Source organism: Phocoena phocoena, chromosome 17, assembly GCF_963924675.1.
Source record: "Phocoena phocoena chromosome 17, mPhoPho1.1, whole genome shotgun sequence".
In the NCBI taxonomy this organism is placed as follows: Eukaryota; Metazoa; Chordata; class Mammalia; order Artiodactyla; family Phocoenidae; genus Phocoena; species Phocoena phocoena.
The window spans coordinates 7,949,091-8,093,269 of record NC_089235.1 but is presented as its reverse complement, the minus strand read 5'-3'; the positions used below and the strand labels follow the sequence as shown (position 1 = coordinate 8,093,269).

At 42.5% G+C, this 144,179-nt stretch overlaps 1 protein-coding gene and 1 non-coding gene across 3 annotated transcripts; one reads left to right on the top strand and one right to left on the bottom strand.

The window, feature by feature from the left end:
* Nucleotides 1–10,975: 10,975 nt before the first annotated feature.
* On the top strand, nucleotides 10,976–11,062 carry LOC136137400 (small nucleolar RNA SNORD35). Its single transcript, XR_010656734.1, has one exon. It is a non-coding gene; the product is annotated as a small nucleolar RNA SNORD35 (small nucleolar RNA).
* A 53,895-nt stretch (nucleotides 11,063–64,957) lies between these two features.
* On the bottom strand, nucleotides 64,958–139,538 carry RAB2A (RAB2A, member RAS oncogene family). 2 transcript variants are annotated; one of them, XM_065895105.1, is made up of 8 exons: nucleotides 139,488–139,533; nucleotides 111,509–111,580; nucleotides 104,738–104,805; nucleotides 95,769–95,851; nucleotides 95,241–95,333; nucleotides 90,817–90,928; nucleotides 68,267–68,335; nucleotides 66,048–66,169 (listed from the first exon to the last, which is right to left on the bottom strand). In XM_065895105.1, exons 1-8 carry the CDS (start codon nucleotides 139,531–139,533, stop codon nucleotides 66,074–66,076), a joined length of 639 nt encoding a protein of 212 aa, XP_065751177.1. In that variant the 3' UTR covers nucleotides 66,048–66,073. The 2 variants fall into 2 exon arrangements, with proteins under 2 accessions (XP_065751178.1, XP_065751177.1); XM_065895106.1 differs by lacking the exon at nucleotides 68,267–68,335 and having other exon boundaries at nucleotides 64,958–66,169; nucleotides 139,488–139,538.
* Between the last annotated feature and the right edge of the window lie 4,641 nt (nucleotides 139,539–144,179).

Below are 144,179 nucleotides of genomic sequence, written 5' to 3'. Positions count from 1 at the left end.
TAGGTGAGATGTACTAGCACTGAAATCTGAGTGCTAAATGTTCAGTAAATACTAACCAAATTCAGATCTCATCTATACAAGTTTTTAAAAAGACGATTCTTGTTTTCTTTGATTTCAGAAAACTTAAGATAAAAAAAGAAGGCAGGGGTCTCCTAAATTCAACTTACTGCAGAACAAAATTTCTGTGAGATAGAAAAAATAAGCCAAATACTGCTCAGTGATCTAGAAAAAGGGAAAACCCTAAAAGGCAAACATTGGGGTATTCATTTCAGAAATGTAGCTAGTTGAGATTATAAAGATTTCCCTGCTGGGCTTCCCTGGTGGCGCAGTGGTTGAGAGTCCGCCTGCCGATGCAGGGGACACAGGTTCGTGCCCGGGTCCGGGAAGATCCCACATGCCGCGGAGAGGCTGGGCCCGTGAGCCATAGCCGCTGAGCCTGCGCGTCCGGAGCCTGTGCTCCGCGACGGGAGAGGCCACAACAGTGAGAGGCCCGCGTACCGGAAAAAAAAAAAAAAAAAAAAAAAAAAAGATTTCTCTGTCTATACCACAAAACACTGAAAACCTGTCAGGAGTTCTTTTTTCCATATCTGGTATAAGATAGCTTCTTGGGGTGGTGATGGTTGTTTTTCTTGAGTATAAAAGTATCTTTCAGTATAAAATTTAGAAAATACTTAAGGATATAAAGATTAAAATAAAAATAACCCACAATCCAAATAACTAACATTTATGGAGGGCTAACGATGCAGCAAGCACCGTGTGAGGTATTTCAGAAGCATCGCTGCATTAATCCCAACAGGCCTAGGAGCTAAGCACTGTTACCATCCCCCCGCCACACAGCTGAAGAAACTGAGTTTCAGATAAGTTTAAAAATTTGCCTGTGGGAGTTCCCTGGTGGCGCATTGGCTGTGAGTCCGCCTGCCAATGCAGGGGACACAGGTTCAATCCCTGGTCCAGGAAGATCCCACATGCCGCAGGGCAGCTAAGCCCCGTGCGCCACAACTGCTGAGCCTGCGCTCTGTAGCCCGCAAGCCACAGCTACTGAGCCCACGTGCCACAACGACTGAAGCCCACGCACCTAGAGCCCGTGCTCCGCAACAAGAGAAGAGACCGCAATGAGAAGCCCGCTCGCCGCAACTAGAGAAAGCCCATGCGCAGCAACGAAGATCCAACGCAGCCAAAAATAAATTAAAAAAAAAAAAAAAAAACTTGCCTGTGGTCATAGAGCTACTAAGTCAGTTGTCCAAAGTCACACAGCCAGTAAGTAGTTGGGCAGGGATTCAAACCAGACCTGTGTAACTCCGGAATCAGAGCTTTTAACTAAGTGAAACTGTCAATCCCCGAAACTACTCATTTTTAAAATTGATGTATTTTCCCTAGTCTTTTCCTAGGCTTGTGATTTAATTTGTATAAAATTGGGACCACAGTTAATATATTCTTTTGTGCTCTACTCGTTGAGGCTTTATGTTGTTCAAAAGCGTGATGTGTAACGCCTGCATCATACTCTTAACATACGAGCACAGCACACGTTCAACCATTCTCAGTTTCTCACTGTCAGAAAAAAATGCTGTGACCTCTTATTCATAACAGCTGATTGGATTTCAGATTCTTCCTTAGGATGGATGACTGATATGACTGGAATGGCCATTCATAAAGGTCTGGACTGGACACATATAATCTCCAATCACTTTCCAAAATGTTTGTACTTGCTGAACCTTAGTCTGAACCTCAGACGGCAGTGATCGTGCAAGTCTCACCATGTTCCGTCAGCATCAAAACTGTTTTCTAAATCTTTCCTAATGTGATTAGGAGGAAAAGTATCTCGCTTTAATTTGCATTTTGTTATTACTCCATAATTTGGAAATTTTCATGTTTTTTGGCAATTAAATTTTCTTCCTATGCATGACCTGCTTATATCCTCTACTGCTCTTCTACTGGGCTGCAGCTGTTTCTCTACTGTATTTGTTGATGTGTCTTTTTAATAGATCCACACGCACACATTAGAGCAGGTGAAGCATAAAAGGCGAGACGGTTCATCCTAACGTCAGAACACATGCTCAGAAGGAAGCTCAACTACGGTGAACGGAATAACTTCCGTGTGTAATAACTGCGTAGCCTCTTAACAAACTCCCAAACTACCATCGTGCTGTTTTGATTCTGAAAGAGCAATAGGAACAATCCTGCAGAATTCGTTCGTGTTATTCTATGCCCATGTGGTAAGGACATTTAAAAAAATAAAGTCAAACTACATGTGAAAACAGTTCCAAAATCATTTTTATAAGACACTGACTTTACTTAAAAAAAAAAAAAGATTTACTATTTCGCTATTTTTTGGCTTGCAGGTCGCACAGCTTCGTGAGTGATGTAGCTTTATTCTGGAAGCTTTCTAAAGTGACCTTTTATCTTTTCACACATCTCACCCTCCTCAAACGTTTCCTATTTGGGGATCTAATCTAAGTTCAAATCATCAAACCTTGGTTCTCCTGAAAAGAGGCTGTGAAGCCATTCTCAGCTCCGAGCCGGCCCCTGGAAGGACCGGGACTCACCCCGCTCCCCCCCGTCCCCCCCTGGATCTCCCCCTCTTCCCAGGTCTCCCCTGCTCCTCAATTCCCCTGGCCCTGGTGCAGCCCCACGGCGGCTGCCTACGCTATTTCAACAGCCTCTGACTTTTTGCCTCTAGTCCCTCTTCAAGCGCAATCCCCCACGTGTTGCCAGGCTAACCTTTCAACTCCATTTCCATCACTTAACGCCAAGTCAGGATCTCACCGGGTCTGAACTTCCAACTTCGCCACGGCCTATCCCCAACCTTGTCTGTCCAGCCCCTGCCCCTCTGCCCCCAGCCACCTCTGACCCTCCTGGGCCCAGGAACAGGGCTCCCTGCAGTCCCGGGAGGCCGGGAGGAGGGCAGGTGTATGGCAGGGCGCCCCTCTCCCTGGGGCCACGGGCCCCGCCCCTGCGGCTTGGTCTGGGGACCCTGGCCTCACAGTATCTCTGTGTTTTCTGCTCATGTCATTTCTCAGTCCCTCCAACCTATCAAAGGGCACAGGTCACACCTGCTGATTCCCTCCTCCACTACCAAGTCCCTGCCCGTAGCGCCACCCCTCTTCGGCACCTGACTACATGCTGCGCTGTCCGGTTCCACCTCGTCACAAGTGTGCTACCCTGCAGTTCCCGGCCACGGTGAGCATGTTTAGTATCTCCCACAGAACTCAAGCACCCCTTCACAGACGTTAAAGTCACAAGAATATTCTTAAGATCTGCACACTCATAATTCTTACCTATCTCCGAAAAGAGTCAATACGAGAACAGCTTTCACCAGACACATCCATATTTCCAAAACCCAAAAAGACTTCACGGTAAACCTCACCCAGAAATCACCATTTACCCTTTAGAGGCGGAAATCTGAAAACACTGTTGAATTTTCCCTGCTCGTTACTGGCCCCGCCTTTGCATTCATGAAGTCCTTCCTACGGCCGACTTGGGTGCGGCCCTTATGTAAGAGCTCACTCCGACGTGACCTTGGAGGCCGTTTCTGAGGCCCCCTCCTGAGCAGCCACTGCGGAAGGCAGCCATCTGCCCTGATGCCACTGCCACCACATGGTTCCCTGGTGCAAAGGGCACCTGCTCCGGCACGGTCCCTCAGGCCACGCTCGCCGCAGCAAGCGACTTCCCCCAAGAGGACTTCAGCTGCTAGTTGAACAGCTTTCCCTCCGACACCAGATTATTACACGGACATTACTGTGCTAGCCTGCATACCCCTGGACCGACGACCCACAGGGCATCTTAAGCACCTAATCAGGACACCTCGACCAGGAATAAAGAAAGGCCTTCCGACCGGACGTCGGGGACACGACACGGCTGAGGCCTGAGGAGGGACTCTCACCTCCTCTCCCCACACACATTCTGAACCAGCTGGGGGACAGCCAGGCAGGGCTGGAGCCTGTCACTGGGGAGGCCAGGCAGGGGCCAGGCCGCAGGCACAGGGCAACCCCGCCCCGACTGAGACGGAGCCTCCGCTTTAAACCTGTCAGCCCGGCTACACCCGGAGGCGTGGAGCAGGACGCCTCTGCGGGAGCCTGGGTGCTTCCAGACCCGCAGTCGGGGCGGCAGGGCGCCCAAGGAGGACGCCGGGAGCGGCGAGGGAGGGCGGGGGTCTCCTCCAACCAGCGCAGGCAGGCGATGGTGACGACAGCCAGGGCTCAGCAGGCCAGGGACCGTGTTCTAACGGGTGGGCGGGGGTCTCAAGGGTGCAGTGCAGTGGAAGGTGCCCCCCTGAACTCAGAGGAGCCTGCAGTGGGCCGGCAAAGGCCAGGACGCGGGGCGGCACGGAGCTCGTCCTTCGGACTCAGATGCTCAGATGCGGGGCTGGGCTTCAGGCAGGAAAAGGGGGGCCGGGGGGTGTTGAAAAGACTTCCGTTTCAGACAGGTGGGGAACATTAAGAACAGACGTCTGGGGGCGATACTGGAAATAAAAATACAGTCTTAGGAGTTAACCACCTGGAAACAGGAGCTGGAGCTGTGAGTCTGAACTGGGCCCTAAAGAAGCAGAGACGGGCACTCTGGGTGCAGGACGCAGGCTGTATTCAGGGGGCAGCAGAGGAATGAGGACCCCGGGGAGCAGGCCCAGGACGCAGACGGCACCTCCCAGCCACGGTCCAGGCCGGGGAGACGACGGGGCAAGAGGCCGGCACAGTCAGTGAGGAACGAATCGGAAAGGAAGGGAGACGGAGACCTGAGGAAAGAGCCCGGATGCCGCTTCCCATCACCTTCCGCAGAACACCCGGCTCTCAGGGAGAAGGACGCCGCCGAGTCCACCCACCAAACTCCCTGCCACTCTCGCTTTACGTGTCTGACCTGCCCTTGGAGACAACGCCGCTTGGAACGGGTGCCCCTAAACAGTTACTGCTGCCTATTAAATCCACTAACACTTCTTTTTAATTATTTTTTTTAATTTAATTTTTTTTTGGCTGCATCATGCAGCATCCGGGAGTCTTAGTTCCCCGGCCAGGAATCGAACCCGCATGCCCTGCACTGAAAGCCCGGAGTCTTAACCACGGGATCGCCAGGGAAGTCCCCTAAATCCACTCACTTTTCATACCATGTAGACTAGAACCACACATAAGACAAGTATTTCATTATTCTGTGGCAGAAATGAAAATAAAATTTAACAAATAAATACAACCCATGCTGCTCTCTGACCTGTTTACCCCCACCTTTAAAGTGGACTATACTTCCAAGCTCAACCATGTGTCCGTCCATCTTTACCTTTTATATAACTGGTATCTCAAATAGCAACTACATTTCACTCATTTACGTGTAAGAGAATAACATTACTTGCGAAATTCCAAAACATATTGTAAAATTATGTTACCGTTTTTCTGAACTGTTTTGCATTTTCATGGTACGTTCACTGTGTAACTAACATACTGGTCTAAACGTACGGCCTTTTAGAATGTATCAGAAGCACCTAGATAAAAATTCAGACTCTAGATGGCCCACAGAGATTTTTTTCTTTTGAATTTTATTCTATTTATTTTTTTATACAGCAGGTTCTTATCAAAGAGATTTTAATTCAGGAAAAAAACTGGCATAGGGAATCTGCATTTGTTTGGCCGTGCTGCGAGGCTTGTGGGATCTCGGTTCCCCGACCGGGGATTGAAGCTGTGGCCTTGGCAGTGAGAGCACCAAGTTCTAATCACTGGACCCCCAGGGAAATCCCAGAATATGCATTTTTAACAAGCACCTCAGGTGACTGTGTTCATTCTAAGGCCCCAATAAATATCTGATTTATTAGTTATTCTAATTTTAAGAGATGGACTTTTTAAATAATTATATAAGATCCTCAAAGTCACGTAAACAGACCCGTTTTACGGGTCCCTTGGAGAAAACAGATGAAGAAGCTACATCATCCAGCTCACCATTCTACTCTTCCTTAAAGACCAATCGATGCATTATTTCTGCAAAACCACCTTGTACCTCTGAATCCTGGTTGGGTGGAAGGGCGGGGAGCGGAGACAATTGCTGAAAAGCTACAGGACAGAGGCAGAGGCCAGGCTCGCAGCAGCTGCTCCCTCTTCCCCCAGAAACCACTACATACTGTTAGCTTTTCTGCCCAGGAATGAAGGACCAGCATTTTCTACGCAACTATCTCAAAACAGCGCGAAAAGGGAAAGCTGGGGTTCCTTTCACAAAACAGAATATTGGAAGTAAGAGATAAACACAAGAAAATTTCATAAGGATATAAATTAATGCTGTAATGCTTTGAATAAAAAGACCCATTTTCTTACCTCTAGCCTGGAGCTGGCAGGTAAAGCAAATCAGATCACTTACTAGATTCAACAGCTGGCTCAAGCAGTCTTTTTTAGAAGAGGTACAGGTAGTCGAGTCATTTTCATGTTTGCCAAGTGAAGATATTACTATTCCGAATGTTGTTATTATGGTGGTGGTGATCCATAAAGGATCATGCTGATGATGTGGGCATTTCTTTTTTCTTTTTTTTAAAAATTTATTTATTTTTGGCTGCATTGGGTCTTCGTTGCTGTGTGCGGGCTTTCTCTAGTTGCGGCAAGCAGGGGCTACTATTCTTTGCGATGCACGGGCTTCTCATTGCAGTGGCTTCTCTTGTTGCAGAGCACGGCTCTAGGCACGTGGGCTTCAGTAGTTGTGGCACATGGGCTCAGTAGTTGTGGCTCACGGGCTCTAGAGCGCAGACTCGGTAGTTGTAGTGCACAGGCTTAGTTGCTCCGCGGCATGTGGGATCTTCCAGGACCAGGGCTTGAACCTGTGTCCCCCGCACTGACAGGTGGATTCTGCGCCACCAGGGAAGTCCCTATGTGGGCATTTCTTCAAGTTCTGAAGAGCCTGAGCTACAACAAGCGACTGACAGTCGGTCCCCTATGTCACCAATCCACCAGCAAAAGCTGGGCTTCCGTGCAGGTCCTTGGGCAGTACATCACCTTTCGTTCACACCAAGACAAACACCACGTTTCCCAGGTACTCCACGGTGACACCGCCTGCCTGCCCGCAATTCAGGTACAGCCGGGTCACCACCCATGGGCTGAACCATGTGGGAAATTACCTGATTGCGTCATTTTATTGCATCCCTACCAAGTATGTGAGAGCACATGAGACAGGGTTCTCCTTATCTTGCTCGACCCCAGCAGCTGAACGAAACGGCTCTCAACAGCCCACAGCAGCCACAAAGTTCCCTATAAACTTGAACTCTGCTTCAAACACCAGCCTGGATTTTTATTTTTTGTTTTTTAATGAGAGGGGAAAATGGAAAACTTAAAATGCCAATTCTGGTGATAAACCTAGCTCTCTGAAACTTAACACAATCAGAAAAAAGTTAAAATTTCAAGTGCACCAAAAATAGCAAAACTTCAAGTTTTAACAAGAGATTTACTGTACTTAAGCTGGACAACTATTTGTTCAGTTGTGAAGGAACAAAACCCATAAACATATACAGAATCTAGATATGTCACCACAGAATAGTTCTAAGATGCAAAGGAGTATTAGGATTTGGGATACTATCGTTTTTTTGTTTTTAAATCCCCTGAAAAAGGAACACACATCCACCCCATAACATATGAGCCTACCTACTGCTTTATACATCTGAATCTGAGACCTACTGACACCAGGCAGCGTGCAGCTGCAGGGGACGGCCCGTCGTCCTGCATGTGAGCAGAAGCGGTGTGCAAGTACTTCCTTGAGGCTGGCTGTTGACTAGGTTAAGTATTTACCAAGAGCGAGTGCTACAGCTGGGAGCTTAGGGAACATCCTGTCTTCTTTCCTGAGCAACTCGAGTCCTCTGCAGTGAGAAGAAGATGCTCCATGAATTAATACATCTTGGATAAACACTGGGAAGAAACTTTGAGGACAGCCAATTCTGTAGCAAGCTGAATACCCTGATGTTGGCCACGTCTTGGACTGATAAACAAAAACAGGGTAGAACACTAGTAAGTCTTATAATAAGTGAGTGTCTTTTAGGTAGAAAGTGTTTGCAATCGATAAGGTATGACTTGTGAGGAAAAGAAGCCTCCCTGACGCTAATGCATTCATGGGCAGCTCTGGGCCATTCAATGTCACTCCCAGAGGTGGGCCTTGAAAGCACAGGTGTGTAAGTCTTGACAGATGCTTCTAAGGCCAAGGTCATTCTGATGGGAGCCTCCAAGGCAATTTCTGCAGAGAGGTTAATGCTACATGGTCTTAAATAAGCCTGTCCTGATTTGAGTCCCAACTCCACCATTAATAGCCGTATTCTTGGGCAAATTTATTAAACAATCTCTAAAACTCCATTTCCTCACCTACAAAATGGCAATTGTTGCTCCTACCTCAGCGATTTGATTAATCCTACTTTGGTAGTCAGTGACCAACAGTTCACGTAAGTAAACAGGTTAGCAAAATGCAAACTCAAATAAAGCCTACGCTCCGCACATGGCAGCTACTGAGATCAAGCCCTTAGAGTCACTGTTATTCAAGAAATGGGTTCGAGGGCTTCCCTGGCGGCGCAGTGGTTGCGAGTCCGCCTGCCGATGCAGGGGACGCGGGTTCGTGCCCCGGTCCGGGAAGATCCCACATGCCGCGGAGAGGCTGGGCCCGTGAGCCATGGCCGCTGAGCCTGCGCGTCCGGAGCCTGTGCTCCGCAACGGGAGAGGCACAACAGTGAGAGGTCCGCGTACCGCAAAAAAAAAAAAGAAAAAAAAAAAAGAAATGGGTTCGAGCCCTGTTCCGGGAAGATCCCACATGCCGCGGACCCACAAGCCACAACTACTGAGCCCGCGTGCTACAACTACAGAAGCCCACGCACCACAATAATGAGTAGCCCCCGCTCGCCGCAACTAGAGAAAGCCCACGCAGCAACGAAGACCCAACGCGGCCAAAAGTAAAATTAAATAAATAAATTTATTTAAAAAAAAAAAAAAAGGCAGCAGCAGCTTCTCCAATTTTTCAACCTTGCAGTAAGGACGGAAAAATACGGGGAACTTCCACAGGCTCAGGTCTGTCAACGGTTTCTACTCTGCCCCATTTCATTTTCCCTTTAGAGTCTCTTTTCAGTGAAAATAAAATAGGATAAAACAAAACAAAAGCTGTCTACGTTCCATCTCTCCCACTGTCATGCCAATCTGGAGAGCAGCGGGATTCCAAGGAAGCTGCCCCACAGCCTCACCTTTGCAGAGGCAGGGAACCTTTTCGCTTTCTCCTTGCTACTCCTATCCCAGACCCCACCCCAAATCTACCCATTTTAGATAGCTTCTTGTCTGTTCCTTAAGCAAGGCACAGAATTTGGGGGAAAAGGACCGGCCCCAACGTTCAGAGACTTGAGGACCTAGAGTTACAGATTTTGAGAACACCGTGTACCTCTCCAGTCTATACTGGAAGGTTCTAACGCTCCAGAACGGATGGAATATGCCCACCACTGTTTACCCAGGCTAACATCTCCCACCGACTTCGGAGAACTGCAGGTTTGGGGAAAACAGGACTGACGGGTTCCCTGGTAAGACAGCCACAGCTCAGCCAGCAGACGAGTAGCTCTGTAGCCAGAAAGCAACTGCTCCTTCAGATGTGCCATTTCTAGTGTCTGGAGTATCTGAGCCACCTCTGCGTAGCCAATGAGAGGACTAGGTGAATAACATCTAGTTCTGTGCCTGGATACAGGCACACACCCATGTTAATTCTGATGTCGACTTCTGAGGAAAGGTGAAAACGGTGCAGCCAGGATCCACTGCAGGCCTCTTGTGCTTGGCCAGTCATGATTTAGGATCCGGAGACTTTTTAAATTAAAACCAAGACACATGGTTTGATAAGTTCAATGACTACCAGTTAGCTAGTAAGTACTCAATAAATACGCCATACGCTATACCAAGTGCTTTAGGTGGAATACCTCATGCAATCTTCTGCGGTTAGTAACCCTGGCTGGTTGAGAATATTATTGTTCCTATTTTTCTGATTCACTAGCTGATCCTTCTGACGCCACAACTCAAGCTCTCGGCCACCACGGAATAAAACCTCCACAAGAACAACTGCTCTCCTCATCTCCGTGGGAGAGGAAGGGCATTAGGGGTGAAAGGCATGGAACCCAATTGTCTTAGGGGTCAAGATATCCCAAGATGTATGCCCCCCCATGAGTACAGTAGGCACAAAAAGAGAAAGTGTGGACAGAAAAGCCCAGCTTTTCTACTATGTCACCACATGGGAACAGTACTACCCTTAAATTTTAGATGTATCCAAATAATCCCTCAAAACCACTAGAAGTGAGAGTAAAACTTTCAGATGTAGCATGCCCCCACAGCTAACGTAAGCTCCGGAAAAATCTGCAAAGCCACACAATCGTGCCCACCCTGAGGAAGTCAGGGAGGGCCCTGGTGGACTTGATCAAGTCACAATGACACCAAAAAGGCCTATGAGGACCAATGTCAAACAGAGCACCTTTGAAATAGAGCCCCAACCAAAGACAGAGAGTCCCAGGAAGGTTCTCCCTGCACACGAAGATCAATGTCTGACCTATAACAATAATAAACGGGTAGGGCTTCCCCGGTGGCGCAGTGATTAAGAACCTGCCTGCCAATGCAGGGGACACGGGTTCAAGCCCTGGTCCGAGAAGATCCCACAGGCTGTGGAGCAACTAAGCCCACGCGCCACAACTACTGAGCCCGTGCTCTAGAGCCCCCGAGCCACGACTACTGAGCCCGCGAACCACAACTACTGAAGCCCGCACGCCTAGAGCCCGTGCTCCGCAACAAGAGAAGCCATCACAACGAGAAGCCCGCGCACCACAATGAAGAGTAGCCCCCACTCGCCGCAGCTAGAGAAAGCCCGCGTGCAGCAACGAAGACCCAACGCAGCCAAAAATAAATAAAATTTTTTTTTAAATTTAAAAAGAAATAAACAGGTAACACCGTTACTATACAAACTGGCAGAAACAAAGATACAAAAAACAAAATAGACAAACAAAAAAACTGTTTCAAGATAAATGTTCAGCAAATGATGGCTTTTTCTCACGATGGTCTGCAGATGCCACTGTGGGCAGTGCCGATAAACCCAATTGCTCAGCTGATGCCAGGAGGAGCAGAGACCCCTGCCAGGGGTGGCTGCATCTCTCGAGTGCAGGCTTGCTGAAAAGTTGTATGGCTGGACTGGGATCCTCTAGGACGGGATGTCAATGCCCCTCCCCTAGTCACCCTGGCCTCGTTTTCTTACAGCTTCGTTTCTCCCTCTACCCCCACCCCCCCAGTCTGCCTACGTAGGGCGCCTGGCTCATGAGGTTAGCGGAAGTACCAGGCAGTAACGGCTACACTGGAGGAGAAGAGAAAGGAGAAGGCCAAGATCCACTACCGGAAAAAGCAGCAGCTCACGAGGCTACGGAAGCAGGCCGAAAAGAACATAGAGAAGAAATCTGACAAATTCACAGAGGTCCTCAAGACCCGTGGGTTCTTAGTCTGAGCCCAATAAAACTGACCGTTTATTCTTAAAAAAACAACAAAAAACAAACAGGAAAAGATAAATGTTCAGGGTTTCCATACTTTTTCTCATATAATATTGAAGTCAGCTACTTGGAAGCTTTTCTGGATTTATCAATTAGCATCTCTCACTTGCGACCAGTCACGCTCTATCGTCCACTTTTTATAATAATTGAACAAAGTGACTGTTAAGATATATTAAGCTAGTTTATACATACTTCCCCCTCCCAGAACAGGTAAGTGTTCTGACCGAGGACAGTATTTCCCTCCACAATTACCTAAGTAATGTATTCATTTCTACCACACCCATGTTTGGCCACAACCGGCTCCTAAAATGCGACCAGTTTCCTCCATGGGGAGCACAGTGGGACCCACCAGCTATCTTCCAGGAGTCCAAGGACCTTGTCCCAATACATAACTAGCAACAGAAAGCGGCCTCCAGGACGTGGAGGGACACAAGAACAAAATGTGGCAAAGTCTGCTCACCGGAGGGTCCTCTTCCTTGTATGAGCAAGCAAACTCCTCTTAAGCAAGTAAGCAAGTGCCACATATCAAGGTAGACAACAAAGCTTCCCTCTTCTTCCCTTCCACTGACACCACCAGCAATCCTTGGTGGGCTTGCCATACACCGACATCTTTGGGGGGAAGCTGGCAGACTATTTTGGGAAGTTTTAGAATGCCGCTAGCAATGGAAAGAAGGCTGAAGCAACAGTTTCACGGTCCGCTATCGGCTACCTCAGTCACATGCTTCAAGAGCTCATGAACTTCCTCCTCAGACCAAGTCCTGATCAGGTGCTCCCTACCTCGGAGAGCAGCATCCCCAGCCAGCCGGCCATGCAGCGAATACACTAGAAACCTACGCTCCCTGACACCTTCCTCTCCCTGAGAACAAATCTGTCTTCAAGTACAATTCATTGAGCCTCCTAAATATTTCTCCAACCTGTCCACTTCTCCATCTCCACGACCACCAGTCTAGCCCAAACCACTGGTCCTTCCCCACCCCGGGGACCACAGCAATAGCGGGCAGGACGAGGATCCCAGCCTATTCTCTCTCCTCTGCCCCACCCACCAATTCAGTCTTCAAAACACAAGCCTGCTCATGTCAAGCCCGGCTTAACACTCACCGGTGGCTCTGCTGCTTTTTTTTTAAATCCCAAATTCCATATCCTGTAAGCCCCGCCCAAGCTGGCCTGTGCCCGCCTCTTGCGTGTCATCTAGCTGCTCTCCGTGGGCTTCAGACACGCTGCCTCCCTCCAGGTGGGCTAGCACTGCCCCTTTCTCCTACCATCGCTTGGACGACAGCGTTGAAGCCACTCCTAACAGGTGACCGCCCTTCCTCCCAGTCCGCCGCCCAGCACCTATGACGTTGCGGTGGCTCTATTTTTCGCGTGGGTCTTTTATGTCTTCTCCTGGCACCACTGTACTCCTAACTCAGGCATAGCGCAGCGCCTCTGAGGTAGCAGGTACCCAACAGACACTAGAGCCAATGAACAAGAAAACAGGTGAAACAGGAAAACTGATCACAGCCCAGTCACTAGCCACTAGAGCCAAGCCTGGCACCTACAGCAGTGGTGTAAGGTCAAACGGACCACTGAAGAAAGTGTCTTTGATGCCACAGGGCCACAAACAAGCAAGCTCAGGGACCAATCGGCCTCTTACTGCCAAGTAATGCTTTTCATTACTATTCTACCTTATTTTTATTTTTTTTAAAGAGATAGTTTTTACTTTTCAAAATAAAAACAAAACAAAAACCTCCAAAAATATTGCCCTGAGAAAACAATTATGTTTGCAGTCACCTAACATTAGTTAAAGGTACTGGAACCTAGTTACGATAATGAATACGTGCTTCTATAATGAAAACAATAATCAAGTCTCAGAATAATTTTCTCTTCATTTCTCTAGATGGATAATCATACCTCCCCGCTCCCCGCCTCCCCAAAAAAACCTCCAAACCACCACACAGAGGCAAATACAATGCCGTTGGCTTAAGAACACCCTTAGGAGCTATGTGAGCATAGGCTATAGGATGCTTAAGCCAAAAGGTACTTTTGAGTCAGAACATAAGAGGAAGAGCTAGTCTCTTCCCGAAGCAGCTCAGTCATCCAACAAAGACCAACCCGGCACTCCCCTGCATGAGCACCCAGCTAGGCACCAGGAAGACAACCATGACCAAGGCAGCTCTGCCAGCAGTAACTGGGTGGCCAGCCAGAGACGGCTCCTTTAATTAATCCTCTGGGCTTTAGCTCCTCAATCTGTAAAATGAGAAAGTTCAACTAGCTCTCCAAGGTCCTCATGCTCTAAATATCCAAAGATTTACTAATGACTGTAAGATGAATTCCTACTTGACAATATCCTTATGATTTCCTGTTTCTATTTATTATTTTTATCATACAGGTGTGGTTTCATTTAAGAATTTTAATATCTTGATAAAAGTAAAATATAAAAGAACGGTACTAATGTTTTTAATTACCACCCCAGCTCTTAACTACCACCATAATCAGCTATGGGCTTTTGCCATAAGTGCAACTGAGTAATACCCAAATTAAAATAAATCATTACATCTTCATATTTTTTGTAGAAAAACAGAAAAGTGATAGAAATAGAAAAGTGATCATTTACTCCCAATTTCTTTCATATTTTTACATCATCCATCATCTTTGAATGTCAAAGTTTTCTTTAAAAAAAACTAGGACAGAATAATAAAGATCTCCAGAGAAAAAGGAAAATTTTATCTCCCAAACTGATAAAGCTATAATGGCTTTAGTAACTTGGTAAGATATAACAATACAAAATTCTGAATTTCTAAAAGGGCATAAAAAGAATACTCTTAAAGATATACAAAAGTGTCCGTGTGAATGAACAAGACAATTAAAGAGTCACAGAGCGCCATCACGTTCCCGACATCATCTCACCATCATCACCCCAGATGTTCCTTCCCCATCTACCTTAGCGAATTTAGCTATGTGACCTACATCTATCTAAGTGCTGGTTTGTTTACATCTAGAAAGCATCTGAATACTGGAAGCAAATCACTGGATTACAAAGCTGAAATTTTAAGGGTCATTTTTTTGCAGCCACACATTTTGCTCAGCCCTGACTAAGCATTTTTATTCTTGCAATGCCTTATTTATAGCAGATGTCTATAGGACGGCCATGGCGACTACTATCAAACCTGAAAGGCCATGTACGGATAATAAAAGATGGACAATAACAACACGTCCAAAGCCGATCTTAAAAGTTAAAATATGAGTACTTGGTTACCTATAGAACGCGCTCTCCTAGTAGATGGTAAACTCTGTGAGGGAAAGCACCGCCTCTTATTTGTCGTTTTACACACCGAAAGCTTGCCAGTGATTGCTGAATCAAAAGTAACCAAATGGATGGTGACACTTTCTTAAGCACAGGGAATAAAATGCTCTTCGGCTAGGTCTGAAATAACTACTCTAAACTTGGCACTGAAATTGCTCTTACGGGTTACACGGCATGTACGTAGAAGCACTCTGACTGTATTTTCTCATAGACGAAAATATTCTTTTACTTTTGACCTTTCTGCCTAAAAACTATACAATAGGCAATACATTACTGACTGCATCTGTATGAAGAAAAAATTGTCACATTTCTTTGATACAGTTTTATAAAGGTACTCCCCATGGTATTCATTTTAACTCAATAAAAGTAAGACGCTCATGAAAAAAAGTTTTGGAAATAGTCCTATAAGTCGAACTGATTAACAACTAAACCAAGTACAGGAGAATCTATGAAAGTACTGCTTCAAAATTAAGTTACTAGACCTGCTATTTTAAACTCAACTTAGGTATTCTCAACTTGGGGAAAAAAAACAAAAGTGCTATTTTTTTTCCTCAAAAGAGGAAAATAATGTTTGAGTTTTTAACCATCACCGTCACCTATAAATGACCTACATTTCTCTATCCTGACTTTCAAATTAAGACATAGAAAAGGAAGCAATTTTTTTAATTGACGTAAAAATAATTTCATTGATTAAACCAATATAATTAGAGTTTGGAATTCACATACCACTCCCTTTATTATAATTATTCATTTCTTATCAAGAAACTCATTTGAATCCTGAAAAACCTAAAACAGAACTCGTCAAGCTTCAATTTACTGGCTTGCACAGAGGGAGGAAAAAAATAGAAAATATCAACAGACTATAAACAATAAAATCCATAGTGCTAGAAAACAATTCCTGAGTGTTATGGTGATGAAATTCACCTGTTACAAGCCTCACAAAAATCCATCATGTCCCTTTAGCTGGTTACCAAAAGGGCGGGGCGGGGGGGGGGGGGGGGGGGGATGTCATAATTTCACTATTTGGCAAAACAAGAAAACTTAGTTTCTAAAATTTGCTGCAAGTCAGCTTTCCACTTCCAAATTCTGTTTACCTTGTAACTTTTTTCCACAGAACAGATTTTTCAGGGAAAACAAACTTTTTGTGAGCAAATCTGGAAGACATAAAATGTCTCCCACTTACTATCACCTAGAAAGGCAAACCCAGTCCTGCTCCGTGCCCCAAGCATCTAGCTTTCAGCCTCTTTATTATCATTGTCAATGAATGGGCCCCAGTCAAATGAAAGCTGCCATTTTAGGGTAAAGACTGGAGGGCTTCTGTTGTGCAACAGCAAGACAAAAACACTCCGCGACAGATGTACTCTGGGGGCTGGGAGGCGGATTCAACTTCGCAGAATCACTGCTCAAGTTATTTCTGAAATAAGAAATTACCTACTACTTACACATTGCTACAATCTAAACGGAATTATAACTGGGATAAATCAGGTTCCCATGCTGCTAAGATCATAGTCACTACGATTTTTTTTTTTGGCCATCGTTAGACTAGATCTGTGAGGAAATAAGGATAAGTTTTGTGTGGTTTGTTGTTGTTGTTTTCTATTTGATTATTACCTTTAGTGAGTACTCCCCCCTCCCCTTATCGGGAGAGAAATGGGGGGAAAACACACTCAACCTCTTTGAAAGGTACTGCCCACTGCAAAGACGGCTTTAATGAGAATTTTCAGAAAATAAAAATCAGGGCCTTCACATAATCCTTTAGAAATAAGTTAAAATATTTAATGCAGCCCAAAAATCAAGCCCAGAGGATGGACATATTTCAAGATAAGTTCTTTAAATCGATGGCTAGATAATATACAATGGGAAACTAAAAAGTATACTTAGCAAGTGGAGAGCTGGATAGTGTATCTAATTCTAGCAATTCAAAAGGAAACTCTCCATGTGGGTTGCTACTTTTCTTTTGTCCATTGTCTGTTTGGAAGAGGGGGAAAAAAACTAGTTTAAAAACGAGGCGTGAACAGTCCCTAAAAGTGACCTCCAGGAAAACCGGCCGCCGGGTAGCAGAAGCACTCCCCGCGCGTCCGCTCGACGGGGGCGCTCACAAAAGCCGGCGGGCGGGCGGGCGGCCGCGAGTTCGGGGTGCGCTCCCACGGCGCGGGGCTCCTCGAGGAACAGCCATCCGGAGAAAGGCGGCTCGGTAATGATGGCTGCTCGGGGCCGGCGGCTCCTTCCCCGGAGCCTCCCGACCCCCCGCCCCCCCGCGCCCGGGATCCGCCGCCCTCCCCCCGCCCCCCGGCCGCGCTCACCCCGCGCCGACGCGACCGCCCCGCACCGCAGCCCTCCGGGTGCCCGCGCCCCCGCACCCCCGGTGCCAACCAAACAAACAACGCGTCCCCCACCGCCCTCCTTCCTCTGCCCGCTGACCGCCTGGCCTCCAGCCACCTCGGCCGTTCACGCCCCGAACGGCGGATCTCGGCGGGGGCAGAGCGCACCCGGGCCACCTTGGGGGCCACCTGGTGACACCCCCCCAAGGCGTTGACCCCCAGAGGACTCGGGAATGGGGGAGCTGAGCTGCCTCCGGGGGCTTAAAGTCGCTATTATGCAGCCGCCGCCGCCGTTGGCCCGGCCAGCTCGGCAAGGTGGGGTCCCCTCCGCGCCGCGCCTCCCCGCGCTCGCCCCGACCCCGCTCCCTTTCTTCTCCTCCTCGCGCACTTGGGAGCCGCCGGGGAGCCCCGGGAGCCCCCGGCTCCGGGCTCGCAACTCCGCGCCCGCGGCCAGCACGGGCCGGGCTCGGGACGCCCCCCGCGCCGCGTGTTCGCGCCGCCCCCGCCCCACGCGGCGCCCCGCGCACTTTCCTCGCCGCCGACCCACCTCGCCCGGTGGCCGTCCCCGCGCGGGCCGGCGCCGCCGCGCCAGGAGGGACGCACTTTGTTCGCGCCGGTGCGGCCGCCGCTCCCGGCGAGCGCGGCGTGGTCGGTCCGGGGCGGGGGGCGGGGGCTGGAGGCGGGGGTCGCCGCCGTCCCCGAGCCGCCGCCTCCGCTGCTCAACCGCCCCGCGCCCGCGCGCCCATCGCCCACTCGCACTGGAGTTGCAGCCCAACTTTTCCTCCTTCCTTTTTCTTTCGAACGGAGCCGGCAACTCGTGCTCGGCGCCGGCGGGAGGAAACGCGCTCGCGCTCCCCCGCGCGCAGACACGCTCCCTCCTGTCCCCCGTCCCCCCCCACGCCGGCAGCACAACAAAAAGCCATTTACATGCGAGGAAGTGACCCTCGGCCGGACCGCGCGCCGCCGCCGCCGCCGGCCCAGCGGACGCAGGCAAAAGTTGGGTCGCCGGGCGGCGCTCCGGACGCGGGTTCGGGCCCCGCGGGCGGCGACGCCGGCGACACGGCCCGGGCGGCGCTGCGCTCCAGCGCCGGCCCCGGCCCCCGCCCGCCCTAGCCCCTCGCCCCGCACACGCCCAACTCCTCGCTCCCAACTCCTCGCGCGGCCCCGGCCCCGGCCCGGAGCGATTTCCTGCCGCCGCCGCCCCTCCTGGGGGCGCCCGGCGAACTCTCGCGCTTACCGGGTCGGGCGGGCGGGAGGGCTCCTCCGCTGCCCTGTGCCGAGGGGGAAACAAAACGCAGAGCGGGCTCCGGAGTTGGCTCGGCGGCCGCGGCCAGGGGGTTGAGTCCTCGGGCGCGGAGTTGGCCGGGGTCGAACGCGGCTCTGGCGAGTTTCAGGGTCTCCGGGTCCCCGGGTCGCCTCCTCAGCGGCGCTCCTTTGTGTAATTGCACTCGATTCAAGTTTAATCCGATAGTTCCCGAGCACGAGCGCGTCCGCACTACCACGGCTCAACCCCCGCGCCGCCGCCGCCGCCGTCGCCGCCGCCGCCGCCGCCGCCGCCGCCGCCGCCGTCGCCGCCGCCGCCGCCGCCGCCGCCGCGGCCCCAGCACGCCAGCGCTTGCGCGCGCCCGGCACGCCTGCGCGCGCCCGAGGCCGCGGGGCCGCGCGCGCCCGCCGCCGGCTCCCTCCTCGCCGCGCCCGCGCCCGCGCGCCGCCACCTGACGTCAGGCGCGCCTGGCATAATTTATGCAAGAATTCGGCCCGGGTGTGGAGGCCGAGGGAGAGGCCGAGAGAAAGGGGGCGGCGCGGGGCTGCGGGGCCGCGGGCCGCGAGGGCGGGCGGGGCGCCACTTCCCGTCCCCGGGCGGGCGCCGGCGCTGCGGGCGGCTCTCCCTGCGGGCCGGTGCGCGGCCGCCGCGCCGCCTTCCCGACCCGGCTCGCTGGAGCGCCCGGGACGCGGGCTGGAGACGGTGCCACGTTTCCCCAAGCGGCACCTTCCCGAGGTCCGGGTGCGCCGCCCGCGGGCAGGAAGCGGCGGCCCGGCCGGCGGCGGTCCTCCCGGCCGCGGCGAGGGGCTTCCGAGGCTGCGCGGACGGACGGCCCCGGCTCGAGGGGTTGGGACGTCCTTTCTGCAATTATCCGTCAACTTGGAACGATTTTCCCACCTGAAATTATTTAGAATGGGCACGTTCCATTTCAGATAGATTTCTCCTGCCTCTCCACATTGCTTGTCTTAACCTCCTCGTTGACAGGACCGCCGGACCCACCACTAAATCAAAAAGTTTAACTAGATGGCGTTGATTTTGTTGAATTTGTTGCCATGCCAAAAAAGGGAGAGGGAGCGCGATGGTTCTGAAACAAAGAAATAGGTTGTGTGACCATTTTAAAACATGTCACGACTAGAGTGTTTTAATCATTCTTTGGCCAAATGGCACTTTTGTATGATCTCCTAGCCTCAATTACCCAAGCCTCTTATTCTATTTCCCTTCCCGGTACAAAATTAATATGAAACCTGGAGAAATTTCTCTTTTACCAATTTTCCTTTTAGGAACTGGATCTAACAAACATTTATCAAGCACCTTTTATGTGAAGATACCAAGCAGTTATAATTCTTTTAAACCGTCAACTGTTGTACACTTTAAGGTGATTTTATTAGGTAAAAGATTACGTTTATTTTTAAATCAAGGAAGGAACGTCGATCAACCAAACATAGACCTATAATAGATACAGAGGAAAGCGAATTGCTCTTATTGGACTCCAAAATAAACTCAGAAAATTGCAAAACTATGCAAAATATAATTTCTCCTCATTCAGCGCCTGTAGTGCTAAGACTATCACGATACTTCTACTTGAACCAAAGATTAATCAAAACTATTTTGTTATATTACTACTACAACTCTTCAATACCTAAGTTTGATTATCCTAGACTTAATCACTAAAACATTTATTTCCTAACGTGAGCAATGATTTTCTAAATATTTGTTACATTTTACTGTCATTGATTGAAATGCCGTGGTTTGGGCTTTCTTTCATCATACATTTGAATGGTCTTTTGAGAGAGGTAAATGTTTCATTCAAGGGATTTACAAATAAACAGCAGAAAGAAGGTTGACACTACAGAAAATTCTGACGTTAAGAAAACAGGAAACACTAAAATCAACTTCTACCTTTTTTATAGTCCATTTCATAAACCAAGAATCAGAATTCCGAGGTTAGGTTTACATTTCCATTAAGTTTATGTCTCTCAGTGAAAGCATGTTGGGGATGCTTTGGGGTGTGCTGGGTGCATAGGGGTTAAAGACAGGACACATGTCTGCAAAGAAATCACTAGCAACAGATCATATTAGAGCCCATAAAAGTGGCATAAAAGGGATTATCTCTATCCTTTACAATATACCCTGCTCATTGTAAGATGTGCATATATTTCAAGTCAATTTACGAGCTTAAAAAAAAAATGACATCTACATAAATTGAAAATATATTAGTTAACCTTTAATTAACAAATAGTATTGAGTCTGAGGAGGTCCCCTTTGCCCTTGTCTGTTTAACTAGAAAGTGAGGACACCTCCCTTTGAAACATATGAGAAATGGTAAAATAGTACAGCCAAAGCTCAAGGTGGAAACCAACAGCCCTGCAGCCCCTCCCTGGTTTAATCTCCCTCCTCGTCCCATCACGGGTCCGACAGGATGGAGGAGTCTCTAAGCTTTCAGAAGTGGTAACGGTGCTGAGCTAGAGGGGCCTTGGAAAGCGGAAGGCCTCAGGGGCAAACTCCTAGGCGGCTCTGGCCTGCTGGAGTCATAACTCCCCTCCCCCTGCCCCTCCCCCCTCCCTACCCTTTAGCCTCCAATGTTTTCTCTCCATTTGCTTCACTATTGAAGTTTTCCCATTGAGTATAATTTGAATTCACAAGCTTTCCCTTTGAGTATGCAAATTCCTTAGGGAGAGATAAGGGACTCCTGGTCATTCACAGATGAGTGTAAATTAGTTCAATGGGTTGCTTTCCTCCCAACACATAGCTGGGACTAACAAATTTAGAGAGTTATTCATTCATTCAACATTGAGTGTCTAAGAAGTTCCAGGCCTTGTTCTAGGTACTGGAGATACAGTAATGAACAAAACAGAACAATGTTTCTGCCCTCTTGGAGTGCACAGCCTAATCGGTTGGTAGTTTTGATTTAGTGCTGAGAGAAAATGGTAACTTTGGAGTCTGAGCCCTTGGGGAACAGGACAGGCTTGAGTTCATTGTAGCCAGAGGGCAGTGGAAAGGTACAAGGGGCCTGGAGGTGGGCCTAGAAGTGGGTGCCCCCGGAGAGCTGTTGAGAAAAATTCCAGAGACAACTTGGCCTGTTACAAAAAAGGTTTTCTAGGCCCCATGAAATGAATGAAAACAGTCTCCTCCAAGAACTCAGACTAACGCTAACTGACCTGTAATTTGGCTGCATTACTGCTTAGACAAATAAATATTTGTCTCTGTTTGGAAACATAGTCATAATGTATCAACCTCTAATACCCAAACTTTAGAACACCCTCAGTTTAAAACTATCTGCTTTTCCCTATCTGCTCTTCCAAATCATTAAAATCAGCTTACACAAATCAATTACACTAATTCCAGTGCTGAGGACTTACTTGATGCATTTTTGGAACTCATCTTTTGAAACTGTGTTCAGAACCAATTTGCAAGTCATAGAAAATAACTCTCTTTAGTGCCCAATTTCTTTTTTTCCACTAAAAACTATATTATTCTACTTTATCGTTTACCAAATTTGTGTCCAAATGATTTTGGCAAGCTCCAGACAGTGTATTTTGCCTTTAAATGATGAAGATGGACTGTCATTGAAAATATATAGAATTTAAATAGTATACATGATAGCTATTCACAAAGTTTTAAAAATTTGACTTGTAATAAATTCTGAGTAAAGTATTTTTAATCCATAAAATTAAGAAAAAGAAAGAAAAGATAGAGAAAAGTAAAACTATAGTTATTCAGAGGGCTATAAATGCTGAAGAAAGCACCAAAAAGAGAAATCTGAAAAGCATTTCCTGCATCACTGGAAGGACAGCATAACCTTCCTGGGTGATGTTTTCATGGGGGAAAGAATCTGGCTGGATATGGAAGTTCAGCCTCCATGTTCCACTGGTAATGGACCCGGTTGCTACTGCCTTTGCAGGCAACTGTCCAGACTGGAAAGGTGAAGATATCAGGTGAAAAGAAAGCCACTAGGGCTACAGTCAGGCCACGGCTGGCTCCCAAAGACAGCATGGTTAGCTAAGTTTTAGCAAACATTGATTGAATGCCTACTATGTGGCTGACTCTCTCTTAGCCTTGGAGGACACAGTTAGCTCCCTGTTCACACGGAGCTCGTGCTTGGTGGCAGCATAAAGAAGGGAGTGATTCTTGCTGCCGGGACAGCAGAGCAGCCTTCCTAGAAGAAGGGAGGCTTGAGGATTTCCTCAGAACAAAGAGAGCAGGACAGATGACCATGAGGTCCAGTTGTTTCAAAGCCTAGTGAGCACGGGTCATTGCAAGTGGTTCCATACTGAGTGGAACATGGAGGGCGGTTCCTGCTCAGTCTTCTCTGACTGACCCCCCAGGGTGGGTTGGCTGTCCTCTCGTTCACCCATCTCCATCAATACTGGTTTACATTAAATTATAATTCATTCCTGGGACTTCCCTGCCAGTAATTAAGACTCCGTGCTTCAAATGCAGGGGGCGTGGGTTCGATCCCTGGTCGGGGAACTATGATCCCACATGCTGCGCAGCATGGCCTAAATAAATAAATCATTCATTCATTCATTCATTCATTCCTGCCTTATCTTCTCACTGGGTTGTGAGCTACTTGGGGGCAATGGCTATACCTTGTCCTTTGGCATCCCCAGGTGGCCCAGAGCCCTCGCTCAAGTGGCAGGGTGGGGAGGGAGTAGATTAGACTGGAGAAGTAGATAGGGCCAAGGAGAGGTCTTGACTGCGCCCAAAGGTGCTGGGGGCTCACTGAAGAGTTCAGCAAGAGTCACAAATCAGATCCTTACTTTGAAAGATCTCTGTGATGGAGCAGACTGTGGGAAACGAGAAGCAGGGAGAGAAGAGAGGAGACACTCATGAGGCAAGAGAAGGGGAGAAATAAAAGAAATTACCCACATCTTGTATTCTCATTATTGTTCAGACTCAAGACATTCCAGGCAAAGCAGCACTGCACGACCACTTCGCCCTGTGGTGGAGGAAGGGGGCGCTCTGTCTGGAAGGAGCACTGTTGGGGGCCATGGGGGCAGTGGTTCCAACATGACCCTGCCACCCACCTGGAACGAAGCATTTGCTTCTTCTCCCCTCAGTTACTGGCTCCAACTTCCGTGACTTATCACCAGACTTATCCTAAGTCATGTCGAGCAACACCTAAACTCTCTCATCTCTATTTCTAGACTGATAAATGGAATTCATGGTGCTGAGACAATTATAAGATACTTTTACAAAACATTAAAAGTGGGGAAATACAGTGTTTTATTCATTCAATAGTTATTGAGCACTTGCTGTGCATCACACACTGTGCTGGGTGCTATGAAAATAAAAATAAAGCCACCCCTGCCCTGGAGGAGCTCTCTGAATCTAGGGGTAACAGACATTTAAGCCTGTCAGTACAATTAAAATGTGTACAATTGTGGTACTATTGGCTACCTGGTTGCTCAGAAGAAGAGGTGCCTCATTTTGCTTCTGCCCAGAGAGGCAGGGGAGGCTTTACAGAGGATATGACATTTAATCTGAGTCTTCAAGGACTCTGCAGATGGCAGGGGTGGGGAGGTACACCAGGCAGGAAAACTGTCTGAGACATCCATGGGGCAGATGGCTAGTGTCGGCGCTGCAAGTAATTTGGCTCAGAGCACAGCGTACACAGGGAAAGGGCGGAAAATGAGAATGGAAATAAAAGTAGGGCCAGGTCAGAAAGGGTTTAGTAGCATATTAAGAAATCTTTCCCTTATTCCATAGGTGATTGTCAGCAGGAAAATGATCAGGACAAATATGGATGTCCTGGCCAAACCTCAGAGCAGGGAGGCAATGAGTAGACGTTGGTGATAGTCAAAAGTACAACGTGATGAGGCCCTTGACCAGGGCAGCATTCAAGGTGATGGAGATAAAGCAATAAATGTGAGAGACATTTAGGTGACATACTTGATAAGATTTGGTGAATGACTGATTGTCGATAAGTGGATGAAAGGGAGGAGATGAAGATTCACTTCTAAGTTCCCTCCTTGAGTGACTGGTAAGTAGACGCATCATTATCCAAGGTGAGGAATAAGCGGAACGTAGTTTGTGGGAGAATGACACAGTGCTTTGGTGTGCGGATTAGAGGTACTCTGTGCAATATTTAAATGGGGATGTCCATTAAGTAAGAGATGGGAACTTAGAAGACTGATCTGGTTTAGAAATGTAGGTGTCAGAATTATGAGGTATGAATGGTACTTAAATCCACTGGAAGGGATGTTTGGAAAAAATATGCAACATTGGAGGAAAGCAGGATGACAAAAGGAATCTTTAAAATACCAGGTTTTCTCGGTTGTTTATCATTGTATATCAAGCCACCCCAGACCTTAGTGGCTTAAAACAAAAAGGTATTATTTATGTGATGGGTTATCTGGAGTTGGGCTCAGCTGGAAAAACCTGGGGTAGTTGACATTCTCTCTCTCTCTCTCTCTCTCTCTCTCTTCACTTGGTCTTTCATCTTTTTTCTTTTTTTTCTTTCATCTTAGTCATCCAGAAAACAAGGAAGTTCCTGAGGAGTGTCCCAAGAAGGCAAACCTCACTACATAAGCCTCATCGAGCGTCTGCTGACTTCATGTTTGCTGACGTTCCACTGGCCGAAGCGAGTCACATAGTGCAGCCCAGGCTCAACGCCAGGGGAGCCCAGCGGAGTGATTCACTGCGACCGTTACTTATCCATGTAAAACACATATTACGGGGCTTCCCTGGTGGCGCGGTGGTTGGGAGTCTGCCTGCTAATGCAGGGGACACAGGTTCGAGCCCTGGTCTGGGAAGATCCCACATGCCACGGAGCAACTGAGCCCCTGCGCCACACCTACTGAGCCTGCGCGTCTGGAGCCTGTGCTCCGCAACAAGAGAGGCCACGATAGTGAGAGGCCCGCGCACCGCGATGAAGAGTGGCCCCCGCTCTCCGCAACTAGAGAAAGCCCTCGCACAGAAACGAAGACCCAACACAGCCCAAAATAAATAAATAAATAAATAATTAAAAAAAAAAAAAACACACACACATATTACAAGATGGGCAGAAAAAATATTTAAGGGAGACATCAAAAGAGAAGCCATTGGAGAAAACGTATGAAGATTTGTCTGAAAGAGTGAGTAAGACATCAAGGAAGCATAGTTTCTAGAAGGGAAGGGGCAATAGTGCCAAGTGTCACAGAGAGAACAGGTAGGGAAGGAATAAAAAGTGTTCATGGGGCTTGGTCTTTGTTAACCTTTCCAGTTTCAAGCGTTGAGGGTAAAAACTGAATCGCAGAGGGGAGAGAAAGTGAATGGGCGTTGAGGAAGTGTAGGCAGAAGATGTAGATTCCAGACTCTTTTCTCAGAAGGTTGGTTATGAAATGAAGAAAAGATGGGGTACGGCTTTCCTGGTGGCACAGTGGTTGAGAGCCCGCCAGCTGATGCAGGCCACACGGGTTCGTGCCCCGGTCTGGGAAGATCCCACATGCCGCGGAGCGGCTGGGCCCGTGAGCCATGGCCGCTGGGCCTGCACACCCGGAGACTGTGCTCCGCAGCGGGAGAGGCCACAACAGTGAGGGGCCTGCGTACCGCAAAAAAAAAAAAAAAAAAAAAAAAGAGGGGGTAGTATCTAGAGGAGAACTCACATTAAAGAGAGAGTAATAGTTTTTTTGTTTGTTTGTTTTCTTTAAAGATCAGGGTGAGGGCTTCCCTGGTGGCGCAGTGGTTGAAAGTCCGCCTGCCAATGCAGGGGACGCGGGTTCGTGCCCCGGTCTGGGAAGATCCCCCATGCCGCGGAGCGGCTGGGCCCGTGAGCCATGGCCGCTGAGCCTGCGCGTCCGGAGCCTGTGCTCTGTAAAGGGAGAGGCCACACAGTGAGAGGCCCGCCTACCACAAAAAAAAAAAAAAAAAAAAAAAGATCAGGGTGATATGCATTACTTTAGAGTAAGAGACAGAAGCTGGGATAGGACAGTAAGGGCTACGGGGAGGAACAAGCGTCCAGCTGACGGTTGATGGGAAGAGCAACACCTGTTTTTTTTTTAATCAAAGAAAGGCTGGTGAAAACAGCAATAAGTTTGTAGGTTGTGGTAGAGAGAGATGACAGAAAGTTAAGCAAATGCATTTATAATAGCTTCTGTTTTTCTTCTTAATTCAGTGGTTAATCATCTACTGAAATTGAAATGCTCATGAATGGTCAAGAGATTTGAGGCAAGGGTTTAACTTTTGGAACAGTCTCCACGGGGAAGAAAGAAGCTGTGAAAAGAAAGTAAAAGGACCCTCCCTGAGTCCTGAGAGTCCTTGAGTCCTGAGCTGAGACTGTAGAGGCACCAACTTGTTATGCAACTTTCTTACGTGATGTTCCACCCTGGGGAAAAGGAGTATGAATGGAGAATTTCGAGGTTCACTAGTCGTTGTTGTCTGTGGAGACCCAGACCCAGGCCACATAACGAGCAGGGTTCCCAGGGACCAGGTAAGATCAGCTTGCATTATTCCCTGGAGTCATGAAGTAGCCACAGTCGCGGGTCCTTTGTTTAAATACGGGACATGAGCTGTATATGATTATATTATAATATGATATGCAGAGATTTCTGGCCATCTCAAATCCTCTTTGGGGAAATAAATATGTTAACAAAAACAAAGAAATAACTAAGTATGTCTCTTCTTCCCTTTATTCCCTTCAGTCCCTGGGTGGCTGGTTGGCTCATTTGGTTGGATTCCAGTGTTAACCAGGCCAAGGCCTTGGGTGCTGTTTCTGTTATGGTGATCCCAGCAGTGTCAGTGTCATACAGGGGGACATAATATTATCATTGCAAGTTCTTGGACAATTCTAGGCTGAACTATGTCAAACTCAGAGTTGTGCTTTGATATGTAAAATGAGAACAGGTCATGATTTAAGGTTACCTAATTCCATAACCCATGTGTCAGACCTCGTGATACTCCTGCATTTAACTCTGGTTTAGGTATTTGCCAAAAACTACTGCTAGCATGTGGTACTCCAGCCCTTTTCCTCCTTGGTCAAGATATTCACAGTAGAAAAAATATTAGATTTGGGTTTTGCAAATCATGCACATATAACCCTCGCTTACAGATGAGGAATCTGTGGCTTGAGAGGTTGCCCTGCTGTGAATGACAAAGGTGGGATCCAAACCTAGGTCTTCTCAACCCCAAAGAGAAATCCAACAACTGGGAAAAGATGCCTTGCCTTTGTCACGATCTGCTGTGAACTGAACTCCTTTATATCCAGTTGTGCACACTCTCCTCTGCTCTAAAGGGAGAAAAGCCACATTTGACAGACACGTCTGCACCCTGATTTTTACAAGATCTTCTTTAGGCTGCAGCTCTGGATAAGACGGACTTGAGAATGATGCAACCAATTATAACGAACGCCTTCTCCTGGGTGGAAACACAAGCTACTCTCTGCTCACTGCTCCACAGAGAAATACGGTAGTCATGCGAACCCGCCCATCCAGTACAGCCCTCAGATTTGTGAGAGGCTGGTTCAGGACCAGCACCTCGTACAGTGCCTGACATAGAGGAGGCACGTGACAAATGTTTACGGGATAAGTGTTGCACTTAAGGTACTAGGATGGCCAGATACAGAAAGGCAGGAATCATTTAAAAAAAAAAAAAATTCTGTGTACTTGAATCTGAAAGGAGAAACATTCTTAATTTTATCTTATTTTGTAATTCAACAGAGTTAACTTCCTCCAAAGTAACTACTTGTTAATATGTTTCTAATGTGTTTCTAATGTGACGGAGCTGCTATACTGGGGCTTTTCATTTAGAAAGCTAGCGAGACTCTGTGTTAACCATCTCCTAAGCGCTCCTCTCAGCAGTTTCTCTGGATGTCATTCCACATGCTGACTTCAGTTCCCAGGCAGAGCTTCCTGGGATCGAAATGGCAGGACCTGAGTGGACCCAAGGCTGCACACCACCCACCGGGTCCCTGTCCTCCCAGGGCTGTGGTAGGGCCCTCACAAGCCACTGCCCTTGAGTCACTCCTAAGTCACCTGGGTTGAAAGTCACACAAGTATGGCTACATGTGTTTCACCAACAGCCTACTTCTTTCTTTTTTTTTTTTTTTTTTTTTTTTTTTGCGGTACGCGGGCCTCTCACTGTTGTGGCCTCTTCCGTGGCGGAGCACAGGCTCCGGATGCGCAGGCTCAGCGGCCATGGCTCACGGGCCCAGCTGCTCCACGGCATGTGGGATCCTTCCGGACCGGGGCACAAACCCGTGTCCCCTGCATCGGCACGCGGACTCTCAACCGCTGCGCCACCAGGGAAGCCCCAGCCTACTTCTTTATTGCCTCTCTCAGGAAAAGAAAATGTAATATTAGCAGACCTCTCCCACCAAGGGTCAGATAGTCTATGTGAGCTCAGAGCGGGTACAGATCGAGGCAGAGGAACAAAAATGACTACGTTGGGGGAGCAATACCACGTTCTACAATAATATACATTTCCCTTGCCTCATATCTTCCATAAATAGTGGTAAAATAGATATCACATCATTTGAACCAGTTTTAAGTGTGCAAGCCAGGGGCATTAAGTACATTCACAGTGTTATGCAAACATCAGCTCCATCCATCTCTAGAACCTTTTCATCACCCCAAACAGAAACTCTGTCCCCACTAAACATTAACTCCCCATTCTCCCCTTCCTGGTAACTTCCATTCCACCCTCTGTCCCCATCAATTGGCCAAGTCCAGGTGCCTCATATAAGTGGACTCATATCTGTCCTTTTGCGTCTGGCTTACTTCACTTAGCACAATGTTTTCAAAGTTCATCCATGTTGTAGCTTGTGTTAGAATTTCCTTGCTTTTTAAGACTGAATAATATTCCATTGTATATACAGACACACTTTTTTAAAAATTTATTTTTTTATACAGCAGGTTCTTATTAGTTGTCTATTTTATACATATTAGTGTATACATGTCAATCCCAATCTCCCAATTCATCCCACCACCACCCCCCACCCCACCACTTTCCCCCTTGGTGTCCATACGTTTGTTCTCTACATCTGTGTCTCTATTTCTGCCCTGCAAACCGGTTCATCTGTACCATCTTTCTAGGTTCCACATATGTGCGTTAATATACGATATTTGTTTTTCTCTTTCTGACTTGCTTCACTCTGCATGACAGTCTCTAGATTCATCCATGTCTCTACAAATGACCCAACTGCGTTCCTTTTTATGGCTGAGTAATATTCCATTGTATATATGTGCCACATCTTCTTTATCCATTCATCTGTCAATGGGCATCTAGGTTGCTTCCATGACCTGGCTATTGTAAACAGTGCTGCAGTGAACATTGGGGTGCATGTTAGACACACTTTCTTTAACTATTCCTCTGTCGATGGAAACCTGGACTGTTTCCTGGACTGTTATACCTAACGCATCTATGAAGATGGGTGTAGCCTCATCTTTTTTTAAGACGAAGACCCCTCCAGCGGAGGTCCTGGCACTTTGTAACTCCTCCTTGCCTGAGAGCGCTTCAAGCCAGTTCCTTCACCCACTGCCTGGTGAAGGCCTCACCCGCCATGAGCAGAACAGAGACTGGCTCCCAAGTGCACTGCCGTGCTCTCTCCTTGGGGTGCTTCTCTTGGTCCTACGGATTCCCTGCTCCTGACTCTGGACGTGGGGACTTGGCAGGATCCAGTGCCTCCCTGGAAGCCCCGCCACAGGCTCAGGCCCCCTCAGCCCCATCTTCATCAGCTGAGACCTAGTATATCTCAAGGTCAAGCCTAAACCATGGCAAGTGCCAGTGAAAGATGGACGTCGTTGAGTGGCCAGTGCTACAAGACTTTCCCAAGTTACTCCTAAAACATTTGTATAAAGTAGAATTATTTTCTGCTTGACTATTTACTGATAAGAGTGGACAATCAGTTATTTATTAAGCTTTTCCTGTGTGGAAGGTACCATACTCTGGATCTGTGGAGGACTATACTAACGTGGTTATGTCCCTTCCATTGCCCTCCGAAAGAGTACATTTAATCAGAGAGATATGGGCCATGATGGCGTAACTAATCAAATAAATTAGGGTTTATCTTTACTACAGAAGCTGCACAGGTATTAGAAAGAATGAGGTAGATATGTATGTACTGATGTGCTATAATCTCCAAGCTGTATTGTTGTATGAAAAAAAAAAAGTCTAGGGACCTCCCTGGCTGTCCAGTGGTTAAGACTCTGCACTTCCACTGCAGGGGCCGAGGGTTCGATCCCTGGTCAGGGAACTAAGATCCCTCAAGCCATGTGGCGCCACCAGAAAAAAAGAGTCTAGATGCAGAAGAATGTATATGGTATGTTCACAGCTGTGGAAAAAAGGACAGAAGGATTTATAAGTACACACATATATATATATATGTACCTATATGTGTGCATATATGTACATTCATGTGTGTGTTTATAAATTCATAGGTGTGTCTGGAATGATACACAAAGGACTAGCAATAGCCGTTGTCTCTGAGGCAATTGTGGATGGCAAATAGCTTTTTCCTGTGCAACTGTCTTGTACTGTTTGAATTTTCCACTGTGTGCACAAGTTGCCTTCGAATTAAAAAAAAAATGTTTATAAAACTAACAATAAAAGAGAGTGCATGGGAAGTAGTAAATGAGTGGCGTAGAAACAACACGAAAGGCTCTCAGAGGAAGGAAAGCTTGCTCTAGGCTGCAGCAGTCAGGACGGTTCATGGGGGAGGAGAGGACATTTGAACTGAGGTATCTGGGGTGGGTGGGCTTTGGGGAGAGGGAGATGCTGGTGGGACAGTAGGATGAGGCAGCATTCCAATCAGAAGGCACAGAATAAGCAAACTTGGAGTCGTATGAGGTAAATCAATTGACCTTTGCCTGGGTGGAGGAATGTAGTAGCATTTTATTTACTTAAGGTACACACGGACTCATTTCAAAATGCATTTTAAGAAGCTTATAAGATAATTAACAGCACAAAATTATTAAAGTAGAAATAGAATCTGAACTCAAGACCTCGGAGAAAATATAAAATTCCTAACCAAAAAAATTAACCGGTTATTGAGCTTTGCAACTGTACAATATCTGAGCCTCCTGATGGCCAGGGTAAAAAGTGAAAGTATAAATCCACAGCTTTTCCTATGGATAGAAGAATGTCATACCAGCTCTTTGAAAACCAGTTCTTTCTGCCGAATTTTACAAGAAAGTGCCACATGGGAATTCTCATGGAAGGTAGTAAGTTGTGTCCCCTGGCAGAAGCCGTGTCAGCAGGGTCATGTTCAAGAGCGTCTTGGTTGAAAGTCACCCAGGATGCAGAGGGTCACTGACTTACCTCAACAAAGTTCTTGGAAGAGTGGATAGATACCGTGTCTACTAGAGAATTTTCCCTGAATGTTCCCTCTCTCGGCTGGGAGTTCTTTGTGTTGTTGGGTGTTTGTGTGTTTGACTTGTAATTAGAGCCAGAGGTCGGGTTTACATGAGGGCAGAGCCTAAGTGGCTGGCAATCTGTATTACTGGTTGACGGCCAGACACATGTTTTGGGACCAGACAAACACAAGTGTGAACACCCTACCAGGAAAGCTGAAAAAGCTAGCAAGCGCGGTTTTGCCAGGGTGACAGGCAACTTTGCCTTCCCCCGAGGGAAGGGGTGTCCCTTGAGACAAATCCAGGATTATCCTCAGAAAGAAGCTTTGCCTTATTCCACTGCTTGAGTCAGTGTTTGTTTGACTCTCCAATATTCAACACTAAAAGAAGATGTCAGGTATGACCTTGGTCCAGTGGCAGTTTACAAAGTGGAACTGGGGAAAAGAGAGACCAGTGGGGGGAGGGTATTGTAATATTTTTAAAGCCTTTATGAGGGCAATGGGTGTGAGAATCAAGGGGCAAGGATGCTAACACTCTATAGAGAGAGAACTGGAGGGTCTTTGTGACTGAATATGGGAGCCAAGGGAAAGTGGAGGGCGGCCCTGAGACTAGGAGCCCAAGCCATTTAAAAGGACAATAGAAATGGCCGAAACAGAGCCCGCGTCGAGAGGCAAAGCTTGTGCGGGGGAAGATAAATTTGTTTTTAGACGTGCTGATTTTGAGATGATGGCCAAATACCAGTTAGCTGAAGATAAAGGGATGAAGCTGGACACAGACTTGGAAGCCATCTAAATAAATGAGATTCTTGATGGAGCTATATCATTTCCGCTTTGAAATCATCTTGCCAAAAAAATGGACTTGAATCAGCTCACATCTCTAGATCTGACTATAGTTTACTGGAAATTTGGGTGGGTGGAGGGGACGAATGTGATAAACAACCCCATGGGGATGTGATCAGCAAAATCTAGAATGTGGATTTTGAGCACCAATGAGCTGGTGTTTTCTACAAATAAACTTCGGGGGCGAGGTGGTGCAGCGGGATAAAAAAGGGGAATCAAATGATTAAGGGTGATTTAAAGAGTACAATGTGTGGACCTTGTTTGGATCCTGATCTGAACAAAGCAACTCTTTAAAACATTTATGAGACAACTGAGGAAATATGACCTGATTGGATATTCGCTGATATTAAGGGATTCTTTTTCATTTTTAGACATATTAATGTTTTTGTGGTTAAGGCTTTTTTTAAAGGGTCCTTATATTTTAAAAAAAATATACTGGAATCTTTACAGATGAACTGATATGATTCTGAGATTTGCTTCAAAATAATCCAGTGGTGGGGCATGGGGAATGGCGGGGTACAGATGAAACAAGCATGGCTATACGTGGATGACTGTTGGACTTGGGTGATGGTGCCTGGGGGCAGGGGAGGGGGGTCACTACACAGTTCTCTCTATCTCTCTGTGTGTTTAACTGTTCCATAATAAAGAGGTTAAGAATAAATGAATAAAAGAGAGTGTTCACTCCATGAAAGAACACTGCTTTGTAAAAGTAAATGTCTATAGACAGGGAGCAGGTAGTCCAGAACAGAAAGTCCTAGGAAAGTCTCATATTTAAGGTGAAATCAGGAAATGAGGAACAACAGGTGGAATAGCAGCAGTGTGCTGTCCTGGTTTGGAATTCAGCAAACGGTTTGAGTTTAGCTCTAACTCTTACTAGCTTTGTCATCACGAGCACATTGTTGACCTCTGTACACCGACAAGCCTCGGTTTCCTTATTTGTAAAGTGGGGATAATAACTGCATCTCCCTCCCAGAGTCAGTACTCTGTGGGTTAAAGGAAATGATGTATATAAGGCACCTTACCTTCTGCCTGACACAAAATAAGTGCTCATGAAACATGAGCTGTTAGCACTGATGTTTTATTGCTTATCAGAGTGGTCATAAAAAGGTAAGAAAAGAACAAGAGTATGTAGTGTGATAGAAGGCAAGAGGAAATTTTGATGGAAGGACAATGACCTTAGTGTCGTGTTCTAATCCAGGAATCTGGTGCCTTCATCGGATGAAGTAATTTGGAGGTCACTGATGACCACAGAGATGTGGTGTGTGCCACCCGATGACAAGGAATCGAGTTAAGAGCGGTGACGAAACACCAGGAGCAGTGGATACTGTGTATTTCCTTATTTGGCGATGAAAGAAAGGAAAGGGATAGAGCAGCAAAGACAAAAGCGCCCTTCCTCAAAGTATAGGAGCTCTCACAAGTCTGCAGGAGGAGAGGAAGAAGCCTACGGGGAGGGAGGATGGAGAATGCTGAGCCTGGAGCAGTGGCCTCAGCTGCAGAGGAGAGAAGGAGGGCCAGCCCTGCCATGACTAGAGATTCAGGGTAGGTGATTTACAGTGAGTTAGGTTTGGAGGATAAAAACAGGACAAAGCTGTGAGAGCAATCAGGGTTTCCGAGGACGCTGGAAGGGACTGGGAGGGAGGAAAAATAAGGGAAGGAAAAAAGATCAGATGGAGAAGGGAGAAGGTTGGAATGAGAGTGAAAGAGAGACTAGGTGAGTGAAGGGCTTGCCATGTGGGCTGGTGCCTGAGGCTACAAGGCTGGTTACAAGCAAGAGCAGGTTTGTAGTGCGGACTGGGGTCCCCTGCAAGCAACATCTGCAGCCTGTCCAGTGGCAGAGATCATGGCCACTGATGACACCACCTCTTGGGCGATTGGAGCAGGGCGTCTACAGTGGCCCGTGGAGGAGCAGAGACCTCCAGCTTCCCGGGGTGGAACTGCAGGTGCTCAAGGATGGGAAGGGCTAGGAACATGCCCCAGAGAGCCTAGCCAGGGAGAAATAGGACAAAGCCAAGCTGGCCCATGAGACTCAGGGGCTAGACAAGATGTGTTAAAACATGACATCCTGGGCTTCCCTGGTGGCGCAGTGGTTGAGAGTCCTCCTGCCGATGTAGGGGACGCGGGTTCGTGCCCCGGTCCGGGAAGATCCCACATGCCGCGGAGCGGCTGGGCCCGTGCGCCATGGCCGCTGAGCCTGCGCATCCGGAGCCTGTGCTCCGCAACGGGAGAGGCCACAAGAGTGAGAGGCCTGCGTACCGCAAAAAAACAAAAACAAAAACAAAACATGACATCCTGCCTTTGTTCCTACTGAGCCCTTTCTCTACTGACACCCCTCACCTCCAACCCTTCTCCCCCCACCTCTGAGCCTCATCCTAAGGACACAGTGATAGCACTTGTTTCTTTCATTGCCTGGTAATAGGAGAAAACGTGGAAATTTAGGGGTTTGCTTAATGTGAAAACCCCTGAGTCTAAATGTCATGACTGGGGACTTCCCTGGTGGTCCAGTGGTTAAGAATCCGCTTTCCAAAGCAGGGGACACAGGTTCTCTCCCTGGTTGAGGAACTAAGATCCCACATGCCGCGGGGCAACTAAGTCCTGCATTGGAAGGCGGATTCTTTACCACTGGACCACCAGGGAAGTCCCTGGCTGAACCTAATTCTAATTGGTATACCAAGTATTAAGATTAACTAGTCTTTGGTTAAAAAAAAAGGTAACATAAAAGGTAATGACAATATTTATAAGAAGAGAATAAAATTATAGAAGTAAAATTATAAGCCAAATTATCATCAGTTAGAACAAACCTAAAACAATGTGTTCTTAAAAGTATATTCAGCGACTTATTCAACAATTGTATTGTGTTGGGCCCTGTGTCAGACTGGGAGGATGCCATTATGAAGATGTCACGGTCCCTGCCCTCATGAATCTCACATCTGGGGAAGCTGTAACACAAGTATGATGGGAGGAAGAAGCAGAGAGGGCTGTGGGCACACACGCTTCTCCTGCAGCACGAGGGAGGGGCCAGCACCTGCTTTCTCGGAGATGAGGTCCAGCTGAGCCCTGAGGAATGCGTAGGAGTTTGTTAGACAAAGAAGAGGGAAGGAACAGCATGCCAGGCAGTGGGCTCTGCTGGTGCGGACACTTGCAGCAGAGGGAGCATAGCACTTTTGCAGGGCTGCAAAAAGAGCGGTTACAAATGAGGTTTGTTCCTGCAGAACTAGGCTGGGACATGAGCAAACAGGGCCCCATAACATGCATTAGCAGAGGCCTCGAGTGAAATGGAATGAGACTTAAACAGAGGGCAGTTTTACAGAGTGTAAGAGGAAGTCACCAACAGACTTGCAGGGAAGTCCTGATGGACTTTACTTTGGGCTCGACTGGGGTTGCAGACCATCAGCCGATGTGCACCGGTCCCAGTGCACACAAGTGTGGACACCCCCCAAGAGGCGGACTGGGTGCTTGGGGAGAGAGAGGCTGACTGGTGGAGTCTCCATGAGGTCACGGGAAAGGATGGAGGCTGTGGATACAGGCTACACATGGAAGCACTTGAGAAGCAGGGCGGCTCCAAGCAACGTCCTCAGTGGACGCGGGAGAGCCAGACTCAAGTCTGGAGTGATGGCTCCACAGGGTGGCGGAGGCCACAGCTCAGGGCTCTGCCTGGGAAGAGCTGTCGCAACGCCGATACCAGGTCAGGTCCAGGAGAGACCTGTACATTGAGCAAGAGTGAGCGGCTTTCCCTGGAGAGGGATACCTAGGGGGTCTTGTCATGCAGGCAAAGACTGAGGCTGGGTCAAAACTCAAACAGCCACACAGAAAAGTCAGGTGCAAGGCACCAGGCAGACCAAACAAACAGGTTCTCAGCCACTTTCCCAATGCACACATCCAGATTTGTTTGTTTAAAATTTTTTTGTGGTAAAATATACACAAGATAAAACATATGATTCTAACCACAGTTGAGTGACATTAATTACATTCACAGTGCTGTGCAACTATCACCACTGTCCATCTCCAGAACTTTTTCATCACCTTAAACTAAAACTCCGTACCCATTAAGCAGTAACTCCTCAAACCCTCTCCCTCTCCACCCCTGGTAACCTCTGTGCTACTTTCTGCCTCTAGGAATTTGACTGGGTATTTCATGGAAGTGGGATCATACAGTATTTGTTCTTTAGAGCCTGGCTTATTTCGCTCAGTATAACGTCTTCAAGTTGTAGCATGGGTCAGAATTTCCTTCCGTTTTAAGGCTGAATAATATTCCATTGTATGTAGAGACCACATTTTGTTCATCCATTCACCCATGGACATTTGGGTTGTTTACACCTTTGGGGAGCTGCCATGTTTTTTTACCACCAGTGACAGAAGGTTAATTACAATAAAAAGAGTTGGGAGATAAGTGAGCAGGGAGAGGGAGAAACCCAGAGCAGAATAGGAACGTAATCTACTCTCTCCTTTTTACACATGTGGAAATTGAAGTCTGTAGCAGGTCTGAATGGCTCAAAGTCACAAAGAACTCAGGTCTTCTGACCTTCAGGCTGCTTTTTCTTCTAGTGTCACGTTTACCGTGAAGCTAGCGTGAATCTAGCTGAATCCCACGACAGTCAAGGACCATGGGTAGCACCAGATGCAGAGATCTGGAAGCCTAAGAACAGAGGCTGGAACCCCAAGGCACCATGTCACATCTGCACAGAAATGGAGCTGGAGGGACAGCCCTGGGCAAAACTATCAACGTGCTTTTGGGTCCCCTCTCTATGGGTCATCCATCCTTCCTTTCTACCTGGGCTGTTCACGTGCTCTCATGTGCCCATCTTGTTCCCTTTCTTGGTCTCAGCAGGATAAGAACCATCTCTGCTGAGCAGGTAACAGATTAGTTAGGTGTTAGCTTCTAGTGCCAGCTACACCCCTCCCAGGGAGATTTCTATTTTAACGGGCAAGTTTAGAAAATGGACGATGTTAGGATCCAAGAGAATGAGGGTAGAAGGGCAGAGGGTGAGAGTGTCGTATTCAGGCAGGAGTCACCTCCTCTGCTTGCTGGTGGGGTTGGTTAGAGGCAGTGGGAAGTTGCCCATCCAGCCTCCTTCCTGGGCAAAGAGTGTAGGCTCACTCACGAACGTCTAGGTCTTTGTTTCTCTTCTTTCTCAGAATTCTTCCTTGAGAGACAATGCATTTTGTATTTATTTTACCATCCACACTGTGTACACTATAGCTTTCTGCACGTAAGTTCTCAGTCAAAGCAGGGGAGGATGATTCACCGCTGGCCAAATATGTCAAACTTGGGTGAAGGAGTTAAGGATAATAGACGTGCTTCTTTTGCCACTTTGCTACTTTATCCTCCAGATTTATCACGCGTCAATAATAACAAACAAATACTGTCATCAAAGAATATCTTCCTTTTTTAGCCTTTGACAGTGAGCACTGAATGAGACATACTTCATTAAATATTTGCCTTATTTTTCTTTATCCATTTTTGTTTTTTTGCGGTACGCGGGCCTCTCACTCCTGTGGCCTCTCCCGTTGTGGAGCACAGGCTCCGGACGCGCAGGCTCAGCGGCCATGGCTCACGGGCCCAGCCGCTCCGCGGCATGTGGGATCTTCCTGGACCCGGGCACGAACCCGCGTCCCCTGCATCGGCAGGCGGACTGTCAAGCACTGCGCCACCAGGGAAGCCCCTCTTTATCCGTTCTTATCAGTTTCACACACATATCACCTTGCTCTTGCATTCTACACAGAGCATAACAAAATGTAGACTGTACCAGAATGCTCTGTACCCTTTCTACAATGATTATTTTTATATACAGTGCCCCAATTGTCTCTAATACCAGCTATTAGCCATGAACAAATGCAAGTATGTATGAACCCTCCTTAGGCAGTCAGAGTTTATGAAAAAGTAATTTATTTCCTTCTTAGATTTATATATATATATATATATATATATATAAAATACAATTTTACGATTTCCATGAAAACTAAATGTCTCCAATTCCAAAGCAGAATGTGTAGGACAGTACCAGTAACTACGACTTATCCAGTGTTTCAAGGCTGGCAGGATGCATTATCCACACTTGATCCTCACATACACAGTGGTCAAGATGATAAATAGTTGCCCAATTTATAAATGTGGAAAGTAGGTCTCAGACATAACTTGCAGAAGATATAAAGCTATCTGACTTAGACCTGAGTCTTTTAATTCCAAATCTCACCCTCTTTCCACTCTGCTGGTCATCACTATCTGCATATTTCGACTAGCCGATGGTTTATTTTCAATACCCAATTAACTTGAAATCTCTGCTAAAACCAACAGATGTAGCAACTGGCAATCTTAGATCTCATCTTCAACGTGTGTTTCTCTCAAGTGGTCACCTAATCAGGTTTGACACGCTTAAATAAGGCGGAAATGTATGTCATTGTAGATATGCTCTTTTTATTTTATTTTTTTTACTTTTTTTTAGGCTGTGCAGCTTGTGGGATCCTAGCTCCCTGTCCAGGGATCGAACCTGCGCCCTCTGCAATGAAAGCACGGAGTCCTAACCACTGGGCTGCCATGGAATTCCTGATATGCTCTTAAATTAGCTTTTTTTATTTTTATTTTTTTTTCGGTACGCGGGCCTCTCACTGTTGTGGCCTCTCCCGTTGCGGAGCACAGGCTCCGGACGCGCAGGCTCAGCGGCCATGGCTTACGGGCCCAGCCGCTCCGCGACATGTGGGATCTTCCCGGACCTGGTCACGAACCCGTGTGCCCTGCATCGGCAGGCGGACTCTCAACCACTGCGCCACCAGGGAAGCCCAAAAGTAGCTATTTTTAAACAAAAATAGAGCTACCACATGACCCTGCAATCCCACTGCTGGGCATATATCTGGAGGACAACATGGTCTGAAAGGATACATGCACCCCAATGTTCATTACAGCACTGTTTACAATAGCCAAGACGTGGAAGCAACCTAAATGTCCATCGACAGAGGAATGGATAAAGAAGATGTGGTACATAGGTTCTCAAGAAACTAGGGGCAGGACAGGAAGATGCAGATGTAGAGAATGGACTTGAGGACATGGGGAGGGGGAAGGGTAAGCTGGGACGAAGTGACAGAGTGGCATGGACATATATACACTACCAAATGTAAAATAGATAGCTAGTGGGAAGCAGCCACATAGCACAGGGAGATCAGCTCAGTGCTTTGTGACCACCTAGAGGGGTGGGATAGGGAGGGTGGGAGGGAGACGCAAGAGGGAGGAGATATGGGGATATATGTGTATGTATAGCTGATTTGCTTTGTTATAAAGCAGAAACTAACACACCACTGTAAAGCAATTATACTCCAATAAAGATGTTTAAAAAAACGATGTGTTACATATATACAGTGGAATATTATTCAGCCATAAAAAAGAATGAAATAATGCCATTTGCAGCAACATGAATGGACCTAGAGATTGTCATACTGAACGAAGTAAGTCAGACAGACAGAGAGGGATATCGTATGATATTGCTTGAATCTAAAAAGAAATGACACAAATGAACATATTTACGGGGCAGAAACGGACTCACATACTTGGAGAATGATCTTGTGGTTGTAGAGTGGAGGAAGGGTGGAGGGAAGGGATAGTTGGGGAGTTTGGGATTGGCATGTACACACGGCTATATTTAAAATGGATAACCAACAAGGACCTACTGTAGAGCCCAGGGAACTCTGCTCAATGTTATGTGGCAGCCTGGATGGGAGGGGAGTCTGGGGGAGAGTGGATACATGTATATGTGTGGCTGAGTCACTTCGTTGTGTACCTGAAACTATCACAACATTGTTAATCGGCTATACTCCACAATAAAATAAAAAGTTTTTTTAAAAAGTAGCTATTAAAAAAATGTTTCACTATAAACAGTTTTTTTAAAATCCTTTACCACTCTATGGTTTGGAAATAAGATTTTTTAAAAGGTTTAAAAACTAAAAAAAACACAGTTAGCTAAAATGTAGGTAAAATGTACTTATAGGATTTTTACCAAATCACAGTATCTAAAATGTTTTCTAAACTCAAAATTATCCAAGCCTACATACACAAGAGAGAAGCCATTTCTCCCGCATTTCTTTTTCCCTTATCATTTGTTTATAATAATCACTTGGCATGTCCTGTAAACAGATATGGTATATGCTGAGAGAATACTTCTCTGTAGAAATAGTAAATAATTATAATGCATATTTTTCTCCTTTAAATACTTTAAATACATTACTTGCTTTTACTTTTATATAATCTCATTTTTTTTGCTTATTTCACTAAACAAACGTACCCTCCCTTTTTTAAAAAAATTTTTTATTTCTTACTAAATTCCACTCCCTTCCACCAAAGTGTAAAAAAGTCAACAGACTACTTGTACAGTAATGAGAAAACCAACAAGGATCCCCTTCAGAGTAAGGCTGAAGGGAAACAATTTGTAGTGGTTAAGATTTATTCCCCCATCCTCCCTCCAAATATTATATCTCTCAACAAAGAATTCTTGTTTAACTTTATTGGAAAACGTGTAGCAGGGTGGCGTTTAGAAATACTACAGATCTAAATGTGCATGCGTTAGCACTGTGAACTCCAAGTGAACACAAGGAAAATGAGCATTTCAATTTGTTACACAGACATCTCAAGTAAGCAAAAGAAAAATATTAAGTGTATCAGGAGTTGTTTGTTAAAGTCAGTTTCAGAGCAATTTCTTAACATACGGATAATGCTATCCTAAAAATTAATAATAAACAAGGAACCAGAACTCTTAGCTTAATACTCTTTCCTCCCATGCCTTCCCTTAGTCACTGTTGGGGCATTACTTTCAGCTCAGTTTTAAAGATTCAGAGTCTGACCTTAAAAGGAACCCATTTAACCCACTTCTGCCCATTTGCATTGAACAGCAGCCACTGGTCCAGAGTTTCATTTCACAAACCACACACACTATTTCTGCTACAAGAGATTTGTAGTTAATTGTGACAAAAACATCACATTGGTTTAAGTAAAATTTATTGGTTTTTAAAAATGTTACTCATAGAGAAACCTGTAACTAAGAAGAGGAATTCAAAACTGAAAAATACAGCAACGTAAAATGAATCTATCAGCAGACACCTAAGGCTACCGGTTCCCTGTGCCCATCATTGTGTATTCTAAAAGGGCTCTGACCAGTATAGCCTAGGAGCTGGGAACAACGTGGAGCAGGATGCAGCCCCTGCTTCGAAGGGCAGGACAAGTGACTGCGCTTTATGGCTATGGTTTGCTGCAGAGGTAGGGGTGCGATGGGTGCCCCTAATTCTCACTTTGGGGAAGGTGAGGGGAAAGGAAGGAAGCCACCTCTCAGGAAAGCAGGAGAGCAGGGAGGGCTGCGGAAGCTGGAGAGGACTGGGCACGTTGAGAGAACGGGAAGCAGTTCAGGTAGGCTGGAACTGGGGACGGGTGGGAGGAGTGGCCGGTGGTCAAAGATCCAGCAGGGGACAGGATTAGGAGGGCCTTATAAAGAGAATTTAAGGAGATAGGACTTCATCCCCAGGGCGACAGACACCCCCTACAAGAGTTTAAACGCGGGTAACACGATCCGATTTACTTTGCAATAAAGTGTCTCTCTGGTTGCAATATCGAGACTGGGGTAGGGCAAAACCCGAGACCGAGAGACGAGTGAGCAGGTAACTAACGGTAATCCAGGTGGGAGACGCCGGTGCTGCATGGAAGAAGCCAGAGCATGGCAGTAGCGACAAACAGGAGACCAGAAGCACGGAAGTAAGACGGATCCTGGGGCTTAATGACTGGAGGCCGGGGTGAGGGGCTGAGGACCAAGCTGTCGTGATGCAGTTGCTGAGATGGGAAACACGGGAAGTTTGGAGGGGCGGTGTGGAGCTCCATTTAGGACACACAGATGATGAGATTTCTGTGGCACCCAAGTCAACTATGCCTGGACCTCAGGATGGGGTCGGCTGGAAGCAGGACGACGCTCTGCGAGTGGACGAGACCATCCAGAGGAGAAGGTGGCCCAGAAAGGCTGCCCGGGGAATCCCTCCCGTGCGACCGGACAATGCTTATGTTCTCTTTTTCCTCACATATACATCGAATCACAAAACACGCTGCGCGATTAGTCAGAGGAGTTCATGGCTTTCATTTTGCAGGTTAGGAAAATGAGGCTTCGGGGTACGGGTTTGTTCACGTTCACATACACCCCCTACTCTACCCTAAAAATTAACTCAGTGTATCCGATGGCTGAAACATATATTCTTCCCCAAATGTTCGGTAGAAGAGATCACAGAAATGAAATTAGTTTTAAAATGCCTTTTGTTCCTTTTCTCCCCCCCAACTCCCACGATAAAATACTGTGATCAACTTTCGGTTTTAATAAATATTACCAGATATTAAAAATATGTAACCACATTTCTTTAGAAAAACTCGTACAGAGGAGAATCTTACAGCCTATCTCACCAGCAAGTACACAACTTCTTTTAGTTCTCTGTGGTGCATAAAAAAGCCTTGACAGATCCTGGCTTTATGCTCACTAACTCGGCACGTCCATCCCCGGTTTTCCAATCTCCAGGACTTGCCCACTCGCCCCCTCCCCTCCCCCCTCCGGCCTCACCACCTGCTCCCGGCGCCGCCCCCCTCCTCCCGCCCGCCCGCGCCGGTTCTCACGCGCGGCCCGCGCCCCTCCCTGCCGCTCCCGCCCTTTCACTTCCGCGGAGCTTCAGAGTCGGAGCCGGTGGCCTCCGCGCCCGGCTTCCCAGCCGCTCCACACTCCCGCTTCCCCCGCCCGCCTCCCGGCGCCGCACCCCCCCACGAAGTTCTGCCTCCCGCGCCGCCCCCCGCGAGGACTTCAGAGGCGGTCCCGGGCCGGCCGACGCTGATTGGTTGCCTCCTGGGCGCCCCGCCCCCCGTGCACGCGCAGGAGGTGGGGCGGGCCCAACGTGGGCGCGCGCGCCGCGCGGCCCCGAGAGCGAAGCGTCCGTGACCCGCGTGCCGGGCCCAGGCGTCCGGGGCCAGGCGACACCGAGGCGGGGGCGGGCGGCGGCAGGGCGCCCCGGGGCTGGGGTGCTCACGTGGCGCCGAAGGCCCCCGCAGGCCCCGGCGGCGCCCCCCCAGCCGCGGCCAGCCGGGCGTCCCGCAGGGGCTGGGAACTGCCCAAGGGGCCGTCGTTGTCGCCATCCCGGTAGCCCGGATGTCGCTGCCCCCCGCGGCGGGGCCGCCGACGCGCTCCTCGGCCCGGGAGGAGGCTCGTCTTAAAGGGACAGCGCCGCGTTCGAGCCAGAGCGGGTGGCGCGCCCTGCCCTCCGTGCGCGACCCCTGCCCCGGGGGACGCCGCGGCGCCTGCCGCCCCGGGCCCCCTGTTCCGGGCGGGGCGCAGTCGGAGCGCGGCGCCCTGCCCCGGGATGGCCGCAGAGAGCCGCCCGGAGGCCAGGTTTTCCTGCGGCCCGAGCGTGGCCGGTGGCGCCGCGCGGGGCCGGAAGGCGCCGGCCTGTGATTGGCCGAGGCCCCCGTGAATGCAGGACATTGTCTGGTCGCGGCCGTCTCTGTCTCTGCCCGCCGCCCTTCCACCGAGCAAGATGGGTGCGTAGCGAGGTCCCGGGGCGGCCCGGTCCCTCCGGCCCTTAGTCCCTGCATTGGTGGGAACCCGGAGTGGGAAAACCTAACTTTCACGAGATCATGGCATCCGAGAATGGAACCGAGGTGCTGTTTCAAAATACAAAACCATCTCCACTAAGAAATAAAATCATTTGTGTTTGACATAAAGGTTTCCTTTAAGATAAAAAATTCTAAGGTAATTGAAAAGCGCCAACAGTTATAAAAACGGCTGTTTTGTCTTCAAGATTTCTTTAATTAGGATCCGTGATAATTCCTCTGAATATCCTTTATAAAAATTTAAGCAATATGTATATCATATATACATACAAGTATATAGGAAACAACCTTGTTCTAGAAGTGCAGCTTCTCTAGGTCTTAGTGTCCTTACGCTGGACTAGTCGCTTTCCAAGTTTGCTTCCATTGTAAAAATAACTCTGAGTCTGATTCTAGGCGTAAAGTTCTGATACATCCTATGTACTGGATCATATCTCAAGGCCTTGGAATAGATGAGACCTTTTAAAGAGCCCTTGAGATTACAGTTCTCCTAAGATTGTCTTTGAAAATATGTGGGAGTTATTTAAGTGAAGTTGTAGTCTTTTAGTAATTTTGGCAAAAAGGAAAATGAGCAGTAGAGAAATGTACGGAGATCAATCAGTTATTAGTCAATGTGAAAAGCAAGGTTTTCTTTCATTCTAAAGAAGTTTTCTAGGTAATGGAATATTATAATAAGGAATAACCATCTTTCCTATTTTGTTCCCAGTATCAAAGGCGTAGGAAGGTGGCAAAGGAGAGAAGACACACATGAAATAAGAGATACAGAAATGGAAAACGTTTGGAGAGTTTTGAATAAAATTAAGTCTGTATTTGCTTTTTTTAAAAAACTGAATAGGAAAAATTATCGTAGAGTTAAAAGCTCACGCGTTGATATAGATAATATTTTGTAGGTTCAGTTTTGTGCTCTCTTCAAAATTAAAAAAAGAAAAATCAGTGCTTTCATTTAATTGAGCAATCAACAAGAATTAGAGACTTGGAAATGACAAACAAATGAAGGAAGGAAAGTATCCAGAAAAGAAGATAAATTTAATGGACATGATTCATTGCAAGAGACATGACCTCATTCCTTAATAGAGGGATTTCCACTAAACCATATTTGATGTTACAGAAATTTGTTTTACAGACTTTCCTCAAAATTATACTAATTTGATATTGCCCCCCACCTTTATTTGTTATGGAAAGGGAAGAAATACAAGGAAAAAATTTAAACATTGTTGCAGCTTCCTCAAATGACAATTGTTGCAGGCTCCCTCACCCTTACCCATCGTAATAAAGGAATGAAAGAGCAGAAATCACCAGCATCAAGATTCTAGCTGTCGGGCTTTCCCTGGTGGCGCAGTGGTTGAGAGTCCGCCTGCTGATGCAGGGGACACGGGTTCATGCCCCAGTCTGGGAAGATCCCACATGCCGCGGAGCGGCTGGGCCTGTGAGCCATGGCCGCTGAGCCTGCGTGTCCGGAGCCTGTGCTCCGCAACGGGAGAGGCCCACATACCGCAAAAAAAAAAAAAAAAAAAAAAGATTCTAGCTGTCTCCAGAAATGAAACATGAATAGTTGTGTGGATGTCTGTGAGTGAAGCAAATTTAGTTTTGATTATTTAAGCTTCTAGTATTTAAATTGTTGATTTTCCTAATCAAACAGATTTTTACTTCAAAGTTATTAAAATTTAGAGGTTAAGCTGAGTGAAATAAAAATAAATTGTTTACAATAAACACAAGCAGCAGGTAATATGATACAGTCTACAAGGCATGCAATGTCTTACCAAATAAGTTTAAGACTTTTCCAGAAAGCTTTTTCCTTAAGATTTTTGCTTTGGTATTTGATGTATAACTATAGGTTAGTCTGTATAGAGTGATAATATTTATGGAACACTTGGTATATGCCAAACCCTGTTCTAAGTGTCTTCTTTGATCTTCACAAAAATGTTGGGGGCAGGTACAAGCATCCCCATTTTAAAGATTTGGAAACTGAAGCTCTAGAGCTCAGGTAGCTTGCCCAAGGTCAGACAGTTGGTGGGTGTAGAGCTGGGACTCAGGCCTAAAATCATGTCTGAATCTGCTCAAAGCAGCTGGCTCTGTGTTTTCAGTCACTCACGAGGCCGACTTAATTACTTCTATGGATATGATTATTCATTTTTTATCAGTTCTTTTTGACAGGATTTAAATATTTTTGCATTAGCACTGTCATTCATCTATGTTTCAGGTGACCATGTAGATACAAGATCGCCACCTGTATTTATTCTGCTACAGAAAGTGAAGCATCCCTATCAGTTTTAAAGAGAAACACCCCCTCAGATTTGCATCTCCTGTTCTCTTTTAAACAGACACGTACATGGACAGTAGCCCATGCGCAAGTGCCCTCACCCTCTGCTTTTCTGTCTTTTGTCTTTTTCTTCTTTCTGGCGTATTGCTTCTCAGGACCCCCATAATACCTATTGGCTGTGTTAGCTGCATCTAATTGGTGTCAGTCCCAGAGCAGGCACTGGCGTCATTCAGTTAGTGTCTGAATGCTTACAAATCAGCCAGTCCTTCACAAGACCAAGAAGGGAGGATGAATCAAGAATGCAAGACAGGAATTTGGGGGGCTCAGTAGCATAAAGCTGCTGCAAAGGGCTGTGCCTTTAAGATTTTTTTTTTTTTTTTGCCTTTTTTTCTTCAGTCTGTATCTTTAGCTGAGAAGTGGCACATCCTTAATGACAACCAAGGGTACAGGGTCACTGTCCCCCACATTTACCTTGCTCTGTCTAGGCACTGGTCCCAGAGTTAGCGGCCATTATAGTCTTCATCTGTAGCTCTGCCCAAGACAGGGGGGAGGGCAGTCTGTCTCAGTCCCTGTGTTCGCTTGTTCCAAGTGCCTGTATCAGGAGGTTAAGAAATTAGAAATAAAATCATTCTGAAGGGCATCACTTGTGACTCATGAATCCATGTGATTTCTGAGGCTCATTCTTACTGGAAATTGAGTTGGCTAAGTCTGTTTAACTTCTGTGATGAGGGATCAGCGTTCAGATTTGAGGTTCTGGGGGGCTGAGAGGGATGAAAGGATTGTGTTCAGCGGTCCTCCACTCCCCACCCCGCACCCACGGCAGCACTCCTGGCTCTTTGTCCTTGGTCAGCAGGCCTCCGTCTGCAGTGAAACCCTGGCAGGGAGGCGCACAGAGCAGCGTGGAGGGTGGCACAGCACCTGGTAAACCCGACCCGCCCAAGCCCGCTGCCACCAGGGGGTGACGGGCACGACCAGCATCAGTGTCTCAACAGCCCAGGTGCCCAGAAGGGCAGGGGAGACACCTCTGCAGACCCCACAGAGAGAGCCATCTGGCCTCTTATTCCTCAGTGGCTGTCTTTTCACTGATATTTTTTTTTAAACAAAGTCCATAATTAAGCTCTTACCGTCTGATATTTCTCAAATCCAAGTGTTAAGACACCTTACAAATGTGTAGAAATGCGTTAAATCGAATAACAAGCACCCACTCTCATTTCCCTTTGTATTAGTTTTCTTAGCACTCAACAGGTGGCCACTGTCTTCCTGGGCTCCAGCACACAGCCGGATTCTGGAAATGCCAGCCTCTCTCTGTACCCCTGAGCCTCGGTGGGGATGCTGGTCCCCAGATGCCTTCCTTTGCCGATTGCTTTCAGTCTGCCCACACTTCTTCCCGTTGTGGAGCACAGGCTCCGGACGCGCAGGCTCAGCGGCCATGGCACACGGGCCCAGCCGCTCCGCGGCATGTGGGATCTTCCCGGACCGGGGCACGAACCCGCGTCCCCTACATCGGCAGGAGGACTCTCAACCACTGCGCCACCAGGGAAGCCCTGCCCACACTTCTTAAAAGTCTTTTCAAAAAGCCTGACTGAACGTGTGTGTATCTCCTTCCCCCTTCTGGTCCTGCCTGCCTCTCATCGTCAGGATCTGACCCTGGCCCTCTCCTCCAGCGCAGCCTGCGGCCTGGCCCTTCTGCATCCTCTGTGTCTCTCACAGCAAACTCCTCCTCCCCACACACCTGGACCCTCGAGTCCGCTGCTCTTTCTGTCCCGAACACACTGTGAAGACGCCCTGAGCCCCTTGCGTGTGGGCTGCGTCTACTGTTCGCTGATCACATCGTTTTTGAATTGCTGCCTTGCCTTTCCAAGACTGGAGGTTCCCCGAGGCCAGAGACCACATCTTGATCACCTGTGCATCTTGGTGCTTAGCACAGCACGGAACACACGGATAACATCATGAAACCATCGCTAAATCACAGCTGAAAAGGTTTTGTCTCCTCTATTGATTTTCTCCTGAGATCAGCTTTCTAGCTTTTCAAATTTTAGTCAATTCAAAATTGAAGTGTCATTCGTTTCAATCTTGTCAGTATGTACGTAGATAAACGTGTATCTTATACTTAGTATTCACGCGATAGCATGTTCTTACCATACTGTATGCAACAGTTATGCTCTCAAAAACTGAGTAAATTAATATTTCTAATTCAGGTGTTTAAAATTTAAGGTCATTTGATTTCTTTATTAGTGGCGAGGCTTTTTTCCTCCTCTTTGTAGAGTAAATAGTCATACTCTAGGTTATTTATTTTGGAAATATTACTTCCTGTACATCAGATTTACCTTAAGAAAAGCAATTGTATGTTGTACCCTACTACATTACAAGTAGATTTAACTGAGAAGTGTCATTTTTCTGTCTTTTGCCCGTAAATATAAAAGTAAAGACAACGATGCAACAGTCGTATTTTTCCTCAAGGCCACGCACCGCCTGTGTGTTTTCGGCGGTTGGAGAAGGTGGAGGGGTGCACAAGCTCCTCTGTCCCTCCCTGTGTTTTCCAGCTCTTGCAGAGACGTTTTCTGTAATTGGTTTTCCACATTTGCCAAGAGTCTGTTTCCTCTTAACATTCAACATGTTTAACAGAAGTCTTGTAATAGTTCCAAAAACAATAAAACCAGTCTGGAGCATAAAAATGATACATATACAAAACACACTGGTTTTTTGTTGTTGTTCTTGTGGCTTTGGTTTTGTTAAGTTCTTTCTAATAATTTTTAGTGTCAAATCATGTGGTAGAAGTAAAAAAGGTTTTCTTCACAGTAATAGAAACCCCCTAAAGAAGTGCAATCAGAGAGTTGTCAGCACAGAGGCCGTCCGAGGACAGTGGTTCCCTCTCAGTGTCCTGCACGTCGCAGTAGTGATGAAGTGCGGGTTACGATTCAATTTAATGCTGTGTCCTCAGAAGAAACAATAGCTTATTTGAGGTACAGGCTTCTGATGTATCGGTAAGGCTGTTCTTAATCTGTGAAAGTCCGTTTCTCACATTGTCAAATGTTAACATAAAAAAGCAACACTAGCTTATATTTTATCCCACCCACCATCACTCCTAAGAAGAGGGCTAAAACGTCCCAAAGTCAATTTCTCTGCTTTAACAATTAGATGTTTGACAAGTGAAAAAAAATGGAGACTTCTTTTTCAATTATTACTTAATTTAAATATTACAGTTACTAGTTTTATTATTGTTCAAGCAGTTTTAAGTGTTCAGGGCATCTAGACTTAGGAAGAGCTTTGAAATCCCAGAGAGGAATCAGAGGCACTGACAAGCTGGAAACTGTGGAGCTGATAACAAAATCTCCACGATCTCGTGCAAGGCATTTTAACCGTTTCTTCATCAGTAAACTGGAATCCAAAAGATAAGTCCCTGGCAATAAAAATAAATAACCCTGGAGAAGGGACGTCACTGCGGGAGCGAGCAACACAGAGCTGGCAGGGTTCTATCTCCTGATCCAACCCATGATTGGGAGGCCTGTTCTGGACATTTCCCCAGTCCGGCCCTGGCTGTCCACTAAAGGAGCCGGCAGTTTTCCACCGGACCCCGATGGAGCGTGAACTAAAGCTTTGGTGCTCCAAGCATGTTGGGGTGACCAGCAGCATCCACGTGACCATAGACCGCGCTGGAAATGCAGAAGCTCAGGCTGTACCCCGAACCTGCATCTGAACGGGGTCCGCGGGTTCCCACCAACAACACCCCAGCTGAAGACCAAGCAAGAGTGTCCAGAGCTGGTGAACTGGGAACCCCCTCGGATACTGTGGGTGTCATGTGAGCATCTGTTTCCCGGAAGTGGGAAACTTGGGGGGGAACAAAAAAGGAGTACTTAACCTCACGGAGCTCGACCAATACATGGAGTTCAAATTATATTATCACCTGCGAGGTAAAAAAACAAAACAAAACAAAAAACTGGTGGGCGCGCTCGTCACCCAGTGGAGAAGGCTTACCTTTCAAATCAAAGAAATGGGAGAAGGCACCCATTGCTCAGGGCAGCTGTAACAAGGAACCACGGCCTGCGCGACCCGCGGCCTCGCTTCTCTCCGGAAGCAGAAGTGCCGGCAGGCGGGGCCGCTCCTCCCCGACGCTGGGCGCTTGCGCGCGGCCTGGGCCAGCCTCGCGGATGCCCCGCGGTCCTTGGCTCGCGGCCGCAGCGCTCCCATCTCCGCCGCGGGTGACACGTGGCCTCTCCTGGGTGTCTGCCTCTTCACAGGGTGTGTTTTCTTCTTCTGGAAAAACCAGTCGTGTAGGATTAAGCCCCCTCTTTCCCAACTCCTCTGTGATGTCATCTGCAAAGATATTTCCAAATAAGGTCACGCTCTGCCAGCCTCCAGGATGCGAAGGTGAGGAAGACCTCTTCTGGAGGGGGAGAGGGCAGAGCAGCGTGAAAGCCACGCAGGGTGTCTTTCCAACTTCATTTCAGGACACCTCCCAGCCCCAGTTCGAGTCTGTGGCCCTGTAACAAGCCCCAACCGACAGCCTCACTTGCAACCCAGCGCCACGGGCTCCATCCAGGACGCTGGCGGAAGGCCCCATCCTCCCATCCCGCACCGCCCCCGCCCGGCGCGGCCCCAAGGGCGCTGTAGACGGATGCGGGAAGTGTGAGATGGAGACAGCGGAAGAGCCTCCTGTTGGGGAAAGCAATTAGGAGTTTGTCACTAGAGCACAGTGACAGTGACAAGGTCCCTTAACAGTGTCACGACGCACATTTTTATTGTTGTGAGGTCCATACACCAACCTCAGGCATTTCAAACTAGAGGCGGTAAACTCATCAAATGTTCGAGCGCCAAGCACGCGCAAGACCCTGTTCTCAGCGCGGCGGAATTTGGGTGGTTGGCTATTAGAAACAAACAAACATCAAATTAAATAAATCTAGGAAATTAATCCAAGGTTGCAATTTAAATTTTTTTATTTTGCCAATTATGGGCATTTTTTAAAAATTGCCATCATAAAAGCAAGGATTTACTTTATTTATTTATTTTTTTTTTTGCCGTACGCGGGCCTCTCACTGTTGTGGCCTCTCCTGTTGCGGAGCACAGGCTCCGGACGCGCAGGCTCAGCGGCCATGGCTCACGGGCCCAGCCGCTCCGCGGCACGTGGGATCCTTCCGGACCGGGGCACGAACCCGTGTCCCCTGCATCGGCAGGCAGACTCTCAACCACTGCGCCACCAGGGAAGCCCAGGACTTACTTTATTTTTATTTAAAATGTGTATTTATTTTGAATAGTAATATCAAAATGTACGAAGGATGACAGGGAAAAGTAAATGTCCCTCCCACAGGGACAACCACGATTTCTTGAGAAAAGACATTTTAACACCAAAGAAGTAGGAAGGACATAATCTTAGAGGGAAAAAAGGAGCTTTTTCCAAAAAAGGAACAGTTTGGAAAAAAATATATATATGTGTGTATATATTTTTCCTTTCTTTATTCATCCATTTATTTTTTACAAGTATTTTTTACACTCCTTTTATGAACGAGGCATTGTCTTTCGTGCAGGAGACACACATATCAGAGAACAAAACAGTGAAAGTAGCGTTCCCTGCCCTCTTGGACGTTACGTTTTGGCGAAAACTGAATCTGAAATTGGGACAGAGGAATCCAGGTGGATGAAGCTGAAGGAAGAGGATGCCACCATGGCCGAGAGCCACCAGTTATCCTGCAGGCACACGAAGCACAAAGGTGGCGTGAGATTAGAAGCAGCCCACCTGCCTTGCCCAGGACCTGTCAGAGGTCGGGCCACGAGGGCCAGTTTCATGTGTGGCTCTGAACAGACTCGAGAAACGGAGTCTGACAATAGAATTTGGTTCAGGGGCGAGTAAAAATGCAGGAGATGGGTGTCGAGGTGGGTGTTGGAGGGATATTATGGGGCAGAGAGGAGAGTGATTTTTAATTTTTTGATGGGGTTTCTGCTCATGCAAAGAAACCAGCCAAGTCTGCATGCTACCTTCTTCCTTCTTCAAGTATCTGGGCGTGCCTCTAACCCAGGGAGCGGTTCAGCTGTGGCAGATTACTGGGCTCTGCCTGTGGCTCTCCCATCAGGAGATCTGGTGGGAAGCATAAACCTCAATCTTTACACTTTGTTTTTTTTTTTTGCAGTACGCGGGCCTCTCACTGCTGTGGCCTCTCCCGTTGCGGAGCACAGGCTCTGGACGCGCAGGCCCAGCGGCCATGGCTCACGGGCCCAGCCGCTCCATGGCATGTGGGATCTTCCTGGACCGGGGCACGAAACCGTGTCCCCTCCATCGGCAGGCGGACTCTCAACCACTGCGCCACCAGGGAAGCCCAATCTTTACACTTTTAAAAAATGAATAGACTTTTTTTTTTCAGCAGTTTTAAGTTTATAGAAAAGTTTCCACGTACCTCATCAGCCATCCCCATTCCCCCTACTAACATCTTGCTTTGGTGTGATAATTTGTTACAACTGATGAATGCATATTGATATATCATTATTAACTAAAGTCAGTAGTTTACATCAGGGTTCACTCTTTGTGTTGCATTCTGTGGGTTTTGACAAATGTATAATGACATGTGTCCACCATGGTAGTGTCATGTGGAACAATTTCCCTGCCCTAGAAATCCCCTGCACTGCACCTATTCATCCCTCCGTCTCCGAAACCCCTGGCAGCCAATGATCTTTTTACTGCCTCTACAGATTTTGCCTTTTCCAGAATGTCATAGAGTCGGAACCATCCAGTTACGTGGCACTTCAGATTGTCTTCTTTCACTTAGCATTACACATTGCAAGTTCTTCCAATGTCTCTTCATGCTTAATAGCTCATTTCTTTATAGCATCGAATACTATTCCATTGTCTAGATGCCCCACAGTTTGTATTTCCATTAATCTATTAAAGGACATCTTGGTTGCTTCTAAGTATTGTCACTTATGAATAAAGCTGCTATAAACAGTTGTGTGCAGGGTTTTTGTGTGAACATAAGTTTTCAACTTATACAGGTAAATACTAAGGAGAGTTATTGCCGGATCATATAATCAGAGTATGGTTAACCTTTATATTTTTCTTTCAAGAAACTCTTCTCTATGTGTAAAATTTCAAATGCAAAAAAAAAAAGCATAACATTTTTATCTTAAAATATTATGCTGCATGCAATTTCTTTCTTGACGTGAATTTGTCAGTATTTGACATCATGACACAAAGCTAGAAATAAAATTTCCCCTCTTTAAACTCCATCAACATTTAATGACCAAGTAAAGCTTTAATCCTGGATGTTACTAAGCATTTTTATTTTTTGGTAGGCAAAAATTGGCATCTCTTTGTTTCAACTTATATTTTACTGATCTTGACGTCTTTTCATATGTTTGGAAGTCATTTGTATTTCTTCTTTGTGAATTGTCTGTTCATGTCTTTTGCCTGTTTTTTCTTTTGAAATAAATGTTCATTTATACAAGTAATATATTAATGTAGTAGTATTATTAAGAAATTCAAATAGCGTAGAAGTGTATAGAATTAAAATAAGAATTCTCCATCCAGAAATTAGTTATTAAGTCCAAAGTTTGGGATGTACTCCTCTATATAATTTTCTGTGTGTGATACATATATACACATACATGTGTATATATGTATATAGATAGGACCGTAATATATGTATTATGCTGCATTGCACTCTTTAACTTAACAATGTCTTGTATATGTAGATTTATATATTATATAAATGGTTTTACTTAATAATGTCATATATATTGAAGCCTGATTTTTTTTTACCATTGCTTAGTGTTACATGAATTCTTTTTTCTTTCTCTTTCTATTGAGTCAACATTTATATACTGCTTACTGGGCATAAAGTACTCGTCTAGTGCTTCCTAAATATTAGCCCATTTCATCCTCATAACAACCCCATGGAATAGGTATGGCTAGTATCCCCATTTTATCAAGGAAGCAGGTATAAAAAGGTGAAGTAACTTGCTCAAGGTCACAGTGCTAGTCAGTTGCAGAACAGATTTAAAATTTATTCTAAAATTCCCGTATCGATAGGTTTAAGTTGTTTCCAATCTTTGACTGTAATCAATATCCCAGAGACATGGCAAGATGCCTGAAGAAGGGAGGGGGAGGAAATCAGTCCAGAAAGGCTGACGCGGAGCGGTTGGGCCCGTGAGCCATGGCCGCTGAGCCTGCGCGTCCGGAGCCTGTGCTCCGCAACGGGAGAGGCCACAACAGTGAGAGGCCCGCGTACTGCAAAAAAAACAAACAAGTAAACAGAAAGGCTGAGAAAGTCAGAAGGAAGTACCAAGCCAGGTAGGAGAAGGAGGGCCAAGGGCACTGGATGGGCACTGGTCTGCAGAGAGCACTCATCTTTACAGTGTCTCTCAGGTAAAAGGGTGCCATGGAGCCAATCAGTGCAATCTGTCTTGTGGACAAGGCTAAAAGAGCCCGCCTGCTGGGCAGGACGCCATGTGGAAAACTCGATTAGGCCATAAGCAAGGACTCTGATAGTCATTATTTTTCAGTGATTTGGATGCATTATATTATCAAGTAGCACATTCACATGATTTACTATAGTTACTTGGCAAATACCCAGTATTTGCTGAATGTTCATTTATATTGAATTGAATCAAATGCACACTGAGTGAATATCTGCTATTTATTTGGGGCTGACATTTTATAACTAAAACAAGAGAAAGGCTGTTTTTTAGGATAACGAACTAAGAGAAGTATAGAAGAGAAAACAAGCAGTTGAAAAATAAAAATAGACGAGAAATGAATAAAAATGAGCAGAAATCATAAAATGCCTCAGATTTGGTTAAATAAAAAGCAAAATGGGGGAGTTCCCTGGTGGCCCAGCACGCTTTCACGGCCGAGGGCATGGATTCAATCGCTGGTCGGGGAACCAAGGTCCCCCAAGCTGCGTAGTGCAGCCAAGAAAAACAAAAAAAAGCAAATTTGAAAATGCAAAAGTAAGATTAATTTTAGATTTTTGAAAACAAACTGAGCTCCTCAAAATTCTGTTTCTGGAATGAATGTCATTATCCTCAAAGTCCTTGTTGCACAGAAAGACATATCTTGTTCCTGGATGAGAACATTTAATATCAAACAATGTCAATTTTCTCCCAAGTTAAACTATACATTTAAAACAATTTTTAAAAAATCCCAATAGAATTTTGGGGGTCTTGAGAGATGGTGGGTGCTAACATAGAAATGTAGAAGTCTGTGACACAATAAAAATGTGAGAAACAAGTCCAAATACGCATATAATTTTCTTGGTCTGAAATTAAAGCATTGAAATGTAATGAGGAAAAGATGAACTGCTTAATGACACCGAACCTAAAGATTTTCAAGTTGCCAAAACAATATTTTTTTAAGTAAAAATTCCCATTTTTGGTAATTAACAGGCTACTCTCAAGGTCTATTTGGAATATAAATTGGTACATTTCTCAAGGGAATTACATATATAAAATCTTTAACAATATCTGTACTTTATGAACCAGTAATTCCGTTTCTAAGAATGTATTTTAAAGAAATAATTGTTGATGTGCCCAAAGATTTAGTGATAAGGATGTGCACTGAGTGTTGATTACTGTGTCTAAATACTTATAACCCTGGCAAACAGGAGGGGATGATAAGATAACTGATATCACCTCCACACAGTGAAATGCTATACAGCCACCAACAGCATGCAGAAAATACAAGGTAATATTTATTGAGCACTTTTTCAAGAACTTTCCATGTGACAGCGTGTTTTCCCCTCCCCGCCACCGTATGAGGTGGGCGATCGCTCCTTCCACGTTATAGATGAGGAACCTGAACGAGGCGGTTCCATCCATCCCCAGTCAGTGGTCCAGCCTGTGTTTGAAGGTGACAGTGGAGCTCCTGAGCCCGCATTCCTCCTCACTACAACTAAGGAGATTCTGTAACAACATGGCAATAAGTGAAAGCAAGCCACGTGCACTGTGGGATGCCATTAGCGTAAAAGAACATATGCAGAGGCATAATCACAGCAAGAGACGGGAAAGACATACAGCAAGCGGTGAAATCGTTTTCTGTGGGTGCTGAGATGCTGGGTCATCTGAGCGGACGCTGTTGGTGCCCCTGGTCCCCACCCTCGAGTCACCAGCTCGAGTCCTTTATTACAGGCCAATAATTCCCTGCCTAAAGGCCCGCTCGGCGGTGTACAGGGCGGCCGGGGGGCTGAGGTCCCAGGAGCAACGGCCGCCAATGAAGGAGGGGCCCTTGGCTGCGATGCGTCCCGCTCTGGGTCTCAGAGGGTCGCCGTGGGAACGAGGCAGGGGCACCTACGGCAGTAACATATCCCATAACGCCCTTCACCAGCGCCACCTCCTCTCCCCGTTTCTGCAGGTCCTCACTATGCCCCTGGGATTCCCCTCCCCCCCAGATCACTTGCACTCAGAACTTGTCTCAGAGTGGGCTTTGAGGGGTATCCAAACTTGGAGAGTAGTTTTACATTTTTCTTCTTTTGTTTATGTTCTCCACAACAAATAGATAGCATTTTAACAAGTTATAAAGGAAGATGAAGTTTTTGTTTTGTTTTTTGTTTTTTTTAAAGGAATTCACTGGACTTCTAGTCAAACAAGGTGGATTGAACACATGCATTTATCTCCTCCCAAGACCTCAACAAATGGCACTACAGGAATAAAATGTACAAATACACAAGGGCAAAGAGGATAGGAGAGGAGATTGGCAGTGCATAAAATGCCCGGGACTTCCCTGGTGGTCCAGGGGTTAAGGCTTTACCTTCCACTTAAGGGGGTATGGGTTCGATCACTTGTCGGGGAGCTAGGGTCCCACATGCCTCAGTGCCAAGAAACCAAAACATAAAACAGAAGCAATATTGTAACAAATTCAATGAAGACTTTAAAATTGGTCCGCATCAAAAAAAATGTTAAAAAAAAAAAAGAAATGCCCACAATATTCTGACTTAGCAGAGGGAAGGTCTGTGAACAGTGAGCCAGTCACCTGGGAAGGGGAGCTGGAGACGTGCGGTTGGCCCATGCCACCGCCCGCCACTGTGGAGCTAGAGTGCCCACCTCTGTCCCTCCAGCACAGGGGCGGGAGGGTGACAGGGATGCACCAAGAGACAGGTAAGGAGCCGGACTGAGAGCTCTGGGGAGGAGATTGTGAGATGGGGCCGGATGGGACGAGGGATGGTTGTTTTTATTGTAAACCTTCTAATACTATTCGTCTTTTTAAAAACTATGGGCAAGTATCATTTTAATACTTAAAAAAAACATTGAAGTCATGCTTTTGTTATTTAAATGTAGAAAAATCAGAACCAGGTTGGCGCCAAGTACTATCAGGTAATCACACTGATTTACACACACACACACACACACACACACACACACACACACACACACACGTGTCCATTGCAGCCGTGGTCATAATAGCCAAAAGGTGGAAACCAGCCAAATGTCCCTCAGTGACTGAGTGGACAAACTGTGGTTTTACCCATGCGATGGAATATTATTCAGTCATAGCCAGGAATGAAGTACTGATGCACATTTCAACACGTGTGAGCCTCAAAAACATTATGCTTAATGAAAAAAGTCAGACACAGATGGCCACATGTCGTATGATTCCATTTATATGAAAAGTCCAGAATAGGTAGAGCCACAGGGACAGAACACAGATTAGTGGTCACCAGGGGCTGGGTGGAGGGGTAAGGGGAGTAACTGATGAATAGGTACGGGGTCTCTTTTGGGGTGATGATGAAAGTGTTTTGAAACTAGATAGAAGGGGTGGGTTGCACAGATGGTGAAGTACTCAAGGCTACTGATTTGTTCACTTAAAGATGCTTAATTTTGTTATGCGAATGTCACTTCAGTCTAAAAGAAAGAAGTATTCTGGTTGAGAAAGGAGTGGGAAGGCAAGAAGGATTAGGAAGCTTGGTACCACTGCACACGCCCCGTTTTCAGTAATTTCATTCTGCAGATGGCGATGCTGTCTGATAGGATGACATATGGCCCTCAGACCGGGTAGCATCATGGAGACCCATGCGTGCCGGCCCCATAAAGCTGTGGAGGCCCAAGTGGCAAAGGGCTCAGGTTCCAATGTTTTTTTTTTTTTTTTGTGGTACGCAGGCCTTCCACTGCTGTGGCCTCTCCTGTTGCGGAGTACAGGCTCCGGACGCGCAGGCCCAGCGGCCATGGCTCACGGGCCCAGCTGCTCCGCGGCATGTGGGATCTTCCCAGACCGGGGCACGAACCCGTGTCCCCTGCATCGGCAGGCGGACTCTCAACCACTGGGCCACCAGGGAAGCCCTCCAATGGGTCTTGATTAAGTAGTGAGACATTCGGAATTAGGAAGGGGCTTATTTCATGGTTGAGCTTTTCTCTAGATTCAGTAGACACAAATGAAAATAAGGAACCTGAAGGGAGCATTCTTTAAAATCTCTACACCTAGCTTGTTCATGTCATGCGGTGGTCCCCAAAGCTGCGTCATAAACACAGACTAGGCTGATTATAGAGCTGAGTGCCTTCCTTTCATACTGTCCAAAATCCATAACCCATAACCACATTTGTTATGGGCTGTACTGTGTACCTCCCCTCCCAAATTCATATGTTGAAATCTTAAACCTCAGTATTGAAGAATGTGACCTCATTTGGAGATAGAATCTTTAAAGTAATCCAGTTAAAATGAGGTCATTAGGGTGGGCCCTAACCCATATGACTGGTGTCCTCATACAAAGAGGAAATTTGGATACGAAGACACACATAAAGGGACGATGATGTGAAGAGACACAGGAACAAGATGGCCATCTACAAGCCAAGGAAAGAGGCCTAGAACAGTCTTCCCTCACAGCCGTCAAAAGGGACCAGCCCTGCCGACACCTTGATCTTGGACTTTTAGCCTCTAGAACTGAGAAAATAAATTTCCGGTTTTTAAGCCCCCCAGTTTATGATACTTTGTTCTGGCAGCCCTAGCAGACTAATACAGCATTACATAATAACCCCTGCTTTTCACCCTTAAAAGGCACATTAGTTGCATAAATGCTTCACCCATCATGTAATGGCTGGTCCCATGGAATAAATCATGGTCCTTGGAGATGGTAAGTTTCCATAGGACAGGTCCCAGGAACAGACAGCTTTGTGGCCACAGCCCCTGACAGAGCCATCTCTGATTACAGTCCTTAGCAAATGTTTTCATAATTCGAATTGCAAAGAGGACGTTAAACTTTAGTGCTTTAACACAAATCAGCACCTGCTTGAGGGAAAAGTCTGAAATGAAGTATGGATACTTGTCCCGGCTGCGCCCAACTCACGCAGAAGCGCATGTGACAAGACACAGCGGAGGGCTGACTGCAGCCAGTTTCCACGTTCTTGTAAATGTGAATTCTGTGCAGCAGCTCCTGGGGACTGGAATGCGGCAATTTTAATGCAAAATTAATTGTCAAGTAGAAGACTGCAGGGGCCTTCTCCCTGGTGACTATCTCACCCACCAGCTAGTTGCCTTCACTCTTGTTCTCGATGCTCTGTACCTTGTTAGCAATATTCAAATGATCAAAAATGATTCCAGGGGCTTCCCTGCTGGCGCAGTGGTTGAGAGTCCGCCTGCCAATGCAGGGGACACGGGTTCGAGCCCTGGCCTGGGAAGATCCCACATGCCGCAGAGCAACTGAGCCCGTGCGCCACAGCTACCAAGCCTGCATGCCACAACTACTGAAGCCCACGTGCCTAGAGCCCGGGCTCTGCAACAAGAGAAGCCACCGCAATGAGAAGCCCGCGCACCGCAATGAAGAGTAGCCCCGGCTCGCCACAACTAGAGAAAGCCCACGCGCAGCAACGAAGACCCAATGCAGCCAAAAATAAATAAATAAATAAATAAATAACAAAAAATGATCTCAGGATCTCAATCTCAAAACCCAACCCCTCTTGGTCAGCTCGCACCTACTTTTTGTTTTTACCTGCTTACTTTCACAACAGGATGTCATGGCTGAACTTGCGTTAACATCTCCACTTCCATTGTCAGCCTCGTAATCATCGTAAGATCACACTTGTACACACTGACGTCTGCTGCAATTTTAAACTGAATTCTGGGCTTAAGTAACATTAAAAATGCTATCTTTAACGTCATATAAGGAAAGTCCTGTGCTGTACCTATGATTTTTCATGAAATCCCTATGTACAAAAATGTTTCATATTCTGAATAGCATCTGGATGTGTAAATTAAATTACTCTGAAGCAGGAAGATGTAAAAATATTCCTAGAGATTAACTTTGCTTCTCTCACGATGATTTCTACATGTGCTACGCAGTGAAGTAGCTGTTACTCTCCCATAAACCCACGGCTTCAACACGACCCTTCACTGAATGGACACAGACAACCTATCAAAAAATGTCTTCACTCATAGGATGTAAGGTATGTATTAATTTCCTAGGGTGGCCGTAACAAAGTGTCACTGACTGGGTGACTTGAAACAGCAGGAACTTCTTCTTCCACAGTTCTGGAGGATCGACACCGGAAGTCAAGAGGTCGGCAGGGGTGTAATCCCTGAAACCCGTGGAGGACTCATCCTAGTGGCTGGTGGTTTGCTGGCCATCTCGGGGTCTCCCGGGTTTGAGGCTGCCTCGTCCACGTGGCCTTCTCCCTGTGAGTGTATTCACATGACCGTCTTCTGATAAGGACACCGGCCCTGCTCCTGTATGACTCCATCTTAACTCATTACATCTGCAACCATCTTGTTTCCAAATAAAGACAAATTCTGAGATACGAGGGCTTAGAACTTCAGCATACATATTTTTGGGGGGGCTGGTGGGGAGCATAGTTCAATCCACGAAAAGGGGATAGGGTAGACTTCACATATTCAAGTTCTGAGGGCAACTCATAAGGCATCATTTTTGATCGATGGAGACAAAAATCTTAATTTACAAGAAAGTACATACAACACATAGGCCCAGTTTAAAGGATTATAAAGCAAGTATCCGTGTAACCCCCATTTAGGTCAAGGAACAGAACATGTACCAGAGAAGCGCCCCGTGTGCCCCTCCCTCATCAAAACTGCCTCCAGGACCCATCCGGCACCCCACATTACATTCAGCTATCACATCTGTCTCCTCCAATCTGTGTGCCTTATTCTTTATCTTTCACAACCTTGGTATTTTTGAAGAGCACTGGCCACTTACTTTGTAGGATTTTCCTCAATTTGGGTTCGTCTGAGGTTTCCCAATGACTAGGTCGACGTTATACATTTTGCGCAAGAATTCCATGGAATTGTGCGGTGTGGTAATGTCACTTTTTAATACTATAGGTAGGTTCTCATTAGTTTTTATTTCATTTTGAGTTCCTGGTACATCATGGTTGATTTTAATTATCTTCAGAGTATGTGAAACATTACTGCAGTTTTGAGTTAAACGAAACTGTAATATTGAAAGGTGCTACTCGTCCCGATTCGCCTTGCTTTCCACTCTGTACTCAGCCCTGTAGGTAACCAGTCTCATTAGTTTCTAGTTTATTATTCTTGTGTTTCTTTTGCACAGGTGAGCAGATACATGTATATTTTCGTCTCCTGCCTTCCTTATTAAATGAGCGATGGTAAACTGCAGACATGCTTGCATTTTGCTTTTCTCATTTTGCTTAACAATATATCCTGGAAGTCATGACATCAGTACACAGAGCTCTTCCACAGACTTTTTACACCCGTGTAGGACTACATTGTGTGACGTACCAGCTTACTGAATCACTCTCCTATGTGAAGACATTGAGGTCATTTTCAATTATTTTGCAATTACAGCCAATGCTGCAGTGAGCAACCTTGTGCACATGTGCTTTCGCATTGTTGGAGGGTATCATCAGGGTATTCTCCTGGAAGTGGGAAGGCTGGGTCAACAGGTAAGTATCTCCTGGTTCTATTAGGTATTGTTGAGTTCCTCTCCAGAAAGCTAATATCAGTCTGCACTTCCACCAGCAACATATGAGACATTTCACCAACAGAATGTGTTGTCATACTTGTATTAAACTTCTTCCAATATCATAGTTGAGAAATGGCATCTCAGTTTTAATTTGCATTTCTAACTGAATTTCAAAACATATTTTAGGGACACTTTTACTTCATTATTTGGTGAACTGTCTTTTTCCATGTTTCCTATCAGGTTTTTGGTCCTTTGTCCTTCAATTTTTAAGAGCTGGCCTGATGATTTTCTAAACCTAATGAACACTGAATATATACATGTGCACCTTAAAGTTTCCCATCATGACTTCAACCAAGTAAGTAGTGTTATCCAGTATATACCAATGCAACATGAGATACTCTACTTATGGGGTTAGGCTCTATTCTCATTTGAACACTGAAGCACATGTGAACTCTTTCCAGGAAACACAGGTGGATATGTTCATGCATTTGTATAGTCAATTATTTATTATGGAACAGGGTTATCTTTTTGCATTATTATGGGTTTTTGTGGTATTAATTTTTAGCTCACATAGTCAAACCCTGTGCTGCTAACCTTAGTACTGAACTTAGATGGAGCTTCACTACCTACGAGGGAATAAATGTTTAATGTGTTCCAAACACAAGTAATTTGAGAGATTAGACACATTTTGGTATCATATATATTCCTACTCTCTTCACTATTAGAACTATTAGAAACAGGGACTATTTTCCTCTTAACAGGCTATTTCAAAATTAAAAACATAACCTATAATGGAAAAGAATTAAAAAAGAACATAGATGTATACATATATAACCGAATCACTTTGCTGTACACCTGAAACTATAACACAATACTGTAAATCAACTATACTTCAATAAAAAATTAAAAATAAACTGTGTAGGAAGATATAGTTTCACTCTCATGTACTGTTTGAATTGTATATCTAATTATACACTACTCTTCCAAAAATTTGGTCTTAATCCAGTTTTGTTAAACCCAGAAGGCAAATTATAACACTATATTTATGAAGATTACAACTTTGGAATGTTACATGTTGAGACATTAAAAGTTTTATTTTTTGTGACTGATTTTCTAGGTCTTAAAACATGTCCATAGGTGCTACCAAAATTGACCAAAGATCATTTAAAGACTTACAGTATTAAAGCGTTTAGTTCCAGGTGCCACTATTACATTATTTGTGACAAGGATAATAAAACAGCAGAGTAGAAACCAGACGGTAACACTGTTTTGTCGACTCACGTAAAGGATTCATCACATATGTTCCTTAATGGCAGATGAAACTTGTAGAGAAAGTGGTGACAACTACGGAGAAGTCCTGTACCCGCCCCTGTGGCCCAAGGCCGAGGCAGGTTAAGGCTGCTGTACAGGGGCTGCGTTTGAGGGCTCCAGCTCTCCTTAGGTTATTAAAATACATGTGCTTTATTGTTGTTTGTTTTTCCCATGACTTTCTCTTCTTACACTTGATTTATAAGAGAATTAGAGGAGACAGCATGGAAAAGAAACACATGAAGTTTCTGGAAAGATTAACAGCAGTTTAAAAGTAACAGTTCCCAGGGCTTCCCTCGTGGTGCAGTGGTTGAGAGTTCACCTGCCGATGCAGGGCACGCGGGTTCGTGCCCCGGTCCGGGAAGATCCCACATACCGCGGAGCGGCTGGGCCCGTGAGCCATGGCCGCTGAGCCTGCGCGTCCGGAGCCTGTGCTCCGCAACGGGAGAGACCACAACAGTGAGAGGCCCAAGTACAGCAAAAAAAAAAAAGTAACAGTTCCCAAAGAATCATCCTCTTCCTGGTACAGAGCAGAACAAGTTCTAGTTGTCTTAACTTGTCCTACTCACCACTAATGAGAGTGAATGATAAGATCAGTGAATTTGATAAGACCACTTTTTTTTTTTTTTTTTTTTTTTTATAAATTTATTTATTCATTTATTTATTTTTGGCTGTGTTGGGTCTTCGTTTCTGTGCGAGGGCTTTCTCTAGTTGTGGCAAGCGGGGGCCACTCTTCATCGCGGTGCGCGGGCCTCTCACTGTCGCGGCCTCTCTTGCTGCGGAGCACAGGCTCCAGACGCGCAGAGCTCAGTATTTGTAGCTCACGGGCCCAGCTGCTCCGTGGCACGTGGGATCTTCCCAGACCAGGGCTTGAACCCGTGTCCCCTGCATTGGTAGGCAGACTCTCAACCACTGCGCCACCAGGGAAGCCCTAAGACCACTTTTAAAGAAAAAAAAAAAGTTCATAATAAAAATACTCAAGAAACTCGATTTCCCCTCACCTTTCCCTCTGTCCTCTAGGAGCTAGTTAAAGCAAAAAACTCAGATAGCATTGGGTGACTTCCCACAGGAGTAATGTCAAAGCTTTGACAGAGCACTGCTGAATCTTCAGGAAAGACCGGTAGAAAGCTGAAGTCGGTGAGCGGATTGAAAGTAGTTAGTTTCATACTTAAAATACTTGCTTACATCATCAATAACAGAAAGAATTTCAATACGGTAAAAAGATTTTTATCACATTCTAGCAAAATTTTTAAAAAGGGCAGTGTTAAACATCCTGACCCTTAAAAAAAAATGTGCTTTACAATACATGTAAAAGCTGTGGATGGACTGAAAAATTGCATTCTTAAAAAATGATGTGGTCATTAAAAAAAAAGAACACTTTTATACATAGGATTTTATTTTGCACTGCTATAACAATTTCATTATAGTCCAAGGGAGAAAAAGAAAAAGAAGGATAAAACCACCACACTGAGCAAATTACTAAAGCTTTTCTACTTTTAACAGGATTTTCCATCTGGTAGGTTTATTGTCATATCCCCTTCAAAACAGACAAGATGCTCACCATATTTTAAAGATTATAGGTTGCCACGGAAAGAAAAATTTTACACAGTCACTGTACATCAAGGATTGAAAAACTGTCCTGCGTGAAAAATATATTTAGAAATCATGTGAATAAAAGAAAAAGAAAACATTATTGTGTTCAAGGAAAGATTAAAGTCCTCATAATGTGCCGTCTAAATGTGGACACTCATTCCTCCTGGAGTCGCTCAGGCAGAGGGAGTCCTTTCTTCCGCCCACCTCACTCATTATACTGTGTTTTTACCCAACAGTATGCATTAAGGCAAACAAATCCTTTTCTGAAGAGGTCTTAAAGAAACTGTGGACAAACAGCAAACTTTTGGCATTAAAACAGGTTAACACATACGTAGCCTTTAGAATGTACATTAAGCATATTTCTCTCGGACTAGTGACAAGAAAAAGATGAACATGCTTGTTAACAATGTCAAAAAGTTTAAAATTCAGTGTCCAAGCAATTCCTAACGATGCTTCTGTAGCTTTAAGCTCTAAACAGTATAGAATTTATGCAAATGCATTAAAGAATTCAAGCTTGGCAAATTACACCCAAGCAGGTTATAAACTATATATACAGAAAGTAAATGATAAATACAGAATTAAAAGAGTCCTTCGGTTTTCCTTATAGCCTTGAAAATTGACAAACTTTTGAGGACAGTTCTATAATATTAAACATTAGGTAACCACAGGTGTGGGGAAACCTAACTACACAAACCGATTTAAAATACTCAAGATGACTCTGTAGTGTTCAATACAATTCAGTTCGTAGGTAAGGGCACAAGACAACATTTAACAAAAATAATCACGTCAATTGACCTAGAAATCAAATGCAAATAGATATGAATACAATCTCCAAAATCTGTCTTTTTAAGTGAACATTAACCATTTATTCAAAGTTATACAAGAATTTGAAGGATTAAAGTCTTCTTCTGTGACATAAAGCCATTTTGAAGAGTTTCATGTCTCAGCTGAGCAGAATAGGGTGAAAGAATAGGTGAGTAGCCCCTTCTGGGTAGCGAGACAGTAAAAACAGACTCAGCAGCAGCCTCCCCCGGCCTGCTGTCCTCCCTGACTGCCTGCGTGCGTGGCGTTAGTAGCAGCATGCTGAGGGCCTATTTTAATGCCATTTGCCTGGAAAGAAAGACAGAAGGATAATAAATGTAACTGGAGCCAACCAGACAGTATAATTTAAATTTAAGAAATCCTTTGGTTTCTTAGTGGCACAATCCTACCAAACAACTAAAAAAAAAAAAAAAAAAAAAAAAAAAATATATATATATATATATATACACACACACACTAAGCAGATTTTTACAACAATTAAAACAATATCTCTCAGGGGATGTTCCTTCCTTTTAAAATAATACTTGTGGAAATATTCCTGCAAACAATTCCTTATCATACCAGGTACTGCGTTAACAGAAACCAGAGTGCTGCTTTTAAGGGAATTCTCACAATAGAGAGATTGTTTAAAACGTAACCTTTAAAAGAGAAAAATATGCAAAGCCTATGCTCCTCTAATACAACGTACAATCTTTCCTCTAGACAGCGTTTCTGTTCCATGTTGAATCAGCTGTACAGGCTAAGGGCATATGAGTGTTCTGTGTCATCAATAATTTCTATGATCCCCAAAGACATGGCAGCTTGCCAAGAACCCACACACAGAGTGGTTCTTTCATTCATCAAACTCACACTTATGTCTCAACCCTCACTCCCTCAAGTGGATTTTACCTAAAAATACAACACTCTGAGAAAAGTAATACAGTAGCTTCAGAAATTAAGCTCTTAAGGAAACTTTACGTCACAGTAAATCTCAGATTTATAGTGCTTGGCAGTTGTTCTGCAACAGTAGTAGCCTTGGGGTTTCTGGCACTAGCTCAGTATTGACAGCAGCTGATGTGGTTTCTTTTCGCTCTTCTGACTCCTCTTTAATAAAAAGCATGCCCTATGGCTCATTGGTTTTGCCCCCTCTGGGCTGGTAGCAACTTCTTGAGGAATCAAGAAGTCAGACTTGGCATCAGGCCAGATAAATCGCACGGCCTGTTGGCTCCTGACAGCACACGGCAATCAAAGCCACGCCAGGCACAGTAAAGCACTCAGCTACTATATGAAACCAGACAGAGACAATGAACATGCCCTTTACATAGACGCCCAATTACTATTCAATTTATATGGCATTAGTCTCTGAATGGTGTCGCCTTTAAATTAACTCAAGGTCTATTGCCATATAAGCCTGGTAAGTATGGGTTAGAAACTTTATTACTACAAATTAAAAGAAACTGGAAAATCAAACACTTTTTGGAAACCCTAGGCAAACTGTTGTTTGTTTTAGCAAAGAACATTGAGACAGATAATAAAGAGACTCTCCTGCACATGCCAAGAGATGCACACACAATGTCTTCCTAACACGGTGCTTCCTCACTGCACGTGGGGGAGGAATAAGGGTTTTTCTCTTGGAAGCAGGAAGTCTTATTATAGAATGGCAGAAACATTTATGTAAAAGTAAATAATATGCTCTTATCCACATAAAAATTCTGAAATAAATAAGGACAAATGCATAGTGGTGATTTAGGTCAAAATGATGGCCTTTGGTAAACACTCTGAATTATTTGTTTCAAAGTTACATTTTATCCTAATCATGTTGATCAAAACTGGCTCAAAATAATTTTACAAAAAAAAAGGAAAAGAAAAGAAACCCACAAAAACAAACAAAACAACTAGTGCCAACTGCCAATTACATATACTATAACTCAGGCTCCTGAAAACACGCTATGCTGAACTGGGAGTAACTTCCAATTGGACGCCTCCCTTCTCCGCACCAGACACAACAGAGAGAGCACCTTGCATTAGCTGACGTCGCACACGCATTTACACACTAGAAAATTATTCCCAAAGCAGATGACACCATATGGATGTGTAGATGAAAGTGGATTTTCTTCTCTCTTTGGAGGATTTATATTATTTTGCGTTGCTTGCAATAAATGGATAGGGTCACTTACTTTAATCCGTTTTCATAGATAAAGTGACGTTTCACTAGAACATACACATTTAGCTATTATACAACATATAACAAATTTTCAATGAGATGATTATAAACTTATGTGTTAACTGACATCATAGATCCATTTTAGGAATTTTAAAAAGTAGAAATCTTGAATCCAAGTAATTAAAATTCAATTCTAAATTAACTAGCCAATAATATTTTTATATATATATATATATATATACCTCATTATTAATGTCAAAGACTCCTTCTTGGATTTTTTCATAAATTTCTTTTGCTGTATTAATAAATGCCTGAAATATAAGGTAGAGAAATTGGTTCAAATTATTTAAAACCACACAGTAAGAGAACATTATATAAAAAGCTCCATAAAATATTACAATGCTCAACATAAGAAAATCAACCAATGGAACACACCATATTAATAGAATAAAGGACAAAAACCACATGAGCATTTTAATAGGTGCAGAGAAAGCATTTGACAAAATCCAACACGTTTTCACAATAAAAGCATTCAACAAACTAGAAATAGAAGGGAACTTCCTCAAGCTGATAAAGAGCATCTAAGAAAACCCACAGCCTATATCATACCCAGCGGTGAAGTCTGAAAGCCTTCCCCCTAAGATCACGAAAAGGACAAGGACGTGTGGGAACTAAGGCCAGTAGCAGCAACAGCCAAAAAGTGGAAACAACACAAATGTTCACCAACTGAAGAATGAAACCCAAAATGTGGTATAACCATACAATGGAGTATTATTCAGCCATAAAAAATGAAGTACTGGTTCATGTGACAATGAGGATGAACCTTGCTAATAAGTAAAATAAGCCAGACATGAAAGACCACGTATAGTTCAATTCCATTTATATGAAATGTCCAGAAGAGGTCAATCCACAGAAGGAAAATAATTATTGGTTGCCAGGGGTTAGCTGAAGGAAGGAATGGAGTGATGAAAATGTTCTGGAACACAGTGGAGATGGTCTCACAACTTTGTGAATATACTAAAACCCATAGAATTCACCTTTAAAAAAAGGTGAATTTTATGGTATGTGAATTATATCTCAAAAGAAAAAATTCATGACTGGAGAAGGGGAAGGGGGAGGCCATAACATAAGAACAGCACACCTGAGAAAAACATGTCAATTAGATAAGCTGCATAGATGTCCATGTTGAAACTAGCTTACTTCTGGAGGCCACCGTTCCATACAGGATCCTTTTTTTCCCAGACAATGTACTACTTAACATACAGTTTGGCGGGTGGGCGGGGGGAATAATCAAAGGGTGCTTATGATAAAGAGATAAAGGCAGCTCAACTTCTATGCCATGTTGAATAAAGTTTCACCCTTTTCCCATACTACTAAATGACAAGAAATTAGCATGAGAACATTGTAACCAAATTAAGCCTCTAAATACCAGAATCAATCCAAAAGCATTCTATATTTATGTAAGACATTAAGATATTTTACACATTGTTGCCAATGCTACAGAAGGTGTACACAAACTCAGGTTCTAAACTATCAGATTTGAGAGATAATAGTATTAATATTATATTCAATTAGCATTCTATAAAAATTCATAAAAGAAGGCTGTTCTCCACTACTACTGATACAGACCTAATTCAAAATTTAAAAAGTAAACAGGTCCATGGAGAGAAACACATCATATCTTTCGTCTTTTCTACACTGGAAATATCTGACTGCTGAACCTGCCATCAGAGCTTTTGTTTCCTAATTAACAGGACTGATATGTTTTCACCTTTAAGGTCCTACAGCTCCCCAGAGCAATCAATCTACTGCCGCTCAATTACTGCACCAAGAACACACCAGTCAGTGCAGGGCGCGTGAGCGACCGCGGCAGGCGCGCAGAGGAATGAATATGCATCAACTCTAAGTGGCTGATCGAACCATCAGAGAGGGTCACGAGAACTTGCAGCGAAATAATGAGAAGAATTAATCACTGCAGATTCACAAGGCACTTCGGAAGCCAGTGTGCTTTTCCAGTGTGTGCTGGAGCTCAAGTGAAGGAGAAACTGGCTGTCAGCCAACTATGAATTGATTCACATTCCTCAAAATGGAGGTTATCCTTATAAATAAGGGAAAAACTAACTCTATTTCCAATAACATGTCAATTACAGTGATGGCCAGGCTAACTAAATATTGAAGTCAACAGATTCATAAATTCACAGAGTTGGAATTCCTGCCAGGGGCACCCACATGTGTACATTTCACTAGAACATTAGAACTACAAGGTCCCATAAATGAGTTATAACTTCATATAAACAAGCATTTATATTATAAAAGTCATTATTACATGTGCCAATGGATGTAAATAAATTGGCTTTTTGCTAATCTGTTGATGAATCACTTTAAAAACTGGCTTATGAAAGCTATGTCTTTATTTATGCTAAAATTTCCAAGTCACTACTAATTTTATTACTTAAATAGTATACTTAATACTTTATTTAAGCACCTTCAGGAATAGCTGTACCCAATGGACATAAGAGGTATTTTATATCAGAAAGACATGCAATTAACTCCATTATAATTAAATATAGCAAATGGTTATCTTTTCTTTTCTAATTCCCATCATCTCAGTGAAATACTCTTTGGACAATGCTACAATTTACTTGTCATCCAACTCTCTGATTACATATTAAAGACACTGAAATAAAATATTTTCCACTTCTCTGAGCACACTATACAGAGGACACTATATAAATGGATTGTTTTATTTACATCATGGCAAAAATTAATATTTAATATATATTACTAAGTGATTAATTAATGATCAATTTTAAGAAGTCCTTAAGAGTTTAAAACCAATGTGACAACTGTAGACATCAGTATACCTCTTTTCAAAGTATGTGGCTGTGGACTGAAATTGTTGAGTTCCTAAACATAATGAGCATTAAGCAAATACTGTTAAGGCTTAGTAGAGATAAAATAAAACTTCTAAGAGAGCAGCCTTGGTTGTCACGGACAATAACTGTCCACTAAAGCTGCAAAGCACTTCAAAAACTCAGAAAGATAAGAGATACATATCTGTTACAATAATTGGCTAGAATTTTCTTTCATTGCTCATTTCACTCCAGTCACTAAAAATCAATCTCCATATATATCTTTCAAAGAAGAGATGTAACAACCTGAAATACTTCTAGAACACAGGAAAAAAAAAAAAAGGAAGAAATTAGCAACAATAAATTAACTAAATAGATACTACAAAGCCTTTACACTAAAGCTCATGCTTTTTTTTTTTTTTTTTTTTGTGGCTGTGCTGTGTGGCTTGCAGGATCTTAGTTCCCTGACCAGAGATTGAACCCGGGGCCCCGGCAGGGAGAGCGCAGAGTCCTAACCACTAGACCACCAGAGAATTCCCTAAAGCTCATGCTTTAATAGGACAGTCTTAAATTGAAATTCCTTCCAATTTTAGACATCATTTTAACTAGTTTTACTTTTTCTATTCCCCAGGCTACAGAAGCAAATTATGAAAAGGAGAGGGAAGGAGAAAGAGAAAGAGAGTGAGTGTGAGGATGTGTCTGTGTGAGCGGCCAGTGGGGATGCGCATGTGCGGTTTTGGGGAAGAGGCCACGGGGGAGCCCGCACACGGCAGCGGCTGCGGGAGCAGTGGGCCTGTGTGAAGATGGGCTCACAGCTCCTGACTGAAGAGGGCATGTGTTGGCCAAGGTGGCCCGAGTCATCAAGGGGAGAGAGACTCAGGATTTGCTGTTTAACATAAGTAACACAAAACACGTTCTTGAAACATCTTCATTATTCTTACAAGTTTTGATGTTTACCAGGGAAAGATTTTGTAACAATTAACTTATCTGGAATAGTTATTTCCTTACTATCAGAAAAATGAAGCAAGATGATGGCATAACTCCAGAAAATTTTTAGCACTGCTTAATTAACATAATACTCTAAAAACATGACATCCTAAGTATCACTGCAGGTTTTGTGACAAGAATTACAAACATATTCATCTATACTCCATGTTTCAAATATAGTCAAATCTGAATATTAGTTAATAGATTATAGAACAGGAAAAAACATTTGCTGAGAAACTGATGTGAAAGGATTTCATTAACCCTGTGAAACAATCTAGGCAGATCCACGATTAAGAAGTATAAGGGATTTCCTTGCAGCCAACTTAACTTGGCGAGCCTCTGGCCTTCCCATGCAGCGCTGCACACCCGTATCTGAAGCCTAACTCTCTCTACATTTTCCCATTAGCTCCCCGCTCTGCCCTACTTTGACTAATTGCCATGTCCAGTCCTTTACCTTCATTAGCCATTAATTGCCCTCCACCTCAGACACTAATCTTTCAACCCTTGGCAGTAGTTATCCGAATGATTCTGATAATACCTAAACTTAAGTAAGTTTTCAGGGACTTCTATAGCACAAATTAAAATAAACATAACCACAAAGAACTAAAAATGTATCTCCTACCTATTACCTGGCCGTTACCCAAGGGCACCTATTCAGTTGCTGCCACAGATCTGGTGCTTCTCTGGGTACCATGGAAGGTCCAGGGAAGAGGACGACTGCAGTAGTCCCTACTGCTGCTGAACTAAAACAACTTAGTTGGGAGAATCTCAGTATGAGGGCTTACATTTCGGTTGCAGATGCAGGAAAAGTAAACTCTGCCCTGGCTTATAGGGACAGTGTGTGCAGGGCAGGACCAAGGCAGGTCTAGTTGTGGGCTATGGACACTGGGCTATGAGGGCCTTCACAACCAACGAGGGGGAATACAGACAAAGGGGAACACGGAATAATATTTTGTTTTTATTATGGTTTAACAGTTTTTAAGGCAAAATACTGAAAAGCAGTCTACAACAGAATAACATTTCAATTATTTCCTTGTGTAACATGCTGCCACCTGGTGGCAAGATAAAAATTATAGCATCTGTTAGGTAAGAATTCAAAATAAATTGAAGTGTCTTCGTTTTATTTAAACATCTTGAATAGATGTGAGTCTTTGGTTCTCTCTGAGAACTGGGAAACAGAGATCTAGGATGCTGTTTAATTTTCTTCTCCATTGCTAATCAAGGCTGTGGACATTCCAGGTGTCCATTTGCCAAAGCTTACACTAACCAATATTTACCAAATATTTACTATGGGTCAGTCACTATACTAAGTGATTTACACAGGTTCTCGTTATTTCTGAAAAGAAGTTCAAAATATGTGCAAAAACGAGGAAATTAATTGTGCGGGCTGAAGCTGTACCTCCAAGTTTGCTAGCAGAATGGTGAAGGGGAGGCTCTGAGCCAGGCTGTCGGGGTCAAAGCCCAGTGCCACCTCTTACCACACGTGTCGCTTGGACCTGCTGCTTTGCCTCTCTGTAACAGGAGGGCAGCCGTGGAGCCTAGTCCAGACCTGCTGGCTCGCAGGCGGACTCGGCGCACGCCCGCCCTCGGCACCACGGGGTGTCGGAGCATACCACCGCGGGAACGAGAGGAGAAGCGGGGACTCAGGAGCAGCCTCCTCAGCGAATTAAAATATCCTGATTAGACAGAACTAAGCATCAAAAGGTAAATTAGCAACATATAATGTGTACGGTGAGCCGAAAGAAGAAAACGTATTGAGGTTAAGACTTCAGTATTATGCAGATAGGAAAGTCCTGCGAAAAGAACATCAGACGAGAAGCAAGACAGGCAGTTTACACATGAAGCTTCGTCGAATTCCGTGACGGAAAATATTCTGGTTGGAGCTGCGTTAGCTTCAGGAGAGCCTCCCACACACCGCGCCCGACGCAATGGCTTCAAGCACGTTCACGGACATGCCGCGGGGGCCACCATTTCCTCCCCCTCCCCCTCACTTTCCGCGGCATCCCCTATTCCAAAGTAGAGCAGTTCTGCTCTTCTTTCTTTCATCCAGTTTCCTGTGTTTCATTAGAACAAAGAGGGCTGCTGCTAAATCTACTGACCTGTCATAACTCTCACTGTACAGACGGCACTGGGCTGCCAAGGAGAAGTGACTTGCCCAAGACCGGGCACAACTGTAGCAGAAGCAGGGTTAGCAGGATTCATATTCTGCCCACGTTTATCCTCTCTTTATTAGGATCACTTATCTTTAATACAATTCAAAGGAATTCATTTATTTCGCTTATGTTGCCACTAAAATTGAAAATAAAAAGCACACAAGTATCATATCCTCTTAAAAACCTTCTAGCTAGCTAGAAATTATTGTGGATTGCTAGGATTATTTTTGGAAGTACAAAATATTTGTGTTACTTATAACACACAGATATGTTTAATTCCTTAGTAATTTAGTTCTTCCATTCAACAAGCATTTACTGAGTGTCTGATTTGTACCAGGCACAGAGCATACACTCAGTTATATACTTGGGTACATGAATGTCTTTGACCTCAAGGATGTGGGAGTACTACAGGACAGATGCAAATCCAAAATTGGCACGTAGCACGAAAACCTCCACAACAGACGTCTAGAAGGGTAACGTGGCATGACTGCTTCTGCTGGTAAAAAAACTGTCAAGAGAGAAAGCCCCGTGAATGAAGGCTTGAAGGAAAGTAAGCTCCCACTCATTTATTAGGAAAATTAAGGGGAGGAAAGACTGGTATGGACGGAGAGGCAGACTTTAAGCTCAGTTACAGGGGAAGCTGGGGACAGGAAGCCATGTGGGACGAGGGTAGACGGGGCCCGACAGACCACAAGGAACCTTGAAAAGGTAGGAAGCAGGCTGGGGACAAAATCAGAGGCTGCCCTAGAGGAGGAATTCTAAGGAGGAAGGTTGGCAACAGGAAGGCCAGTAAGGAGTTGAGAACTATAATCAAGGTAAGAAATGAAGGCCTGACAAAACAGTGGCAACCACAATGGAAGGCAAAGATCAAACTTAATATCTCCTTTGGAGAAATTAACAGGACTTGGTAAAGAACAGGGTAAGGATGACTCCATTTTTGGCTTAAGTGATTGAGGTGGAAGGGTATGCCATCAATTGAGATAAATAAAAAAGGAAGAAAATCAGGTTTCAAGGAGGGAACGAAGAGTTTACTTTCGACACGTGGAAGGATCGCTAATGCTGATGGGAAAGTCTTGGTAGCTCGTGATCTATACAGTTGTGTAAGTGCATAACATGCACCTAACAGCATGAGTTTCTTCAAAAGTGTTTAGCTACCCTGGTTTAGAAGTAGAGAAATTGGACGTAACTTTCAAAGTTAGTTTGGTTTGGATCATCCCTGAAGTTCCCTAGGGTGACGGCCAAACAAGGAGCAGAGAAGCTGATGCTAGTCTGCGAAGCCTTCCAATCTGTGGAAGGGAGTAGTAAATATTATTACACTAAGCTCCCCTCAAGGGATGCTGGAAGCTTGATAAGCTCAGGTCAGATTTCCAGTGAAAAGCCCCGTGGTACCCACGACACTGAGAACAGGGTTGAGGGGTAACATAGCTTTCAGTTTACAGCTACATTCCAGCTCTACAGAAACATCTGTTCCACCACTTACAACACAGCCCAAGGCAAGGAAGATGTCCCCTCAACCCAAATTCTGTCTGTAGATCTCAAGTAGCAGGACAGGACGCAAGTATTCACAAGGTGCCTTGAAACTGGTCTTAGTCACTAAAGTCTTACTGTCAGGTGTTTTCCCCGTCCCACCCCGACACAGAAACCCACTGACCCTGTCAAGGTTAGATGTCTTGGCAGCTTACTACAGTGTCTTCGGGTTAGGTGGCTGTATTTTCAGCTATCATCTTGGCTATATCTTTAGTGCTTTAGCAGCTAAGCCAGGAATTTCCAGCCCAGATTTTTCAACAGTTTAAGATATTTTTTTTTTTTTTTTTTTTTTTTTTTTTTTTTATGCGTTACGCGGGCCTCTCACTGTTGTGGCCTCTCCCGTTGCGGAGGACAGGCTCCGGACGCGCAGGCTCAGCGGCCATGGCCCAGCCTCTCCGCGGCATGTGGGATCTTCCCAGACCGGGGCACGAACCCGTGTCCCCTGCATCGGCAGGCGGACTCTCAACCACTGCGCCACCAGGGAAGCCCTAAGATATTTTTTAATTACTAAACTTTTGCCTCAAAAATTTTTGATGTTTATATATTTTTCTGGTTTCACATAAATTTCCAATCTTAATTTTAAGTAAAATTGATGAATATTAGGGAAAAATTACCCATCAAATGGCTAAGAGATTGAGAATGTTTGACAAAGTGACAACTGTTTGACAAACAATATGTTTATTTCACACCACTATCACCTTTGGGTCCTAAAGGAAATATAATACTGTTTAAGTTTTGGTAAAATGTACAACTCTGAGAAAATGAAATTTTAATTTAGAGGGAATACACAGAGAAAAACAAGGAAGGAATCATAGAAGTAAATATATCACTTCTAGAATATTCGGACACCTTTAAAAAGCTGACCTGCAGCCTTTGGGAAGGGGTACTTTCCCTAGCCTGCCATAATCTTTGCTGCAGTTATTCCTGGGTCTAAAAAACCTCTTTCAAACCACAAAGACCCCAGGCGGCTACTGGAGGGAGCTCCCAATCAAAGGAGAAGCCAATCTATTCACCTGTGTTTTTCAAAACTCACAGGTTTTAGAATGCTTAGGGCAAAGAAGGTTTCAGACAGAATTCCACCTACAAGTTAACAAGTGAGACCAAAGCATAAGCTGATTAAAGACTGCGGGGAGAGGAGTAAGGTTAAAGTAATTAAATAAATACATAACCAAGCAAACAATTATCTACCGTGTGGGGAGAAACTGTGCTAGGCGTTGGGGATGCCGAGATGAAAAGACAGCTTATGTTTTCAAGGAACTCTGTCCTCATGTTGAGCCAATGTGAAAAACAAGGGTCATGACACAGTCATGAGAGTGCGAAGATAATAAACCCCTGACACAGGAATGACTAAATACAGAGAAAGGAGCACATAAGAGTGGTGAAGGGGGCAGGGAGGGTGTGTCACGTGTCACGCATTCCAAGAGGAGGAATCAGACTCACTATATACCCTTGAAGGATCAGGTCGGAAGGAGGGCGTTTCAAGCGTGGAGAATACGTTCTGCGGAAGCAGGTCAGGGGCACTGCCCCGTGGACGCACTCTCTAGTTTAACAAGGAGAACACAGAGGGGAGGACTGGCAAATAAAGGGACCTGTCTTCCAAGCTAAGGAGTTTGATGCAGAAGCCGTGAGGAACCACCTCAGGGTTTTAATAAAGCTGGAGAGTGACATTCAATTTTCATTTTTAGAAAGATCTTATAGGCAACAGTGTAGAGGACTGAAAAATGAACACAGGGAGTCCAATTAGGAAGCAATCACAGAAGAGGACAATTTGGAGAGATATTTAACAGGCAGAAATAATAATACACACATGGAAGGCAATACATATTAACTGAAGAAATGAGTGTAAAAGGGTAGGGAAGGGGGTTGCTTTATGATACACGAGAGTGCACATCTGCAGACTAGAGCAGAGAAGGGCTATCAGTTCAGTCTGAATGTGTTAAACCGGAGGCTCTGAGACCCACTCATGCAGAGCTGTCCAAGTAGAGCTAGACACACAGCCTAAGAAGGGTATTCATAGATTTAGGTGACATTTCAACATGGAAGAAGGAGATTGTAATGGCATCTGGAAGGCTAGAGAGCACAAATAAAGATTAGACCATGACATCATGGAGCTAAGGAAAGAGCAAGTTTATAGACAGAAGAGTAGTCAAAAGTATCACACATACCCCCCAGGGACTGTTCAAGGTAAGAGAAAAGCATTTGTTAGGAGGTCTAGGGTGACCTTGGCCATGATGGAGGAAGTCAGACTGTGAACCGAGGTGTGAAATCCAATGAGGAAACAGCAGTAGATCTTACTAGAAGCTAGAAGAGAACATATCCAGGAGAACAGGGACTGATAGGGTTTGTTTTTAAGATGGCTGAAACCTGATTATGTAATTATATTCTGAGAGCCAAGAATCAGTAAAGGAGAGGATGAAGATGACGAGAAGGTCTGAAGAAATCATGAATCTGCAGAGCAGGGATAGGACAGCACTTGGCTGGACCGTCTCGTTCACTCACAGCCGGGTGACTTTCCAGCCTCTCCGCTCCCCAGAGGGAGCCCGGGTCACGGTACTGACATCCCCTGAGAGCAAGCTGCAAATGCAGACTTCCAGGCCGCACCCCAGACCTACTGAATCATAGCTGCACTTTAACAGGATCCCTAGGTGAAGTGAATGCACATTAATGCTTCAGAAGCACTGTTCTAAATACAACTGATTTGGAAAAAAATATTTTTACAAGATATTCTGAGCTTAAGAAGAAAGTAGTCTCCACTTCCCCCACTGCAACCTCTATGTGACCATGAAGTAAGAGAATTAGCAAAACTAAAGGACATCAATCCTTGGGCTATTACGCACCCTCCACCCCAATTCCACTGGGGCGGGGGGTGGGAATGGCTAAATCACACTTGGAAAACTCTGGGTTAAATAAAAGCCAACAAATTTCTTAACAGTGGGTTTTCAGAATAGGAGTAACACACTACTATTGTGAATTCTGGTTTCCTAAAAGGGGGGTAGACCCCAGCTCCTCCTAAGCTCACCTGACCACGGAACCCTAGGCAGAAGCGACCATTTTAATTCATGCTCCTCAAAGAAGGGCAGGCTAACCTTCAGTGCTGCTATTCTCCACTGTGTGGCAGACAGAAGGGGAACGGATGGGGAACCTGGGACACCTGGGTTTGAGTCCTGACTACGTATGTGAAAGAACTCTGAGAATATGCCATACAAATATACAACCACATTTCAGGGACCTGACGTATTTTAATCATTTGAAAATACTTCTGAAAGAAACCTTCCACTTATGAGACACTCTTCTAAATGCTGCAAGCAAGATCACCAGATTCCAGTGACTGGAGGAACGTCCCTTCATATCAACTCCTCAGTGTGTCACAGGACAGACCACAGAGGTCAGATCTTCCTGGAACCCTGCAGACTAGGACACTAAACAAAGCTGTGGTTCTGGAATGAACTGCCAGAGGGTAGCGGCTGAGGAGGCGTGTAGCCAATGGGAAGCCTGGGCAGTTACCAGGCAGCATGATATCTTGATGTCCTCAATAACCTTTAAGTCTCAGTTGAAAATTGAAGGCAAACTAATATTCAAAAATATTTACTGCTGGTCACATGGTCGATTTTTATTTCCTTATCAGCAAAATGGAGGTCAAAATAATCGTTTTTTTTCTTTATGTCCACCAGAGGTAAAAGAGCCTAAACCTCATTTTCCCAAAATAAGATGTGACGACACTACACATGCTCTGTATATTCAGCGTGAACATCACTTGAATAAATGGTAGACAACTAAATACACGGGTCCCCCCACCATATGTTATACACTCAAATGTATGTGTATAGCATCCAAATATTAAGTTAAAAAATCTGTAATGGGAACTGAAAATGTAAAGGATGAGTTCTGGTCTCCTATTTCTATGGGAATACCACATAGGCAAGAATATTTTGGGTGCAACTGACTTTTTAATTTCGTTGACATTTAGGAGATGAATTCTGGGGTGTACCTCTACTATCACATTTAAACGTGCATTTCTTCAGCAAATAGCAAAAAGGATGAATGATAATTGCATGTTTGGAGCAACCCCAAGTTGTATAAAACTGACTAGAATCCACTTCATAGGAAGGGTGAATTCTCTTATTATAACTTGTAACTTGGAAATTATAATTTACAGTTTGGAAACAAATAAACATAATACGTGTGTACCACAGCAGTTTGCTAATACAGAGAGGTTTTATGTGTAGAGAGCTTTCTATGTTTGTATGTATATAAAAAAGTGTTTCGGGGCTTCCCTGGTGGCGCAGTGGTTGAGAGTCCGCCTGCCGATGCAGGGGATGCGGGTTTGTGCCCCGGTCCGGGAAGATCCCACATACCGCGGAGCGGCTGGGCCCGTGAGCCAGGGCTGCTGAGCCTGCGCGTCCAGAGCCTGTGCTCTACAACGGAAGGGGCCACAACAGTGAGAGGCCCGCGTGCTGCAAAAAAAAAAAAAAGAAAAAAAAAGTGTTTCTTTGTGTGTATATAGTCTGTGTGTGGTGTTAATCTTTTTTTTTTTTGGTGGTGTTAATCTTATACATGATTTTATAAATATAAAATGATACCCATCTATTAAATAGTAGATCTATCTGAGAAATTCTTACCTCTGTAAGTATCTAGTTTAGGCAGACTAGGGTATCATTTTATTTTTATGCTCTTTATAATTTGAAAAAAAAAATTGGAAGTATAGTCTTGGGTGCCATTTTCCATTTATCATCCCAGTTGAAGACCAGCAGCATAAATTCAGGTAAGAGCAGAACAGTCGGCACATGAGAGGCTACAGTTAAAAGAAAAACATGAGTCCGCAATATTTTAAGTAGAGCAGTGCTGAACGATGTTGCCAGCGGGGCCCCGCACTGGAAAAGAGAAGGACACCAGCGTGGTTTAGAAATATAATGAGCTTGGATCCAGCTGTCAGCATCATCAGCAAGACGATGAAACAGCTGAGGATTCTCACTGTAGAATTCACAGGTCAGAGCCAGCCCATAAAACAGAAGTGGGACCCTTCATAACAGGACTTTCCAGGCTTCACTCTCTCCCCCAGGCTGTCATTGAAATGAAGCTTTTTTAGATCAAAATATACACCATCCTACCTACTACTAAATGAATAAAGAGGATTCATGTATTATGCTAAGTTGTTGGTGCTTCACTTCATTGATTTTAATTATATCCTGTTGTTTTAGCTCAGTGTTACTGACATTTTGGACTCGGTAATTCTTTTTTTGTGGACAGCTATCCTGTGCATTTTCCTCTAATACCACTTTGATCCTTCCCCTCAACAGATCCTTCGTGGACGAAATCATTATGCTGAGTAAATCAGTACATCCAGAGATTAACAGTAAACCTATTTCCAGCAACAACGCAACAAATGCTGGAAAAATGGTGCTATCTTATGCTGCAAATTGTCCGATTGCTTACAGGGAAATACAAGAGTAAACTTCATGGTCTCGACTTGCATTAGGTAACTGGACCTTGGTTAAAATATAAAGATAGACCACAGCACAACAGGAAAAGGAAACAGGTCTAGTTCTAAACTGAAAGGAATCATCAAGGTACCAGTTAGGCTTAATCTTAATGAATGATCACATAGTTTTAAATTTCTAAAAAGAACCCTTAGTCAGACGGTCCATAATCAGGACACTGGCATTTGTATAAATCATTCTATCTTTAAACATAATTATGTTTAAATAATTTATATTTAAAAATGGCTTTTAAGAAAGTTTTTTTCTTTAATACCGGAGTTCTCTAACTTCTCTACACATGAGAGCCAAGGATTGGCTAGGAATCAAGTACTTTTTAAAGATTATACAGAAGAGGACACTGACCTGTGAGCTGCCCAAACACCGACCACTGCTCTTACTAGCTGACCAGGATGCACTCAGGATACCTGCCTTACTTTTTTAAATCCTCACATGATCAGCTCTCCCAGAGGGTCCTCAAGTTCAGGCAGTAAGCTGAGGATAAACTCCTGTCTGAGCCCACAGCCCAAGTTTCTACCCACTGTGCTAAACGGCCTCTCCCATGGAGGATGGCATAATTAGGCAAATCCAAGTCCTTAGAAAGCAAAAACAAAAGGTATAGCACTTAGAACAAACATCTTTGAAATGAATTATTATATTCTCCAACCCCAAGTCTAAGTCACTAACTGATCAAGAACCTAAAGACCCTGTAAAACTAATGTATTTATTGCTTGTTTTCAGGATGATTCCTCTTTGGATCTAATTCTAGCAGGCTAACTCTTGCTTAAATCCCAGAGAGCGTATACTGTAATTTTATGAGCGGAATAGTTTCCCACTGAGGCCTCAGCTCTCCTGCTGCAGGAGCCGGTGCTGACTGCTGTAACAAGGAGGGTGTCTGACAGATGCTGGCTTAGTTCTCCTTCCTTCCCTTTTCAAAGTAGAAAGAACAGGTTATGTTAGTCTTCCCTGACCTCGAAGAAAGAAACTAAGTACCTGTTTTCCAACATCAATTGCTGAATGAAAAAAAAAAAACGGGGGGGTGCTATTCAGACTTGATATCAGATATTATTAAGGAATTACTGCTAAGTTTGTTAGGTATAATAATGGTATGATGGACATTTTTTTTTTTAATTACTGCTACTGAAATTTGTAGGTAAAATATTTCTGGAATTTGCTTAAAAAACAGGGCACATAATAAAACAGTATCATCAAAATGTCAAAATGGTGGTAACTTCTGAAGCTAGATGATGCACATGTAGGTTTACTTTTAAAAATGGTGACACTATTTAAATTGATTTAAAATAGCAGCTCCATCAATCTTACTGTGAGGCTACCAAAATGCTTTTAATAAATACAGGGGATGTAAAAAAAAATAATGGATAAATGTGTACTGTCATATAAATGCTCTTTACTTAATGATGAACTTAATTATTTTAAAGCCTGACATGCATAGAGGTCATCAATGAACTCTTTTTCAAAAAAAAAAATACTAGTGCAAAACATCTAATATTTAGCCCATTTTTGGCGTTCTTCCTTTAGTTACTTTGTACAACTCATCATTATCTTCCAACCAGGTGTTTTTTATTCCATATAGCCTAGCTGTCTTTTTTATGAATATTAGTGTAATTTCATGTTCTGCTTCTTCTGAGAAATCGTATGAAGGAAGTCTACGCATAATAAAAATCACAACAGTAACTATTATTTGTTAGGCATATGCTAAACATACAACATTTAGCATGGAGGGAACTGGTTGTGTAAAAATTTGCTCTGTGTAAGAATGTGACAGACTCATGAAAGAGCCATACTTAACAAATGATGACAATAATTTGAAAAAGAAATCCTGGGGTCTTCATGAATTTAAAAAAAAAATCACTTAAGCCTTTATAATTATATTCCATATTCTCACATTAGTATTTCATTACAGTTGTGAGGTTTTGTAATCCTTAGTTTTTATTTTTTAAATTGCCATTGTGATCTTAAAGAACAGGTTAAATTTAATTAAAGTTGCTTGTATGTGGTTATTACTATTATGTTTTGATCAAACTTTCTGAGATAGTTACAGACTGACCGTGCAGGTGTAAGATAATACAGAGAGATCCTGTGTGACTTGCACCTCGTTTCCCTCAGTGGTGGTGTCCTGGAAACATACAACCAAAATAATGAAAAGGGATACAGAACATTTCCGTTTTCAGGGATCCCTCACGCTGTCTTTTTATAACCATACCACCTCCTCTTCTACCCTGACACCCTGGCTTAACACTGGCAATGACTAATCTGTTCTCCATTTCTCGAATTTTGTCATTTCAACCAAGTCATATAAATGGAATCACACAATGTGCAACCTTTTGGGACTGACTTTACTCATTAAGCATACTTTTCTGGAGATTCAGCCAGGTTGCTGCATGTCACAACAGTTCGTTCTTTTTTAATGCTGAGTAGTATTCCATGGTGTGGATGTACTATACACTTTACTATTCATCCGCTGAAGGACATCTGGGTTGTTTCCAGTGTTTGGTTATCATGAATAAAGCTGCTATGAACATCTGTGTATGGGTTTCTGTGTGAACATACGTCTTCATTTCTCTCGGATAAATGCCCAGGGGTGCAATTGCTAGGTCATATGATAGATGCACACCCAGCTTTTAAACAAACTGCCAAACTGTTTTCTAAAGTGGCTGTATCACTTTAACATTCCCACCAGCAATGTACGAATGACCTAGTTTCTCCACATGCTTGCTAGCATTTGGTGGTGTCACTATGTTTCATTTTAGTGTGTAGTGATACCTCACAGAGGTCTTAATTTGCATTTCTCTAATGGCTAGTGATGCTGAATATCTTTTCAAGTGCTTATCTGCCATTTATATACTCTTTTATGAAATGTCTGGTTATGTCTTCTGACCATCTTCTAATTGGACTGTTTTTTTTACTATTGAGTTTCGAGAGTTCTTTATTTTAGATACTAGCGGTCCTTTGTCGGATATTTGGTTTGTAAATACTTTTTCCCAGTCTGTAGGTTGTCTTTTCATCCTCTTACCAGGCTTATTCATAGAACAAAAGTTTTTAAAGACTAATTTATCAATTTTTCCTTTTATGGATCATGCTTTTAGGGACAAGCATGCCTACTGCTAGAACCAAAAGATTTTCTCCTGGTTTTTTCCATAAAAGATAAATAGGTAGAACATTTTACATTTAATTCTGTGATCAGTTTTGAGTTAGTTTTTGTATAAGGTTGTGAGACTTAGGTCCTTTCTTTTTTTTGCTTATGGATGTCCAATTGCTACAGCACCATTTGTTGAAATGGCTATCTTACCCTGTGAATTGTTTTTGCACCTTTGTTAAAAAGCTGTTGGGCATATTTGTGGGTTCTCTATTTGGTTCCACTGATGTTTCTCTCCCTTCACCAGTATCACACAGTCTTGACAACTACAGCTACGTTAAGACTTGAAATCAAACAGTGATTCTTCCTACTTTATTCTTTTTCAAAGTTGTTTTAGTTATTCTAGTTCCTTTGCCTTTCAGTATGTATTTTATAATAATATTGTCAGATTATCTACAAAAAAATCTTACTGGAATTTTGTTTGATAAGAGTTGGGTTAAACCTGTATATCAATTTACAAAAAAGTGACATCTTTACTAGGTTGAGAATTCCAAACAATGAACACAGTGTATGTCTCTCCATTTATTTAGATCTTCTTTACTTTCTTTCATCAGCATTTTGTAGTTTTCAGCATACATGTCCTATACCTGTCATTTTTAGATTTATACCTAGGTATTCCATTTTCTTTTTGTGTGATTATAGATGGCACTGTACTTTAAATTTTGGTGTTGTGAGTATATAGAAATACAGTAGATTTTTTATATATGTCTTGTAAAAATCCTGTAAACTTGATGAACTCACTTATTAGCTCTAGTTTATTTATTTTGCAAATTCCTTGGGATTCCTACAGAGACAATCATGTCATCCACAAAATAAACAGTTTTATGTCTTCCTTTTTGAGCTGTATGCCTTTATTTCATGCCTTTATATCATGAGAACAGGTATCCTTGCTTTGTTCCTGATCTAAGGGGTAAAGCATTCAGCCTTTCACCACTAAGTATAATGTTAGTTGTAGGTTTTTTTGTAGATGCTCTTTAACAAGCTGAGGAAGTCCTCCTCAATTCCTTTTTTTTTTTGAGGGTTTTTAAACACGTCTGGTGTTGGATTTTGTCACATGTATTTTCTGCACTGACTGCTATGATGTGATTTTTCTTCTTTATCCTATTAAAATGGCAGATTATACTGAACTAGCTCTGTATCCCTGGAATAAGTTCCTTCTGGCCATGATGTACGTATTATACATAGGCACATGTATATGATTTCATATGTTGTTGAAATTCTACTTGCTGATATTTTGTTGAGAATTTTTTTCATATATTAATAAACGTTATCAGTCTGTACCCTTTTTTTTTTCCCTTTGGTTTTGGTATCAGGGCAATATTAGCTTCTTAAAATAAATAAGGAAATGTTCTACCTCTTCTATTTTCTGGAAAAGATAGTGTAGAATTGGTGTTCATTCTTTCTGTAAATGTTTGGTAGAATCCTCCAGTGAAACCATCTGAACCTAGATATTTCTTTTTGGAACATTTTTAAATTACTAATTCAATCTCCTTAATAGTTATAGGGCTGTTCAAATACTCTATTTCATACTAGGAGAGCTGTAGTAGTTTGTGCTGAGTTTGTGTTCTTTTTGTCCATTTCATCTAATTTACCATATTTATGTATTATTCCTTTGATGTCTGCAGGATCTATAGTTATAACTTCTGTTTTGTTCCTGATATTGGTAATCTGTACCTTCTCTCTCTTTGCTTCTTTGTCAGTCTTGCTATATTATCTACTTAAAAAAAAAAACAGCCTTTAAAAATTTCCTCTATTGTTTTCCTGTTTTTGATTTCCACTGATTTCTGCTCTTATCTTTATTATTTTCTTCCTTCTATTTGCTTTGGGTTCTTGAGGTAGGAGCTAAGATTCTTGATCTGAGACTTTTCCCTTTTCTAGCGAATGTGGTTAATGCTATAAATCTCCCTCTCTGCACTGCATTATGTGTTTCCCACAAATTCTGGTATGTTGTATTTTACTTTTCATTCAGTTCAATGTATTTTTTAAATTTCCTTTGAGACTTCCCCTTTGACACACACATTATGTAGAAGTGTACTGTTTAGCTTCCAAGTCTCTGAAGAATTTCCCAGTTACCTGTTATTGATAATCAGAACCAATAGAACTGAGAGGAGAAACAAATCCATAATTATAGGTGGAGACGATGATTGATTTCTAGTTTAATTCCATTGGTTCTACTGGTTTTTGCTTCATACATCTTGCAGCTCTGTAGTTTGGTGCACATAAATTTAGGATTGCTATTATCTCCCTGGTGGACTCTTCTTTTATTATCATATAATGTCCCACTCTGTCAACTTTATCTAGTATTAAGAGAGCCACTCATGCTTTCTTTTGATTAGTGTTTGTGTCATATGTATTTTCCCATCATTTTATTTTCAAACCGCCTGTATCATTATATTTGAAGTCAGTTTCCTGTAGACACCATATAGATGGGTCATATTTTTTAATCCTCTCTGCCAAGCTCTGTCTTTTGACTGGTGTATTTAAATCATTTATATTCCAGGTAATTATTGCTATGTGAGGGTTTAAGTATGCCACTTTATTTTTGTTTGCTATTTTTTGTTTTCTTTTTCCTGCCTTTCTGAGGGTTAACTGAACACTTTTTAGCATTCTACATTGATTTATCTACTGTTTTTTAGTGTGTCTCTTTGTATATTTTTTAGTAGTTGCTCTGAGTATTGCATTATACATACATACATACATAAATAAAACCTTATCACAGTCTGCTAGTGTTGTCATTTTACCAAGTCAGGTGAAGTATAAAAACCGTACATCCCTTGATGTCCCTTTCTCCAGTGTGGTTTTATTTCCTATACGTACACTGAAAACCACATCAGACATTAGAGTTTTGCTTCAATTGTCAAATGTAATTTACAAGACTTAAAAGTTTTAAGAAAAAAGTCTATTGTGATTATTCATACTTCTGGTTACTGGTGTTCCCTCTTAAAAGGTTCTTTCTTTTATCATTTCATTTGTTAGATAATTTCTTTAGCCATTCGTTTATGGTGGATCTGCTACTGATAAATTCTTGCTTTTCTTTCATCTGAGAATGTCTTGATTTCCCTTCACTCCTGAGATATTTTTGTTGGTTCTAGTATTGTGGACTGAAAGGTTTTTTTTTTCAGCTCTTGAAAAATGTGCTATTTCCTTCCGGCCTCCATGGTTTCTGACAGAATTCTGCTGTCATTCCAGTTGGTATGGAATTGTTTTTCACTGCTTTCAAGATTTTTTCTTTGTCTTTAGCTTTCAGAGATTCGACTATGGACAGAAGTTTGTCTTGGTGTGGATTTTTAAGGTTTATCCTGTTTGGAGCTGGCTCAGATTCTTGATTCTGTAGGTTTATATCTTCTGCCACATTTGGGAAGTTTTCAGTCATTAATCCTTTGAGTACTTTTTCAGAGCCATCTTCTTTCTTCTCTCCTTCTAGGAGTCTGATAATACAATGTTAGAGCTTTTGTTATAGCCCCCCAGATTCCTGAGGCACTGTTCATTTTTTTTCTACTCTATTTCTCTCTGTAGTTTAAACTGAGTAGTTTCTATTGTTCTATCATCCAGTTCACTATTTCTCTCCTCTGTCCCCATCATTCTGTTGTTGATTCCATCCACTGAGTTTTACATTTGTTGTTATATTTTTCAGTTCTAAAATTTCTATCTTGTTCTTCTTTTTATCTTATAGTTATTTTGCTGAGACTATTTTTCATTTGTTTCAAGCATGCATGCATGTTATTTCAAACATGTTTCAAACATGCATGCATGTTGAGGCATTTTTATGATGGTTGCCTAAAAAATCTTTGTCAGATAATTCTAACATCTCTTGTCATCTTGCTGTTGGCATCTATTGATTTTTTTTTTCATTCAGTTTGAGGTCTTCCTACTTCTAGGTATGGTGAGTTTCTACTGGAACTTGGACATTTTGGGTACTGTGTTATGAGACTTGGGATCTTATTTAAACCTATGCTTTAGCTGGCTTCCTCTGACATAACTCCTACAGGGAAATGAGGAGCATGGAAAGACCTCATTATAGCCAGTTGATGGTGGAAGTAGTACCATAATTTCCTTTGTGATGTTTGGCTGTAGTAGAATATTTTCTCTAAAAGCTTTCTGTCTGGACTTCCCTGGTGGCGCAGTGGTTAAGGATCCGCCCGCTAATGCAGGGGACATGGGTTCGACCCCTGGTCCAGGAAGATCCCACATGCTGTGGAGCAACTAAGCTCGTGCGCCACAACTACTGAGCCTGCGCTCTAGAACCCGCGAGCCACAACTACTGAGCCTGCGCTCTAGAGCCCGCGAGCCACAACTACTGAGCCTGCGCTCTAGAGCCCGCGAGCCACAACTACTGAGCCTGCGCTCTAGAGCCCGCGAGCCACAACTACTGAGCCTGCGCTCTAGAGCCCGCGAGCCACAACTACTGAGCCTGCGCTCTAGAGCCCGCGAGCCACAACTACTGAGCCTGCGCTCTAGAGCCCGCGAGCCACAACTACTGAGCCTGCGCTCTAGAGCCCGCGAGCCACAACTACTGAGCCTGCGCTCTAGAGCCCGCGAGCCACAACTACTGAGCCTGCGCTCTAGAGCCCGCGAGCCACAACTACTGAGCCTGCGCTCTAGAGCCCGCGAGCCACAACTACTGAGCCTGCGCTCTAGAGCCCGCGAGCCACAACTACTGAGCCTGCGCTCTAGAGCCCGCGAGCCACAACTACTGAGCCTGCGCTCTAGAACCCGTGAGCCACAACTACTGAGCCTGCGCTCTAGAACCCGCGAGCCACAACTACTGAGCCTGCGCTCTAGAGCCCGCGAGCCACAACTACTGAGCCCACGTGCCACAACTACTGAAGCCCGTGCGCCTACAGCCCGTGCTCTGCCACAAGAGAAGCCACCGCAATGAGAAGCCCACACACCACGACAAACAGTAGCCCCTGCTCGTCGCAACTAGAGAAAGCAAGTGCGCAGCAATGAAGACCCAACGCAGCCAAAAGTAAATAAATAAAGTTAAAAAAAAAAAAGATTATTTCTTAATATCCTTGGCTTCTGAGAGGCAAATTAATTTACATGATTAAGTAAAGTACTGCTCTCTCATGAGTATGGGAAATTCCTGTCTGATCAAATTTAAACAATTATTTTTATTATTAACCAAGGATACAGAATTTTTGTAATAAATGCTGCCAAAACATTAATGAAATATATTTTATTTAAATGTTCAGCCAAACTGACAATAGTAATTTGCTACTTACACATAAACACCTACTGTTACTTGTTAAAAATAAGAAAAATGAACACAAAGGCATCAGAGTCAAAACTAGAAATTTAGAATTACTTTCCGATAGTGGCTGCCTTGTCATCTAACTTCACAGTATGGTTCTTTCATAAAATACAGACAATTCTGGCTTTAAGGTTCGCAAAATCAACAAGAAAATCTATTGTTAATTATCAGTAAGGATATGTTTCAGATGTCTTGAAACCCCCATAACACATTGGCCCTTACGGTTTCAAATCCAACACCTCTAATAAAGGAGTGCTTCATGGAAACAGGCAGCTTTATATGTCTATTTTAAGTCAAACAAGAGGACAGAATGGATTTCTCTCTGGGTTTGCTGGGTGAAGTAAAACATTATTCTTGGATGTTATCAAGATGTAATTAATTTGCAACACAGGTAAAGCATTAGTTGGAGCCTGTAAGAAGAGTATTAAGGACAATCACAGAGCACCTCATCAAGTATAGATGAGTATAATATCTTACCTAAGAATTCTTCAGTGAAAATACCAATGCTGTTGAACTACCGTAGTCAATTTTTGGGTTCAACGGTTAATCAGACATGCTCCGAGTATTATTCCTAATAAGTATTTACTCATTGTTCACTATGTTGAAGGCACAGTGCTAGTTGTGGCCTATGACCCCATCCTCTGCTATCCTTAGGACAAGTGCTTCTCCAATCATTTGTTTTCTAGAATCCCCTTCTGCCGCTGCTCTTAAGATTCTTACCCAGAAGGTGGAAACTCCAGCATTACTCTGGGCAAACTACATATTTTCTTATTCTCATTTCTGCTTTTCATGAAATAGAGTATAGTAATACATTTACCTAAGAGAGGATTAACTGTCTATTCCTGTATGTATAATAAATAAATACCATATCCACATACACAAAGCACAGAAGAACATGGTGTGTTCACAAAACTTCCATAGTTCAGGATGATCAATGGAAATAACTGATACTACAAATTTTATTTATTAATTATGTCAGAATTCCCACGCTTCGTACAATGTTACATTGCAATAATATACTACTTTCCCTACTTAAGCAGAAGTGGATACAAATAGCTACAAATGTTTAGTGTCTTGAAACATTTCCAAATTTCGTTAGTGTTCTTTTTTTTCCCTCTCAAGAAACATAAAAATGATTTTAAGGAAAGTATATACAAAGATCTGTGAAAGCATTTTGGCTTCAAGTGAAGGCTCAGAATATAACTGAAGAGCCTGATATAAGATGAACATTACAAGGCATTTCAGAGGAAAGAAATTTTCTACTTTACAACCTTTAAGGACTATCTGTGACTAAAAAGCTTACAGGGGATCATCAACAAATGAATATTAAGGGATATAAAAAGTTTCTATTAAGAAGATAAAACATTTTAAAAAGGCCTCTTACTTACCTCTTCTACATTAGAAGCAGTCTTAGCCGAAGTTTCCATGAAGATAAGTCCATGTTCTCGTGCAAAAGCTTCACCTTCTTCTTTTTTTACTTCTCTTCTAGATTCTAAATCACTAAACACAGGAAAGAAAGGACCAAGTTATCAACCAACATAGTACAATTAGAGACATCTGTGGAAACTGTACCATAAGATTCAAAGTTGTGCTGACCATTCTTTCAATTAATTTTTGACACACAATAATCAACTTCATTATTCAGTGTTTTATGAGAGTCAAAAAGAGCACACTGCTTAGCTTCAAAGAACTAACAATCCAACTAAAGAAAGATTCTAAGTTAGAGCCCTAGAATGCTAAAACTAGAGAAACCCAAAGGGAACATCTAGCCCAAACCCTACCTTTGAGTTACAGTGGGTTCCCAAAGAAGGGAACCATCTTACTCATCTTACTTTGAGAGAGCAAAATTACACTAGTCTCCTTATCCTTTAGCCAGACTGACTGAGTTTCTATGAATGTGATAAAAATAAGTCATACAATTTTCAGAAACTATAGGAAATTGCTTAATAAAATTCAAAGCAGTATAGAAACATTAATTAATTTTTAATCCCAGTTAATTCCCAATAGAACTGTTAATGGAAGAAGAGAGAGAGAAACAAAAGTCTAAGCTAGAGATTCTGGACAAAAGTATGGTATTCATTTTTATCACACTGAAATTGTATTAGTTAAGGTAGGGGTAAAAAGTAGAAGTCTCCTCTTCAAGTGTGTTTTATTGTAAACAAATTTAAACTTTACTATTACAAATTTATGTGCCCAGAAACGGATGGAGAAAAATATAATATCCGTGTACTTCCATCTAGCCTTGACACATATTATTTTGACAGATTTGTATCAGATTTCTTTTCTGTTGAGAAATAAAATCAATAGTTACAAGTTGACTGTGCTATGAAATACTAGTGGTAAAACGAGAACATAAAAAGCAGGCAAACTCAGTTTGCAAATATCATAGCATGACTGGACGAGGATAATTTATCCAACTATACTCTGGGGGCTTCCTGTGTGCCAAGCCCTATCCTGGATCTGGGGACAGACCACTCAACAAAACAGACATAGTACCAACCCCCCGCCCCCAGGTGGAGCTTATATTCTAGTAGGTGTAAAAAATGGGGGGGGGGGGGACACTAGCAACAGTGACATGGTAACGTGCTCCTGAAATTCAGTCCCCTTATCTGACAATCATTCTTAAAGGAAAATTAGCTTTGAAGTACACAAAATCTTCAAGAAAATACTTTCCCTTAACTGCCCTTTATCCCATTTTATGCATATGCCACATTTTATTTAAACAATCCCTTATTTGGAGATATTTAAAGTTACTCCCAGTTTTCCCCTACCAGTATCGCTGATGATGCCTGCATTTGCAAATGTTATCTTAACAAAGAGGGTTAAGAATGTGCACATTTAAGGGATGGTTTGAAAAAAAGAAAGCAGCACTTCAGTATTCTGTATTTCTGTTTTATCACTCTTCCTTTCCTCAGTTTTCCAGGTGTAAAATCATATTGTTGTCTTTGACTTTTCATTCCATTAATCCCATTTAAATTGCTTTTACTACTTAAATATCTTTCTTTCCTAAACCATTCTCTTAATTTATGCTTTTTTGTTTAGGGTATTCTAATCCCTTGACTATTAAAAACTTTCATCCTTGCAGACTCTGCATCCTATTTCTTGTATAACCAATATCCAATGCCACAGTTAAGAAAAATCCATATCATATCTGTCATTCTGACTAGGTCACTGTCTTTCTCAACCCCCTCCACTGGCTCCCTACTGCTTAATTCACCTAACTCAAAAATTGTTTATTCCCAGTTTCCATGTCTACCCCAATTCACCTCATCTAATAATAATCCCCTCATTTATCTCTGCTCGTTTCCATTCACTCTTTGCATGTCATACATTCCTTCTTCCCTTCTCCTAGTTTCTTCCCTAAAATGTCTTTCCACACCTACTGTATCCTAAGGATAAGAGCTACCCATCTACAATCATCAGAAACATCTTCTGTACACACTACACTTTGCTCTTTCTTTTCACAACTGAACTACGGGCAGCAACCAAATTTAAGCCACCAGTAAGCTGCCGGCCACCTTGTTTCAGACACAAGGAAAACACCGGCAAGACAAAACTATGAAAATTCTCTTTATTCTTCAAATATTCTCTTATTATTTCACACATTATCATTGAATGGTAGTATGAATACTCCCATATTACAAAGACTAAAGCTTCCCTCCAATAGCCTTATGCTTAAAAGGATTTTGATATCTGTGGGGAATCCAATCCCCCATGGATGTGGAAGGACAACTGTATGTTCTCTTAACAGCAAACCTCAATTAAAATAACACTTAAAAAATCTAATCTATGCAGTATAATATTTATTTGTTATATTACTTTCTTAAGTTCCACTGCAATATAATTGACATAAAAAACTGCACATTTAATATAAAATTTGATGAGTTTCACGTATGTATACCTGGTGAAGCCATCAGTCTCCCAAAAGTTTCCTCATTCCCCACTGTAATCCATCCTTTCCTTCCCCTGTACCCTAGTCAACTAATGATCTGCTTTCTGCTACTAGAGAATAGTCTGCATTTTGTGGGGTTTTATATTAATGGAATCATACAGTATATTTTCCTTTTTGTCTGCTTTTTTTTTCACACTCAGCACAATTATTTTGAGATTCATCCACTTTGCTGCATATATCAATAGCTCATTCCTCTTTATTGCTGAGTGTATTCCCTTGTACGGCTGTATCACAATTTATCCATTCACCTGTCAATTGAATTTTGGGTTGTTTCCAGTTTGGTGCTATTGCAAATAAAGCCACTATGAGAGTCTGTGTATAATTTTTTGTGTAAAGCATGTTTTTCTTGGGTAAATACCTAGAAGTGAAGTGGCTAGGTGATATGGCAAATGTACGTTTATTTTCTAAAGAAACCACCAAATTGTTTTGCAAAATCGTTGTATCATTTTACATTTCCACCAGCAATGTGAGAGTTTCAGTTCCTTTAGATTCTTGCCAATACTTGGTAAGTTAATCTTTCCTATTTAAGTGATGTTTGACAAAACCAGAATCCCTTAGATTTTATACGCTTTCTTCTAGAATATTTTTTATACTTTTAGCTCTTGTATTTAGGTCTGTAATCCATTTCCAGTTAATTTTTGTATATGGTGTGAGGTAAGGGCTAAGGTAAATTTTTTTGCACATGGCTATTCAATTGTTCCAGCACCATTTGATGAAAACATTACCCCTTCCCCCACTGAACCTTGGCATCTTTGTCAAAAGAATTAATTGATACGACTTTCCTGGTGGTGCAGTGGTTAAGAATCTGCCTGCCAATGCAGAGAACACGGGTTTGAGCCCTGGTCCGGGAAGATCCCACATGCCGCCGAGCAACTAAGCCCATAAGCCACAACTACTGAGCCTGCGCTCTAGAGCCTACAAGCCACAACTACTGAGCCCTCATGCCTAGAGCCCGTGCTCTGCAACAAGAGAAGCCATGGCAACGAGAAGTCCTGCACACCGCAATGAAGAGTAGCCCCTGCCAGCCGCAACTAGAGAAAGCCGTCATGCAGCAACGAAGACCCAATGCAGCCATAAATAAATAAATAAATAAATAAATATAAAAATACTAGTTTTAATTGTTACCACTGTAATTTTCTACTAAACTAGTGAAAACTTTCCTACACTCTTGAAAATTTATAGAAACTATGGTCAAGAAACTGTTTTCCCATGTACTATCATTTTAAATGTAGAGCACAAGGACATTCACTGCAAATAATGATCCCTAGATATATAAAGTAAAATAAGATTGAAAAAACAACACGAGCATGACACTAATATGTAAGTCTTAGAGGTAAGCTTAAAAGTACTAACGTGATATCTACTAAACAATATTAAAGGTGTTTCAGGCCTTTAAGTAGAAATACACCTGATTAATCTATGTATTATATTAAGTCATATAATACATATTAAGTCATGAAGAAGGGAAAAAAATATTTTTCTGAGTTCTGCACAGATCCTTATTTACACTGCCAAGTATTTTTGATAATACTGAACAGTGACCTAACCACCAAACATATCAGTGAGTTTTATTTTAAATTACTAATCAGATAAAACTACTTAAGAGTATTCTTTAAAGTATAGCTTCCAACAAGAACTATTTCAAATAATAATTTCCAATAAAGCTTATTTATATGCATTTAAAAAAACAAAAGAAACATCTTAGTATCTTAAAATTTTTATAATTTAAGAAATCAATAACTTGTATTTTGCACAATGTACAAGACAGGCACTTTAACAGTTACCACATAAACAGTTACCATATAACAGCTATCCAGTCTTCATCATTATGTAAAAAAAGCTTTAAAAGAGTCTTTTTACCTTTTATTTCCAATAAGCATAATGACCATGTTGGAATTGGAATGCTGGCGGGCATCTTCTAACCAGGTTGTCAAGTGGTTGAATGTGTCTCTTCTAAACATAAATGATAATTTGATTACTGTTTTCAAAGTATTTCCCCTAGTGGTGTACAATGAACAGTATACATTCCATTAAAGATAATTATTTTTAGCCATGTCCAAGTAGGAAACAGATTTTTAAGTACAGTATCTGGAGTCAAGAGCTCACTGACTACAGTTCAGTTTAGAAATTAAATGTAACCTCACTTTAGGAAGTTCCAATGTATAAATATCATTACTAAATTGATCAACTTGGGGTGCTTATTCATATAAGAGAATAACTTAGTTACAGATTTCTGTAGTAAATTTAAAGTTAATTCAAGATACATAAGTTTTAAAGGCAGATAGCCAGGACATAAAGGCAAAGCTATACTTTTATTACTGATAATCATATTTATTTAGAAAGATTCTCTGCACTGACCACTGAACCAAAAAATTTCCACGTTCTCACCTTGTAATATCATACACTAGTAAAGCCCCTGCTGCACCTCTGTAATATGACCTTGTGATGGAACGAAAGGACTCTTGCCCTGCCTGTGAGGAGAGAAGAAAAGGTTGATAGTTTCCTTCAACAAACTGTCCTCTACATTTTCTTATTATTCATATGTAGAATATGGACAGGTAGGGAATGAGTGCATAAAGGAAAAGAAGAAATCCTCACTTCACCAGTCTTAGGAAGAAGTCACATAATACTACGCTACTACTGCTCAAGTCGACCAGACGCACATGCAAACCACAACCCCCCACCCCCCAAAACAAGACCTCTAAACCTTTTTTGGCAATCCCTGACAACCCAATTTACTGAATGGCTTCACAATACATGAATCATTATTAGAGCACAGAATGGACTCCTAGCAACTAAGCTCTGAAGACAAATTTGAAAGGAAGCAAATAACCCAGAGCCTCACATTTGAATTCAATAACCCACTCCCTGGGGCAGCTGTTGACACTAGAATAAATAAAGTCCATTGTAAATAAATGATGAATGACATCTTTACGCCCACCATCTGCTGGTGTAAAGGTTGTTGGAAGGCCAAGGATGCAGATTTTATCAGTTATATCATAAACTGCAGTGAGCTTTCAACAGTCATCAGATGGAATTCTTTGAGCAATCATTTTATTATGAAAAACAGAAAATGGCTCTGAATTTATGAAATTTTTTTCTCTACACTTATCAATTTTCTCTGTTATTTGATATAAAATGCTTGTCAAAAGGCAACAGGACAAAAAGTCATCTTTATATCCACTTGTGAAAACAGACTTCAGAGATTATGCAAAATTGGTTACTTTCCCTTCTACCAGTGGCACTAATGTTCTGCTTTTTAAGAAAGGCTGGTGTGGGATATGCCTTTTGCCTCTGAGTTTAAAATTGAGACAGTTCTTATCAAAAACATTTTTTCATTTTTAATCACTTAATTTCTACCTTTGAGAAAAAATAAGTATGTAAATTAAGTAAACAAAGCCAGTGTTCACAATTTTTGTATTCAAAATCTACTAAGTCCTTGAAAAATACTCATGTTTCCATATTCTGAGTTCTGATCTCCAAGTATAAATATTAAGCCCTTCCCACCCTCAGAATGCACATAGACAGTCAGGTTCTGCCCTGTGCTAACACTGATACTCAATGCTGTAATTCTTGTTGCCGTCCCACTACACTCCTGTCCCCCAACCCCGGTGCCTAGCACTGGGTCTGGCACACATCAGGCATGCAGAGAAAGCCTGCTGAGTGAAAGAATGAATTCTAAGGTCTCGGTCAAATGCACAAAATGGTCATTACTCCATCCCACCTAAATTAAGTGGACATCAGTAAGTCCTGACATACTAAGATTCAGTAAAAATAACTTCTCCCAAGTGGAAACTAAAGATTAGATCTTCTTTTGGTAACCTGAAAGCATTTCTGGCACTTAGAATAATGTCTTATGATAAATTAGATACTGAGAAAGCCATCACATAAAAGGGCTGTAAAAATAGCCAACTCGTTTCACAGAGTTTGAGGTTAAAATACTAGATGATACTAGTTGGAAGCATGAAATTAATTACAGTCATTTTTATATAATTTATTGAGACACATCTTTCCCCAAAAATCCTTTCAAATCCAAGTTCAAAACTCAGGCATTATGGGAATTTCTTCTTTAACTGCTTAGCATGGGAAAATTAAGGACTAGAACAGTGTGAATTATACATACCAAGGAAGGATCATGTGGTAAACAATACAGAAAAAGATAAATATTAGTTCAAAATGAAAATCACGCTTAGGCTCTTGTATCTCCCAAGCCTAAACAATGAGCAATGGTAAAAGTTCTTCAGATCAATCTTGGTGGGACCTTTTGTGGGAGGAGTTAAAATGAATACAGTTGACCCTGGAACAACACCGTTTTGAACTGTGTGGGTCCACTTATATGTGGAGTTTTTTTCCATGGCAAACAATACAGTACTATACAACCTGAGGCTGGTTGAATCCACGGACACAGAAGGACTGCGGATAGGAAGAACCACAGATAGGAAGGACCAACTATAAATTAGACCCAGATTTTCGACTGTGTGGGAGTTGGCAACCCTAACCCATGTTGTTCAAGGGTTAACTGTACACTGCTATAGATCTTATAGAAGAATTATAAGATCTAAAACTTCAGTGTTTCCAGCCTAGATAAGAAATAGTAAAAGGGAAAAAGTTTAGGAAAAGCACATATCTATATACCATTCCCATTCCTCCTGAACTGTTTTACAAAGAACAAACATGTTGCAATATGGAAATAATGTATATAATGCATCACTTTATACTGAATCCACTGAATCTGGATGGATTTTGCCCATCATTACAAAATCAAAAACTCCAGCAAATAAAAAATGAAACATTCCAAGTGAGGGCTGTGAAGGTAACTGTGCACCTTGAAATTTAGGATCACTGTGTAATAAGCGAAGATCAGTGTTCAGAACAGTTTCCAAAATCTGGAGACCTGGCTTGTCGGGACAACACCCCACACTCTGGCCTAGTCTCTGTCAGTGGTGCTGGTAGCCTTAACATAAGTCTTGCCCGATAACGTGTTTTATTACAGCTTCTCCAGCTATAAACAAACTGTTAAACAACTAACTGCAGAAAGCTAACCCAATGGTTATCTTGATCACATTAAAGCAAAGTAATCTAGTTTTTAAGAAGCATTTTAATATAAACCTATTCAAACTGTGATCGACTGATATTGTTTTAAATGAAAAAGAACGTCAACTTAGGGCATAAAGATGTTTTTGATCCTCTTCACTATAAGATGCTGGCTTAAAGAAATTTTAGAACTTGGAACTGAACAGGATATAGAATTCTTTGTATCAAAAGAAAGGGATGCCTGGGACTTCCCTGGTAGCACAGTGGTTAAGAATCCGCCTGCCAATGCAGGGTACACGGGTTCGAGCCCTGGTCCGGGAAGATCCCATGTGCCGCGGAGCAACTAAGCCCATGCGCCACAACTGCTGAGCCTGCGCTCTAGAGCCCACGAGCCACAACTACTGAGCCCGCGTGCCACAACTACTGAAGCCCACACGCCTAGAGCCCGTGCTCCCAACAAGAGAAGCCACCGCAATGAGAAGTCCGTGCACCACAACGAAGGGTAGCCCCTGCTTGCCACAACTAGAGAAAGCCTGCGTGCAGCAACAAAGACCCAACGCAGCCAAAACTAAATAAATAAATTTATAAAAAATAAATAAACAAAATAAAATAAAATAAAATAAAATAAAATTTGTGCCCAGGATTTAAAAAAAAAAAAAGGGACTCCTAACAGCAGCTAAGGGTATAAAGGAAAATGCATTTCATGAGACAGGAACTAAATGAACAGCACCAGAAAAACCTGGTTGGGACAGCCAGAGTAGACCATGAGCTGCCAACTCACAATACAGCTCTGTGATTTCTGGGGAAAAAAAAAAAAAATCAGCAAGATACCAGATATGCAAAAAAGCAGTACCGAAAAGTCCGCCTCGGGAGATAACAGGCATGTTCATTTTGAGGATACTTACTACTAAAATTAGAGCCACAGAACACGTGTGAAAAAGAAGCCTTGTAGCCCTCCATTTTCCATGTGAGGATTGTAAAATTAAATAAACTTGATTCTTTGCCCCGATACCTTTAAAATTGACCTCCAATTGCCAGATAAAGATTCCCCCAAATTGGCTTCTCCGTGTGCCTAAGTCTTTCTTTGAAACAATTTTTGTAGTAACCAGTCTGGCAACTTAACTCCTCCTCTTCTGTTATCTCCATAATATACAACTTCACACATACCAAGCTACTGTTAAAAAAAATCTCTATCCTGAATGTAAGTCCTAAGCTCTTGGGAATCTGATCTCTATTTGTTTCTCTAGAATTTTATATTATTATTCAATAAAAGTCTTGTTCATACAGTCATTTTTTTTCCTACTGGTATTCTGCCCATATTCTGAATATTCTTGCTTTTGTGCCTCTGTTTAAGTCTTTGCCTGAAAATCTTTCTCCTCTATCTATTTATCCAATTTCTATTCCCTTTGAGGACCAGTTCAAGCCCCCTAATCTTCTCACAAAGCTAGGAAGCTTGCCTACCACAGCCTATACTTACTTACCCTTTTCTCCTCACAAATCCAAAAGCAATTTCATGTGATCATTTGGTTCTAATACTATTGATTAGATAAAATGAACACACTGCTCAAATGCTTATTTTTTTTCCTCCTTAGTTCTCCTTGAGGGAGAGCCTAACTCAGAACACTGAAGTATATTTATAGTGGACACTAAAATATGTTATCTTGATTGATCCCAAACAGCCAATGAAGTCAGAAAATTAAGATTTGTGAGAATCAATATTACAGTAATACCTCTTACTTTCATTGTTAGTCATTTATCTAACAACTCCAGCTACACAGAACACAGCCAAGAGCCAAAAAGAAAAAAAGGATTTCTAAGTAGCCAAATAAGTTGTCCAGTGCTCAAGCATGGAATCTCAGGTAGTTTACTAAACAGACTCAACTTAAAAATCTAGACCTGTGATCAAGGAACTGCTATCATCGAGGAAAAAGATTTTGAAGTCTACACACAAGAGCAAGACTTCTGGTTGGGACGACAGCAAGATTAGTAAGAATCACAGTAATTTTTAGGCTGCCTCAGTGACCACAGCAAGGACGGAGAAAAAGTCAACTGGGACTATTTAATTCTAGGTCTTTTAAGGGAGTTTCATACAGAAATTAACGTAGATTCTGGTAAGAGAAATAAAGGTTGTGACTATCCAGGAAGAAGAGATGTTGAATGCTTTAACAAATTTAAGAAAAGTTACTTTGAAAAAAGACTCAGGATGCAATTGCTGACTTCAGATTCTTCTAACACTGCCATATAAGAGAAACTGGAGACCACAGGTGGGAGGTAGACATTAATGTAGAATGACCTGTCTAAGATAGTTTCCTGTCCCTGTGCTTGTTCAAGAAAATGTTGATAAACAGCTGCCAAAGGAGGTGAAACAGCTGGACCTCCAAAGGCCTCTCAACTCCTGGGGCTGGGGGGCTGGGGGGCTGGGGGGCTGGGAGCAAGGACTGGCAGAGGCAGGACTGCTCCCCGGGGCTTGGCTCCAGGCTCTTTCTCTAGCGCCCCTGAACTCTGGTCACCCATCCTCACTGCTCCATTGAGACAACAAAAATTCTAATTTTGGGGGTAAGAAGGTGGATATGAACTGACACATTTTACAAAGGACCAAAAAATGCCTGTGATTTGCTGAAAAGGTACTTTCAGCATATAGGTTTCACATGATTTTCTACATAGTTTCACTAACTTTTATTTGATGGGAAAAATATTTGTCAGTCTAATGTAAGAATATTTTCAGGGAAGCTGAACAGACACATGGACTTAAAACATCCATACTACAAATTTTGGGGGGAGAAAAAAATTTGGATATGCTGGGAAGGCAACTGAAAAAGTAACAAAAAGCAAAAGACAAGCAACAATAGAAAAAGGTGGGTAAAAACTGGATGAGGGTCTGAGAGTGAGAATGGAATTGGGTACAAGGCATGTTTCTCCTTTGACTTACCTTGACAGATACCAGGAATATCAAACATTTGACTTCCCGTAAAAGAAAAAAGGTTACAACAGGGGCAGCGGAACGTGCTTTAAAGGATACACTGATAACTATTATCACTGCTTCTGGCAAGGCCTTCGAGGAGTATCTGTTGGCAGCTGTACTTACTATTTTTGAAAGAAAGCAAAGATGCTGGATGTGGAAATTTTGCAAGGAAAACCCCTTATATTTATTTTTATTTTTATTGTGAATGGAAACAGATATACAACGGATGACAAACATCCTAAGATACTGAGACTCAGTCATTGGGAACAAAAATTCAGTTTCTTAAGGCTGATGAAACAAACCATAATATTTGGCAAATTATTCCCTGAAGGACTCTGGGATGGGTTTGTAAATATCCTGGGCCAGGAACAGCCATGACCCTTGCTACTAAAAACACAGCGTGCTATACAAATGTATAGACACGCTGCAAAACGTTAACGATATGGGAAACTGTGTTTCACCAGATATAAACTAAGTGTGGGAGCAACCTTCATGTGTGTCAGATAACATCTATTAAAGAGTTTCGGAAGTTAGCTATGAAAGAAGAAAACCAATGATAAGAGGAAAACCTGTCTGTAGGGCAGAAACTCAAGAAACTTTCGTAAGTTAACAGAGTTTTTTGAACAGTCCTTAAAATCTGGCCATGGTTCCTAGCACCCTCCATTTGGAAGCCCTGGAATTCTTTCTGGGGGGGGTGGTCACAATGTTTTCAAAGATGCCAGTCTCTTCGTGTTAGACAAAGGGGAAAGAAGACCACCCCGTGCCCTTCAGAGTAAGTGTGAACAAGAGGGTTGTTTTTGTTCTATTCCCCTTTCATACTGTCCAGCATAAGTAATTATTATAGATTTCTTTTGAAAGATCACTGCAGGTAAAACAATTAACTCATAAACTAAGGGGAAAAAAGGTACTTATCAAAAGAAGGCATGACTAGTCATTCTAGAAAACAACTGGAGAATGAATGATTTGTTCAAGTTTTGAAAAGAGGGGAGGGATTATTTAACAGAATACCTTAGGGATAGAAGAACAACTGAATAAACAAAATGAACTACAATGAGGTGGTTTGTGCCTAAAATATCATACAATTTTTATTACTATATTAATCTTTCCTTTTGAAACCATGTACTTTAGTAGATGGTATCTTTTCAGCACTTCCAATGATCCTAAAGTTGCTTAGACAGAATGAGATAGATACTTCACTCATTCATTCAGTAAAATTTACCAAACATTGCATCAACCAGTATAAACTAAGAATACAAACAAGGCACAAAGTTGAATAAGATATAGATGGTTCTTTCCCTCATGATGCTTATTCTGAGGAGGGTAAATATGGGAACAAAAAAACTCTGATAACAACGGGGTAAGAGCTATAACAGAAATATGCATAAAACCTTAAGGGGACAACCAGCTATCCCATGGGGGTCAGAAAGGCTCCACAAGTATTGATACCTGAGCTAGTCTTAAACAGAAAAGGGGGAAAAAGTACTTCAAGCAAAGCAGGCATTTATGCAAAGTACAAGGTATGAAAAACATATTTATTAAAGAATAGCAAGCAGTCTGGTTCACACTGCACTGCAGGATGTGCGCTACACAAGTCTGTTAGCTAAGGAAGCAAGTTGGTTTATGTTAAAACAATCCTTCTGAAAAAGAAGTGAAACTTTTAATACAGAAGTAGAAAATACTTCCTTTTGCTTAGAGATCATTAATTTTAAATCTTCAGGAAAGAAGGGACTGTGCAAATTTTACTTTTTGTCTTGCATGGAAATGCAGTTTTGAAGTCATGTCGCCTCAAAGAATATAAATCCAGAAAGTTATGAGATGCTACTGGCTGGGAGGGGAAAACACTAAGAAATGGTAAAAGCATAAATCTTTACTGCAAAAAGAGGAAACAAGAAAGCATAAAAACAGAGTCCAATGTATAACTCTGGGACAGAGCAAGATAGAGATTTTGGGTTTTCCATTTCAAGGACGATTGTGTGATGCATGGGAAGGATCAGCCTTCAGAAACTTGCTTGGTCTTCTTGAGAATCCAGTCTGTGAGACTGAATATTCTTCAAGGTCCTTCCTTCAATAATGTCTATTAGAGGTGACAGGTGAGACACTACGACTGCATGATTAGGGGAAATAAAAAAAAAAAAGACCGGGGTATATGATGATAAAATTCCCCATATTTTATATTTCATTTACTAGTTTAGAGAGATGCTCTTTGTAGGAGACCTTTTGGTTTTTCTCAACTGGGGTTCTGTGAAGAATAAAGTCCTAACTGCCCTAAGGTAGTGGTACTCAAATTGTGATCCCTGACCCTGGGGAGTCCCTGAGTCCTTAAGGGTCCATGAGATCCTCCACTTCCCAACTACCTATTTGTGTGAGGTTATATTTTCTTCATATACTTCAACAAAACAACACATAAGACTCAATACAGGGGCAGATATGAGAATCCAGCTGTCTTCTACGATGCAGACAGTAAAGAGATTTTTCAAAAGGTAACAGAATGGCACTCTTCACACTGGAAAAAATATAGTTTTTTTGTTTTGGAAAAACAGTTAATTTCCATAAAAATTGCATCGTTTATCCTAACATACAATGAGTTTATTATGGTTATTGTACAATGAATTAATCATTAACTATTTAATAAGTTTCTCAGTTTTAATTTCTAATATGGTAAACATTGATAGCTATAAGCCACATAAGCAAAGCCTCTTTGAGGTCTTCGCAAATTTTTTAAAGTATAAAGGGATTCTGAGACAAAAAAGTTTGGGAACCTCTACCTTGAAGCATCCATTGTATATAATAAAGTAACTTCTCTTTTATGCATAATATAGGAAGACAAAGAAAACAGTCACTCAAATCATTTTCTGTGGTTCAGATGAGAACCATTAAAACACTACATAACAAGATATGTAATAGGCACTCAATGATATAAATGACAGAATCAGGAACTGGAGCAAGGTAGCTTCAAGTGGCTGGAACTAAATCATACTTTTAAAATAAATGAATAAACTGTCAGATCAAGTGACTCTATCGTATTGACATTCATGTATTTTACTTCTTATGTGTATGTTAGACATACTGCTTGTTTTTCTTAAAAACATAGTTTCTAGAGCATTTCTGTTTAGATCCCATAGACTGAGCATTCACTCAAATATGTTCACCAAAACCTGACACCTCGGGTACCACTGTTTGAAAACACTGCATAATAAAAACGAATCTTTTCTGGTACCACATTTTCCACCATGGCTGCAGGGGCGTTGGTGTCTAACAAACCATAACAGGCATAAAATAACATTAAAATAGAACAAATGTATAATGTAATTTTATAAAACAACTTTACTGAGGTCATACAGTGTATTTTTGCTATACTTACTGTATCCCAAATCTGAAGTTTTATCTGTTTCCCATCAATGGTTATCATTCGAGCACCGAACTCTACACCTGAATAGGACAGAAAATGTTTTGTTATACAAACTAGTGGGAATATATTTCACATTTAAGGATTTTTTTAAAAAGGCTGTCTATTTCTAGCACATGTTATGCCAAGTGATATACATACAGATTAACAAATATAGCTCCTATCCTTAGAAAATGTATAAGCTAAGGCAGAGGCTAAGGATATAATTAAAACACTAAGATATCTGAGTCTAGTGTAGTCAAGAAACCAACTGTGGTCTTCATGTTTTGCAGGCTCTGTAATATTTAAAAAATCTAGAAATGAGATTCAAGAACCATAATTATTAATCACAAATATTAAAATTTCTTAAAAACTATTAGTGTGGTATAAAATTCACTAAAACAGACAGATGAATTTCAACATCATCGTCTTGGTTCCCAGCATGGGTTATCAACTAGGAAAGAAATCTCCAAATCCATCCACTAGAGATGACCATTGTTTAAACATATTTTCAGACATTGCTCCATGAATAAAATACACACGGAAGTATACAATTTTATATAAATGGGAACACATAAATGCTGTCCTGCAATTTGCTTTCCAGTCACTGTGCCATCAACATTATTCCATACCACAAAGTATCTTTACAAATCAAAAAATATATAAAACTATACTATTGTTTTTGATGGCTGCATAATATTCCTGTGTGTGTGTGTTATCTCTCTATATACACGCATTTTATTAAGTTGGTTACTCTATTGCTACAAATTTTGGTTGTCCTCAAATTTTCGCTAAGTAGTTGATGCTGAAATGAACTTTTCAACTTATGATTATGATTTCTGGCAAATTACAGGAAACAGGATTGCAGGTCAAAGGGAATACAAACTTTACACTTATCAGTTTACTACTCTGGCTTTTTTCCCTGCATATATCAGCTCTTTTGAAAGTACTCATTTAATCATCAAAATAGGAGGAGGAGAAAAAGAGGGGGTAATTTCAGAATAGCAAACAACTGTGAAGGCGACTCTGCAAGAAGTCTATCACTCACATTATACCATATCATTACTGCTTGGAGTGTGTTCTATCAGTATTTACATCAGAGTCAGGGTGAAGGGAAGACACATATGGTCCCCAGAAACCAGATGTCATCCAGGCAGAAAAACAGCTTTTAGTTAGTTGCCCAGGAAAGGGCATACTGCCCAGTGCCAGAATTCCATTTCAGCATCTCCTATAATTCCCCCAACTGTGACTAGGAGAGTGAGTACAAAGGTAACTTAGCCTCCCAGAATATGTAACTTGATGGAGTTTCCACTCTATATTTTATTACTTATTCCATCCTAGGGGCATAGTCAATACAAAGAACGGTATGTTTTTCAGACTCAGAAATACAGGAAAGCCAAAGAAAAGGGACCTAGGAGTCATGATGTACTAGAATGAAAAATGCAAAACTATAAAACTATGTCATATGAAACCATTACAGTGGGACTTCCCTGGTGGTGCAGTGGTTGAGAGCCCACCTGCCGATGCAGGGGACACGGGTTCGTGCCCCTGTCTGGGAAGATCCCACATGCCGCGGAGCGGCTGGGCCCGTGAGCCATGGCCGCAGAGCCTGCGCGTCTGGAGCCTGTGCTCCGCAACGGGAGAGGCCACAACAGTGAGAGGCCCGCGTACCGCAAAAACAAAAAACAACCATTACAGTGTTTACATATTTATCTATCTACATGCAGTTATTCATACATACTGTGTGCCACAGGGTGGGGGGGCACCCCAAACAACCATCCACCAGCTTACCGTTAGCGACACGAAAACGAGTAGCTGAGGAAAGAAACCAGTGACTAAGTATGGGACAAATGTTCTTTGAAATATCCAGTATTTAAAAGGAATGTTCTAAAGTAGAAAGCTCTACACATCAGCAAGATAGTTGACAAAATGGAGGCCTTTTCATGAATCTATTGTTTTTTTTGTTGTTGTTGTTGTTTTGCGGTACACGGGCCTCTCATTGTTGGGGCCTCTCCCATTGCGGAGCACAGGCTCCGGACGCGCAGGCTCAGCGGCCATGGCTCACGGGCCCAGCCGCTCCACGGCATGTGGGATCTTCCCGAACCGGGGCACGAACCCGTGTCCCCTGCATCGGCAGGCGGACTCTCAACCACTGCGCCACCAGGGAAACCCTCATGAATCTATTGTTTATAACCACAGAGAGAAATCCTATTTTTCCTTCCACTGTCATGGATGGGTTTTTAACCACAATCCAAAAACATCTGCATGGCTCAATGGGATTCAAGATTTCTTAAATCCAATGCTTAATGTCAAATTTGATGAAAAACAACTGCAAATTAGAAACAGACCCTTGACTGACACCGAGGGTGGGCAGGTAAGGGCAAGCAGATGCTCCTTCTCTGGAAATGACATCCTGGGCAGAGGGATAAAGATACTAAAATTTTTCTTTTTTAACATCTTTATTGGAGTATAATTGCTTTACAATGGTGTGTTAGTTTCTGCTTTATAACAAAGTGAATCAGTTATACATATACATATGTTCCCATATCTCTTCCCTCTCAAGTCTCCCTCCCTCCCACCTTCCCTACCCCACCCCTCTAGGTGGTCACAAAGCACTGGGCTGATCTCCCTGTGCTATGCGGCTGCTTCCTACTAGCTATCTACCTTACATTTGGTAGTGTATATATGTCCATGCCACTCTCACTCTGTCACAGCTTACCCTTTCCCCTCCCCATATCCTCAAGTCCATTCTCTAGTAGGTCTGTGTCTTTATTCCTGTCTTACCCCTAGGTTCTTCATGACTTTTTTTTTCTCCTTAGATTCCATATATATGTGTTAGCATACGGCATTTGTCTTTCTCTTTCTGACTTACTTCACTCTGTATGACAGACTCTCGGTCCATCCACCTCACTACAGATAACTCAATTTCGTTTCTTTTTATGGCTGAGTAGTATTCCATTGTGTGTATGTGCCACATTTTCTTTGAGGGATAAAGATACTAAAATTGACTGGCAACCATTCCATCATCTGCTGTAAGATGGCTTTTATGCTCTCTGCTTCCTGGCCTCTTAAGATGCGTCATTCCTGCCCGTTCCCAAGTCCATGTCCCCACCCTCCTGGGGGTTCTTTATAAAACTCCATATATTCCCTTTCCTTAACTTAAGCCGTAATTGAGTTTTGGTATATTTATCACTTTAATCAAAGTAAATACACAGGAGATTACTGAAGCTTAAAAAGTCCTTCAACAAAGATTTTGCCCCTAAAAACACATCCAATTTTAAAGACATGTTACAAGAAAATCAGGATTGGTTCTAAAGCAGGTAAATATAATAAGATTGCTATTTTAAGTTCACTTATTAATAAGGTCAGGACAGAGAATAAAAAAACAAGAAGTCAAGAAACTAGTTAAAAGGCTACTATATTATCCAGGAATGAGATAAAGAATGATAAGAAGATAAAGAATGGTATACATCTCCAAAGAAAAAATTGACAAGCACTGTTGATTACTGAAAAACTATGATTTCTGTTTTCCTATCAAGTGAAACAGAAACAAAGAATTCAATTTCAGCCTCAAAAACATTAACTCTTTCCCATTTACCTTCTCATAACTGGGTCCAATGCAGGTTTTACCTTTGTATTCTATGTGGCAAAAGAAAATACTGAAACCTGAAGTGTCCTAGAACTCACAGAAACAAACAAAAAACCCAAAAACCTCATACTTCTCTTCTGGATAGAAAAATTTTATTAAACTTTTTCCTTAAGTATATATATGCTTGAAAATCTCATTTAGAAAGTTTTCCTTATCTTTTTCTTTTTTCTTTTTTTTTTAATGGGATAAACCATCATCCCCTATGCCCTTGAGGCTCTCTTCTCAGATACATTTTCAATTAACAGCCAATTTGGCTGCCAGAGAAATTACCTGTGGAACCAAAGGCCGGGCCTCATTTACCTGACACAGTCAGGGAGTGATGCTTATTTTCTTCTTAGATGTTAGTCACTTTCAACCTTCCAGGACAAAATACTCTGAAGGTAAATACACACTTTCTAAATTACCTCTAGATCATTACCATCCTTGTAGAGTAAGTACTTGCATCCTTGCACAGTATCCATTTACTGAACATTCAATAATCGATACCTACTAATTGTGTGACCCTGAGCAAGCTAAGTTATTAAATCTCTTCTGTGTTTTAGTTTCTCTTATTTGTAAATGGTATTAATGATATCCATCTCATAAATTTTTTTTCAAGATTAGAAGAGTTATTACATACGTGCAATCTAAAAAATGATACCAATGAACTTATTTAAATAGAAATAGACTCAAGGACATAGAAAACAAACTTCTGGTTACCAAAGGGGATAGCGGTGAGGGAGCGGGGTGGGGGGGGGGAGGCACATAAATTAGGAGTTTGAGATTAACGTAAACACACTACTGTATATAAAATAGGTAAACAACAGGAACCGACTATATACCACATGAAACTATACTCAGTATCTTGTAATAACCTATAATGGAAAAGAATCTGAAAAAGAACATATATATGTATGTATAACTGAATAACTTTGCTGTACACTTGAAACTAACATAACACTGTAAATTAACTATACTTCAATCAAAAAAAAAGTTACTACATACAAAATAAGTGCCTGGCACACAGTAAATATTTGGTATGGGTCCACTGTCATTATTATTTTATATTATACCCTCCTCTACTCATCAAGCAAAGGCAAGTACACAGCAGAATCAAATACTGCCTTATGCCTATTTTAACAATCACTCCAACATTCCTTTAAAAAACACGTGCTAATTACCTCTAAATTGTTTTTATGTCAGAAAGATAAATTCTTGTGATGGGTGTCACAAGGTATAGTAGTCAGGGTCCAACCAGAAAAACAGAAACCATACGTAGGTATTTAAAACAGAGGGGATTTAAAGTAGGGAACTGGTTACATTAAAGGAAGGGCTGAGAAGCCCAAGGAGCAGAGGGTAAAGCAACCCAGAGATTAGGAACAGCCGGAAGCTGCTGCTGTCCCTAGGCCAGAGGGCAAAGAGAGATACCAGGGTTCCCAGAGCCCAGGAGCCAGACCATCAGTGGGCCTGTCAGGCAGGGGCTGTGGCTGAAGCCACGGAGGGCACACAGTCTCAGCAGAGAGGGGAGAAGGCCCTCAGCTTCACTTTGCTTTTAGCCTCCTAACTCCCAGTGCCTCGCATCAGCGAACCCAGAGGGAAGCCAGCTGGTACAGTTACATGGGTTACAGTTTTCTAAAAACTCCCTCTGGTGTATTCCCCGTTACATAGGCTCCCACAAGTAGAGCCTATGCCGATTTCTAACAGCAGTGAGGCTCAGGCCCATCCGCCCAATCAGGTGTGCCCTAACAACTAGAAATTTACACGAAAGCTTCAACGAAAAGGAAGACACTTTTGTCTAGTACCCTATACGAAAAACAACTGGCTAGTTGTCTCGGGACCAAATCATGCCTAAGAGATGGCCTCAAGGTTCAGCCCTACGGAGCAAAGAGCAGATCCTACACAAGGATGAGCTCACCAAAGTTAAACTGCAGCACGACGATCAGCATGAAAGAGCAGTACCTGTTTTACCCATCATTACTGGATATAATTAAAACTATCAAAATGAAAATGGAACCACATGTTCTTATCGATAGCAGCCAGTAAGGTAAGATTTTAATATATCTACAAAGTACATGTGGCTTGGTTGAATACTATTAACTGATCTAATAATTTGATTCGTAAACTCTATCTTCGATTTGGTATTTTAAAAGTACACAGGACATGAGAATCACCTTGTTATGAATAGTGAGTTAATCATATCTATAGAACATAAGCAGTCACTGGCTCAAAAGATACATTAAGCTATCAATTGTAAAGTTTAACTAGATTTCCAGTTACCTTGTTTCTTCATGGTTGACTAATCTCTAATTGTTACTGGACTACAGCCATAGAAGAATAATCTAGATTCTTTAGCTTTCAGGGTATAAATATAATTTTTTTAAAACAGATAAGAACCCTGAAACAGTATGCTTAAAGTTTTTAGTTTTTCACTTAATTTTACACTTTCACATATTAATGAATAATATCACTAATAATAAAAACTAGTGTAGCTAATAGTAATAACAGCTAATATTTGTTGACCATTCCTTACCAGTAACTGTCTCATTTATTCTTCACAATTGAGGAAACTAAAAAATGCTTGATGGTAGTTTTTCTCAATGAATAATTATAGGTAAGCCTAAAGCACTTAACATGCTGCCAGGCCCTGTTTCAATGCATCATATTTATTAACTCATTTACTGTTGAGAATAATTTTGTGAGATGGTTACCACTGCTTCTCTCATTTTACAGATAAAGAAACTGAGGCATGGAGTGGGAAAGTGGCTTGCCCAGCTAGTTAGCAGCAGAGCCCTGATGTGAACTCTGACAGACTGGTTCAGAGTCTGCTCTTAACCCCTCCCTATGGTATACTGTCTCTCAATCAACTGTTTTATCATTAAATACAATCACAATCAAGTATTAATGTCTTGCTGCATTCCAACCACTTTTACAGAGTTGGGGAATATTATTTTTACTATACTTACTTGTATTTTTTTAAAGTGATGGAGACTAAACTCTGTACAGCAACAAATCTAGTTTCACTGATTTCTGACTCATCACTGATGGAATGAGCCCTCTAGCACATTCCATTCCCACTACCCAAAACTTCTAAATGCTTCTCATCTCTTTATAAAACTTACCAATAGTAAGATCATGTACTGGCTGAAACCTCTTGTCTGTAAACTGTAGCAATAAGCATGATTTACCAACACCTGAAAGTTAAAAGAAAAAAAATTTAAGGGACAAAATTCACAGAAATTAAGAAATACTTCATACGAGTACTTGGAAAAGAGGCAGCTAGGGTTTCTGGTGCTCTGAGAACACAGTCTGCCATGATTTTTCAGTGCTCTCATTTCTTGGGGAATTAGAGGACTGATGATTTGGGTGAAAGGTGCTGACCAATCCAAAACACCCTTTTCATCCTTTTGCATTCATTCAGCATTTCAATCACAAAGATGAGAGTGGCAGCAACTCCCAGAGACAACCAACCAGGTTCTCCCAGCAGCCTCTACACCACAGGACTCATGCAGTGAAGTGTTCATGCACTTCTGTTTTTTCTGTAGTAGTGAAAATATTTTAAAAACATAGTACTTTCCTCTTTTTATAGTTTATTTTATCTTAGTCTCCTACAAACAAACAAACAAGTAAGTGTTCGGGATCTACTATTCTGGGAAAAGCTGCTCACTCTATCTTCTGGCTGACCCATTTCAGGATCGACTCTATAATCTGAATAGCATTCCTTCACTCTATTATTGAGGTCTTGAGTAACTTCCAAATTCCCAAATTAAAGGCAAATTTTCTATATACATCCTACTTGCCCTCTGAGGAGACCTGAATATTGACCACCACACCACTTCCTACTCATTTTCAGGCCTGTAACCTCACAGTAGACCGAATCTGCTTACTTGGTAGCAACCTGCACTTAACAAAACACAAAGGCAGTCATCACTTATTCATTCATTCACTTACTCAAAAAGTCTTCATCAAATGCTAACTGTGAAAAAAAAAAAAAAAATGCTAACTGTGCACATGGAAAGCTGATATGCTTCCTTCCTTACAATCTAGCTCAGGGAGAGAAATTTAACAGAATGAGTGCACAAATAACCTATACGAACTGTAATTTGAAATAATTATAATGACTGCCATTTGAAAGAAGAAAATAAAGTTCTATGAGGAAGAGTAACAAAAGAGACTGAAAGGCCGGAGAAGGTCTTTCTTAAGTGATGCAAACTAGACTGTTCAATGTCTTCTAGATTATCCGCTCAATGAGAGAAGGACAACGAATACCTTGTCACTTGCTGCCTGTCTTAAGGCAGAGATAAGTCACTTAATAATTTTGCTGAATGACTGTCCCTAGTGTCAAATGCTACAATGATTGTCAAAATGCCCAGTAACAAATCAAATACACGGTCTTCTGTGTGTGTGTGTGTGTGTGTGTGTGTGTGTGTGTGTGTGTGTGTGTGTGTGTGTATGGTGTGTTTTAGGAACTATTTTATTTGTTCAAAGTTTTTTGAATGTTTTAAGATTCTAGTTAACTGAAAATAAATTGGAATTTCAAAACATTTGACCTTGGTTTTCTTCTCTTTCTTTTATCCACAATTTCTCTTTTACATTACAAAAGGCACAAACTCCTTAGATTTCTAACACCCTTGAACAACCTTTCAGATCTAGGAGAGAAAGAAAAGAAATTTTTTTTTTAGTTCTTTGTGTGTTTAAAAAATTTTTATATTAGAGTATAGCCAATTAACAATGTTGTGATAGTTTCAGGTACACAGCAAAGGGACTCAGCCATACATATACATGTATCCATTCTCCCCCAAACTCCCCTCCCATCCAGGCTACCACATAACATTGAGCAGTGTTCCCTGTGCTATACAGTAGGTCCTTGTTGGTTATCCATTTTAAATATAGCAGTGTGTACATGCCAATCCCAAACTCCCTAACTATCCCTTCCCCCCATCCTTCCCCCTTTGTAACCGTAAGTTTGTTCTCTAAGTCTGTGAGTCTGTTTCTGTTCTGTAAATAAGTTCATTTGTAACAGAAAATTATTTAAGTGTTAAAGTACAAACTAGGTGAACAACTGAGATGTGAATCTTCAGTTCTGCTTTAAAAAAAGAGGCTTTAGGGCTTCCCTGGTGGCGCAGTGGTTGAGAGTCCACCTGCCGATGCAGGGGACACGGGTTCGTGGCCCAGTCCGGGAAGATCCCACATGCCGTGGAGCGGCTGGGCCCGTGAGCCATGGCCGCTGAGCCTGCGTGTCCGGAGCCTGTGCTCCACAACGGCAGAGGCCACAACAGTGAGAGGCCCGCGTACCACAAAAAAAAAAAAAAAAAAAAAAAAAAAGAGGCTTTATTTTTAAAAGCACTTTTACAGGTTCATAGCAAAATTGAGCAGGAAGTACGGCAAGTTCTCATATACTCCCTGCCCCAGGGGAGCACAGCCTCCTTCCTTATCAACATCCTGCACCACAGCGGTAACACTGGTAACAACTGATGAACATACACTGACACATCATCACTTAAAGCCCTCAGTTTACATCTGGGTTCATTTTCGGTGCCATCCATTCCATGGATTTTGACAAATGTATAATGTACCCACCATTACAGTATCATACAGAATAGTTTCACTGCCCTAAAAATCCCCTATGCTCTGCCTATCAGTCCCTCCCTCACTCCTAGCCCACTAATCTTTTTACTGTCTCCATAGTCCTGCCTTTTTCTGATTGTCATATAGCTGGAATCATATGGTATTTTAGCTTTTTCAGATTGGCTTCTTTCACTTAGCAATATGCAATTAAGATTCCTCTGTCTCTTTTCTTCATTTCTATTTTTAACATTTGAAATTTCCCCATATGGTATAGAAAAAAATTATAATTAGAAATCACAGACTTTATTACTGAGGGACCTCAAGAATCATCTCACAGTCTGATAATCATTTAAGTGATACAAGAGCCTGAAACCCTTTTCTTACCTCACAACAGAGTATGGATTGCTCTAGCAATAACAATACCACTTATTCTGACCAAATACTGACTTCACTTTCAAGACACCATATTCTTTCTTCAGGTAATCAAAGTATCTTTCAATGCAGAGAACATATCCAAGGGCCACTGTGGTGTTTCCCAAGTCTCCTTAATCACCTATCTGTAGATCATTTGTCAGGATCGGTTAAATTTACAGGTAGCTCATCTTATTCAATATATGTTGACTTCTACTATTTAATTCTGGATAAAATACTTGGAGTTTCTGGCTCACAATCACCAACACTTTTCCAGATTGCCAAATTGAATTAACTAGTCTTTTTCTCAGTCCTCAATTTATTTGATCCAGAAACAGGATCTGTTTATGTCCATAAAATATTTCCATGTAGTTTATCTACCTACAACCTCCTTGAAAATGATCACTTCTAGCTTTAACCACCTCCTTGGTCCCTTGATTCTGTGACAACTGCTCTTCTTCCATGCAAGCCTTGAATACTGGAGGTTTCACCACCATTTCATATTTGGTTATCTTTTCTCTTCAGCTGAGAGAACTAATCCAGTTCTATAGCCCCAACCTACACGTATAAATTAGTCAGTGATTACCAAATCCATCTCTCCAGCCACCATCTTAATTAATTTCACTTTTATTATATCCAATTGCCTACTGAACATGTCCACTTTAATTCTTTCAGGGCTGAAACTCAAACTTCCAAAACCAAATCCATTCCTTTTCATTTTCCTGCCTACCATCCTTCCAACAATTCAGAACAAACTCAGCATCTCCTTCAGTATTTCCTTATCTCTGGAGTTGGTTCCCAGGGCATCACACCAACAAGAAAATCACCGTCATCCTTAATTCCTTTTCCTCCTTTATCATCTACAGCTAATGGCTCACCAATCTCATGAATTCTCTCAGAAACATCTTGAATTCCAGGTTCTCCCCTCCTCTTAATCCTCAGTGCTCTAGCTCTGGTCCTAGACTGATCCTTCTGCCTTTAGCCTTTGCCCTTTCTCCACCTACTTGTATAAAAACCTCTGCGAAATTTTTGCTAAAATGCACATGATTAACCCGCTCTCACGGAATATTGCTTAAAATATAAAATTCAAGCCCTTCGAAACAGTAAACAAGGTTCTTTGCATTTAGGCTGAAAAACTGTTATTCCAATAGATCATATTATCATACCACAGTCTGGAGACCCTAGATTTAAGCATAACACACCGTCTCCTGTCCTCTGAAATGACACCATGTTTTTCCCCTGTATCTCTTACCAAGGAACACTTCACTCCTTGGCAACTCTAAACTCATGCTTAGAGATTCCAGCTTAGGGATTCCTATGCCTTCTTCACTAAAGCATTCCTGTTCTAAAGATTCTACCAATCCTCAGGCAGAACTAATGGTACATTGGATTTCCATAATATTTCATTTATGCCTCAAAACCCTGGTCAGAATCTCAGCTGTCACTTTACTAGCTGTAACATGGGGCAAGTACTTGACCTTTCTGAGCTTCAAAATCCTATCTACAGGGCTTCCCTGGTGGCACAGTGGTTGAGAATCCACCTGCTGACGCAGAGGACACAGGTTCGCGCCCCAGTCTGGGAGGATCCCACGTGCCACGGAGCGGCTGGGCCCGTGAGCCATGGCCGCTGGGCCTGCGCATCCGGAACCTGTGCTCCGCAACGAGAGAGGCAACAACAGGGAGAGGCCCGCGTACTGCAAAAAAAAAAAAAAAAAAAAAAAATCCTATCTATAAAATGGGGGAAACTCCTACACTTTGGTGAACTGTTGTAAGAATCAAATGAAATAAATAAATGTAAAAGGGCCCCTCTACAGTGCTAGTTACCTGTGTCCAGTTCCTAAACATTCTTTGAGCTGTTTATTTAGGACATGTGACTTTTTCTATATGCATGATATACTGCAATAAAAATAACAACATTACGGTCTTTCTGATGCATCAGCTTGACCAGGGCCCTCTCCAGGTATTCAATCAAAGACTAATCTGGGTGTTGCTGTGAAGGCACTTGGCAGACATAATTCAAGTCCATAATCAGTTGTGTCTGGTATAAGATAGAGGTCCAGTTGCATTCTTTTGCATGTGGCTGTCCAGTCTTCCCAACATCATTTAATGAAGAGACTGTCCTTTCCCCCACTGTGTATTTTTGGCTCCTCTGTCATAAATTAATCGACCATATATGTGTGGGCTTATTTCTGGTTTCTCTATTCTGTTCCACTGATCTATGTGTGTTTCTATACTAATACCATACTGTTTTGATTACAATAGCTTTCTAATATAGTTTGAAATCAGGTAGAGTGTGGTGCCTCCATCTTTGTCCTTCTTTCTCAAGACTGCTTTAGGTACCTGACCACTCTTTAATTAATACAAATTACTGCACCTAATAATGCCGCTGTTAAGAGTTCCTACTATGAAGTCACCTTACCTTCTTCCTTTACTCAGGGTCCAACACACTGTCCTCAGCAGGATTCAGTGTTGTGAGAATTGACTATCTGACTACCACATCAATGCCAAACGATTACAAGTAACACTCATTAAAAATGCCGATTCGTAAAACCCCCACCCCACAGATTCTGATTCAGTTAAGTCTTTGGTTAGGCCCAAGAATCTAATAAACCTGCCAGTGACTTTTTTTAGGCAACGGGTCCTTCTCCACAAGGAACACTGGCATAAGTGCTAGGTATTCTACTGAAGTTTATTTTCCTAGTCCTAAACCGATTTCCACCAACTTCAAGATAATTAAAAAAACTGATGGCGGCTCCATTTTTAAAATTGTAAGACAAACAGCTTTAACTTAAAGGATGTGGAAAAAGCAAAAATATAAAAGACCAATTCCTAACTACCGAAGTTTTGTCCAACTGTCATCCTGAAATCATGGCTGCATACTGTCATCTACTACACTGGGTTCTCAAAAAACAAAATGTAACAAACCACGAATGAATGACCTATCCACATAACTGAAAGTAATCCACTGAAGAGTTATATGTTTTAAAATCATACCAAAGAACTGACAGACCTCAAATACAGATCATACAGAGATATGGCAAATTGGTTTAAATATTAGTAGCTTATTTTACAAACACAGAAAACTATATCCTTTGTGCTAACATTCCAAATCGAAAAACCGTGAAATATGAAAAAACAGTAAAGTCTGCTGCTCTTTTTAAACATAAAATTAATAAACTCAGCATAGACATTAGAAAGAATACAAGCTTTACAGTTGTAACACCAGTATTCAAGTCCACCTGTATTATTTCATAACTTGTGACCTCAGACAAATTAGTTATAGAAACTAAGCTCTATTTCCACATCTGTAAAATGGAAAAAAGAAAACATGGCATTCCTACTTCAAAGGAATATCATAAGGCTCAAATGCAAAAATTTTGAATTGTGCAAATTCAGAAGTTCAATAAAAAGTGTTAGAGGATTCTTCAGGATGAATACAGCTGAGGAGCAAAATCTCCAACCAAACCCATCTGACCTTGAGTTCAAATTTTTAAATATATATTTTCTAAAATTAACTGAAGAAAATAGTCACAATCTATAATTTTCTTTTAAATAAAAGGACTTCAGAGTTGTTTTCATGCTGCTGGTTTTCCAAACATCATCCCCCTCACATGTACGACAGCAATCCTCTCAATTACTGCAACTAGATACCAATCTGGTGGCTTACTGGAGTGAGCTAGAATGGCTCCCAAAGAGATATGTCCAAGTCCCAACCTCTGGAACCTGTGAATGTGGCTTTATTTGAAAAAAGGATCATTGCAGATATAATTAAGCATTTTGAGATGAGATCAGCCTGGATTCAGGCTGGGCCTAATTCCAATGACAGATGGATATGCAGGAGAGAAGGCCGTATGAAGACAAGAGGCAGAGAATGGAGTTATGCTACCACAGCCAAGGAACACCTAGAGCCACCAGAAGCTGGAAGCAGCAGGAAGGATTTTCCCTGGAGCCTTCAGAGGGAGCATGGCCCTGCCTATCCCTGGATTTCAGACTTCTGGCCTCCAGAACTGTGAGAGAAACAGCCTTTTATTGTTTTAAGCCCTGAAACAACTTTCTGATAATTTGTTAAGCTGCCCTAGAAAACCAATGCACTTATCAAGAATAATCTGCCTTCCTTCTTCACCTTAGATTTTTACATTGCTCGTCTCCCGCTCTTGTTGACTCCGTCTCTAATAATTCCTACTGTAATCAATAAAGAGACTCAAACACCAGAAATATTGAGAGAGTAATAAGGGAAAAAGGAAGCAAGGAATACAGAGCATTTATTTGAAAAATCTCTCAGTGAAGGCTAGGAGGGTAGGAAAGAGACAGTCACTCAAAAAATATTTATTAAGTACTCACTATATTCCAGGCACTGAGCTTAGTAATAAAGAAATTAAAGAAAGTTCTCAAGAGGATGTAGCTTTAAGAACGTAAGACATCTTTTCCTCAAAACTGGAAGGTATAGAAACAAATACGCAGACAAGGCTGAAAGACTTGCTAAAGAATCAACAAAATGAAAGAATCAACAAAATGAAAAGGAAATAGGAAGATGTGGAGAACTAGCCCTCCTTCCCTTGATGCAAATCATCTACCGCTTTTCTTTATCTTCGTTTTACAATATCAAAGTACCCCAAGTACTAAAACACTTTTTCTGAGATAAGACCAAAACCATGAAAATGAGTAAAGCAGATAACCTCAGCTGAAAGTCTCTGATTCCTTAGGCTAGTACGCCTTATACATCAGGTCTCTGCAATATTTATTTAGCATACTTTAAGAGCTCTTTCTCCAACACTCAGTGACTTTTTGTCCACTTAGCTAACAGCTACTTATTTCTAAAACTCAACTCAAATGCTGTAACCTCTACGAAGCTTCCATAGTGCACACCTACCTTCACAAAGTGAGTTAGGTATTCTTCTGACTCTTAAATATGGAGACTTCCTGGCTGTGTGTGTATATAAAATAATCAATATAATTGTCTGGCTTCCGGGAAGAAAACAATATCCTCTGCTGTAAATGCAAGAGGAAGGAACACTGCTAGGTTTCTGTGATCTCCCTCACCCTGTGTGTGGCACGGGCTCCAGGAACCACATCCAGACCTGAGCTCAGACCAACAGATGAAGAAGGCAGGCCTCACTGAAGGGTAAAACACAGGCTTAGAAGAGCTCCAACCACTCTCTTTATTTAGCCACGATGGGGACTGGAGAAGCCTTAACCTGGCAGTTTATTTCTTACCCTGCAATCTTTATGAAACCTCCTCCGCAGTTTGGATTTTTGCCCCCTTAGTTTCTACCTCCGTTTTCTGTCCCAGGATCCCATCCAGGAAACCACATTACACTTGGTTGTCATGTCTCCTCAGGCTCCTCTTGGCTGTGATAGTGTCTCAGACTTTCCTTGCTTTTGATGACCTGGACAAAAGTCTTGAGGAGTACTGGTCAGGTATACTGTAGAATGTGCCTCAGCTGGGATTTGTCTGATTTTTTTTCCCTGCGACTGACTAGAATATGGGTGTTTGGGAGGAAGACGACAGAGACAGAGTATGAGTCCCATCAAAAGGGTACATACTATCAACATGACTGATTATTGCTGATGTAAACTTTGGTCACCTGGCTGAGGTAGTTTGCCAAGTTTCTCCACTGTAAAGTAATACTTTTGCCCTTCCCTTTTCATACTAGATCCTTTGGAAGGAAGTCACTGTGAAGCCTGATCCTCTAGGCTTAACGAAGTTTTAACCTCTGTATTTCCCCTGCCCGGTTTCTCTTTGTATGATGTCATATTTCACCTCCCCCGATATCCAGTCTTCTGCCCTTCCATAATGTTTTAACAGTATCATGTGTTTTTGTTACTTTTATATTAAAAAATATATGAAAAAGAGCTCACATTTGGAGTATGTACTCCTCTGAGATGGAAAAGTGCCTGAAAATGTTTTAATTTTTTCACTCCCTACAACATCCTCCCCTAAATCCTGTTAATTCCAACTGTCACCAGTATCCTCCTCTTCATTTTCACTATCATTGTCTTAGATAAGGCCTTCGTTACTTCCTACCTGGACCACTGTAGTAACCATCCAACTACACTCCATCTTTCTAATCTGTCCTACATATGAGTGCACCAGAGATGGATGAGAAAAGATAGAAGGACTATATTTAACATCTAGTATGTCTCTGCCGCTGTATTACAACATGAATATATATAGACATATACATATACATGTGTATGTGTGTGTGTATACACACATTTAATTTCTAATTTAGTCGTAACTCTAGTCCTGTACTCTTTCCTTTAAAAACTTCAATATTTTCTACTGTCTTCAATATTTTCTACTGTCTACAGAATAATACTGTCTACCTTAACCTGTCACAACCTAGTACTTACCTAAGTCCAACATGTCTAATGAACTTATCTTTCCTTATTTCCACTAACTGTCTGACACAGGGTCTATAGTACAGTTAAGCTGAATGGTTTACAATGAGGAAATTACAAGGTATGGCACTTAGCAGATGTGTAATAAATGACAACTATCTTTCTGGTTTTTGCCTAGCTTTACATTTTGATTATTTAACATTTTTACTTGTTTAAACCCTACTCACTTTCCAAGGACCAGCTCAAATGCCATCTTACCCTAAGTTTTCCGAGAAGGAAGGCACTCTGGACCCTATGAAGTTCCAGGCTTTCTCCAGGACCTCAATCAGAGCCCTTATGACATTCTACCAGCACTGCTAGACTATAAACCCCTTAAGGGCAGGGACACACCTGAATCACTTTTTAAATTCTTCTTAGAACTGTGTTTTACATTTGGTAAACTTTTACTGTTGCAGCCTCCTGCATTGCAACACATACCACCAGTTTAAGAGATAAATACCGGACTACTTTTGGATCCTGTGTGTGGTGCTGGTAGAAAAAGTTGTTTCAGGTCTCTAGGCCTTGTTTGCTTATTTGTATAATGGTAATCATACCGTTCACCTTATTCAGAAGGCTACTGTGAGGAATAAAAGAAACAGCATGCAGAGAATAAAAGGTAACACGTCTGTGCTTTTTCTTCCTTCCCCAGTACGCAGAGGCAGACCAACACACCATCCCATGCTACAGCACAGTACTCTACAGGTACGTTATTAAGCACTTCTCACATTAAACTTTTATCATCAGTTCACACATCTACCTGCCTCCCTTGGGGGCAGAAAATCACTTTGCTCTGTGGCCTGGCTTAGAAAGCTGATGCTCAGTGAGTGAAGAGCATGTGTATCGCATGCTCGCTGAAAAGGTCACAAAATGACATACTCGCCTTTTCTACTTAGTGACAAACTTAGTCTACATTTTAAAAAGTCAACTTCTCACAAAAATTTTATTCCCCATAGTGACTTTTCCAGATAGAAAAATGATGCTAGAGAATGAAAACATGACTGCATGAAATTAAGAACTGCGTCCCTAATAGTATCTGCCCCTAATTTAAGTGTACTTGCCCTTTGGAAACATCGGGTCTAGCAAGTGCACTGCTGCGCCAGGTATCAGTCAAGTGCCTCCTGCTCTAGACCCTCTCTGGCCTGCTGGAAACACGAGGACGTCTCTCCCTTGACAGCTGGCATGATAGGAAGTGCCACCGGCAGAAAGTAGCACTCCAGCTCTCTGTGGCCACTGGCCCCCAGCGCCCCTTCAGTCTGCTTCTCAGGGGCTCCCAGGCGCAGCCCCGCCCCACAGAAGGCTTCCCACAGCTTCCCAATCCATCATGGCCCCTCAAGTGCAATTCTCGGCCACCAGATGGGCCTCAGCTGCGAGCCTCCAAAGACGTCTGGATGCCAGATTTGTTTGTTCCTTCCTTCCTTGCTCCGCCTCAGTCTTAGGGGTAGTGGCTGTGCCCTCTACCTGCGGTTGCTGTATTCTTAGAGTTCTCTTAGCCAACTCCCCATTACTCTAATCCCACATTAGAGTCGGTGGTTCCTTACACCAGACATTCCCTGTTCGAATTCCTGTGTGGTTTCTGTCTCCTAGTTGGACTCTGACTGACAGAACTAATATGGTTAAAATACATGCTTCATTAAAATAAAACAAATTTAACTTGGTTAAGTCAAGGATTTTTTTTAACACAAGCCGAGTTTAGATATCCTTAGGAAAGACCTAGTTTGTGCAATATTTTCACAAAAACAAAGCTAGGTGCAATTTACATTTTCAAAAAATTGAAAAATAAAATGGAGCATTTGCTAATTTACAGAGAATAAATGACAGAATATTAAATTTAATAGCAAGTAAGATAGCAGACTGTGGTTAAAAATAGCATCTCTTTCCTTTTTTCCTCCCACTCTTGGGACTTTCCTGAACTAGTTTGTTTTAATGGTGGAAAATGGCTTAGAGTGAGAAGAATCAGAACGAAGAAAACTGAAGTATAAACTACCTCTCAGAATCTCAGAATGTCTCAGTATGCTGGAACCAAAGAGGTCTTCTGTGCAGTGTTTTCTAAACAGTAGGCTGTAACCAGTTAGGTCATGAAATCAATTTACTGGATTACAACTAGCAGTAAAAAAATGAACTAGAACAAACCAGCAAATATTAGACTGTATGTACTAAATAAAGTTAGGATGAGTGCTGTTTGCAAACGATTGTTTTAGATATATATATGCACTTACACACATATCTGAACCCTGGGTTGCAATGTAATATGTTATTGCAGCTTGTAAAAAACAAACTTGGAAATTATTCTCCAGCATCTCATCCAATCACATATCCAATGAAAGAACCCATCCACAATATTTACATTAGTAAACACGGCAAGACGAATCAGCCAAAGAATCTAGAATACTTCTATTCTCATTTAATGAACATTTACAAGAACAGGGATCAAGGGAAAAATATGACTGAATCATCAGTTGGCAATTTAACATATAAATAAATAAATATACCTTGCATACCATGAGTCATCTACTAGGTGCCAATTCTATTACATAAACCTCTTTGCAAAAAGATCTTTCAAATAAGTAAAATTAGGATGACCCTGTATCCTGGTTTGCCAGGGACAGGCTTAGTTATTCCTGGCGTCCTGAAACATTAGGGATCAGCCTGGACGATGAATTACATGGTTTCCCTAAAGCGCTGATTCTCAAAAGTGTGGTCCCCAGAACAGCAACATCAGCAATCTCTGGAAACTTGTCAGAATGCAAATCATCAGCCCCGCCCCAAACTTAGTGAGTCAGAAACTTTGGGCTGGAGTCCTGAAATCAGTGTTTTACCAAGCTCTCCAGGTGATTCTCATGTGCCCTAAAGTTTGAGAACCACTGGCCTAGATATAACCAATTAAAATGCTGGTTTCAGTGTCTCATCCTCTTTAGTTTTCCAGCTACACAACTAGTGTGACGCCATTACATGCTTGGCATAACAGAAAACAGTGAAGTATGTTTCACCTCGGTACAGGTTAAGTTCAAAACAGGGTTATCCTGGTTTCCACTTAGTATCTTTGGCAATTCTTCAGCTTAGAACAGCTAGACTGATGCCTGCCAAATACCCAAAGGACATGCTTCGCTATACACAAGTGGTTTTTACTGCAGCTATGGAGTCCTACAATTGAGTTTATGCTAACATACTCTTGTCTTACGTAAAATATATGCCTGACTTTTGACATTTTGAAGGTGAAAATAAGCTCCCTCTTCACACACAATCTTATCTGACCATAACAGTAAGCCTACGGCATCAGTAAAGCAGGAATGATAACCTTTTTAAAAATTTTTTTTTTTTTGCCATGCGGCTTGCAGGATCCTAGTTCCCTGACCAGGGAATTGAACCCAGGCCGCGGCAGTGAAAGAGCTGAGTCCTAACCACTGGACCACCAGGGAATTCCCGATAACCTCATTTTGAAGATGAAGAAACTGAGGCTTAAGTGACATGCCTCAAGTAAACACAGTAAGAGGCAGAACTGAAAGTCAGAATCAGGTTTTTTAATTCCAAGCCATATTTTTCCACTATACTGTCCAACCTCCTGAGTTTGTTCTCAGATACATATTTCTACTTGCAACCAATACCTCTCCTAACTAAAAAGAAGATATCTCACTTACCAGGTTATTAGCAGCAATACTAAGAGGAAGAAGGGAAATGTTCTATAAGCTAAATGACTCTGACAGAGCAGAAATTTAATGAAGGAAGAAGGTTTTTAAAAAAATGAATATACAACTTCTTCGATGTTGACTTTATCCCAAACAACAATGTTCCAGTGAATATATCAGGTATACTAACATACTTCAATCTGACCATTTTCCTAATCCTTTCATAGGTAAAGCTTCCAAATAAGAACTATAGCATCTCAGAAATAGATTTCAATGAAGTAGTTTGAAGATGATACTTTTTCATGATGCTGTGGGAAGGAAGGTGTCTGGATGTAAATGTACAAAATAATTACTGTACAGTAAGTTTATTGTACATGATCTCTAAGTAGTATGTTACGATATAAATGGGTATCAAAATTAGAGGCCGTAAGCAGAAAGATCTATTTCAAGCAGCTGCCAGATTAAACTAATAAGAAGTATGTGATAACAGTAACTAGATCAAGCTGCTAAACCCCCAAACATAGACTTGGTATCAGTCGACAAAGATAATGTTGAGACTAGCCTGTTAAATTTAAGTACATGAAATACATACCAAGCTCAAAATTAAATATTCTTTCTAAATTCTTATTTTTAATGGAAGGTGATTTGTGACCTTCCATTGTGGTCACATGTGACCTAGGCTGAGCCAATCAGATGCTCCTGTTCAGAATTTGGAATCCTGAAGGAATACTTCAATATCAGGGACCAACAAGCGAGAATTCACGGTGGCTGCAGAGGAGGTGACAGACGACTGGCAACGCATCAGCGTCTGCTTCAGCAGGAGTCTGGCTGGGCCTTGCCTTCCTCGGTTTTGTCATTTTCAAGCTTGATTATATTGCCTTCCTATTAACTCTATGGAGCACCCAATCTTTACAATAAAATCTTCCTCTGCTGAAGTTAACCACAGTAGGTTTCTGCTGTTTGCTACCACAGACCAGGACTAACAGAATCAGGAACTGACTGAGTTAATAATGGTTCAGCTATGCAGGTTTTTTTAAAAGAATGAGACAGATTTACATGTGATGATATGTTAAGACACCCAAGATTTACCCTGAAGTGAAAAAAATAAAGGTATAGAACAGCACAATTTGTATAATCATATTGGTGGGATTGGGACACACACACACGCAGGCTTAAAGATGTACAGAAAATTTCTAGAAGGATACACAAACCATTACTATACTATGTAAAGTGGTGGAGTATTTAAATTTTCATTTTTTACCACAAGCATTCATCATTTTTACCATAATAAAAAAATGTTTTTCAAAGAATCTATTTTAGCATCAAACACTATATAAGCAATACTTTTACTGGCCTCATCCAGTGACCTCCATAGCGATGTGGCATTTAAATAACTAGCAAAACTTCTAGTGTGAACAGAAATAGTTACATTAAATATTGGTCTGCTAAGAAAATTAGAAGCCTGCAAGTAAAATAATGTGTTGTGAAATAGAAGATTTTGATTTCTTTTTTTAACTCCTAAAAGCCACTAAAGAATAAGTAATCAGCAGTTCTTTTAACAAAACATACTCATGGCTAAGGCTCAAAATTCACATATTCACGCTCACATCCAATACAATTTTTCCATTTCTCAGGTAAATTCTCCAAGAAAGGAAACTCTAAGCCAGAGAGGACGGGGAAAAAAAAGACCGAGAAAGAAAATAAGGTTAAATGGAGGAAAGGCCTCAATAACCTTTGTCAGAAACCTGCATGAAGGGTTGAAATTTATCCCATTTAGAGATGGGGAATAAGGCTTCTTCTGTGAAGCGTCCAGAGGATACAAAACCGACTCTTGAAACTGCACCACACAATGCTCTTCACGGTACATGGTCCCTAGATTCCTTCAGTCTTCACCCCCCAGAAACCCTGACAAAAACTCTACACGGCCACACTCTGGATCACGTTCCTGGTATAAAGTCATCTGCCTTTCTTGGCAAAATAAAAGACTGAGGAGCTCAGCTCAATTCTCTGTTCTCCACACATAACAAACACAAAAATAGGGGCAAAAGTACAAACTGATTCCACGGGATTATTAGGTGGAAAATTTCTCAAACAAACGAGACCATGCCTGATCAAGTCACATCTGATCTATCATTTGTAAAATGTGGCCAAGAGCTATCTAGGATTACTGTGAGAAATATATGAAAGCCATAGAACAGTATTCAGCATATAGTAGGTGCGCAATAAATGTTTACTGAAAATCCGAATCTGTCATAAGCCACTCACTCCAGTCAGAATGAACCTTCTCTATGCTCCTTTAGTACTCTCTGTACATACACATCTCTATTACATCATCTTGTAATCTCTGTGACAAATTGGTCTCCCCTCTAGGGTGGGGCAGTCTTGTTCGTTTTTATAACTCCAGCACAGGAAATGCTCACATAGTATCTTACATTTCTTTAAAAAGAAAAAAATTCGAATCCAATCCCCTACTGTTTGCATAAATACTATCTTCCAAGCCCTAATGTGTCAGTCAAACCTCTGCTTGCACAGCCTCGGTAACAGACCAACTCACCTCATTCCATTTCACAGGCAGTCTTCTCTTCCTAGTCCTGGTTCTGTCCGCGAAAAGCCACAAAGGGTAAGCTTAAGTCCTTTTTTATATGACAGTCACCTAAGTATTTGAAGGTCATTATTATATTCTCCTTTGCCTTTTTTTTTTTTTTTTTGTTAAAATGTTTCGGTTATTTCAACCATTCCTAAAATGTCATGGTTGACAGAGACCCTGACTGGTCTCCGAGCACAGACTCCAACGTGCAGACATCCCTCTGAAATAAGAGTTTCCATAAGCGAATTGCAGTTGAGTCCTGACAGAGTACAACCATTACCTACCTTGTTTGTACATCACAATTCTACTAACCTAGAGCCACATTTATTCCTTCGTTGGCTTTATTACTCATCTGACTCATACTGAATCTAGTCATGTAAAACTTTTTAGGTTTTAGACATATCCTGCTATTTAACCAGGTGACCATCATCTTGTATTTGTATGGTTGTTTTAAACGTAAATATAGGGCTTTCACTTCATTTTTATTAAGTTCCATTTTGCTAAATTTAGCCAATCATTCTGGCTGTCAAGGTTGTTTTGGATTCTGTCTGGTGTAATCCACACATCAGCTCTTTCAACCAAAGTGGACTTTATCCAAGTTCTTGCCAATACGAAATATAAAAATCCAGGACTGAATATAGCAGCATGCTCCCTCCAGCTTGCCTACATGGGGAAGTCCTTTATGGATACAGTCATTCAAACCAGTTAAAAATCCACTTTTTAGCTGCAAAACCATAAGAATTTCTTCACCCCATACCAAAGGTTATCCTGAAAAAGTGTAACAAATACCTTCCTTAAAGGACTGGTGAATCAACTCACCAGGCACACAACTACTACTGCTTTAACTTGTAACTAATTTCCCTATTTATTAATCTTTGTATCAAGTAAAGCTTTGAGCGTAAGTGATTTTGGACACATGTACTTTTACTTTGCCCTTTGAAATGGTTTAAACTGAAACAACAATACTTCGTCCAAAGAGATAAGAAGATAACCTTTGATCAACAGATTCATTTATACTGAAGACTTTTGTAGATCTACAGAACTGCCTATTTCCAAAAGGGTTCAAAATTGAGAGAAAGCATTCAAGAGGTACATCAAGGTACCAAGAGTGAGTGTAGGAGCCCACTATCAGCCTTATCACCTCCTTCCCGAAGACCACTGAAAAAGAACACCTCCTACCTGATATTCTTCTCAATCTCAAGTGGCTCATGAGGACATCTGAGCTTGGAAAAGACGTTTTCTTTTATGCAGTCCGGAAAGAATTTCAGGATCAAAGAACTGCCATTTTGCAGGTTAACATGTGCTCTTGCTTCCTTCAACTCAAGTAACTACAGTTTGAGGTCAGCATGGTGAACAGCTTTTTCTATAGGCAAGACCTCCCCAACTAACTAAATTTTAGGATACTCAACAAATTAGAAAAAATTATCTCTAAAATATTGCTATTAATGAAGCACTTTGCAGCTTAAAGGCATCTGTGCACAATGTTTATTTCAAACTCACAAAAAAAATCCTGTGAAGTAGCTAAGCCAGACATTACTACTAACTTTTTCTAGATGAGAAAACTGAAGTTGAAGACGTCTGAACTTTACCAAGGGACAAGTAAGCAGAGGAGCTGTAATATTCTAATTACAAATACCAGGCTCTTAGACAATTTTCAAGAGTGCTGTCTAAGCTAAAATACCCAGAAAGGACTTAGAATAATATATTGTTTGCCTTCTAGATACATAGTAGTTATTGCTAAAGGTGGACAAATGCTAAAGGGGGAGCCATCCATCAATGTTAATAATGCTGGAGGCCACAGAGCAAGCATAAAGGCACCACTTACACTGATTTATCAACTGTAAATAAACGAAGGGAAACAAATCACTGACACTTGAGTTTCAAAGACAGCTACAAAGTTAGGGGTAAAAAACCAAAAACCAGTGCTAGAGCACTGGTGAACAACCCTATAGAGTGCACTAGCCGGTACTGTACACATTTTACAAAGAGAAAACTCAGGAATTTAAATTAATTGTTCACCTGCACAAATGAGAGTTATTGGCAGGTATCCTCTTTTCACATTGCCCTATAAGGAGCAGGTGACACTATACATGCTTGGGAAATCTGACCACCATACTGCTTCCTGTGTGGGACAAGTGCTGCCTCTCCCAAAAGCCCATGGCAAAGGGGCATGCCTGTGACCTATGCCCTGATCCCTGCGAATGGCTGAACCAGCCTGGTGCCTAATAGTAGATAAAAATTCAAATTCCCCAATGATTAAATTCTCCTAGTAAAAGACAGCCTCTCAGATTGAATTTTTAAAAAATATATCACTGGGCTATATAAAAAACTAGCAGGTTTAAAAAAAGTGACATAGGGCTTCCCTGGTGGCACAGTGGTTAAGAATCCACCTGCCAATGCAGGGGACACAGGTTCAAGCCCTGGTCCAGGAAGATCCCACATGCCATGGAGCAACTAAGCCTGTGCGCCACAACTACTGAGCCTGCGCTCTACAGCCTGCGAGCCACAACTACTGAGCCCGTGTGCCACAACTATCGAAGCCCGTGCACCTAGAGCCCGTGCTCCACAAGAGGCCACCACGACAAAGAGTAGCCTCCGCTCGCCACAACCAGAGAAAAGCTCGTGCACAGCAAAGAAGACCCACGCAGCCAAAAAAAAAAAAAAAAAAAACCTTAAAAAATTTTTTTTGTAAAAAAGTGACATAGTAGGGCTGAAACAAAAATTAGAGTTGACTGATAACTACTCTGGAGAGTGATTCAGATTAGCTGGTAGAGCTGAAGAGGGGCACCCATTCCACTCACAGTTCTACTTGAAGGTGTATCTCCAGAACTCAGCACATGTGCTCTAGGAGCAGTTATGAGAATAACCCATGCAGTGCTATCTTTTAGAATGCAACGGAATATAAAGAAAACTAAACTGATCAAGCAATAAATACCAACAAAACAGAGCAAAATATATTAATATAGATAAAGCCCTGAAAATAATGTTGAACAAAACAGTTTCAGAGCAAGTACAGTAAAATTCCATTAATATGAAGTTGAAAAAAATACAAAAAATACTGTGCATTGTTTATAGGTACATACATATATACATATGTAGTAATCATTTGGAAACTTTCATAGGAATAATAAACACCAAATTCAGGAGACTGGTTACCTCTAGGGACAAAGAGGTGAAGCGCATACAATGGGTTTCAACTGTATCTGTAATGTTTCCTAAACAAAACAAAACAAACAAAATACCTCATTCCAAAAGGAAAAGGAGAGAGGATAAAATAAGTACACACTAGGCAAATATGAACAAAAAGTTAATATTTAAAATTAATATCAAATACTTGAATACTAAAAAGTATACTACCAAATACACAACATGTAAAATTATAGGAGAATTTAAATAACAAAGGAATAATTAACTTTTCAGTGAGATATAATGCCCATACACACCTTACAAATTAGCCCTCAAGTTCACTGGGGGTGGGGGTGTGTGGAATCAATTTGACAGAACTACAAAACAAACAAAAAATCCCCCAAACTCACCCAACCATCGTAATAGGAGATATTTACATCTCGCCCCCAAATTCAAAAGACTATGAGGAATACAGAAGGTGTGACACACACAACTAGCAGGACTGCTCTGATGGACACGTATGGAGCCCTGAACCCACCACACACCCAAGAATATACTTTTCCAGCGCACATGCGACATATACAAACAGTGACCAAGTACGTGGCTACAAAATTAGTCCCAAATACTGAAGAATCAATATACACAGTCTATATTACTTAAGTGAAATGAAGTCAGAAACTAATAATGAAAAAATATTGTTTTTTTAAAAGAAGAGAGAAAAAGAAAAAATATGTTTAAAACAAAAAACACATTCCTAATTATCTTAAGGCTCAAAAGAGAAGCCATGAGAGGAAAACAAAGATTTCAGAGTGTCCAGTTCCCCAAGACTTGATCACAGTTTTTCTTGGATTCCTCAGCACTCTTCAAATTCTTACCAAAACCTCTCTTCTTCAGCTAGCTGGAGGAGGCTTTTGTTCTTCTTAATCAAATGGGTCCTTCCTAGAACAAAATCAGTCCTTCTACATCATTAGTGGACTTGGATGGGCATATAGACTACATTAAGCAAAGCCGATAAAAATAGATGCTTAATAAAATGAATCTTGCTAAACAATTTTGAATCTTGTTAAAAAAAAGCTGATAAAGTAAGGAACCTTCCATAAAACATCTAGTGGCAAACAAATATGGTAAGTACGAAGAAACACCAACGTAGGCTAGGAAAGCAAAAATTCGAGTCAAGGATGGCAGACTCTTTAAAGTATCAGCTGGCCATAAATGAGCAAGCTAAGCAGGGAAGTGGAAAAAAAAAAAAAAAGAAAAAAATCACCACATTAGGACACATGCAGGGCGAAAAATTACTTCTGTTATGAACAGCATTAGTCAAACACTATACAGCACTGGTCAAGTTTGGGTTAGTTTTTCAAATGTATATGGGGAAATTACTGAAGCATTCAAAGAAGCAGAATAAAAAATGAGGATGAAATATTAACCATTTCTTGAGTCAGTGTTACACATATTATCTCATTTATTCATTCCATTTTATAGATGAGGACCCCGCGACTCAGAGACTGAAGAGGTTGCCCAAGCTCACAGAGCTTGTGAGGAGCAGAGAACAGACTTTATTCTTTTTTTACATAGAATAGTTCTGCCCTGTTTTGAAGAGTGGAGGTGGCTTCTGTTTTAGTAAAGGGAATTGAGGGACTGTGTACTCTCACGTCAACTCAACAGACCAAGCAGTTGGTAAGCCAACACAAGAGCCGTGACATGGAATTTGTGGGAATCAAGAAATGCATATGATACGGGAGAGAGAGCATGGACTCTGGAGTCAGAAATACCTGGGTTCAAATTCCAGCATGGCCACTTAATGGCTGTGTGATAGGACAATAAGTCTCCCTTTCCTCACCTGTAAAATGGAGCCTTCCTCACGGATATTACTGTTCAGATTCAATGAGTTATACCACTAGAAAAGGCCCTATGTGTATAAATATATTACTTGTATATTTACATTTTTCACTACTTTACACTGTATTCTTTTTAAGAAGAATCAGAAGAAAATGCCTTTCAAGACTCAATTAAGGAATAAGTATATGAATGCATGTACTTTTAAAAATGGATACTATAATTAAGGTAAATGAAAACAGGGTTCTCTGCACAGCTTAGTACTAAGTACAGTGCCCACTTCAAAAAGGTATACACAACACGGGTATTTACTGTTTCTACCCACTGCTTCTCCTCAGCCTGCCGTGGTAGGCAGAAAAATGCCCCACCCCCACCCCCAAAGACATACACACCCTAATCCCCGGAACCTGTGAATATGCTACCCTACATGACAAGAGGGACCTTGCAGATTAAGATTACAGATCTCGAGATGGGAGATTATCCTGGATTATCCAGGTAAACCCAATCTAAGTATATGAGTCTTTAAAAGCAGAAAACCTTTCCCAGCTTCAATCAGATATGGGATGATTCAAGAAGAGTCAGAAAGATGTGACATAGGACTTCCCTGGTGGTGCGGTGGTTAAGAATCCGCCTGCCAACGCAGGGGACACGGGTTCGAGCCCCGCCACAACTACTGAGCCCTCGTGTCACAAATACTGAAGCCCGTGCGCCTAGAGCCCGTGCTCCACAACAAGAAGCCACTGCAATGAGAAACCCGCACACTGCAATGAAGAGTATCCCAGGCTCGCGACAACTAGAGGAAGCCTGCGCGCAGCAACAATGACCCAACACAGCCAAAAAAAAAAAAGATGTGACATAAAAGGACTTGATCCACTGTTGCTCGCTTTGAAGATGAAGGAAGGGGATCATGGGCCAAATCAAGTGACGATGTGACATAAAAGGACTTGATCCACTGTTGCTCGCTTTGAAGATGAAGGAAGGGGATCATGGGCCAAATCATGTGACGATGTGGGTAGATGCTGGAAGCCGGGAAGAGATGACAGCCAGCAAGAAAATGGACATCTCAGCATGGAACTCTATCCCTACCAACACCCTGAAAGAGCAAGGACCCTCCAGAAGGGTACCCAGCCCTGCCAAAACCTTGATGTTAGCCCAGTGCAACACACATCAGACTACTGATATGTACATGAACTTATGTAGAGCTTCAGAACTCTAAGATGATAAATTGGCATTGTTTGAGCTGCTAAGAATATGGTGGTTTGTTACGTTAGCAACATGAAACTAATACGCTCTCTCTTACTTGCATTAAAAAAACTGTAAAAAATTTTTATGTAAGTGCCCTTAAATCCTTTCTGAAACAAGGACAAATAAACTGGCCAGTGCATGTAGCCTAACCAGTAGAGGCTACCTAGCTCACACGCATCGTTTTCTGAGGCGCTAACTCTGTGCCAGGCACAGTCCTTCCTTCAAGAACTTCACTCAGCATCATCCATCAATATTCATTTTCTCCCTCAGATTTGACCAGAAACACAAGTAACTGTCAGCTACCCCTGAAAAATGGCAACATTTTCAAGACAGAACTGGAGAAACTTAGAGTTACATCATAGCTATGAAAAGCAGAAGAGGTGGGGAGAGGGAAGAAACAGTTTGCCCCAAAGGACATAGCTCAGTTTCTTCATCTATGAAATGGTAACCTCACACATACCAGTTGAAGGATTAAAAGATAAAAACCTTTTGATATTGTGTATGAACTATAAAAAGTGTGGAGAATCCCTCATAAGAATCTACTAGGTAGACAAGAGTGCCAAGAACTAACGTAATGGAGAATTCTATATAAATTCACCCTGGATATGCCTTAGGGATTACTTCAACAGAATCCCAGAAAGCAGAAAATCTTACAGTTTTAGAAAAGAATCAATTTTAGAAAAACAGGCAAAAAGGCTCATAATTGACAAGGAGAGGAATGTCACAGTACCACTACAAACAATGCTTTTAAAATACAGATGTCCAGGACTCACTGCAGATCTACTAAAACAGCATCTCCAAGGACGAGACCCAAGTCGTTTGAGTTGAGAAACACCACAGGAATGAAAGGGGGTGTCTACGGGTGTATATAGCAGAGGGAATCTAGCATCTTTTTGCCAGGTGTCCTTTACTTACAAGTGAAGAGTAACTGCTAGAATGTGGAGTATTTTCAAACCAGCAAATAAACGAGGCTGATGAAATCAAATGGGGAAGTCTCACAGAAAACAAAAAGTCAGAAAGAGGGACAAGGGCGGTATGTGGTTGCATCTCTTGTGGCAAAGGACACAGCCTCCCAGACTGAGGATGCGCAGAGAATAACAAAATGGAGCAAGCACAGCTGGGCCAGAGTGAGAGGGAAAAACAGCTAAGCTGGCAAAATCAGGATCTGCTCAAGTGAAACAGCAAAATTATTGGCTACCACAAGAGAAGGAGAGCTGTTGAGATGACATGGGGGAGGGGGAGCAGTGGGGGAGATAAAGGAGAAAATTAATTTCAGGTTGGCGCAGGAATGGAGCGCGGGCATAAAGGACGAGACCACTAGCTAGAAGAGCGAGGGCCACGACTGGAGATGAGGACGCAGGTTCACCAGGAGAGAAGGGGAAAAAGGAATGAGAACAATAGGGCCACGGCCTCCACGCTTCACTAGAAAGTCTCAAGAGCAATATAAATATTAGGGGAAGCAAGCAGGACATAAACGGGCTAGGAGAGAAGGAAAAGAGAAAGGGCAGTCAAAAATCCTGAAAGACTACAAACAACATGCATAAAGCAAAAACTTCAAGGAAATTCTAGATGATGTTAAAATGTATGTTTCAGGCACATTTTAGCTCTCTCATTTAATAAAACAACTAAACACATCTAAAAACAGGCAAAACTAAACAATATAGTTTAGGGATGTGTAAATGATACAACTGTGAAGAAAAGCTAGGGAAGGAATAATACATAATTCAGGCTAGTGGAAGCCTGGCGGAGGGGTATACGATGAGGCTCTGTATTTCTCTGGAATGGGTGTTTGATTCAATACTACTCTTTAAAGTGTGTAAACATATAACATGCATATGTTTTATATGCATGATATATTTCATAATTAAAAAAAACTTCAATGGAATTTTTCTACCTCCCAATTTCCCAGTTTGTTTTCCTACTGTTTGTTTTCCAAAATGATCTAACAAACTTGCTCATATAATTATATAAAATGATTAGCGAGCGTTTCTGGCCTCAGATTTTGTAACAAGAAGCTGCACCTCAGGTCTAGTGAATCAAAATCGCTGGGGGTTGGGCCACTGAATCCTTCAAAAAAAAGAATGAAACCAACACCCTAGGTGACTCACAAGAATCTAAAGAAACTCAAGTTTGAGTCTCCCACAGGAAGAGGTCTTCTTTCTGTTACAGCCCTAAAGCTCTGGAGAATCAAATGCCATTCCTTCCCCAAGTTCTCTGGGATTTTGCTCCTGCCCTCTCTCTAGTATTTTCAAACTTTCAACCTCAAGTCTCCCCTATCCTAATACACACACACACACACACACACACATCAGCCAACTTGATCCTGCAGCCAACTCTAAACTCACTCTTTCCTTCTCTTTCACACTCAAAGTTTTCTAAAATGGCCCACAGTATGGCTCTGTTTTTAACTTCCCAATATCACTCTCTCTTTTAAAACCATCATTGATTGAGCTGCAAACATATACTTCCAATTACCTACTAGACATTTCCCCTTTGCTCACCTGGCAAATCCTTATGCATTCTAATTTCAGCTCAAATATCACCTCCCAGGTAAAGCCCTGCAGCACCTCCCCCAAGCGCCCATCCACTCATCTATTAAACATTTCTGATACAGAATGCCTACCCTTACTTTTAAGACAAAGCCAAAAACTTTCCAAACAAACAAAAAAATTAAGATGTACGTAGTAAAGGTGGTCAAAAGGTACAAACTTCTAGGTATAAGATAAACAACACCTGTGGATGTAATGTATGGCATGATCAGTATAGTTAACAGTGTATTGAAGAGCTGAAAGTTAAGAGAGTATATCTTAAAGGTCTCATCAGAAGAAAAAAAACCTTTCGAACTATGTGTGGTGATGGATGTTAACTAAACTTATTGTGGTAATCATTTCACAATACATAGTTTATCAAATCATTAGGCTGTGTTCCTGAAACTAATACAATGCTATATGTCAATTATATCTCAAATTAGAAAATGCATTCAGATGATATGATAATGTGCGACCAGGCTGGTCTTGTTTATTTACTTATATAGCACTTGTCCCTGAAAGAGTTTAAGCAAAAACAAAAACAAGCCAACCAAACCAAACGGTGGAGGTGGGCAGAGAAGGAGGAAGAGTGGAGGTGACCAGCACCAGGTGACAGGGACGGGGGGGGGGGGGGGGGGGGGGGGGGGGGGGGTGTTATCATCTTAAAAGAATGAACGAATAGGAGTTGCTCAGGTGAAAAAGTTCTGACCTAACCTGTCTTTTCACTTTGGCTGGGAGTGGGGCTTTGGGGAGTGGAGCACAGTAAGAAAGGGTATTTCAGACAGAACACAACCAGGTTTGTGCTTTTCTGTGCCTAGCTGAAAGGCAGGAAAGGGGAGGGAGGGTTAGTGATGAGATTAAAATGGAAGGCAGACGCCAGAATTTTAGAAGCAACAATTATAGGTTTACTACTATTATAAGCAGATAATTATACTTTATAATTATCTGCTTATAATATTAGTCCAGGCTTGTTAAAAGCTAATTTCCACTTTATATCTAGGTTTAAATGACACATTTTCCTAAACAATTTTTCAGGAACAAGACATTACCAATGAAAAATTGTAAAGCTATATTTTAACTACATTTGGCCATGCAGTAAGAAAATGAACATTTCAACAGTATCATGATCATGTAAAACATTTTAAAAGTCTCTTCTGTGAAAGAGGGAACTCTGGAAAGGAAAATGTGTGCGATACTTCCACATTTGTCCTCATTTTAGCTCTCTACTGAGAGAAGGGAAGGCTAATAATGATTGCTTCATTATTATAAGGGAAGGCTAGGGAAAGGGAGAATCAGGAAAAACAGTGATTTCCTTCTTTCTAAAATGCATATTTTTCACACTATGACTTTTTTAAAAATCAGGATGGATTTCCCACTACTGATTACTGATCATTTTTTTGCGTGTGGGGAGGGCCACATTAACTGGACCTTACAACTACGGATATACTTTGAATTAAGAAAACATAGTAAAGGATTTTGGCCAAAGTTAATGACAGTAGTAAGAAAGTGGCAGAATTGGACTAAAAAATTCTTCTGTCAAGTTATTAATGTATATTAGTAGGAACATTATGGCCTGTTTGGCTGTTCTTTCATCAATTTAATTAAATGTATGGAGCCTACCGTCCATCTTCTACAGGCTCTTCCTGGAATACAAAACCATACAAAAAACCTTTTCTGCCCTCAAGAGGTATATAATCAATTATAAATGTCTACAGAACAGCCAGGAATTAATATCAGAAGAACGATACAAAGTGGGATACATCCAGATAAGGAGTGGTGGTCACTTCCAGCCAGGATACCAGGAAGGCCTGACACATCAAAAGAACTTAATAAACACTGACTCTGAAAGATTACAAAAGACTCAAGTGAGACTTTGAGGAATGACAGAATTTCGACAGAGAGGCACTCCAAGCAGAGAGGGTAGCAGAGACCAGGAAAAAGCACAGGGCCTCAATGGCAGGAGGAAAGTGGAGACTCGCGAATAATGGGAAAGAAGGCTAGAGAAGTTAAACACGGGCTAAAATATGGAGTTCCCTGAAGGTCAAACTAAAGAACGCGAACAGAGGAACAGCCTCCGAACAGCTGTGTTTGGGGAGGGTTAGTCTGACAGTCAACTATACCACCTCAGCTGGAGTGGGGTGAAAGTAAATGCTGTGGACAGTCCAGGGTCAACTGCTCAGTGCTGGAACTAGGTGGTAACTAGGTGGTAATGGTAGCAATGGCAAGAAAGAATGTCGTCCCTTTGAACCGCCAGGGGACTGTTTTTGCATGAGGGCAAATTCCAAAAGAAGAGAGCACCGCCTTGTGAATATTTGTAGCCCCACTACTCCCAGTACAATACTTTACCCACAGCAGATGCTTGGTAAGTAAACTGAACGAAGGCAACCTGTGAAGGCTAATCTGAAGCGTCACTACTGCTTCACGTCCATAATCACTCTTCTCTCTACTTCTCAAACCCACTCATATAGCTGTTAACGTGAACTCCCTCTTCCAATCTCAGTGTTACAGCCTCAATCAAAATTTGAGTAGGCTTTAGAACCTCACTTCCTTCAAGTATGCCACAGCATTTAAAAAAGCATATAGACACGCTATGAACATGTGCAAAACATTGCTTTATCCAGGATTTTACGCAGAAAACTATCCCGTTTCCACATGCACACCAAAAAGCCTTGCTGAAAGACTGTTTACAGCAGAAAGTTTTTCTTTTAGGCAGCAATCAACATGCTTCTTGTGCTACTTATTCAATCTGCCATATCACTAGTGCAACCACAAGCTGCTGCTTACATTTCCAAAGTTGTGCAAAGGGTCCAAAGTTGTGCAAGAGTCATCACTGCAATCAGACTCCGGTATATTAATAGTTATAACACCTGAACAAGTCTTAGTTTTATTATCAGATTCAAAGTAATGCCAAGAAATCGCAGATATTAAAAATATTTTCAACGAGTTTGACTACTTTATCTGCGAAATACAATGGAATGTTATCTTCAGTGCAAATAACTGTATTTCTTTCTGCTTCGAATGGACATCAGGTCACCTGATAACTGGCAGTTGTGAGCCTAGATTTGATGTATCGAAAAAACCAAAGTGTCCCCAACACACACATACACACACGCCAGCGCACACCAAGAGCGCTGAACGCCTTGCATTACTATCAAAGAACCTCAAGTTTACACGTGGCAGAAGTCGACAGAACTCTTTCATGCTTTAATGACCTCGAAAGGGATTCCCCAGGCGTCAAGTAACGGGATGTGACTTACTCTGACTTGGGAGTTGAGTGATAAAACTACATACCTATGTTACTATTATTTTTTAGAGGTTTCTGTCTGTCCTCAGCTGGCTGTCCCACGCCAGCAAGCGCTCTGCCCGGGCCTCGGCAGGTGCGCGTGGGTCAGGAAGCCCAAGGTCCTCCTCCTATCACCGTCTGCTCTCCTCGGCCCCGCTTTCCTCTCTCGGGGGCGGCGAAGAGGCCCAAGGCGAGGGGCCCGGGTTAGGGCGTGCGATCCTCAGAGCCAGACTCTGACGGCCCCGGGCTGGGCCGGCTCTCCTCTCATACACTCCCCAGATCGCGCGTCGAAACGGCGGCCGCGGCCCCCAGCTGCGGGGCCGGGCCGGCCAGGCAAGGCCGCGGCCGCTCGCAGTGCCCACGTCACCAGCTCCAGCACTGCGGAAATGGAGCGGCGCGGCCGGAGGGGAGGCGCCCGGCGGCGGCAGCTCCCGCGCCGCGGCCAGACGCCGTATGCCCCCCAGCCCCGGCCCGGAGGCCGCCGACCCCCGCCCGCCGCGCTCCGGGGCTCACCTGTGTCGCCGATGATAATGTACTTGAAAAGATAGGCGTACGCCATGGCCGCGGCCGCTCGGTGCCAGGGCACGCGGCTCCTCCTCCTGCTTCTGCTCCGCCTCCTCCGCGCCCCTCACCCCGGCGCCGCTCGGCCTCGAAACGCCAGGCCCCGCCCGCCGCAGCCGCCGCCGTCGTCGTCAGCCTCCGGGAGTGAGGGGCCGAGAGGAAGCGGGACAAATTGACACCCTCTGAGCCACGGAGACAGCGCCCAGCGGAGCCCAGCTGAACAATAACAGCCGCAGCGGCGCCTCCGCCCCGCCTCCGCGCCGACCCGGAAGTTCTGCGGCCGCCGGCGCCGCCGCCGGGGGAAAGGGGAGGAGCCCCGCACGCCGGCAGCGCCACGCCGGCCGGAGCCCCGCCCAGCCAGAGCCCCGCCCCGCCTCGCCTCGCCGGAGACCTCCGCGGTGCCGCGTCGGCCGCTGCCGTCTGCCCCGTCGGCCCAGAGCCAGGCGGGGCCGGGCGCTGGTCTTGCCGGCACCTTTGAGCGGCGGGCGCCGGCGGCCGGGAGACGCTGGGGCAGGGGAGGGGCCTTGCGACTCCGTCGCCGCGACGCGAGCGGAGCCGCGTCCTTCCGCCCTGCGGTGGGGACGCGGGACACGTGGTGGGAAGGCGGAGGTCGCGTTCGGCGCAGGGCCTGCCCTGGGCTCGTGACAAGGTGTTCGAAAATGATGGAGCCTCTCGGGGCGGGGTTGGAGGGCGAGGCTGTATCTGTGGTGCGGGGCGGGGCTTTGACAGGGAAAATGGAAGTGTTTGTAAATTCGAAACCCTAAGTTAGGGAATATGCGGTAAACCAAGATATGCACCTGCGGTGGAATACTATGCGGTCTTAAAAAAAAAAAAAGCCTGACTTAACGTTACGCAAAAACAAGGCACAGGACTCAGTGTATAAATATACATTTATGTTATATATATTATATATACAACTATCTTATATATAGTAAGTGATAAATTACATTTGTATGTTTATAAGCTATATTTTATTGTTATATAAATAATTTTTATTTTACCATTGTGTAGAAAAATGACAGGAATATACTTAAAGACCCATAGTACGTAGTCAATCTGAAAGGACACACCTGGGACCAGGGGAAGGAAGGGATGGGATTGGAGGGAAGATCTACTTTTCACTGAATTTTTCAAGGGCAGTTTGAAATTTTGCAGTGTTCATGAATAACCTATTGAAAAATGCACTTAAAGGAAAAAAAGTAACTTTTTTGTTTATTCAACTAACACTTTAAGTACATACTATATTTCATGCACTGCTAGGCCCTGGAACTAAAGGCAGACACTGTTCTAAAGGAGCACACAGATTTTGGAAGAGGAGATGCAAGACAGAGTTAAAAGTGTCAGGATAGGTTATCTAGAGAAGATGATGTCTGACCCAGAAATATGAAGGAAGAGTTTGTCAAGAGGACAGAAGGTGGGGGAAGGGAACTGAAGTTTAGGCGCAAGAAACAATGTGCAAAGGTCCTGGATCTGTTCAGGGAATATGAAGTTGCATAAGGAAGCTTATTTGCTAACCCATAGCCTCTAATATTGGCAGTGGAAGGAGAGCCATTGCTAGGGCAGAAGTGACTGGGGTTTAGTGGCTCTGGTTCCTGTTGCCTAATATTTTCCTCTCCCTTTTAGGATCTGTCATTCTACCGAAACCTTCATGCTGGGCTGGCAGTACTTCGTTGCTACATGGTTTGAATGGCCTTTCCAAACGTCAACTCACAGGTTTGTGTTTGTTTGTTTGTTTTTACTGTTTGGAGGGGATTTTCAGAGACAGCACACAAAAATTTGATGTGAAAAATTACCAGGAATTGCATAATCTAGTTCACCCATCTTTAGTTTGGGGGTGGAGAAGTCCCTTCTTAGGCCTGCCATGTTCCAAAGGCCATTTTGTCCCTCCCATCTGAGTGCCTTCACTCAAGTCTTTCCTGGTGATAGACATGTAGAAAGTTCCCTCCTTCCAGGAGAAACTCAATCTCTTACTACTCTCAGCGGTATGCCCTTTACACATAACCTGAACAGGACAACTCTGTGGGGATGTTCCACGAAAGCCTAGCATCCTTATGATCAGAAGCATTCCCATACTGTTAGAGGAGAACTGTGGGAGAAGTCACTGGTGCCAGGTCATGCACGGGCTTGTTGCCATGTCAGGATGCATGCGGCACTTTACCCAGTGGACACGGAAACTGGGAAGAGAAAGGTCAGAACTGAATGTAAAAAATTATAGAAAAGGATACGTATAGAACTTTAGAGGCAATGCAGTGTAAAGAGAACTTAGGAAACCTGCTTTTGATCTTGGTCTTACCGCAAACTGGTTGGATGATTGTTGCAAATCTTTTGGCCTCCTAGAGCTTTGACACATTCAGTGATAAAGCAGCGGAGTTAAGTGTTACCTGAAAGGTCTATTCCAAGTCTGAAGTCCTTTAATTTTATGTCTGTCCACCTCCAGATCTAAAGCACCTGTAAAGTAGGTGGTAATCTTTCTCTCATGAAAATGTCAGGGCCACAGGAGTCAAGTGTATATGGTTCTTGCACAGAACTGAGAGGTGTTAGTTATTGGTGCGCAGGAATTATCACAATCAGTGGCTTTGAAAAGAGCAAGGACTAGCTTTTCAAGTCCCTCGCTAAGCCTCGGTTTCCTTGTCTGGAAAATGTAGAGAATAACTGCCTCTCAAAGTCAATTTAGGATCAAATGAGATAATATATGTGAAGATATTTTGTAAATTATGAAAAACATATACTTAATGTGTGAAACCCTTAGTGCTGCATAATTTCTAAAAATTACCTCGAAGGAGTTAAGGCCTAATCACTATACAAATTCCTGTTTTAAAGTCAGCTCCTTTCCTGTCTCTATTTTATGTCTCAATGTTTATTTTTTTCTATGTGTAATTCATAATATTTTGTTATATTTTCTCTAAGCCTATATGCTGTCTTCAATTCTCTTTGAAACAAGGTGTAAATAAAACCCACACAAATTTCATTTTAAACACTTTACGTAGCCCCCAAAATCCAAAGACATTTTTTCAAGAAAAACTCCTTAGGCAAAAATGACAGAAATAAAACTCTCTTCCCTTAAATTATAGGATACTTTGTGGGATTTTCCATTCTGTTCGATTTTCAGCTATTTCATTCCCTTGGGGACGAATTCTGGTAACCTCATCTCTCAGTCTTACATCATATGTGGTCTGAAGGTCATAACTGTGAAATTTAAGGATTGTTTAAGGCTACATTCTCCAAGGTCTCCTTATTCAAGTTTTCCATGACATTTTAAAGTAGAGTATTAGATTAGACTTTTGAATTTACTCTTTCCAACCAAACTTTTCATGTGTTTAAATTTTCTCTGGTTTTGATCACTCTCAGACTGTGGGAAGAGAGGTAGTGGGGGAATGGGATGGGAGAACAGTGGCTTGGAATACTGTAATGCATAGGTTCTTACTTTGGTTCCCATGGTTTCCTTAGCCAGCTCTTGAATGCACTCTGGGAGCCCTGTGATCCTCCAGAAATGATATGCACAATGTTGTATGGATTTGCATATATGTAATTTTATGGGAGAGATCCTCGCACGAGTCCATGACCCAGAAATAATTAAGAACCACTGTGAAATGCTTGCTTTAAGCCATTTCTAAACACCATGACAGAATTAATTTTCCTGCATATACTCATAAGCTTAGTACCAGTTCTGGAGGAAGAAAGAACTCCGTTCAACTCCTGAATTTACCCCCTGTCAGATGAGTGATCTTGGATAAATTACTAAACTCTCTAAGCCTTAGATTCCTCATGAGATGACACAAGTGCCTAGCGAAGTGTCAAGCTCTCAGGAGACACTAAACACTGAAGTCATTTCCCCCTTTCCTTCACCCTCTCCCTGTGTTCCACCTCCAACCTGTCACTAAGAACTGTAGGAGTTAAATGAGCCCAACAAAGACGCTCCCTTAAAGGAGATTAGAGTCTCTCTCATGTTAAGTCATGGGTAGTCATCGTAATACATAATGAAATAATTATACAACTCACCATAATGCAGAATCAGTGGGAGCCCTGAGCTTCTTTTCCTGCAACTAGATGGTCCCATCTGGGGTGATGGGAGACAGTGACACCCGAAGTGTGTTGCTTGTGTCCACTCTACTCTGTAACAATCAGCTTAATTGTCACTTGCCACTCACTGATAGGGTTTTGCTATGTCTGCAAGCAATTGATTTACTATGGTCTCTGTGCAGTCAGACCTCTCTGCTAATGATAACCTGTATATGTAGCTGCTCCCCAGCAGAAGCGGAAGGAGAGCCATCTAAGCTGAGCCTTAAAGGGCCTTATCTTTCATAGTTATTGCTTTACTCGTCGTTCCAGATGTTTCAGCAGCCCTCTCCACTGTACTTTGTTCACCTTATCCACCTCATCTGCCATTTATGTTCTTGTTGGGTAACACACTTAGTATTCCCTCTCTTACTTTTCTACTCATGACTGATTTCTGACCACTTGTCAAAGCCAGAAATGACTGGTTTCTCTCTTCCATTGCATTCTTTTTTCTTTTTTTAAACATCTTTATTGGAGTATAATTGCTTTATACTTCCATTCCATTCTGCTCATCCTTCAGAAGTTTACCTGAAGGGTCAAAATGGAATGATTGCAAATTCACATCCTGAGTCAATGTGTGTGTAGGTG

What these genes read in the sequence shown, in the direction of transcription:
- RAB2A (XM_065895105.1), bottom strand. Translation starts at nt 139,533, where the DNA reads ATGGCGTACGCCTATCTTTTCAAGTACATTATCATCGGCGACACAG. An exon ending in CATTATCATCGGCGACACAG is followed by an intron (nt 111,581 to 139,487) that starts GTGAGCCCCGGA and finishes TTTAACTTTCAG; the next exon opens with GTGTTGGTAAATCATGCTTA. An exon ending in AACTTCAGATTTGGGATACA is followed by an intron (nt 95,852 to 104,737) that starts GTAAGTATAGCA and finishes CTCTCCTCACAG; the next exon opens with GCAGGGCAAGAGTCCTTTCG.